Raw genomic sequence first — 135,203 nt, 5'->3', positions numbered from 1 at the left:
TCCCAAACTACAATCAGACCTGCTTGCTCTCAGATCTCTGTCTTGGAGCACATACAGAGGGAAATCAAAACCAGTTTTCCAATCAGCTCATGTTTAGTCTGCTCTTTGGCTTCTGTCATAGCAGGGAGATGGTAAATCTGAATGTAGAAATTTGTTTTACCCAAGATCCTAGCCCTGTAGATTACTGTGTTATAATTGACTGTTAATTTGTGTGCCTAGTTTGCTCGTTTTCTTAATTTTTGCATCTATTAATTACTGCAGAGCAGTTCTTGCTGATAACTCCCTGACAGTTTACGCTGCTGTTCTGAAATTATAAAATGATGTAGTTGGCAGAATGGGTGCAGACATGTGCAGTTAATTGGCTTTTTGCAGAAGGAAATTGCATAGTATAATAATATGCCCAGGGTGCCATGGGAAGTGCAAGTTCTGACTGTTTCAGTAAATAGGATTGGAGAATATGAGCTCTGGATTGTATATTGTCTTGGAATTTATTCCAAAGTTGGGGAGGATTTCAAACCCCTGTCCCTGAGCTCTGGAGTCACAAACTGGTTGCTGGGAGGGCTCCTGTTGGTTTTCCTCAGCTCATTCATGTAGGTAACAGGTTTAACTGGAGAGAACTGGGGTCACTGCTCTGGTTGGGGGCTGCGCCTGGAGTCACAGGAATCGTGTGATGGGAAAACAAGTGGTGGGTTGTAGGGGCTGCTGAGAGGAGAGCTGGGAAACCCAGAGCTTTGCTGGGGGAAACAGAGCACTTCTTTTCTCACCTCTTTCTTTAGGAAGTAGGATTGAAGTCATGGAGGAGATTTTTCTAAGTGAGGAAGGTTGGTGAGAATGAATGTCTTTTGTTTCCTGCTAAATGCAAGTCTCAAAACCAAAGCTTTTTTGTTCTGTTTGTTTTTTTTTTTTTTTTTCCTGAACGTGAATGCACAGTCTTGGGTTGACTTGGAAGATGTTACACAAACTGGGCAGTTTTGGTGTCTGCAAAGACCTTCTTGGATAAAAATGTGAACAACTTGAAGGAAATTTGAAGGATAAACAGGTTGAAAGTTTATTTCTAGTAAGAAGCCATTTCTTTTGAAAAGAACAGCTCATTCCCCAAAAAGGTTTGAGTATCAAATGTTCATTATTGCTACCTGGCCTTATCTGAAAATGTCAATAATTTGATATCAGGCTCAACACTTTGATGTCTCACAAGTGGTGCCAGCTGCAGTGGGGTGGCAAGGCTGGGACCCTGCTGCTGTGTTCAGCTCCTGGCCTCTTACAAACCCCCAAGACTGCAGCTCTTCTCTTTCATCTTCTTAGCTGTCAAAGGGGGAGTGTAAACTTCTCCATTTCTGTGAAGGGCTCAGGGTCCCTCAGCAAGATGCTCTGGATGCTCATCCTGTCCTGCATGTATGTACAGCAAGAAGCTTCTCCAGCCTCTCCACTGTTCTCATTAAAGCTCTGGTTTTAACAGTTGGGGATTTGTAATTTTTTTGTTGTTGTTGCTGCTACTGCTGGTTTTCTGCATCACCACTCATTCTTATAATTAAAGTGACAGCTCTTGAACTAGTGTGTCAAAACAGCATGATTTAGTCGGAAAAGTACCGGGAAGATGATCTCGAATCAGACAACAGTGATTCATGTTTAACTTGGTAAAGGTAAACCCTAGATCCTGCTGGCTCCTGGGGAAGCTTCCCCAAGGATAGGGTGTTGGTAGGAGCTCACATGACTGGGCCCCACTGCTTGGGGTTTATGATGTAAACTGTTTAACACGTTTTGTGTCTGTGTCAGGGCTGCAGCTGGACCACTTTGAACCTTAGCAAAACTTTTCAGACTGATTTTCTAGAAGCTGTAAGGAAAAAAAAAAAAAAAGAGAAACAAAGGAAATTATTTTGAAAATTTTTGAAAATTAGTTGATATTTCCAGCTTGGCTGGAAATTAATTCTTTCCAGGAGTCCCAGCTCTTTGTTCCCTGACATCACAAAGCAGGTATGCCAATCCTGAAGGTATCTCAGTGGAGAAATCCCAAGTGTGGGTGATGATTGCAGCTACAGGAATGTGCATCTCCCCTGTGGTATGTGGGGCAAGAGGGGCACAGGGCTGGGCAAGCATCCTGAGAGCTTCTGACTCACTGCTTGCTCCCACTCCCAAGCTTAATCTTGGTCAAGTTCTCACCCTTCCTCCTGCTTTTTCTGCTCCATGCTCAGCTGGCATCAGTCCATGGGGCTGTAGATACCACGGTATAGGTATATGTATCTATGTGTCATTACTGTTTGTCTAAGACGCCTTGTGACTCCACCAAGAGACATAATGACTGCCTGCACATGGGGAGGCCTTTAAATCTGTCCTGCTTACAATGGCTGCTCTCCAGCATCCTGGTCTGTAGTGTACAAGAATCTTGGATTAATGGCAATATTTTTATATTGCCTTAAATAAACTTCCATTCTTGACCAGAGTGTTTTACTTCATTACACAGGAATGTTAAATGCAGCATTTATCCACAGAGCTATGCAATCTTACAATAACAACATTTGATGCTGCTTAAGATTAAAGGGCTCCGGTTTCAATAGCAGAAAGGATTTCTAGCTGGAAGGAACCAGCCCTTCAGTGCTCAGGTACCACGTAGTAGGAACCTAAGCTTCCAGTTCATTTTCCAGGAAAGTTTCTAATGCTGAAGTCACTGACCTTTGTGAGAAGATCACTGGAGTGACGGACTGGCACTGGTCCAGCAGGCACCTCCTGTGCTCCTCCTGCTTCTGAGACAATATCCTCTCTACACTATGAATAATATCTTTGATTTCAGCACTTGTGACGTGAGCTGAAAAAGAGGAGTGAGTGGGGGTGTGCAGCTGTTCTTTACACGCTGCCCTATGAAGGTCACTGAACTGGGAGTTTGGTCCTCAGGTGCAACAGCTGGGATAGTGCAGTGGCTCCAGGAGTGGCTTTGGGCAGTCTAACTGCTGCTAGGATCTCTGCTAGGATGGAGATGAATATACATGACACACTTGTGAATTGCTCAAAGAAATTAGTGGGTGGGAGAGGAAAGAGAAAGGGGAGGTAAGGATGCCTTTTTCTCCTATGCTCTCATACAGTGGAAAGCTGGTGACTGGGAGCTATTGAAATGCTTGTAATTGTCTCATTAGAGACAGAAAATGTAATTAAAAGGGATAGCAATCTCTCTCCAAATTCAAAACATTGCAGTCTATCTTCGAAAGAAATTTTGGCTATTAGCACAGGTGGTAAAGTCCCAACAATTGAACCCAATCTAATTGCTGTGTCAAACCACTAAGGAGGAAAAATGAATTCCTTTCCAGATGCTTCCAGGCGCATCCATGTGTGGAGGGAATGGGAGCGTGGGTTGGGGGGCACAGGCAGCCCAAGCGCGGGAGCCCCTGAGGGTCGGCACCCACCAAGGAGGAGCAGAGGCCACTGTCTCTGCCAGAGGTTCTCCCCTGGCCCTGCAGGGCTGGTGGAACACAGAGCCCCCAAGAGCAGCACCCGGCAGTGCCGTCTACAGATGGCATCGAGAGCATTGACTTTGCTGTGGATGAGCAGTTCAGCCAAGTGCTCTCCAGGACAACTAGCAAATCACTCACATATTTTTCATGTTTTGCTTAGATGTTGAGGTTTTAATTCCATGTCCAGGGAAAAAGAGTGTACCTTAAATGTCAGCAAAGGTGAGATGTGTATGAGTGAGAGAGCGGGGTGGAAGCTCCCACTCTTGCACCGTCAGCGTGACTCTTCCCTCTCTCCCTCTCTCCAAGCCACAGGTGTGGCTTGGACAGCTGGGCCCCTTCTGTGCAGAGCAAGGGAGGTTCATCCAGGGCTGCAGTGAGCAGCCAGAGTATGTGCAGTTAGTTCAGAGCTTTTGGTGCTCTTCAAGACTTTCAGAAAGGCCTTCAATTCTTCAGAACTTTACAGAAATTACAAGAAATTTAGTTTTGCATTTCTCAGACATTATGAGGTTGACCAAAATATTTGGCCCATGAAGTTGACTTCAACCCCTGGTGTATTTTCTTTAAAAGAAAATCTACAAAACTCTCTTCTCTTGCTCTCTCATTCAGTTGCATGTGTTGCTTTTCTTCTGGGACCAAAACCAAAAGCACTGAAGTGCAGGTAAAAAAAGTCTTCCTGGGTCTTCCTCACCCCATGAAGAATGGAGCTGTTAGAGTTACTGGGGGTAAAAGCAGTCCCTCTCCCTTGGTCCCCCCTGGCTTAGTGCTGGCTGTGTCTCCGCTGGGAGAGACTGGCTGATCCCACCAGTCCTTTTGTATCTCACCATGGAGCTCTGGTGATCACTCTCTGGCAGCCAGAGGTCACCACTGACATGTCCTACTGCTCCTCTGCGAGGTGAGGTCAGGCAGGTCAAGAAACCCTTCCCAGAAAACCATGAGTAAAGTATTAGAGCTGGTGAAATACACCATCTTATGGTACCTGGCCAAAAGTTCACTTGTGTCTCCATGGTCTCTAAGACCTCACGTCTCCACTCTGCAGCTTGGAGAGTGCTGAAGGAGATGGAAAGGAAGGAATTAATAAGGAAAGTAAAACAGCTAATTTTTTGTTTCATTTCCTGAGAAATAAGAGAAGATTTTTGCAGCTAATGAATTATTTCTGAAAACACTAGTAATAGCTGCAGGCAACATTAGCTTCAACTTTCCCAAGGAGCAAGAATCACTTATGTATCATTTTAAAATTCTAATGTATTTTCATTTGCTGTAGCTCAACTCTAACATGACTGGGGGTCTGGAAAGAGGCCAGAAGAAGTAGCCATGTTTCCAACAGATTACTGTCTCCTCAGATGAAGCAGTGGAAAGCAGTTCCTGGATCCTATTGAAGCCTGGGGCTACCAATTATCTCAGCAGAGAGGCTCCGGAGTCCTTCATTAGCGCTGGGGATGGGTAACTTCAACTAAGCAGAAAAATTGGTTTTGTCAGAGGTTAAATAGCTCTGCTGCTGCTTAAAAACAACTTTGCTCTGGACTTCAGAGGCACTGGGGTTTCTGCCTCCTTTTGAAAGAAACCCTATAGCATATCAGGAGGCAAAACCCAGCCAGGAATGTGGACTGGAATGTAGTGATCCACCAGCACATAATCCCCTCCCTGTCCCAGGTGGGCAGGTGGTGGTTTGAAGTCCCACCTTCCACCCAGAGCTGAGGCTGGGGCACAGGGAAGAGGGAAGGTGCTGCTCTGGCAGAGTCTCCAGGGTTGGGTTGGCTTGCCATGGCACTGCTCAGTGACTGAAGGATGTGTCATCTGAGAGAAAAAGAGGAACAGATGGTAGAGGGAGTTACAGTGGGAGGAAAACCCAATTAGAAGTCCCAGCATGGTTTGTGTTGGGGATATGGATCTCATACCTTAAGTAACAGCCAGGAAAAGAGAGATACCAGGCTTTGTCACCCATGGTGGAGAAAATTCTTGTTTCAGGCAAAGAATGGTATGAAAAAAACTTTGGTAAAGCTTCTGGGAGACTCTTCTCTGAAGGGAGAGTGAATGAGGGAGATATGCAATAGCAGAGACGGACTTCGTATGTCCAGTGTGTGGGCTCAGTATTCCAATAGAGGTTTTTTTGCTTCCCCCTCCTGGAAAAATGTTTAATAGTTAAAACAGCAGCCTGAGAGTTGGAAGTCTGTAATCCCACCCCTGGGAATATCCCCAGCCCCTCCTGGCAGAAGCACCTTTGCATCATTCTTGGGAGGGATCACTCGCACCCTATTTTGGCCATTCAGAAGTTAATTTTCAGAAGCAGAGAGCATTACATGAGCTGGACTCAGGCAGTGGCACCGCTCAGCCTCAGCTGCTGTAAAATCCCTTATCTCCAAGACAGAGTTTGCAACTTTTTGCCATGCACAGGGATGGGACTGCCTGGGAAACACTCCTCCCTGGGAGGGGTCCAAGCACTGGCTCTTGGAGTCCAGGGACTGTGAAAAGGCCAAAGACAGCACATTTCATGCTCTCAGCAAGAGCTTAGGGGATGCTGGACTCAAATTCAGCTGGGACAGTGGCTGTGGGAGGGGAACTGTTCTGAACAGGGTTCATGGGCAGCTCTCTGTGTCAGAAGGGGGAGAAAACAATGCCCCACCCCTGCTCACCTGGGCAGCCGGGTGTCGTTTCGCTTGCAAATACAAGCCTGAAGTCCAGAAAGCCCCGATGTGTGTTTTGCGGTGCTGTTGTTGCACTGCCCCCGCTGTGCTCACGTGTGGTGCCGCAGCCCTGCCCAGCCCTGGCACAGTGGGAGCAGTGGGAGGAGGTTTCACCTTCCCCGGCTGCTGCCAGAGGCATCTCCCCTCCCGCAGCTCTGCCGCAGGTGCAGGTGATGCTTTGCAGGTGAACTGCTCAGGGGTGCTGAGACGAACTGTTTGTAGGAGAGCAAGGAACAGGGTACATGTTCTGGGAGCGGGATGAGGGACTGAGAGATTTCTGGTTTTATTCTCTAACAAAATGGGCTATGGAATGAAATTAAAAAAAAAAAATTCCTGAACAAAATGAGATATGGGAAAATTAATGTATTTTTGCTCATTCTTTCTCACTCAGCATTTTTATTCCATTGAATTATATTCCTACCTGGTGCTACACTCTTAATTACCTTACTGAATACATCATATAGGTCTCAGATCACTGGGTAACGTTGATAAATCATTCTTATGAAACAGATTCGTGTTTTCTGAGGGGTGCTCATGAATAAAGGGTCAGAGCTAAATACAGGACCAGCTCAGGCATTCCCAGGCCTCACTGTTGTGTTATGACCATCAAGTCAGTCTAGAAATTCATGGTGGAAAGGACTGCCCATCCTTAAAGCTTTTTGTTCTCTATAAAAAAGTCCAAGAAATGCTGTTTGCTGAGTTTATTCTGGAACTTATGAGAGTATCAGTTTCACAAACTTTTCCTGATGTAGGTATATATCAATAACAACACAGTACAGGGTGCTTGGTGTCCTGGAAATTCTAAGTACCTCAGTGTCTATAAAATCTTCCTGCAGCTCAGGGTATGGGCCAGCATATCCCATCTCAGCTTCCACCCATCCACCCTGACACCAGAATAGCAAAAGCATTTAGTTGGGAAACAGGCACTTACTTCGCTCCTTCCTTCACTTTCTCTTCAATTCTGTTACATAAATTCTGTATTTCCTGGAATAGAGGCTCTGAACTGCTGAACTCAGTCTGAACGCAACCCAGATAACGAGCTCATTTACATTAATAAGAAATCAACTGTTCCATTTTGCTGGATTCCCAGGGGAGCAGCTGGTGGTCTGCTTTTTCCATGGAGCCATTCTCCTCCATACTGAAATGCCTCAGAAATATTTGTTTGCCTGAAAATGTTACTGAAAACCAAAATTGCAGATGTGAAAAACAAATAGAGAAAACTATGGATTGTTCTGGTCAATTAGACCTTCGAAAAGTGGTCAAATATTTTGTATATTATTTGATAGCTGTATTCAAGCCCCATGGCTCTTAATTTACACTTTCTCATGCCTGGATCAATCTTCATCTCAGTGTCCCCAAGCGTTTGCCTCTTCACTGTTCAGGACAGTGCTAAAAGCTGCATCACTGTGTGGTTCATTTTAAAACTAATTATCATTAAGGCATGAAAACAGCATTTTACATTATGTAATTTTTGTGTTTGCTATACCCAGTAGCATTTTTCTAATGTCAGCAGACGTGGTTAGTAATAATTGAAGCTAAAATGAATTGGTCTATATGCAAAGTGTAAACTATTATGGTTTCTTAAAAATCTAAATCTATTTTCTATAGATTTAGATGTATACCTTTTATATATCTATGGCTATATATCTATAAAACAGATAAAAAAGATAAAAATCTTAAAAAATTAGATTAGCAATGTGGGTTAATTCTTTAATTATATAAGGATTAAACTCAATGATGAAATGTTGCACATATTTGCTTTTATTTTTCAAAACTCATGTTAATGCTCAGTACTTGTGTTTCCAACCAGAAACCACAAACTTTCATTGCTGTGACACATTAGTCTCAGCTTCTGCCTGGATGGTTGAAAATGATACTCTGGGGCAAAGTTACCTCTAAATGCTCTTACTTGCTGAATAATAATGATGTTGCATCTCTTAGTAGCCCAATTTCCTTACAGAAAGTAGGAAGGAAGGTAAGTAAGTAGAAAGAGGCAGTATGGAAGAATCTAATCCATATTTTATAAATCCCTTGTAAATTATTTATATTATTACTGTCTCTTCTGAAATGATCAAAATATATTGAAAAGCTGACCCTTTCCTCACGTTTATCTGTGCTGAAATGCCTAAACATTCTCTTTGGGTTTGGTGACACAATATGATGTTAGATGGGAGTAGAAATGTCCCTGGAGAGGGCAGTGACATCCCTCTGAGTGAGGGCTGTGCTGCACTTTCAGCCCAACTTCAAGCACTGAATGCCAAGTTAAACTCCGAAAAACTCCACTGGCTTTATTAAAGAAAGAATTAAAAGTAGCACAGTTCAGTGCCCGTGGCTGCTTTTCTGGGATCCCTCTGCCCTGTGGGGTGATGGGATGAGCCCCAGCAGTGCTTGGGGGAGTTGCTGGGATTCAGTACCCTGACTTGGGTGTGCACTCCCTCGCCAGATGGTTTTGTTTGATTAACCCTTGGGATTGTTGGCTGTCTCCTGGCTTGGTGTGAGGCAGACATCACCTTGCTCTGAGTGCTCAAAACCCAGATATTTTGGGTTTGTAGGTGGTTTAGAGGATGGTGTGCAACAAAGAAAAAAAAGCTTCCTATTTCAACCTAAATAAGGACAATCAAAGGAAAATCCATTCAGGTGGGAAAGAGCTGGTGAGCTTATTTCTAACAGAGCCAGAGAGAAGAGATACCTGAGGGTGTGGGCTGCAGAAGGAGGAGAGGAGTGAAAAAGCTCCTGCATTTCACTGATCTGTACAAAGCCTGGAAATGCTCTGGTGTCAGTAGAAAATGAAATACAAAGGTGATGGCCCCAGTAACTTCTGGCAGCTGGTGCTGAGCAGGCAGAGACCATGCTGCAGAGATGAGCTGCAACTGGAGACTGGGCTGGGGGCCCCTGCTTTCCACAGGGGATCACTTTAACCTGCTCCAGTCAGTGCCTTGGCTTGGCATAAAGCACACACGAGTTATGAGGCTGAGGGGATGTGGGATAAGGGGCCCAGGCAAGGCAAAGCAAATTTCTGTAGCATATGCTAACATATGGGCAAAAATATTTCCTGTCTATAGATTTGGGACACAGTAATGAACCATGATGCCTCAGGAGATAGGCATTATTTTAATTGACTTGATAAAGTAAATCAACTCATAGAGAAAACCTCCCTGGACAGTATAATTACAGATACTGGATTATAACTCATGAGCTTGCATGCTCAGGCTGGCAGGTGAATAACAAGAGAAGTCATTAGCAGAAAGAGGAAGACATAGGAATTTCTCCACTTTCTAATTCTTCATTTGTAAACTTCCCTTCAAGTTCAGTGCCTTAGTCTTCTTAGATGTCACTGTCTGCTTGTGATGAAACAACTGATCATTTAGATTTTTCTTATAAAGACCTAAACTGAAAATGAACACAAGCAAATGCAGAACCCATGCCATTAAATACATGGACTTCTGTGGTATTTGTCCACTTGTGCATTTAACTTTATGGTTTTCTTTTGCAACTGTATAAAGTGAGATGTAGAACTGCACTGTGCACTTAGTCTTTTTCCTTGGCTTTTTATATGCAGGAACCTGTAAGGGTACATGGAGTGCAGAACTGCACAAACAGGTAGATGGTCTGGATAGAACATGTGCTTACTTGGATTTTGTCCTTCTCATTTTTTAATGGCCATAAATCAAAGTCTTCATAAATCAGGGCATTCACATTAGAACTTTGATGACTCTTATAGAAATAGCATTCCAATATAAAACAACATTTGATGTAATAAACTTATAAAATATTCTTGAGCAGTTTGAATTACCCTTGCTCTGATGACTTGTATAATTTAACCAACCCAGTCTAATGGAGCAGAAAACCACAGTGACTCTCCAAGAAAGGCCATTTCTGTCTCAAGTAGCAGCCAAAGCAGCCTGTTCATCTAATTTTCACACACAGAGCTCCTTGTCTCCAAACATCAGCTGTTCTCCCATCTGCATCTGGTTTTGCATCTGCACAATTGTGTGATTGAGATGCTGATCTCCTGGTATGGCATGGGTGCCAGGGATTGTGTGTGTGCAGGGACCATGGTGTGTGTGCAGGGACCATGGTGTGTGTGCAAGGACCATGGTGTGTGTGCAGGGATTGTGTGTGTGCAGGGACCATGGTGTGTGTGCAGGGACTGTGTGTGTGCCAGGGACCATGGTGTGTGTGCAGGGATTGTGTGTGTGCCAGGACCATGGTGTGTGTGCAGGGACCATGGTGTGTGTGCAGGGACTGTGTGTGTGCAGAGATTGTGTGTGTGCAGGGACCATGGTGTGTGTGCAGGGACCATGGTGTGTGTGCAGGGACTGTGTGTGTGCAGGGATTGTGTGTGTGCCAGGACCATGGTGTGTGTGCAGGGATTGTGTGTGTGCCAGGACCATGGTGTGTGTGCAGGGACCATGGTGTGTGTGCAGGGACTGTGTGTGTGCAGGGACCATGGTGTGTGTGCAGGGATTGTGTGTGTGCCAGGACCATGGTGTGTGTGCAGGGATTGTGTGTGTGCCAGGGACCATGGTGTGTGTGCAGGGATTGTGTGTGTGCCAGGACCATGGTGTGTGTGCCAGGGACCATGGTGTGTGTGCAGGGATTGTGTGTGTGCCAGGGACCATGGTGTGTGTGCAGGGACCATGGTGTGTGTGCCAGGGATTGTGTGTGTGCAGGGACCATGGTGTGTGTGCAGGGACCATGGTGTGTGTGCCAGGGACCATGGTGTGTGTGCAAGGACCATGGTGTGTGTGCAGGGACTGTGTGTGTGCAGGGATTGTGTGTGTGCAGGGACCATGGTGTGTGTGCAGGGACCACGGTGTGTGAGCAGGGACCATGGTGTGTGTGCCAGGGATTGTGTGTGTGCAGGGACCATGGTGTGTGTGCAGGGACTGTGTGTGTGCCAGGGATCATGGTGTGTGTGCAGGGATTGTGTGTGTGCCAGGGACCATGGTGTGTGTGCAGGGATTGTGTGTGTGCCAGGACCATGGTGTGTGTGCAGGGACCATGGTGTGTGTGCAGGGATTGTGTGTGTGCCAGGACCATGGTGTGTGTGCAGGGATTGTGTGTGTGCCAGGGACCATGGTGTGTGTGCAGGGATTGTGTGTGTGCCAGGACCATGGTGTGTGTGCAGGGACCATGGTGTGTGTGCCAGGGATTGTGTGTGTGCAGGGACCATGGTGTGTGTGCCAGGGACCATGGTGTGTGTGCAGGGACCATGGTGTGTGTGCAGGGATTGTGTGTGTGCAGGGACCATGGTGTGTGTGCAGGGACCATGGTGTGTGTGCCAGGGACCATGGTGTGTGTGCAAGGACCATGGTGTGTGTGCAGGGATTGTGTGTGTGCCAGGGACCACGGTGTGTGAGCAGGGACCATGGTGTGTGTGCAGGGACCATGGTGTGTGTGCCAGGGATTGTGTGTGTGCCAGGGACCATGGTGTGTGTGCCAGGGATCATGGTGTGTGTGCAGGGATTGTGTGTGTGCAGGGACCATGGTGTGTGTGCCAGGGACCATGGTGTGTGTGCAGGGATTGTGTGTGTGCCAGGGACCACGGTGTGTGAGCAGGGACCATGGTGTGTGTGCAGGGACCATGGTGTGTGTGCCAGGGATTGTGTGTGTGCCAGGGACCATGGTGTGTGTGCCAGGGATCATGGTGTGTGTGCAGGGATTGTGTGTGTGCAGGGACCATGGTGTGTGTGCAGGGATTGTGTGTGTGCAGGGACCATGGTGTGTGTGCCAGGGACCATGGTGTGTGTGCAGGGACTGTGTGTGTGCAGGGACCATGGTGTGTGTGCAGGGATTGTGTGTGTGCAGGGACCATGGTGTGTGTGCCAGGGACCATGGTGTGTGTGCAGGGACTGTGTGTGTGCAGGGACCATGGTGTGTGTGCCAGGGACCATGGTGTGTGTGCCAGGGATCATGGTGTGTGTGCAGGGATTGTGTGTGTGCCAGGACCATGGTGTGTGTGCCAGGGACCATGGTGTGTGTGCAAGGATCATGGTGTGTGTGCAGGGATTGTGTGTGTGCCAGGGACCACGGTGTGTGAGCAGGGACCATGGTGTGTGTGCAGGGACCATGGTGTGTGTGCCAGGGATTGTGTGTGTGCCAGGGACCATGGTGTGTGTGCCAGGGATCATGGTGTGTGTGCAGGGATTGTGTGTGTGCAGGGACCATGGTGTGTGTGCCAGGGACCATGGTGTGTGTGCAGGGATTGTGTGTGTGCCAGGGACCACGGTGTGTGAGCAGGGACCATGGTGTGTGTGCAGGGACCATGGTGTGTGTGCCAGGGATTGTGTGTGTGCCAGGGACCATGGTGTGTGTGCCAGGGATCATGGTGTGTGTGCAGGGATTGTGTGTGTGCAGGGACCATGGTGTGTGTGCAGGGATTGTGTGTGTGCAGGGACCATGGTGTGTGTGCCAGGGACCATGGTGTGTGTGCAGGGACTGTGTGTGTGCAGGGACCATGGTGTGTGTGCAGGGATTGTGTGTGTGCAGGGACCATGGTGTGTGTGCCAGGGACCATGGTGTGTGTGCAGGGACTGTGTGTGTGCAGGGACCATGGTGTGTGTGCCAGGGACCATGGTGTGTGTGCCAGGGATCATGGTGTGTGTGCAGGGATTGTGTGTGTGCCAGGACCATGGTGTGTGTGCCAGGGACCATGGTGTGTGTGCCAGGGACCATGGTGTGTGTGCAGGGATTGTGTGTGTGCCAGGGACCATGGTGTGTGTGCAGGGATTGTGTGTGTGCCAGGGATTGTGTGTGTGCCAGGGACCATGGTGTGTGTGCCAGGGACCATGGTGTGTGTGCAGGGACCATGGTGTGTGTGCAGGGATTGTGTGTGTGCAAGGACCATGGTGTGTGTGCAGGGACCATGGTGTGTGTGCCAGGGACCATGGTGTGTGTGCCAGGGATTGTGTGTGTGCAAGGACCATGGTGTGTGTGCAGGGATTGTGTGTGTGCAGGGACCATGGTGTGTGTGCAGGGACCATGGTGTGTGTGCCAGGGATCATGGTGTGTGTGCAGGGACCATGGTGTGTGTGCCAGGGATCATGGTGTGTGTGCCAGGGGCCCCAAGGGTGCTGCCCCTCCCTGGGCTGTGCACAGAGGAGCTGGGGATGCTCCGGCCCCTGGGCCCAGCTGTGGTGCCCCGAGATGTGGATGGATTTTGTCCATGTAGGGTGAGGACTGAAGGTTTATGCACTGAATCTGTCAGACTTAAAACAGAAGGTGTCAGGCTCGGCACTGCTTTCCTGAATCATGGCCTCAGCCATGAACAAATAACGTATGTCTAAACCTGCTGTCAACTGCAATGAGCTGAAGCAGAAACTCAGTGCCAGCCAATGGGAGTTGTATTTTTGGCCAGTATATGTGACCATGAAACAGAGCAATAAAGGCTTTAGGTTTTTCCATTCCTTTTTATTTATTTCTGTAGGCTGTAGTAAGGGACCATTGCTTTAAAACCCTTAGACATTTGGACATATTTTACAAGACAGTACAGTTTCAGAATGTCACACATTGATCACAGTTTCATACTACTACATGCATATAAAGACGGATTTTTTTTAATAATTTGTTTTACAGAAACAACTGGAGAGGTCAATAAACTTCAACAAAGAATGACTAAATCAAAGTTACAAAAAATGTAAGACTCTAAGTACATTAGTATATGGCTAATGTTGCTGTAATCACCCCAAAGTGCCAGGGCATTGAAACATTTCTTAAAAGGGAAGAAAACTTCTGCTGGTGCACTGGACAGTGAATTCCAATATAACCGAATGAAGAGATTGTGCAAGACATGCAGGATCTGCTGGGCTATCGGGCACAAGCACTGCCCTTCCTTACAGACATGCTGAACTGGGTTCTCCATTGATTCCCCATTGCGCAGGTTAAAAAATAACCCAGTGCAAGGCAATGGAGAAACCAGTCCTAGTCTGCCCTTTCTGGGTCATAATCAGTTTCAACTTCCAGCTATAAAAGCAATTTGATCTACATGTACCAGCAGAGCCACAGGAAACACATTTTCCAGTTTTTATTTGTAAAGTATCACTTTCTTTTTCAAAAGGACCCCCACAGCTTTCCTATCCTTCAGTGACTATGGATGCTTATGGCTGCCCTTTGCAGATGTCACTGGGAAGCCTTTGCCTGGGCTCAGGGGCCCTGCAGGTCCTGGGCTACTGGAGGAGGGCCCGGGCTGGCCCCCGCCTGTGAAACGCGGGGCAGCGGCGGTGGCAGCGCAGCCCCGGGGGCATCACTGAGCAGCACTCACAGCATGGCCTCGCTAAGGTTTTCTCCCTTTTCCGAAACTGCTTCACTGGCCTGATGAGAGAGCAGGATTCTGCTGCAGGAAGTGGGGGTGTATTTTTTTAATGCTAATCTAGTTGGAAAGAGAGTTTGGTTGGTAGCTGTGGCTGGCCTTTCTGAGTACAGTATCATGGCTTCAAAATTCAAAGTAAAATGGAGGTGCTGCTCCCCCACCCTCCCTCCAAACACACCAGTGGGGAATGGTTGAATGCAAAAGTAATTTTCTGCATTGACCACCAAAAAGCCAGAGAATGGGGGGAAAAATGTTCATCACAAGCCAACAAAACTGACATAAATAAAACAAATCCCAGGGGTTGCAGGAGCCAACGTGTGGCTAATGGTATGTGGAGGCAGTAAAGCATAACAGGAAGAAGAGTCACAAATGGCAGAGCTCCTAAATGAAAAACACAGAGTAGAGAAGAACAGATGAATGGTCTTAAATGTAGACTACCAACAGGACCAGAGGTTGTGCCACAATTCAAAGTGACCAGTAGCCCATCTGCCGGTAGTGTCCTCCCAGCTTCAGTAAGTCCCTGGACCGAGGGCTGAGAGCACTGAACTGTGGGGCTGAGGTTGGGACCCTGCTGTAGGGACAGTCACCTGTGAGTTTGGGATGCTGTTTGTGGCATCAAGTCCACTAAGAGTGAGCTGACATGGAGGGATGCTCAGTCATGTCTGGAATGACTGTCACCCTCTTGCCTGAAGGTTTGCCCCTTTCCCAGGCTTTCACTGACCTGCCTCTGTTTCCCATTCCCTCACCCCACCGGTTTCCAAGTATGTGCTGTGGGCAGACACCTCCAGCCCTGAGGCCATACAATGCTATTAGTTTTCCATTAGCTTTCAGAGATATGGGTCCAAATTCTTTACTGGTCTAAATGGGGCACAGCTCCATTGGCCTCAATGGGCTTTAACTTACAGCAGCAAAGAATTTGGCATTTCATATAAATTCACTCCCTGGCTTTCATGAGGCTCTAGTTTTGAGGGGTCTTTGTACAGAGTTCAGCCTTATTATTAATTTTTGAAGGTAGTGTCACTGCAGTCTTGGAAAGACCCCTTTAAAAATAAAGGTTAATCCTTGTTCAGTCCTACACAGCATCAACAGTATTATTTCTAGTTAAAAGAAAAAAGGAAGGTTTTGCTTTTTCTTCTAAGCCCCTAAGACTGAAAACTTCTTGTGCGATGAAGCCAGAATCAAGCAAAGCAAAATTCGGAGTAGTATTTACAGATATGAACACTTGTGGCACCCAACCATTGGTGTCAAAGGACACTTATTGTGGCTTAGGTAACACCAGCAACAAATGGGATACACATTCTAGATGAAGACTTTCAGTTTTCCTAAGGTTTCCTTTGCCTGGCCGAGACAAAGTTTCAGTGCAAGAGCCTAAGTGTGATCAGCATGGGGTGTGAGATGCATGCAGGAAAATAAACCTCTCTTCTTCAAAGGGCTGGGTGGTATTTGGGCTGTTCCTGTCCTGGTGTGGGAGGGCAAAGTTAAGAGTGGTCTGACTAGAAGCTTTCTATGGTTTTGTTGACTATGCTCTAATAAACCTGCTGACACGGAAGGTGCCTTTTGAAGGGATTTATGTGATCACTGATGACAGATATGGCAGCCTATTGCATTAATTGCTTCCTAGAAAAGAAAAATCCCACCCAACTTTAATACCTTCATTTGTGAACTGGTCTTGCTGATAATCACATGCAAAACTAGGTCTACTGGTTATTCCTTTCATTTGAGGGATACCTGGACCTTATGAAACACACACCTTTCCAAACGAAACCTCTTTCAGGTTTATTGGCTATTATGGTGGACATGTAAGAAAATCTCACAAAATGAAAGCAAGTGGAACCAAAACTCCATCTTTGGCAAAAGCATGGTCACTTACCAAACTGCTAGGCAGAATCGAAAGGAAATGTCTGTGCAGAGCTAGAGTGGGTCTGAGGCTCTTCATCGTGCTAAACTTCAAGAGGCCATGAGATAGCTTCAGGATGAACAATTATCTCACGGACTTATTATTAAATTTCTGTGAATATAGCTGTGGTACAGCTATAAAGGAGCAAGGAAGATCATTAAGTAAGCAGGTACATGGACAGATTTTACCATAACTAAATCAAAATCTAGCCTCTTTCTGAATGTTTATGTTTCTCACTCCTCCATAATTTTTCCTCATTTCCTGATTTTCTCTGGGACCAAAAATAAAAATTCCAAAACCCAGTGGGAAATGAAAGTCTGGACACTTCTGTTTTAATCAAGGAAAAACTTCTCTGAAGGTGCCTGAGCATTGTCAGGTCATTGCCTTGAATAAGAGCCTAAATTTTGATGCTTATCCCAACTCCATCATGTCACTATTAGGACAATTAGATTCAAAACCTGTCTCTTCTTTCTGTTCTCAGCTTAATCGATGTAAATCTGGAGAAACTGCAGCCAGTGGTGTTGGGTGACCTTTCCCCTGCCATCACTGAAGGCAGGGTCTGGCCCGCTCCATGTTTCTCAGCAGGAACATCTCAGTTTCCACAGCCAGTCCCTGGTTAAGTACCACAAACAGGAAAATACAAAAACATGACAACATCAGACAAACCCCATGACCTTTCACAGATGCCCTTCCAGGAGGAATGTTGCAGGTGTTTATCAGAAAAAAAGGAAATAACAACAACAAAAAGGTTGGGGGATCAGCTGTGTAAATGAACACTGAGAGAGCATCTAATATATTATTCTGTAATACAAAAAGAAGAAATCTGACTTGATTGCCCTATTATAAATTTGCTAAAAATACAGATATATATTTATATTTTTATATATATATAATTTTTTTTTAAATCTGAACAGAAAAATAGACTACTCTGGAATGCATGAAAGTCACACGACTTTTCCATACATCAGATACTTATAAAGCCAACACAATGGCAAGCAGGAGGTACAGAGGTAACTAGAACATCTGTACTTTATTCAGGAACTATTTAAAGCCATATTCTCCCCAAATGAACCCAAGGTAGCACTTGTTCTGTCTGATTACCATAAGCAGAAGTGACTGACCAAACATGGAGGAGTTGGGGCTAATTTAGAGCCCCAGGGAAGCCCATCTTGCTCCGGCTGTGCAGGAGGGCACCGGTGCCACATGGCCTCCTTCACTCGACTACTTCACTCAGGAACTGTAGGATTTGCTTTAGAATGAGGTGTTCTGTGGAGCTTACCAACAGAGAGAACGTGGCTTTAGAAACCTTGTCTTTGCAATGAATTTTACATAACCTTGTTATTTACTATAAACTGTACTGGTCATAATTCTGTCAAGACATAAATATACAATAGGTACAAATATTAACAATACATTACAATTTTACAGAAGAAGAATACTGTTTTCCTTAGAAATGTGTATCTTATTAGCTGCAAGGGAAGAAAAGGCTACAGTTTATCACAGCCACAGTTGCCAAACAACCTGACCGCCTCAGATGTGTTTCTCATGACTCGCACAGGCAGATACTCCCCAGCATTTGACACACGGCATGTTCAGGAAGGGAATGTGCGTTCCATGGATTTATTTTCCTCTCTCTTGGTTTTTTTTTTTCCTTTCTTCTACCTTTTTTTGACTCTCAAACATCTCCGAAAAATGTGGATTTCACAGGAGACTCTTGTTTTGGGTTGGGTTTTTTTTCCATAAGTGTGCTTAGGTGATGTTTTTAAGAAAAGGCACTGAGAAATCTACTGCAAAGTCACTGCTTTGTTCCTCTGTTCAAGGCTAAAACTCAAAGAATCTTTGCCTCCTGGTTAAGAAAACTGCACCCTCTCCTTTCACATATATATATATATATATGTTCTATATATATATTTATAGGTATGTATTAAAAATGATGTTGATGGCATAAGATACAAGCAAGTGCAGACATCACACGTCCAGAGAGAGTTCTTTCAGGTATGATGCCTTCTGCAGCAGCAGGTGAGGCTCTGTCAGCTTGCTCGATACTTGGTGCTCAGTAAATTTGCAGACCTGAATGCCCAATATCAGTGATTAAACCACACGCTTTAGCTCGATGCAAGAGATATTCCCTGTTTTCCCCAACTGCTATGAACTTTGGGAAACATGTATTAAACAAACAAAAATTAAATTGTCCTTCTCGGATCTATAGGATTTGGTGAGCATTATGTTTTCAAAGCACTGCTTTTCCTTTGCAGTGAGTACAGACTTAGTCTACCATAGCTTTAGGTTAGAGTAGATTTCCCAGTGCTTACATTATATATATGTGTATTATGCACACACACACATATATAGATACATACTTTGTATTCAGACTTTATTTCATTAAAATAAATTCAACATACTTCCTTTTTAATTGGGCACAAAATGAGAGCTACATCTTCGTACACAAATAAGAAAGAAATGCTCTTCAAGCATATTATATGCTTAATTTTAAATTATTTGCTTTCTATAAGAAATCTATAGGACTTTGGCTATTCAGGCTTAAAAGGTAGATTTTTTAATGATACTTTTGAATTTGGCTTTCAAAAGTGACTCAGTAAAATGCTACTTTAAAGGTAGGACTAAATAGATGACATAAGGTGTGTGTCATGAGCGATCACGCAAGGCAGACAGAGGGCCTTTGGTTACAAGGAGAGTTGCACCAGTTGACTATCAGATAAAAAATGATAGAACTGTTGATTTATACATTTTTGTCAGTGCCATCTATAAACCAAATACATCAATTTGGATGAGAGTGTGGTAAATACTACACTATATGGCTATATTTAAATACGTTCACTTTCGTGACATGTAAAATATGACTTTTTTTCCCACATGAAAGCATCAGCTCTAAAAATATTTAACTTGGAAATCACTATTACTTTATTTTAAAAAATTCCCTGATTTTTCTTCTTTTTACATTTGTGCTGATGGCAGACATGACTGATCACTGAAACATAGAGATTATATTAAAACTGTTCTCTTTAAGATTTCTCGTTGCTGCTCTGTGGCCTCAGAAACCCACAGAATAAATCAGTTTTTAAAGCTTATCTGCTGGAAAGTTACTTTACTTTTTTGTGACGACTCAATCTTAACTAGTATCTCAGCAATACGTCGGTTCCTCTAAGTACACTTGTATTTACTATGGCCAAATCCTAAAGTCCTTCACCAGGCAAAGAGCCCACTCGGAGGAGCGGCGGTTTCGGCTGAAGGAAGGCGGAGTAAAAGCGAACAAACCTCAGGAACTGGCCCTGCGTAAATACCCTGGGGAGTTTCGCCTGCACACGCGGTGCTCTGGGCACCTTCCGCGTCTCTCTTTGCTTGGCACCAGGGCTCTCGCTGCCCTTCGGCTCCTTCCTGAGCTGCTGGCTCAGGTCCCCCCCGGGCCTCGCCCTGCTGGGCCACCGGGGCTGAGCAGAGCAGAGTCACTGCACCGTGGGCACAGCTCTGTGCCAAGGAGACACCTGGCAAAGCCATCCTCACAACCCATGTCAGCTCCTAAAACAGATATGTGCTTATTGCTTTTGTCCGTACATGCTGCATTCACTATTACGGGTTACAGACAGTGCTGCACGGCCGGGACGGACACACGGCTACATTCAGGACTAACCAACACTTGTTGTTTACAATAGGAAGGAACAAAATGCAGTGGACTCGAGTGGCTTCGGGGGGGTCTTCCTCCCACGTGTGCCCCTCTGCTCCCACGTCCCGTGTCTCAGCTTATCCCCGGACCCGCTGCCTGCAGATTGCTACACACCCCGGCAGGAACTCAGGGACAGGTCAGGAAACGCTCATTGACAGAGTTATTTACAACTGAGTTTTACAGTAGAAACAGAGAACAACATAAAAGGTTACCATCACAGTTATCACAGGACAAGTTGTGACTTGCTACAAGTGTGTAACAAATCACAGTCACAACAAGAGGCACAAATTAAAGTAGTGCTTGGTTAAAGTGCTTGATTGTTACACTCTGCTATCCTACTCCAGCATTGCAACAACGACAACAAAAAGTCAACGTAAAGTGCTTTTCCCCCCCGAGATTAAAAACCAAAGACAAATTATTTCCTACACAATTTGACATAACTTTATTGAAACAATAATATTTTAAAAACCTAGGCTGGTGGCTGCTAGTTCTGTTCACTTAAAATGGTCAGATTTTTTTTTTTCTCCTGTTTTTTTGTTTCATTTAAAAATGACTGGATGCTATTAAAATGTCAGGCCTGATTCTCCTGCCTCTCGCAGCTGCTTCGTGCCACGGCCCTGCAGGAGCCTCTCCTGCCCGACCTCCTGGCGAGAGGGAGCACAGCCAGGCCTGGGACGGGTCACTAACGAATCCCTCTTTTTGCATATTTATGTAACACTTGCATATCTTTCACTGCGCTGCTTGGGCGCAAAAAGCTTCGCACCAGCCTGCTCCTCTCGTGCGCCACGGGCGAGCCTGGGCTGCGCCTGGAGCCGGGCGGGAGGGGAGCCCAGGGCAGCGCCGGAGCCCCGGCACGGGCCGGGCGAGAGCCGCGCTCTCCTTCCAGCCCTGTGCGCCCCGGCACCGGGAGGGGCTCTGGCTGCGATGCCTCGGAGAGTCCTGCTTCTGCACGGCTCCTCCACACCTTCCCAGCGTGGGCCGTGGGCCACCAAGGGCCACGCGCTGGCCCTGGGGCAGGTACCGGCTTTTAGCAGAGGGTAAGTGCAAGTCTCACTATGTCTTAGGGCGTGTTTGGAATTAGATACAAGTGGTGCAACTCACCCTGCTGATATTTCAAAAGAAAACGTCAGGTCCTACAGGATATCTGATTGTTAAACACACAAAGAGCATTTTAAAAATTGGTTTCTCTAGACCATTATTTGTTTCAAATGCTTTTCACTTGGATTTTCCAATAATGCAAGTGTTCCCTGTTACCTTTAGACATAATATCCATCAGAAAAAGCTGTAGATGGGGAACAGCTGCCCTGAAGCAGTGAGCATTGTTTTTGAAAGCTTTATACCAACCCCAGCAATTTATTCCAGAGTTCAAATCTGGCTGCCTTGGCATCCTTTATGGAACTAATGCAAATCAGATGTTAATATTTCCAAAAGGAGCTCTAGCGTTCAAGGGGAATGGATGGGTATTTGGTCACATTGGCTTCACTGGACAACATGAAAGGAGATCAATGTGTGATCATGATTTGCAATCATTTTTTTGACTGATGTGGGCAATGTCTTTAGAGTTGTTTCAGAGAAGGACATTTTCACAAACCCACACTGGACCTCCCCCAGACTTTTAGAAACAGGTGGCTTGTTTCAGCCAAGTTCATGCCATGCAGAAGCTCTTTTGTTTGTGTTGACTGTGAAGATATTCCTTTAAACTCTCAGTAAATTCTTTCAGACCCCACCTCAGATGCTTTGATCATGTGTGTTAGCATGTCCTCCACTGCCTGGTAATACATGGACTTCTGGGGAAATGTGATTTTCTAGTCTGACAGTCTCCTGATTGCCCTGGGTTCTTCCAGTGATACCTTCCATAGAGTAAATGCAGTTCTGCCCTATCAGCTTAGGGGAGGTGGGTAAAGCAGCAGCTTCTAGATGGTTCTTCTCTGTTCTATAAACATGGTCCTTTTGCATTAGATAGCCACTGTTTGCAACATTGTACTTGGGACTCACATTTCCAGGTGGACTTGAATCATACATCAGCTGACCTTCATCATCAGTGTCAGCATCTATATATTTGTGTATACCAGCATCATGGAAGTTGAAAGCTATGGCTGCCTGCGGCTCCGGTGACTTTGGGGGGGTTCTTGCACTCGCAGTTGTGTAGATCGAGGTTTCTGGGCTCATGAGAGACCTGTCAGAGAATAAGGAACTATCTGTGGCAGCAGCAGCAGCTCCCTGGCTCTTGAGAGGGTCTGGATATGTTCTCAGTACATTTGATGCTGGTACTAATGTGCTGGTGTCCTCTTCCATGAAGTTAACTTTCAGAGATCTTAGTTTTAAAGGGTTACTGGCCTTTATGGAGCTTTTGGGACTTTCAATGAAAAAAGCAGAACGGTGGCTGCTTTCGGAGCTTGGGTTCATTTCCACGTACCTGGCACTGCTCCCCTCTGGCCTGCTCTGCTCCTGAATGACGTTAATGCCGCCCTTGCAGGGCAGGGCAGTGAGCGGGCTGTGCGAGAACCGCCCGGAGTCAGGGAACTCGGCGGCGCAGCTTATGAAGCTGTCGATGCTGGACATGCTCCTCATGTCAATGATCCCATCAGTGCGAGTTGCCAGCAGGGGCACCATAGGGCCAGGAAGGGTTTCCATTTCCAGCTCTTCCTTTTGCTTTCCCGATTGACTCGACTCTTTAGTGTTAAGGTTTGGCTGGGACTGAGTCTTTGCCATTTTGTTGTACATGTCCTCAAGCTGTTGGACATTCAGGTGCTGGGGACTTGAAGATGACCTGGCTTTTTCTGGGGACCCTTGTTCCTTAGTTTCAAAAGATTTACTAGAACTAGTTTCAGAGAGTGTTCTCTTGGTCCATTTCCATTTGCTTGGAGATAAATGATTGTCCTGAACTTTATCCTTTTTGGCTATGCTTTCTCCGTTCTTTTCAACCACGATGTCCATCAGTTCTATGCTACGGGCAAACGCATCCTTCATGTTCATGGAAACAATACTGCCATTCCTTTTTGCTCTTTCAAGAGCTTCCCTGCGCTTAATGGCTTTCTCCTGCCTCTTCTGCTCTTTGTAAAACTCGGAGAAGTTATTGACAATAATTGGGATGGGAAGAGCTATCACCAGCACACCAGCAATGCAGCACAGTCCTCCTACTATTTTACCCAAAAGAGTTTTGGGGTAAATGTCTCCATAGCCTACTGTTGTCATGGTGATTGTTGCCCACCAGAAAGAAGCTGGGATGCTCTTGAATTTTGTATCATCCTCATCTTTTTCTGCAAAAAACACTAAACTGGAGAAGATCATAATGCCCATAGCCAAAAACAAGATGAGTAATCCAAGTTCATTGTAACTCCTCCTCAATGTAAATCCCAAGGACTGTAAACCCGTTGAGTGCCGGGCAAGCTTTAGAATCCGGAGTATCCTCATAATCCGAAATATTTGGACCACTCTTCGTACATTTTGGAACTGAAGTACACTTTTATTGGATTCTGTGAGGAAGATAGTAACATAGTAGGGTAAGATAGCCAGCAAATCTATAGCATTCAGTGGGCCTTTGAAAAACTTCCATTTCTTAGGCGAGGAGAGGAACCGCAGGAGGTATTCCATTGTAAACCACGCAATGCACACCGCTTCCACATGGGCGAGCTGGGGGTTATCTGTGGTCTGCCCAAATTCATCCACGCCTTGTAGTTCAGGAAGTGTATTAAGGGACAAGGCAATTGTAGATAGTACAATAAACATGATGGAAATGATTGCCAAAATCTGGAAAGGAAAGAGAAAACAGTGAGTTAATCTCGGAATACACTACACTGTCTTTCGCTGCTGTTAACACATGGCTGTATTTTCACTCACACGTTGCAAGACCCATTTTGCTCAGTACACAGAAGTTGGATAATCAATGCATCCTGAGCTGAGTTTATTTTGGAAGCTGCTTTAGTTATGGGAGATGCCTAAAGGAGATAAAGCATCTACTTCAACTCCTGTGCTTTCATCTCCCTGTAGTCAAGGAACACATAAGAACAGCTAGGATGCCAGGAGGGCTGTGAAGCAGTTCACAGCAGGAGCTTTTGATTAACTACTAATTAGGTGCCCAACAAGGCCCATCTGGACAACAGGCTCTGAAATTTAAGCACGAAGGAATGCAATTGTGAATACATGATTCGATCATAGCGATGTTCTCCATTTAATGAATGGTTACTGCTGTAGTTTGGGGTGCTGATGGCTAATTACAGAGATGTGTGTACAATTCTACTACATAAGCATAGAAATAATTCACTCTTGTTCAGTGACTCAACTCTAATTTGAAACTTGATGGTTGTGAAAAACATGAAAACTTCACCAAGCTTTCTAAGCCGTTTTGAGTTTTCCAGAGGAGAGAGCAAGCGTCTGAGCAAACCAAATTGGACAACACTGAGACAGCCAAGGCAGGGCAGGCCCAGCCACTGGAGACCTCACACATTGTCAGAAACCAGCTGAAGAGTGCAATGAGAGGAGGAAACAGTGCTCTGCAGTGAGCAGCCTCTCTAAACCCCAAGTAAATCTGATCAGAGTCTGGGCAACCAACTCTGCAGTGTGCAGTGCTGCATTAGTGTTTGCAGCTTTCCAATGGCATAGGCAGGCTGTCCTTTTGTGCCTGTTTTATATAGACATTAATGCTGTATGTTCCAGTTTTCCCTAATTACATCTCCTTGTAAAGCCATTGTAGGGAGGTTTTGGAGCTGACCAAAAATTTGAACACTATTTTTTTCTACTAGTGAATTATTTTTCTAGTTTATTAATTGATGGGATTATATCTAGTTTCTTAGGTAACTGCCAAAAGACAATAATGATTTCAAAACACACACACACACACGTGACTAACATTTAGTCTTCACTTCAGTGTAAGTTGGTCTCTCACATTCACTTTTCTCCTGCTTGATAGAAAAGCAGCCTGAAAGTGATTGCAATGTATGTGCCTGACAACCAGATACACAACATTATGCAATGAATTATAAAATGTGTGACAAAAGTTCTGCATCCCAAATTGCAAATCTGATGCACTCCTTCCTTGACAATATAATTAGAATTTAGGTTTCCTCATAGTGACCTTTCTCAGCCAGCTTTACACCACCAGAATATCCAGTTACCACCTGAGGCACTGGAGAAAGCAATTCTTGATGGATTTATTTTCAGCCAAATGCAGCACTGACATCCCAACAGTCAGGAAATACCAGACTTCTGAACATTTATCCCCAAACAGAGAGTTGATGCAGTGGAACAACTCTTGTAGGAGAAACATGCAAGTCCAACACTGTGGTCTTCTCAAGAAGGACCTCACCTCCATAGCTGAAAGGCAATGCTGGAAGCTTCACTTGAATTAAGTTCATATAGTAAACTTAGGCTATGGTTTTAGGAGAAAAGCCCATATACCTTAAACCTCCCCAAATGTAAGGCAGGAGTTTCAATTTTTCAAAGTCTGATTTCAACAAGTGTTTTAAAATCCACTTGCTGTTAAGAAAATCCCTTCCAAATCAATTTTATAACATATACATATATAAAACATACATATATATATGTTTACCTTTTAACTCACTAAAATGCACTGTGTAAGTGTGATTTGCACATGACACTGCAGAACTAGTAATTTAATCTGAAGAATGAGATTTTACTAGAAACAGAAATGAACTCCACCAAACGCTGTTTTCATTGTGTAAATTGGATTAAGTGGAAGTGGTGCTTGGTGTAATTAGCCTCCTATGCAATGCTCTAGCACAGGAATTTTAGAATAGCCTCACTTGCAGTTACTAAATTGTTGTTCCAAGGAAAAATGCTGTGAAGACTCCTTTTCCTTTTTAAACAGGCTGAGTAAAAGGTTTGTTATTTGCTCTGCCGTGCACCCTCCCATGAACCTTCTGCCTCCTTGCTATCTTCTTCCCTAAGTTTGCTGCTGAAATACAAACAATCCCGTAAGAACTTGTGCAATGGGGGTTTGCCTCATTGAGAGGCTTCTCAGGTCAATGAGCCAAAGAAGCTCTGGGAAAAACCTGAGCGATGCAAAACTGTAGGAAGAACCATGGGATGAAGAGGAGCAGAGAGGGACACAGGGAAAAGGCTTGAATCTTCAAACTCAAGAGAATAAAATATAAGTCAAGTGCCTCATGGTGAAGTGTGGGGAAATTTGGATGTTAATTACTTCTGTGTGGTAGCTTGTTTCAAAAGACCATCTCTGGGAGACCAGGCACTACCCCTGAGAAGCAGAGAGCCTGATTTGCTTTCCTAGAAGGCTCTTTTGGTGGTTTTGCTGTCATTTCTTTGCTTACAACCCACCATTTCTGAAGGTGTTTGTGATGTTTGCAATGGTAATTTCAATTAGTTTTGCTTGGCTTTATCTCTGCCCACTATACACAGAAGGGCTTATTTGTAGGCTTAGATGTATGTACCTGTTGGGTTTTATCTCCTTCACTTTCAGTGTGAATATTAACACTCCATCTTTATTCAGTGAATGGCATCCAGCAGCAGTAATTGGTGTCAAACCTTCTGTTTCCTTTGATATACCTTCCTGCTTTGAAGATCAAGGCAACGCCAGATGAATATAAATAAATAAACTGGGAGATCTAAGGGTAAGATTTGATTTTGGTTTAGGAGATTTAGCCATGAAGCTAAGCAATAAACAGAGACAGACATTTATCATTTCTCCCACAAGTTGCAGCAAGATGTCACTTGTGTTCCCAAGATACAGATTTTCCCCCTTACTCGTCTACTGCAACCATATCTTTGGGAATCTTCTCAGGCTAAGAAAAACTTCTAAATGTGAGTTGTTTGTCCTCAGGTATTCAAGGCACTTTTTAACTGGAAAGTACATAAAACTGAGATGGAATGTCTCCAGCTGGGTTTAGAAGATCCTTCTCCTTCTGTAAGAGATACCTTGTCCTGGTAGCGTCCACCATCCACTAAAAGCCACCCAAGGAGCAGTTGTGCACAGAAAACTGGATCCAGCTGCTGCTGTCAGGCATTAGCACTGTTCAGTTGCACAGGGCTCTGTCCCAAAGTATTTACAGTCTGGGATTTCAGATTATAGAAATCACCATCTGTCTCTCTAATAAGGTTTCCCATCTTGGCTGTACTGAACCTCTCGCTTGGCAGCTCTTGTATTTTCCACTGTCAGTAATGAGAGACAGAAAGCTGAAGAGAAGACGTTTACACTCCCAGGGAGGCCTCTAGGGAAGCTCTGCATCACAGACAGCCTTTTCATTCCATTCCTTTCCTCCTCCCTTTACTCTTCCAGGTTCACTTCTCTTTAAAAAAAAGCCAGTGGGACCAATTTGGACTTGAGCAGAAACAATCCCTCTGCAGTGCATGAGGTTCCAGCTCTTACAAAACTGGAAATCCTTTTTCCAGTCACTGGAAAAAAGCACCTGCAGTCCCTGTTCCAGAGCACTGACCCCAAATCTCGCTGCTTCTCCAGCTTCTCACAGCTGCATGAAATGGAAGGAAGCATGGGAGAGAGCCTCCTCCTGTGGCACTAATCTCCATGATTCCTTAAAAGGCGTGAAACATGGCCTTGTGCTCTTGAGAACTTTGGATGGGCAATCAAAGAGCTGAGGTTGAACAGACTCAGGGACAGAAATGTCCCTAGAGCTCAGACTTGGACTGGCAGAAGGAACAGGGAAGGGAAAGTTCAGCATCAGAGGCCTATTAGATTTTGTGAGTGCTGCTGAAATGTCCATGTTCCTCCTTGTAGAGCAAGCTGCAGGTCTGGCTGCTGGCCTATCTGGCATATGTGGGCTGGTTATTGGGATCAGGGAAGGCACCTCCAGCATCCCTTCAAGAGCATCCAGAGCTTCTGACTTGGATGCCCATGTTTGTGTAGGTCCTATAAAATGCCTAAATAAAACTGGAGAAGCTTGCAGCCTAAAATTCGGAAGCATAGGAAAACATCTGGAGTCATAAATAGCTAAAATGAGTGACATGAGGACACATTTGTGACACAGGCAGGAGTCCCTGTATTGTGGAGCCACAGCTATGACAACTGTTCTCCACTGTTTTCACGTTGGCTCCATGGGAGCTGAAGACAGGAGCCCTGACAGACCAGGTCGTACTGGGCAGGCATCCTCAGCAGAGCAGCGCAGACACTCCTTCAGCTGCTCGTAAAGCTGACAGTGTTTAAGACTGGCTTTTCCCTGCACAACTTTCAGACCAACTTTCAGACAGCTTGCACAAGAGAAGCTCTGCAGTCCCCTTCCTCCTTCCTTCTGTATTTACTCTTGCATTTCACCTGTAGCAATACATCACAAAGTGTGAAAATCCCCTCAGGTGCTTTACGAGGTTACTTGCAGAATGTAGTGGAAGGGCTCCGAATGATGGCCCTGGCTTGTGGCACAAGTCTCAGTATGTATGGGCAGGATTTCAGGAAAAAACTTCTCCACTAAATCAGCTGTTTCACAAAGATTTTTGTAGAGTGAATCTCTGGATTGCTGCTACGGTTCCTTTGTGGAAGCTAATAACCCAAGGATAGGCAGGGCAGGGTTTTGGATGAATTTAAAGCAGTTGCCTCGAAGTGATTAGAATGATTGTACATACATGCTGGTTATTACACATGCAAATGAGACAAGCAAGCTGATTTTGGGAGCAAGTGTAGCCAGTTTGTGCAACTGCTGTTTCCTGAGGCAAGATGGATGTGCCATGCTTGCCAGCCTTTAATCACTACTTCCTCCAAAATCCCCCCCAAAACTAGGCAGCCCACCTCTTCCTGGCACCTTTCAGGAAATAACCACCTGCCCAGGGCCTGATCCTGCTTGCTGGGTGAGACTGGCCCCAGAGATTCGTCCTTTGTGATGGCAAGGTCTATGCTCATCCCTGGGGGAAGAGGGCTCCTGCCTGCTCAGAAGTTCCTCATCTCTCTCTTCGGCAGCAGCAGTTTGTGAGTTCACCCCACAGTGGCACAGAGAGGGGTGAATTTTATGTAGCAGGGACTAACCCAGCATTGAGGTTTGGTGATACTTATTGCTTGGTTATTTTCTTTACGCTGCTAAAGACCCTAACTGAGATAAAGGCATGAGACAGGAGACTTTCAAGGCCATTAAAATTTATGAGAACTGGCTGTCCCAATCCCATAGATGGCTCTAAAATCTCAGGGTAAGCATCCGAGATCTCTCTGCTCGTGGCAACATGCCCTATACTTTTTCTGTCTTCATACTCAGTAATGAAGCTGATATAGCAAGGAGAAGGGGTGGTGTGTGGGAGAGAGTAGGAGGGTGTTTGAATATAGATTTGATATTCTTGGAAATACGATGAGGAAATTGTTATGTAATCAAGAAGTTCAATAATGGTTTTGTCTAATGCGCTTTTTTAGCTCCATCAAGGCCTGCAGAATAAATCTGGCATCGGGACCAGGTTTCATTCATATGCTCCATTTACTAAGGGTTTTTTCCTGCAGCCCCTCTGCTTTCCCAAGCTCCAATACACTTTGAGTCAGACTGTCCAGCTCCATCCTGCCACGCCTATGCCAGCCTCTGTCTCCCCAGGCTCTGAGAAACAGAGAGCACAGTGTATTTTGAGCGATACCCCACGTGCTTCACAGTGCAGAAACAGATGGAGAGTTCCTTAATCTCCTCCCCACTTGATTCTGCACAGGAATAACATCTCCTGCTCACAGCAGCTATACATGTCTGTGGTATTTATTGACAAGGGCTTGTTTTAGGAAACATCTCTTCACTAAAAAATGCCTATTTATTCATAAACTGAAAGAATTTGCAGAACACAGTCATTTCTGATGTCAAGATTATGACCACTGGGCTTGCAGGATGTTTTTTCTAGAATATGGTGAGGCCATAATGAAAGGCAACGCTTCTTGCATCATGGCAAGTTGAGGCCAAAGTGGGGGATATGGCTGCAAGGGAAGTACAAAGAACCTTTAATCCGCTTTTTTTTACGTGGAAGGATGTTAAGATGTAACGTAAGACCTTGAATCTCCAAAACCCTTAAGTCCCACTGATTCCTGTGGAGCATAAACCTCTGCTTCTCCCTGACCTGGCACTTTACATGTCACTTCTGGGTGCTGCCCCAACGGAGTCCTTGGGAACCCTCTGCTCCAGGAACTCTGTGCTCTGGAGAGGCCCCTGCACGCACCAGCTCACCTCCCTGTGGTGCCCGCACAGTCTGTAAGAAGGCAAACTCCTACACTCCTCTGCAAGCACTACTGCACAGGATAACATTAATAGAAACAAAATCAAGATAAAGCCACTTATATTTTGCTTTGGAAACATGAGAGATCTTAATTTTGACATTTGCCTGGAAAAGCCAAGTTTGAATAATGGTTAATTATTTGATTTCAGTTATAGCTGTAGTAAGTTTATCTGTTAAGAAAGTCTATTTAGTTTAAAAGAGGATACAATACTTCTGCTGATTCTATGTCAATGGTTCATTTGCCTACAGGCACCCAGAGAGCTGCAGCTACAACTGCTGCTGACTAAGCTATAGTGGGCAGAAAGTCGCCTTCGGGCATAGCTGGCTGTAAACTCTTTAATACTCTTAAGAACATGTTTAGTTGTCAGAGAGCTATCAAACCCCATTAAATGATAAATGGTGTCAGTCTTCTTTCAGAGCAAAGCCCAGATGCAAATGGTGTGCTGGAGAAGAAAATGATAGATGAATGAAAATACTGAAAAGGCAAACTTGAAAGACATACACTGCCTTTAGACATCAGTGCAGTGACAGTTCTCAGGAGAGGATGAGAGAGAAACATCTGTCCTATTTCTGCTGCTGCTAGCATGGGGGAAATCAAAAAAGAAAACAAATGAATGGCACATGGAAGCTGAAGTTTCCCATTTTTCTCCTGGCCTTGCCTAGTGCCTGGGATGATGCAATCCCAGCAAGCAGCACTACTGGGAGACACCCAGCTCTGACAGCCCTGGGCAGACCCAAACCACCTGCGTGTCCTCCCTGCACATCCACACAGACAAACCTTGCTTCCATCCTCGAGCCTGAGCTGGGATCTCCCCAGAGAGTGCCGTTACCATCAACCCCCTTTCCCACCCTCTTGCTGACTCTCCTGTCTTCATCTTGCTTACACATTCCCACACTTTGTGCCATGCAAAATTCTACTCTTGAGCACAGAGGTTGGGATGGCAGTGTGGTATTGCTCAGCCTGGCCTTTCCGTGTAAGACAACTAAAGACACAGACCCGGACGGTGACTCTCCCACACACAGAACATCCCACCTGCTCTGCGTCTCCGCACGGCAGCTGTTCCTGGGGCCAGGCTCCAGACCCCTGCCCAGCCAGAACCTTCCCCCCTAGAGTGGGGCTCCCCTCTCGGCTGCATCTCCCATTCCCACCATCTGTCTTGCATTCAAGCAGACAGAGGTTTGGACTCAGAAAAAGCAAAAAAAATAAAGCAAAAAAAAGACTGCCTTCCACCTCAGCGCTGGTGAGTGCTTGGGAACAGCTCTTCAAGATGCCTACGGGATTTTACCCTGCACGAGGGACAGACGATGCTCGTGATCGACTCCCACCATGCAAAGCAGTCTGCTCAGCCTCAGACACTATTTATAGGGGATGCTGAGCTCAAAGTGTTGGTGTTTGCAGGAGTAGTTGTGGGAGGTTTTTTTTTTAATGGTTAAATTCAATCAGGAATGTGCCAAGATAGCATGAAATCAACTAAATGTAATTAAGCAAAAACTATTAACTTGATTGCTAAACCAGTCTTCTTCTCATGAATATGTATGAGAATAATTGATATTAATTCTTTTCAAATCTGAGGCACATTAGTCCTGCATATTATAGTGTAGAATTTTTTGGAAGACTAAACCAGTTCTACTGCTGCTTTCTCACCAAAAGGCATAATTAGTCTTGCTGCAGGGAGATTTACCGAGTCATTGATACCATCCTGAGTTGCCACATAGAGAGGAAATTAGAACAGAGCTCAAGTGATGTTTTGTCTGCAAAAAAAACAATGACCTGTTTAACATTTCTTCCAGAAATGCGTTAGGAAAAGTAGCAAATCCATCTACCAGCATCAGCCACACTAATGACGTTTTGAAGAGGCAGGGAAGCCTGCAGGAACAGTAAATCCCTACAGACAGAAAGGCAGGGGCAATACCCTCTGCCCGTTTGATGTGCCTGATACCAGCATGGTCCTGTTAGCTGGGTGTCCAGCTGTCCCCAGGCTGTTCCCGAGGGCTGACTTCATCTCCCTGGGGCTGCTGCTGCCCCTGGGCTCCTGCTGCAGCTCGTGGGGGCTTCTCCATTGGGTTTCAGAGGGCATTTTTTTTTTAACTGATGCCTGGAATAAGGGCATAAAATTTAGGCTGAGACATTTCTGCTGCCTCATAAGCTCTCCTTGGGGTGCAGCCTCTGACCAGGGTTTGCCTGGACACTCTCAGCCTGATGTAGGAGGAGCTTTGGTGGCATCTCTTGCACTGATGGGAAAACCTCGGACTCACAAGGGATTACAGCTGTTAATAGTTTATTCATTGCAAGTACCCTGCAAAGAAATTGAATACTAACATTCTTCTTTTTTTTAAAAGATACTTATGAAGCTCCTGCAGGTGGTGGGAAACAGACTTGCAGGATCACTCCAAGCACTCAGTTCTTAGTTCTTTATTCTGCTAAAACCTTTTGCTTCCCTGTCAGCCTCTTGGCTCTCCATCATGCCCACACCCGTCCTCCTGTCTGGCAGGCAGACCTTGTGTCAGACAGAGGACTTTGATGCAGGGACACATCCACACATGAATCCACCTTCCCAAGCCAGGGTTCCCAAGGCTTTTCTCTACAGAGCATGGAACCCTTGCTGACAGCTTTGGCACAAAGTGAATGAAGGGTTTTAAACTCAAGCACAGATGGTTCTTCCCTTTATAAGCACTAAACACTGGATTAGATATCACATATTTAATAAATAGCAACAACTGTATATAAACTGTTTACAAAAGCAGCTAAAAGCTAATCCTTGGCCTCTAATCATTCATATTAGCATGGGCCCATAGCAAGTGGTAAGTAGAGCCAGTGGACAGCAAATCTGTGTGAACATAAAAGAAAAGGCAGCTCTACATCAGCAGTTCAATAAGAGAGTTTGATCTTGCCTCACTATGAAAGTTTTGATGTATTCCAGCTATAAATACAGAGGATGAAACAGAACTGTGAAGATGTGTACTTGGTTCTTTGTTGGGTGCCTTTTCTTTTTCATTCTTTTTTTCTCTTTTTCTGTTTGTTTGTTTATCGTTGTGTTGGTTTTGAGGTTTTTTTAAACTCAATTTGAGCTCAGAAAATGCTCGAATTTGAAGTGATCGCTGACAGTCTGCGAATATTCACTCCATGCTTGCTAACTTCTGGACATGGCCATGAAAACAAACCTTTCCAAAGCAGAAGGGATAAACACCTGCTTGGACAGCCCTTGGCTTTCCCATAGCCTTGCCAGCCCTCACCACAGCCTTTCCTAGGTCCCTGCATCCCAGCGTGCTCCCAACAGGCACCGCACAGCCTGGGCAGCAGCAGCAGCTGCCTCACGCAGAGCAGCCCCCTCCTGCTCTCATTCCCCTGAAAAGTGCATTTACAGAAGAAAAAGAAACACAAAACCCCGCTGGCCATTTCGATAGGGAGCAGAGCTGGGGTTTGTTTTGTTTCTTGGTGGGGGTCTGCTGTTTGATTTTTAGTGGTTGGCTTACTGATATTTTGCACTTACCCCTAATAAAAGTCACCTGAAATTGTTTGGAAAATGAAGGTGTGCTGCCTTCCAGTGAAGGTTTATTGAAGAGAGGCGAGGGGAAGAGAAAGGTTCCCTATAAATGGCAGCTGAACAGTGCCAGGTGGTACATCCTATTTTAATCCAAGTGGAGAATAGTGAAGAGCAGCACTGAAGATTAAGGGAAATGATACACCGCACTGTGTTTTAGTGCATTTTTCAGTTACCTTTTTTTTTTTAATTTGGGGTTTCTGTGTTAATATAGGATGGTGCCACACTATACACTGGGTGGCAGAAATTAATCTTGTCATGAATGTACTTCTCTGAAGGGCTGAGCCTTCCTGAGCCCTTAATTTGAGCTGATTGGACTGTCTCATTATCATAGCAGCAGATTTTGGAATAGCGAAGTTGAACCTTACTTGAACTTGTTGGCTACATTAGCACTGTTTTTCTTTCTCACCCCCACCTCCATCCATGAATAATAATACCCAGTACCCCCTTTTTAAAAATCCTACCAACTGTCCTAGTAACTGTTGGCCAAACAAACACACACTAACATGGCATGCTGGGGGAGAAGCACATTGAAGAGCCTGAGTTTTGTTTGGCCAGGACAGAAGCTGTCATTCCAGGGAAACGTGCAGTTTTGATGTCCTGGGAAACTTGGGATCTTCTGTCAGGCACATGGTCCTGCTACCTCACACATCGAGCACACCGTGAGTGAAACAGCTTTGGGGTTTGCAAAATACACACGGCGTGTGGCCTGGGGCCAGGTCACTTCTGGTTTGTGTTTCTGGTCTGAAATGTCATTGCAGTTCAGCTGGACACTCCTCGCCTGGACTCATTTTCCTCTCAGAGCAGGGCTCTGCCTGACTCATCCTGCTGTGGTTCCAGGTCACTGCAGGGAAGCAGCTCAAGCGTGGTCTGGATGTTTCAATTCAGGCTCTGCTTGGCCAGCAGAAAATACCCCGTTCCCTTGAACACCCCCAGGCTGGGACACGTCCAAGTCCCAGTCACTGCAGAGCTGTCCCATCCACCTGCAGGAGCTGTGGGCACAGAGGCCGTGACCCGGGAGAGACCCTGCCCTGCAGCCCAAGGTCAGGCTCAGCCTCGCCGCGTTCCTCCAGCCGCTGTGTAAAGCTCTGTCTCCCATCACGCTGCATTATCCCAAATGAGCTCTGGCAGATGCTTCAGCTCTCTGCTCTGCCATCAAGGCAAACTGGTGAGACCCACCTTCCCGAGGGCAGCTTAACCCTTCCCACGGATGCCTGCTCGCCCACAGGGGGCCCAGACATGAACTGGGTCCGGAACACGGCAGGGGAATGGCTCTCGCTGCTGCGAAGTGCTGATTGCTGAGCTGGGGGAGTCACCTCGCAGCCTCCCTGCTGGAAGCAGCGCTCCCAGGGGCTCCTGATGTTCCACACGTCTGCAGAAACAGGCACCTATTTCTCTGCTGCCATTTGGCCTCATCCTGAGTGCAGCATAAAATGGCAAAATCCCCAAGAGAGCAGGATTTGCAAAAGATCCCAGCACCATTGTAGGCATTAAAACATGGCTTTTCAATGCATGCAGTATCCAGCACCTCTCACTGATAGCACTTGTGACAGTCACCTGGTGCCACTTGCTGGACCTGGCCTGATGGGAAGCTGCTCTGCAGGTTTGGAAATGAGACACAGGGTGAGCCCAGCACAGGGAGAAACCTACTGCTGAGTGGGGAAAACAAGTCCAGTCTAAACTGAGAGTTGCTTAAAGAAGGCACAATAATAAGGGAAAAACCACTCAGCATGCCAGGGAAATAAGTTTATAAGAATTACCAAGAGATCTAGGAATAACCTTTCAATGGTTGCAATCTGGCACAGATGTGAATGAGCATCCCTGGCAGCTGAGGGCTCTCTCTCCATGTGTTACATGGAATGAGCTGGCAATCCCCAAGGCGGTCCCAAACGGCCAGACTCATCAGAGCAGCTAATATTGGCTAATTGTTCTTCTTTATCTCTTGGAAAGAAAAAAGAGTCCTAAGGGCAGTGACACTGGAGTAATGTGTCCCAACTAACCTGCTGCAGGTTGTGTCAATCTGCTCTCTCCTGCATCCCCTTCATGGGGCACAAAGCATGTCTGTTCCCGTGGCCACTCTCCCCTGGGAAAGCAAGAGGAAGGAAAAAATGTGCTGCTCTCTATTTATGATTGCCCTGCCTTTCCTGCAGCCGGGCTGAAGGCTCTGATTTTTTTCACTCTCTCTCATTTCTCTGGCAATTGATTGCTCGCTGCCAGAGGGTATTATTGGCTTCAAAAGCTTCATTTTCTAGCTCCTGAGCTGCTCATCTTCTCCTGGCTCGTTGCTGTTAGTGGAGGTCAGATCCAAGTCCCAGAGTCATTAGGCTGTTTCGGATTTGACCTTGAGAGCTTCTTTTGCTCACCCCATCACATGAAACAATCCTTTGATCATTGTAGGCATATACTTAAAAAAAAATAAATCCAGCGGGCAGAGATTATTTAATCATATCAGTGGTGAGTGGAAATAAGCTGGAACCAAAACTTTCCCAGCCAGGTATAAAGAATACCAGTGCCTGGGGGCACCCCTGCTCAGTGTGGTGCTGGGGACTGTGGCACACACCAAAAACTTGCTTCAGTTCTGTAACTGAGCAGCAATTGTGCTCTGGCCCCAACTTTTCCTGTGCTTAAATTCAAGGGTTGCAAGATGCAGTTGTGTAATTTACATTAAAATTACAGCCTGTTCATGAAGTATTTCCACCTGGAATGAAAATTCCTAAACTGTAACTTTCAGCCGTTACCACTGAAAGCACAAAAAAAAAAGATGGGGGCAGTGAACCCTGAACTTCTGTGCCATGCTGTCCAACCTCATCTGGCCTGGCTGGGGAACCACAGAAAAGATGGTGGTAAAAATGCAGTGGTAAAAATGCCTTACAGAAGATATTTGTCTGAACTAAAAGCTGCTTATGTACGGTTCCCTGCAGTACTCTAGAGAATTAGCTTGTTTTATAGGGTCTCATGAGATTCAAATCTTTGACATGAGGTTTCTGCTATCCTCTGGGCAAAAACATCTCTATCAGACTATTGAGCAGTCGGTGAATTTGTTTAGGAAGTGGTTCCTTAGATTGGCATTACCAGGAGCAGACACTTTTCCTGGGCAGGCGGCAGGCTGGGCACAGGCCGTCCTTTCCTGGGGTGAATAAGCCAGACATGGAGCTGCTACTCCAGCAGCTAAGCTTGACTGGCTTTGGACAAGTTGGATGTCAAATCAGACAAACTGGGCCATTCTGGCTGACACCCTGCTCTTGGAGATGTGAAGAGGTACTTGGCTGTATTAAAGCTGCCACATGTTAGAGGTGACACTGTTGGAAAACAAATAAAAACCCCACAAATGCTTTGTCAGCAGGGCAGGAGGGGGAGGGATGGGTCCTGTTTAAAGATGTCTTAATCAAATCCATCCCCTTCTACACCACTAGGTTTTGCTCCCAAATCCAGTTAAACCATGAAGCTACTGAAGATCCCAATTAGCAAACGGAGAGATAATGAAGATACAAAGGAAGAAAATCAGTGGCAAAGCCATGCTCCTGGATTGTTTCAGTACTCCATGGGAGAGCACTGAGTTCCTGACAATTTACCTTTCAAATCTCTCAAATAAAACAACTCTTGAAAATTGCCAAAATATTATTAACACAAACAGCAACAAACAGCAGGGTGGCTGTGTCAAAGTGACAGCAAAGGCTGCTCTTCCCAGCTGCCAAGAACAGCGACTGAGGGCCACGCCGGGCGGGTTGGGCTCCATGTGCAGGGGGGGCAGGATGTGGGACCCCCTCCCTGTGCACTGCACCCCCACGAGTGGGAGATCGTCAGTCCTGCTCCTTGCCCTGGGCATGCTCCTGCTGCAGCCTGAGCCAAACTAGCTTAAACAGAGGATTTTCAAAGGTTGGAATTTGGGATGTAATGGGTCTCCTCTTAGTGCCACCGTCTGCAAAACCTCCTCTCTCTGCACCAAAAAATAATTCCCAAAGAAATGAGCTTGAAACTAGTGTGGGACCATGCTCAGTCCCTGTGAAAGGCAGCCTGGAAGAAGGGGTCTGGAGAGCATCTTACAGGCCTTGCCTTTCTCTTCCAAGACTTTTCCCTCCACGTTTGGATGCTCAGCAGAATCCCACTTGGATCTTGTATCCCCTTCTAAACCTGCTGTTTGCAGAAAAAAATTGCAGCCAATTTCTTTTTAAGTGAAGATGGTGGAAGAAATAAAAGAAATGGGAAATTTGGAGGGAATTGGACAGTTTCTCGAGGAAAAATGTGTTATTGTTAAAAAAAAATTCTTTTGAAGAAAAAAGTATCACCAAGTCTCTCTGTTTGCAGTGCAGTGGCTGTGATACCTAAAGATTTTTTATACATTTTTCATACACTTGTAGCCTTGTAGATTTTTAATCTACCGTTGTATGGTTTCTAGTACTTTTCCTGCCTTTTCTCACAATAAGATAACCCTTACTAACACTTTCTTGAAGATCTGTTTAGTCTTATTCTTAAGAAGAGAATTTTTGACAAGGACATCTTGTTTTCCACCAGAACTTAAGAGACATAACAAGAAATGGGGCAAAGAGACCCCTGGACCAACTGCAAAGGGCTGACCCAAGGGTGGGTTACTGGGGCAACTGGTCTCCTATTGGATTTACCTGCTAGATATACTAATTAATTAACCTTATAAAAATTGTAGAAATCCTTTATCACACATGCACAGAGCCATACTTGTGCACCCCAAAGCTTTCATTAAAGAGTTACTTTTTCTATTAGCACTCTTAATACCATTTGCAAAGTTTTGTGGTTTTATTCCAGGCAACAGCTGCTGCTTTGAAATCAGGCTCTGGCAGATGTTATTTTGGGGTATTTAAGCCAGGCTCTTGCTGTCACCATCTCAACGTTCTTGGCTTTGTTACTGTTTCTCTGTTTTATTATTCTGAAGAAAATAACTCTGTTAGTGTTCTTTTTCTGGCAAGGAAGGGATGCACCAGCACCAAGTGGATTGACTCCAGGTGGTGGTGATTCAATGCGTGAGTCTCTTCCTCCTGCTGCAGGCAGGTGCAGTGTCCCTGGGATTTCCCTCCTGTGGCCCAGGGGTTTTATACCTCTTGTGCTCCCTCATGGAGCTCCTGAGCTGAGCTGCAGTCTTGTGGCCAAATACTGCCAAAGGCTGCCCTGCGTGGGTGCGATGCTGGGGCCAGGTGCAAGGGTCGCACACGAGCGTGCGCATCCCAGCTGGCCATGGTCCACCCTGTCCCCACCTTCACAAGGGTCTGTGGCACAAGACCTGGGCTTCACAGAAAGACCCCAGTCCTTGTTATACAGCGAAAGTTGAACTCCTCCATCAGGGGCACGGCGTGCACTGGGTCACTCTGCCCCGTCCCTGGCTCCGCACGCGTGGGGCCCTCCTGCGCTGCCTGCACAGGGCGCTGGGTGCCAGCAGACCCAGCAGCACCTGTGGCTGTCTTGAGCACAGGCCAGGAACCAACCTGGCTTCAACAAACTGTGCTGAACTCACCTGGTAACAGCCTGGCAGGGAGCCAGGCTGATCTCCTCCCATTGCCTTCAAGGCTTTATTAGCTGCCTGCTGTTCCAGTAAAGGTTGGTGCTGTTACAGTCTCTTGCCTCTGAGAGGTCCTTAACTGTCCCCTGAAAACCCCCTACCCAATAGGTACCCAGGTAACATCTCAGCCAAGGCTTCAATGCCTATATTTAAAAGGGTGACCCTAGTTAGGGAAGCATTTTGGAGGGACAACCTGAAACAGTAATTTCAAACAGTTTAAACATATTTTTAAGTAATCCTGTAAAATACTGTGATGCCAAGCAAAAGCTTTGGGTTAAATTATACCCCCACAAAAACCCCAGCGTGCACAGGCAGCTGCTGGAGCTGTGGTTACAGCAGCCCCGGCGGGTGACACCGCAGCAGTGCAATCAAACCGCGGGAAGGCTGCGCTCTGAGCGGCCGGGCTGCCCCGGCTTCCCTGTGCACCCCCTGCTCCGGAGCTGTGCCCCCACACGGGGCACGAGCCCGAACCACGTTTGCACAGGAAACGGCTTCGGAAGAGCCAAGCATGTCTGCTTGCTGGGGGAGCTTTCTGGGCTGCTTCTTTTCCAGTTCAGGATGCTCCAAAAAATAAACACAGAAACCGCTCTGCACAATGTTTCTTGAGACAAAGCCACTGCTCTGCTGTGTTGCTTGCGACAGTGCCACCATAAAATATATGCTCCTTGTGCTCTCTATTCTGACATTCCCAGCTTGAGGCTTAAAAGTTGACTTATTCCCCCTTTCTCAGCCCTCTCTCCTATGGAGCCAGGAGTATAAAAACACTAAGCCTCGTTGCTACTGACCTAAACAAATGATTTAATCAGTGATGTAAAAGGAGTGATGAGACTGTAGAATGGAAAAAATGCTGGATAGGCAGTAAGACTAATGGGGTAATGTGTAAATTTTCTAACAGATGGGACATGGCAGAGTTGACATGTATATTAAAAGGGACATAAAAACATAGACAAAACAATAGCCCGGGTTGGCCATAGCTTGATTTATGCAGTGGAAACATTTTTTCCTCTGAAGGCAAAGGCAACAAACATAGACGGCTATGCTTGGTAATAAAGTCACAGTATAGTGACTGGAGATGCAAATGCCTGTATCCAAACACAGCTGGCTCTGCAGCTCTAGGGTGAGGCTGTCTCATGCAACAACCTTGCCAGGGCTCTGCAAGATAAACCAGCATCGCTGAACCCCACAAGGAAAGGGGAACCAGACACCCCGAGACATCTCGGTGGGGCACCTCGGTGTGGCACTGGGAGCAGCAGCCCTGGCTTGCAGGAGCCGGAGCGCAGGGCTCGTGCTGGCCACTCCCTGCAAGGCAGCTCCGAAAGCAAACTCAGCTGCTCTGCAAAGCGAAATCCCTCCGTGCAGAGGAACCCCAACTCCCACCTCTGGCTGTAACATCTGTGTGCAGACAAGCTCCCAGGTCACACCATCGGCGATGCCGACGGGCACGGTGCTACTGAGGCCGGGATGAGACATCTGCTCCCCCCCAGGCTGGGCACTGCTCAGCAAGAGAGCCAAGTGACAGCTCCTCGGGCCCCCAAACATGATGGGAGCACTGCGCGCTCCCAAAAAACACCAGCTGCTCAAGGTGAGGTCAGGAGTGCTGGGGAGGAGAGGACTCAGGGACAAGAGCAAGGTTTACTATGGGATGGCTAATGAGGCAAGTCTGTATTTTTGCCTGCCTGCTCCTACAGGAGAACCCCTTGGAAATTCCTGGTGGTGAAATGCAAAAAACCGTAAAGCAAAAACCCTGAGTCATCTGTCTCAAACTGTCATAGCAGCTTCCCCTGTCAATCCACATGACCCACTCAATTCTCATCCATTTTCTCCATTTTGGGGGAGTTGTGAAAAATAACTACAACCATTCCAACTGATTGCTTATAACATATGCTCAATCTGCAGTAATTTGGCCGAATTCTCCTAAGGCTGTACCACATCTTAGGCTTTATATAATCCAGACAATAGCACCAGACACAGTCAGGGGACTTGGTCTGCCCTCAGTGCTGCTGTGCCCTGGGCAGACAGGCCACAGCTCAGTGCTCTGAAGCAGCTCAGACAGGGGAAAAAATAATATAAAATAAGAACGTAGTTACTAATGTCATTTTCCATTGAGATAGTCCATGAAATCAATCTATCTTGCTAAATCTACAAGTTCCAAACTGTATACATAAGGTATATTAAGGGATTTGAAAAGATTAAGACTAGCTCCTATGCGTCTGTGTGTGTATAAGCACCGATTGTTTTATCTGTGAATTAACTGCCGCTGGAGAAAAGGCAAAGATAAGAAAAGCAGCCTTGTTGGGAGCAGCATCAGTGGGAATATTTGCTCAGAGCTGAGCTCTGCCTCTGCTCCTCGGGGGATGTAAAAGAGTCCCGGAGGGGTGCTGCCCTCCAGAGCCAGGGCAGCCTGAGAGATCGGCGCGGCCGCAGAGCAGCGGGCACCGGCCCGTGCGCTCGGGGCTCTGCTCCCAGCCCAGCCACACGATGCCCCCGGCTAACCAAGGTGCTCCCGACAGCTCTGCCAACTGCCTCCTCCTCTAAAAAAAAGCACAGATCACCTCTGTGTTAAAAAAATACAGCATTGATTAAATACAGCGTGAAAATGCCATAGTGACTGGAGCCAGTGGAAAGAAGCTCCTTGCTCAGAGCGGGAGCGGATCCCAGCGTGGCTTTGCCAGGCAGAAATTCCTTACGGAACACTTGAGACAGCCGGAGAGAGAGCTCAGGACTGGGTGCTTTTCAAACTCCCTCTTGTTTGTGGTGCAGCTCGCTCCTCCCTGTGCCCCGACAGCCACCAGGGTTTGTGGCTGTTCCCCGTTAGTGACCAAGGCTCAGCCCGGCTCCGAGGGACCCGGCAGGGCTCTGGCTCTCGTAGGCAGCGCTCAAGACTCCTGTCTGCTGCTCACAAGACGCGCTGATGAACTGCCCCTTCACGGGACACAGCCCTGCTCTCGCCTTGGGACCTGCTGCCTCCCGGAATTCCCGAAAGAAGGCCGGGGGGATAAACCAGCATCGCTGCTGCCGGCTGACCTCAGGTTCACCTGGCCCAACGCACCCGGACTTTAGTCCCAGGATTATGTCAGGGGAAGCGCTTGCAAGGAAAGATGTTCCACGGGACAGGAGATACTGACTGTCGCTGTCAGTGGCAAACCCCAGCCCTCTGGCACGATGGAACATGTGCTGTTCCAAAGGCTCACCTGGGCTGGCTCCTGCAAACCTGCAGAAGGCAGGATTCCTTTCCCCAACATTCACTGAGTGCGTAACTGCGGGTTATAAAAAGCATCCTCTGAAAAGATTTTCCTGCTGGGTAAAGGCCCATTACGAGGACTTCCTGGCTTAGGCAGCTGTATATAGCAGCAGTAATCCTATTATGCTTATCCTAAACTGTCCTCCACCGAGCAGTGAAATGAACTTTACAGAACACTAGAAGCCTAATTAAGCCTCCAAGCCTGCTGTGAGCGGCTCAATTCTGCCTCTGTGCAGTCGCAGGGTCACGTTATCGTAGAAAACACAAACACCTGTGCCACACACCCCCCCAAAGGCTGGTCCCTGTCTTCAGTCAGCTGGTTCAAATAAAGGCAATCAAGTTCTTTGTAGGAAGAGCTGTCCTACTAATTCTTCATCACTGAGAGCCCAAATCCATGCCCACATACCTATGACAATAATTCTGTGCTCGCAAATAGTTGCGCTAAGGCTGAAGACTGCTCACACACTTCTGTATTTTTATTGCACAGCTGTGAGGATAAAGAAGCCTGGTACTGCTCAGCGAGGCCCTTAGCCTGGCCTTTCTGGAGAGGGTGTGTAAAGAAGCAATATTACATCTACAGCCAGTGAAAGACAGCTGGGGTGCAGCAGCCCTGGTGTCTGAACAGCTGCCTCAGGCTGTGCCACGGGTGTCAAGGCAGATTTGAATGGCCTAGCTGCTTCATTCCAGCTGCATGAGGTTGGATCATAACATCCATGTTTCTCCCAAACACCTTTTCACACATGACAGTCTTTGAATTGCTCCAGAAAAACCTGAATATCAAGGAGCTTTCCTGGGCAGCAACCAAAGGGATGACCAAGGGGAGACAAGCTGCAGCTGGAAAAGGCTAAATGGACGATTATCCTAAAATCTTAACATTGCTAACTAATGTCATTGCTTTGAAAACCCCAACACAACTCTCAATCCTGCACACAGCACGTCTCCCCTGCTATGGCACTCCGTGTGATGCATGCCCAGGCCTGGACAGGACCAGACCCGACCTGAGGATGTCACAGCACATTTGCAGCACAGCAAGAGGTGCTGGCATCACCCTGTGCATGGCCAGCATGGCTTAACTGCTAACCACCACTAAACACGGATTTCTGTGACTTTTTCAGAGCTTCCTTGTGCCTTTTCCTAATGGAGGGCACCTCTGACATTTAGCTCTAGAAATTAATATCGTCAAACACTTGCTTTTTTGGTGTAACAGACTGAGACAGGCTAAATATTTGTGCTCTTGTCTTGCCTGGCTGGTAACCCAGATATTATTAGTGAAGCACAACTGGGTCATGGGAATTAATATTAGGATCTGCGTTAGCTGCTTTATTTACAGCACTGTAGCTGTCAAAAGTTGTGGTACCTTAAAAGAAACATGGTTTATTCATGCTGACACTAGCAGTGGAATAGCTGGATGAAGGCTGGCTGGCTACTCAGGACCAGGCTGGGCCTGTGGCAAGCACAGACCCAAGCTGGGCAAATGCCCTGGGAACAGTCTGGACAGTGTGGGGCGAGGCCACAGCTTGTCCCAGTTCACATGGGCCAGCAAAAGCATTGGCTGGCAACACAGCCTAACAATATCCACTGGTTTTCTGTACTGGCCCGAACCAGAGTAAGAGTTTCTGAAAGAACACAGGATGGAAGGACCCTTAGATTATGGTTACGTTATAAAAAGTCTGATCACTGTTTCAATATAATTAAGGAATCGATTAACTTTCCAGCTCAGTAATTATGGAAGCTTCAGCCCCATGAAGTAGTGCCACATCATGTAGGTCCCTGTGCGTCTGACAGCGGTCAGTAGGTGGGAATAGCCTGTGGACCCCATTTGGGGCAGAGGGCAGTGCTCAGAGGGGTGTGAGTGCAGTCAGACTGGCAAGAACCTGAGCACACAGAGTCTGGGGAGAACATTATTACTGTTTTCAGCCAAAGACCAGAAGATGGAGTGAAGGGTGGGGTCCATGACACCTCTCTCCACGATGCTGCAGCCAGGAGCTCTCCAATGTGCAGGTGCTCAGTCACATCTGTGAACGCACTGCAGAGCCACGCCTTTGCCTCCACCCTGGAGCCTACTGCTGTGAGAAAGTGGGGCTCCCAGCCAGTGCACCCCCTGCTGCTTCACTCCTTTGAGGTGGCCACTACCTTCTCAAGCAGCTGCCACCTCCCCGCCATGTTCTGTCTCCTTTCCAAAATCACCCGTGACCAAGAGCCAACTGTAAACAAAGCCAGTGCTGGGTTTCAACTTTATATGAACTGAGATAATGCAAATTTCTGAGTAACTGAAGTCTCAGCAAGGAGGTCCTTAAATAACTATTGGCAAGGGGCTTTTTATCAGCAGAGTTACTAGAAATGTTTTATCTTATTAGTAAAAATTGTGTCAGTTTATTGTCCAGTCTGCTCAGAAAAACCTTGAACAAAGAAAACTAGAAAACAGTTTCACAAACTAACTTTACTGGACAACACTGTTAATTCTCTGGGTACCTAAAAGTCATGTTAAACCAGTATAAAACAGCAGAGCAGACTTTGAGACACAACCATTCCAGGCAGGAAAGGAGCTTGGGCTGGGCTCTGCTGGTGCCCAGTGGAGCTGCCTTTGCCCTGTGTGCAGGCAAGGGATGGAAAGAGCTCAGGAGCTGCAAGGGCAGTGCAACACTGCAACGAACGTCTCCCTGGTTTCCCTGAACCATCATAACTGGATTGCTTGTCCCACCATGTGGGGCAGGTAGATCACCACCTGACCAGCAACCTGCACCAGGAATGCAGCTGCCTGCCCTCTGGAGAGTCCAGGGATCACTGAACTAACCAAAGCAGAAACAACATCCTCCCACATGGGCCACAGAAATTCTTACATTCCTCTTATATTCCTGTCTCAGTTTTTACATGGATAAATTCTTAAGCCATTATATCACAACAGAGGCAACATCTGTTTTTTAAAATGAGGAATCTGGCGGTCCCAGAGCCAGAGGTATTGTTCTCTGTTGGAATTGGATACATCAGCTGCTGAGTTTCTTTTTTCCTTCAGGACACACAATTAGCCATCTGGAAGCTTCATCAACACACCAAAACAGCAGCTATAATTGTGTTTATTAAATAGGAGTCTAAATCTGTCCCAGAGAAAGCAAAACTCTCCCTAGGACCGAGCACACGAAGCCATGGCAAGTCTGACCTCCCACAACCAGCAGTAAGTGGTGAGAAGAGAAACTGCCTGAAGTATGAACTTCAGAGTAAGAGGGACGAGCCCTCTGCTCTCAGCTTTGCCGGGTGCTGTCTGGCCCACGCACGGACTCACCGAAGCCGCCAGCCTGAGTACAAATATTCCCAAACTACAACCAAACCCAGGGACTTTCTCAGAGTGTATTTTACATGGCAAGGTAATGCCAGTCCTTGGAATTCTACTGGTCTACTTAGGCTGAGGATGAGCAGAGAAGAGGTGGGAGCAATAGGACCTTCCCCCAGCACGTGATTTTGTCTTCAGGAGCACTACAAGGACAGCACAGCACGCTCTGCGCTTCGGCAAACACCCAGTCCCAGCCACACCCCGCCTGTTCCACCATCTCATCCCTGCTCATCCCGCAAACCTAGATCCTAAAGATCCCACTGTGCACATCCAGTGGCAGAAATTTGTCCCTAGATGTTCTGATCATGTGTGGTATCGGGCAACAGCTCTTTGCATACAATCAAGTGTGATTAACCTTGAGCATACATTACTTCTCAGCTTTCCATAAATCCCACCCTAGCCCCCCCCACCCAATCCTGCTCACGGCAAACTGAATTTCCTTGAACAAGAAGGGCTTCCAGAGACCAAGGTTGTGCTTCACTGTATCCCCTCCCACAAGCACTTGCAAATCCCACCTAATAATTACACACAATTCCTCCCAGCAGTAAAAGCTCCAGGAGTACAAAGAAGTATTTGGAATACTTGAAAATACTAACAAATGCTGCTCCTGGATCTGAGGAATGAGTTGGAGCTGTTTTGTTGCTCTCTGCATTGCTGTTGTGGGGCCAAGAGATTGGTCAAAGGGCTGCTCTCCTCATCCAGAGGTTCATGGGAAGGAAATGCAGGGAGAACAGACAATATATGAAGAAGTGGTAGAAAAAAAGAGTTGCTCTGGCTGGTTATTTCTGACAGAGAGCTCTGAGTTCTGCTGGCTTTAGTTTTGCTAACTGTACTTTTTAATTTTGGCAAGGATGCCTGGAGCCCAGGAAAGGAATGCGCTGTATATATAATTATAAATCAAAATATAATACAATAAGTAAAATGAACACTGAAAAATACCACTCACTAGCTGCATATGACATCTACCTAATTGTTCCAGGCTGTGAGTCACCACTTGAATTAAGGAGGTGCAGCGAGGCGGTGGAGGGCCAGCTCTGCAAAGGTAGTTGGGCTCTGACTCCCCTGGCACCTACCTCGTGTTGAAGTTCAATCCAAATCCAACTCAGCTTCCCCCCGGGGCCCTGAGCCCAGCCCTGTCCCACCTCAGTGCCCTCGCACAAACCTCAGCACCAGGCTGTACCTCCTGTGTTAATAGGCAAAGAGTTAAATGCCTGAGAAATGGGATCACAGACCTGAGATCAGCCTAAAGCAGCAAAAGAAATCCCGGGCTGGGGCAGAGCTAAACATCACCGTAAAAGGCAGACACTGGAACTTCCAGGAGATGGACACCTACACCAGGGCAGTCCTTTCCCATAGGAAAAAAGGGAGGAATAGAGGTTGTAGCCATGCCCTGAGGGCTGGAGCACATATTTGTGACTAGATGAGCCAGTCCAAACTCTAATCCCTGCTCTCACAGGCTGGAACAAACCTTGCAGTGAGGGAAATGATCTGAGTGCTGCTGAGCTTTAGTGCTGGGGCATGGGAGGCTGTGAGGAGCAGAAAAAGCTGGTGCAATCATAGAATATCCTGAGTTGGAAGGCACCCACAAGGATCATTGAAGTGCAGCTCCTGGCCCTGCACAGGACAGCCCCAAGAATCCTACCATGTGTGATTAAGGATTTAAGAGAATGGAAATGTGAGAGAGACAAGGATGCAACTTCAAGAGGTTTCTGCTGTTGACCTTAACGCCCTGAACGAAAGATCAAATTTGCATGAAGATGAGGAGGATGGGTGTAAGAAGAAAACATCACCCTGTGTGCAGTCACACACTCCCCAAACACATCTGCACACACAGACCTGTACCCTGAGCTGCAATCCCCAGGCCAAGCCACAGGCAGAACCTTCCTGAGCCCTCTGTTCCTGCTGCTCCTGTGACAGGTGCTTGTGGACTTCCAAAAACCAGCAGTGCAAAATAATTCAGTGCTGCTTCTCTGCAAGATGTCAGGATCCCATAATAATAAATCATGATGATTTCACAGCAACTTTAAGCCAGTTTCCATCCTGCTGTCAAAGCCATGTGTCCTTGGCTTTGAACTGCTTTCTCCCCACTGGAATTCAGCCACCTCTGCACTGGGACACACTGGGATTTTAATCCTGTAATTGACAGCATCAATCCTGGCTTCAGGGACTTCCCTGGGAGCGAGGAACATGCTGCAGCATCCTTCAGTTCTGTTTTCAGGCAATCAAATACTTCCAGCAAGCTGTTAAATCTTTGAGAAGTGAGCTGGGCTTTGGTCATCATTACTTAAATGGAGTGGATGGCAGAAGGGAGGTACCTGAAACCTCAATAAAAACCCCAGCCAAAAGGTGTGAATATTCCATTCCTCTGCTAGAGCAGCAGCTACAGGATGTGACGATGCTGATGGCTTGCTGTCTTGCAGCTCTAGCTGGCCAAAACAAGGAAAAAAAGCCTTTATTACACATATTTCTTTACAGGATTCCAGAAAAGCTCTTGGTCTTTTTGAAACATCAGCAAGAACCTGAGAAGATGGAGTATTTCCTTTGCACCAGTTTTAGTTCCTAACATGCTCCATGTTTGTGACACTTGGGACGGCAATGACAATGATTAAAGCCCATAAATTGAGGCCCCCAAGCACCTTGTGTGTGGTGGTTTCAGTGAAGCAGATTTGTTTACGGCATATTAAGGGCACTGGGAGGTTTGAGCATTTTTACCAGCTGTTCCTTGCGATTTTTTGGCAGCTCTCAAGATGTCATTGTCATTCCCAACATATCACGAGACGGCTCTCAGAAGCCCAGGGAACGGCAGCCAGGCACTTGGGCACCCTCCCAGAGGTTCATTGTGCCCTGCACACTCTGCTGTCTTTGTGAAAGGAAAATCTCCCCATGCTGCTGTGCCTTGAAGGGTGAGAGGTCTGCGGGTCAAGAAGCTCCTCTCATTGAATGCAGGGCACAAAGATAGAAAGGAAGAACACTTTTAAAGTATTATTTTAGTCCTTTCAGAGCTTCTCACTAGAAGCTTTTGAATTGCTGAGAGAAACGAAAAGGTATTAACTGTGATGCTGAAAATAGAGCCCCTTGCTCTCAGGCAGAACCTGGACAGGGACTTTCCAGAAGATCTCACAGCGCACCTGGTTCATGTGATTGTCCTTTACAGTTACTCTTTCTGATCTTTTGATCCACATCTGTTTTCCTCTGCAGGAAATTAACTGCTGTGCTTGGTGGTTGCTGCTGGGGAGGGTTCTCACAAGACCTTCAAGATATACAGGCCGTAATTTGGGTGTTCCCTTTCATGCACATCGAATTCATTTTTGATTCGCTCCTGCTTTGGAGTTTTTTGTGGCTTGTTAACATATTTTCTTTCTTCACTGATCATGCTTCAAATGACTGTGATACACTTACCTGTGAGCTCCAGCAATATAGAGCACACTTTGTCCTGGGACAAGGCTCACCCACTTAATGCAAGGAATCAGCTCAGGTACTGCTGATGCCCATGTTGATGCAGTACCTGCTCTTGACACTTTCAAATTTGATTACAGGCAAAGGGGCCCTTTGCAGGGCCATCAGGATAAACAGACATTGGAGGGCTTTACTGTGTTCACATACCAAGCTTATCTCAGCCACAACTTAGGCTGATGAAACAATCAGTCCCACTACTTCACAGAACAAGCTTTTAAAACCCTGTCATTATTAAAGGTTAAAAACAGCTGCAGTCTCTCATCTCTTCCCAACGCAAAACAGAGCACAAATCAGTATAAATCGGTGCCTCAACACAACTGTGTAATTTGCATTTAGACTACTAAAGAGTTGAATACAAACCTACACTGAGACCGAGAACATCGGTGTGCACAGTGACACTGCTGAGCCAGGAATGAAGATGTGGTGTAGGAACCAAATGACAAAGGGACTGGGCATGGCAGGGTAGGAATGATGGAATGCCGGGGGGAGAGTCAGTCACAGAGAGGAGGAATAGCACTTGCTGTTAAAGCACACAAACTGGAATTAGGTAGTCTGGGTCCTTTTCCCAATTATTGCATTTTGGATTTGTTCTATGACCTTGGGTAAATAATTTATTCTCTTTGTGCACAGTTTCCTCATCTGTAAAAGAAGGTTAATAGCTACTGCTCAGAAAGGTTGGCTTTTCCTGGCTTAGGTGAAGGTGTGAGTGAAGGCAGATTTTGGCAGATGTGCTAAGAGACACCACAGAGGTAAAAAGTGCAAATAATTACTATTTCTTTTACCTGAGGTAGGTGTTAATCACAGATGTTTCAATGGTGCAGTGCTGACCAGAGGAGTTGCCTGCCATGGGAGCAGGATGAGCTGCCAGGCCAAGAAGAATAATGGAATATTGTATTTTCTCTAGGTTTTTTCCAACCTAACTGTAATGCACAGTAGATGTACTCATGTGGATTCTTGTGAGCTGGCTGAGGGTGATACAAAAACCCCCCACATACTGCAGTTTGGATGTGACCATGTTTTCAATCCCTTTCTACATAGGTTGTCGTTCCTAGTCTTCCTCCGTACAGAGCCTTCCTGTCTGCTTTTGGTACCTAAAATGGATTTTTGGGGTCCATAAAAAACCATTTTACTGCACTCCAGAGTACCTGTGAGCATCATGCAGTGGGCTGTGAAATAATCACATCATATTCAGTGACTTGATAAGCACAGCAGCTGATAGCATGGTCTGACCAAAGCACTGAATTTCTGTGAATAGCCAGCATTTGCACCAATACATGTAGAGAATTTATCTCCCAATAATTACAAACCCTGTTAAGTCAAGCTATAATGCTGACGGTCCACATAACTTTATATTTACTTCTTGTTTCCAGTAATATTGATAATGTACAGAGTCTCCCTCATGGTAAGTGCCCAAACTATGAATTCACTGTACTACTCACCCTGCTGTTTCTCAGTGGTGTGAAAATGCAGAGCCCAACTCATTCTCAGTGTATCAGTGATGGCCTGAATCCCTGTGAAGTCACTTACTTTCATCTCAGTGCACAGCAAAGAGAAAATCCAAGAGCAGTAATGCTGTTGTGGCATCAGCCTCTGGCAGCCTCTGTCTCACCAAAGGGACATGTGGGAACTGGGCACAGGGAGCACAGGGAGCAGAGCTGGGGGGTCTGGCAGGGCAGGGCCCCTCTGTGGTATCACAGCCAGCGCTGCTCTGCTTCCTGAGGGGTGTAGAACAACCACTCTGTGCCCCACCAGGGCACAGGCCATGCACTGCTAAGGTGAAAAATAAACCAGCCTGTGCTGCAGATGATTTCTATGGTGATGTAACAGTGAACAGCATCCATATAATTTTACTGAATTGCTTAGATGTCTATATCTTTTATAAAAAAGAAGCCATGTGCGCATATAAGGGAGCTCACATTTTAGGAGTTTCCTCTTCTAGATGTCATTCCCAATGGTTAACTCATCCAAGTGCGACTTGAGTAGCCCACATCATCAATATTAAATGTGACATTTACTATCAAGAGCAAAGTTTTGGGGCTGCTGCCAGCCCCACTCACTGAGCCGTAAATATTTTGATCACAGAGCAGGCAGAAGAAGGAGCGGCTCAGCCCTCGCTCACGGCCGACACCAGCAGGAGCTAACGGGTGTTCCCACAGAGCCCCGAGTGGCTCAGCACTGGCAGCCTTGGCAGAGCCTCCTCAGCTGGGGGAGCCAAGGCCGTGAGTAACCCTGTGCCCAGGCTGGTCCCTGCGCTGCTGCTGAGCGTGTGACGGGCACGTGGGGAGGATGGAGATGCTCCCGGGTGTTACCTGTGGGAGCACGCTGCAGAACAGCTCCACCAGCCCTGCAAATGCCTGCATTAACCTGAGCACTCAGCACAGGCTGGGAACAGAGGAGCCCCGCTGCCCTGGGGGACAACCCCTGGCCCACCACAGCACCCAGTTTCCAACACGTCCCTCAAATAGGATCAGCAATGTCTCACCTTCCCTCCTGGACACCAGCTGAAGTCTGGCAAGTGATTTGTACAATGAATGACCCTCTGGTGATGTTTTACAAACAGTTTTCTGGTGGCTGTGGCCAACCTGGAGCTGCAGTTGTCTGGGGTGTTTACACACCAGTTAAATCACACACGCCCATTTACATTCATATCCATGGAGCACCTACCCGTGCACTGTGCTGGATTTTGCTGCAGCTGCTCTGTGACTGGAGCTGCTGGAGGCAGTGGGATCCCTGCTAAACAGTACACAAAGGTACAAACCTGAGGAGCTGCTGTCTGAAATATGTTACCACTGTGATTACACCTGACCCACAGCAACGACACTGAGGAACTGAGAAGAAGAAAGGCCCTTGTGAGGGACCTCCACAGTAGAGCTTTTTCCTTGTATTTCACCCTTCCAAAGCCACCCTGAGTCACACTTCTCAGTGCTGCAGACTGAACTGTTCCATGGCAGCAAGCTGTGCAATACCTCCTTTCCTCACAAAAAGGAATATTTTGGCAACTACATGATTTGCCAAAAAATATATCACTCAGCTATGGCACTCAGTAAGGAAACACCAAAGAAATACTGGCAAATAGTTGGGAATTTTTTTTCAGAAGTCAGTATTTTAAGGGGAAGACTTTTTGGAAGACTATCAACTGTGTTTTTGAGAATGTGACCCTACAACTACACATGATGAAGAAGTCTGCAAGGTCTCATTACTAAGGAATGGCAAAGTATAATAAAAACTACAAACACCAAACAGCTTCATTACTCCCATTATCATATTCTATCTTTGTTTAATTGTATGTATCAATTTTTAATAAAGAAACTCCACGTGCCTATGAGTTAGATCTTACTGAGAGAGACTTTCATTGATTGCAGGAACAAAGCCAGGCTAGCTGGGTCATGCAGCCAGAGAAACAAGGTGGAGCAGGATCAAGCACCTTAGTTATTCTGGTCTGCATGAGGAACAGAAAACACTTGTTAAATTTTACTCAGTGTCATTTAATGTTATTAGCCCTCTTGGACCAGAGGGCTTTTACTGCTCTTCCAAATAATGACAAATGGTGCAGCTGGACAGAGATGAGTTATTCACTCCCGTGATAATTGCTGCACAATGATATTAAAGAAGCATTCACCAAAAACTTCCCTGGTTAATGATGTTTAATTCATTATTAAATGCAGCTCATTACTGTTGGAAATAAGGCCATTTAGCAGCCATCAGCTTTGCTAATATTGCCGAATGTCTTACAGTGGCCAGACAGCAGGAGTGAAGGCAAGTTTTAAAAATATATTTTCACTTCAGAATAAAAAATAACTCTGCCAGTGTTTTGTAATGAAATAATGCCTAATATCATCTGAATCTCTTGTTTCCCTGTAAAATCAGAGTAGTCAGTTCTTTGCTTCTGGAACTAACATCTCCTTTACGTGAGATTTTAAAGGTGAATTTCAGTGCAAGAAAATCTCTGTATTCAGCACTAGTTGCCCTCCTGCTTCCCACGTGCTGTTCCAGGGGCACAAGCATTTAAACCACAGCCTGTCTCTGAGCCATTCCTTGCTGCCACTGAGCCCACAGGTTTCCCCCAGCAGCTATGGATGCTCCTGCTCTTGCAGGTGCTCCCAGCCAAGCTCCAGCCCCGGCAGCGCAGCCCCCACCAGAGGGGCCTCGGGCTGTCACCCAGGGCAGGTCCCACTGCACCCCAACAGTGGATTTGTGCTCTCTCGGGCTGCTCATGTGCCAGAGGCGCTGGAGGCTGGGCCAGATGGTGCTCTACTTCCAAAGCTCATTAGAGAAAGGTATTAGACTCATGTCTAATACCATGTAAATGTTTCTCCAAGCCCTAGAGGACAATTCCCAAAGCTTTTCCCAACTGCAGACCTCACTTTTGATCTACAGATCCTGCACTGCCCAGGGCCAGAGCTGCACTGGCAGGTCAGCCAGACACCTCCAGTATAACACCCCGTAACGTGAGGAGAGCAAAGCTATAAACTCTCTGATGTGTTCTGGGCCTTCTTTTTCTCAAGGCCCTTGTCCATCCTGACACCATAAAATGCCACAGTTCATTGCACTGAGAAGTGACTGGGGTTGAAGGGGCAGGAGACACAAGCCACCCTCCTGCGGTAGCCCATGGGAGTTCTGTGGGCTGGGTAAATCCAAAGATATTTCTGACAAACAGATGTGCTAAGGGTACTGCCTCCCTTCTCTCTCCCTCCTCTCTCTTGCTGGGGATGGCTCTCAGCTCTCTCACTCAACTCCTGGGTGCTGCAGCTGCCTAGGCAGACAGCACCTGGTATGTTAGAAATGCAGGTAAAACCAACAAATCAACTATCAGCCAGAATAGCGAGCGGAGAGCTGAACAGACTTAAATCAAATTGAATCAAATAAGGAGGTGGATCTAGTGGTTTGCAATATACAATTTCCCAAAGCAGTCACCCAGGAGCACCACAGGCAGTAGGCAGGAACTGGACTGCTGTGGAGAAGACTTGTTTTACCTGGTGAAATGGGGCACATCAGACTGCTCAGCTCAGGTTTTCACTCAGCCCCCCTCAGACAACCAGAGTACTGCAAACTGAGGGAGCTGAGGTGCCAATTTCCTCCAAGAAGGTATCTCAGCACTGATTCACATCTTTTGAGCTAAAAAAACGTACAGGGTAACGTCAGGTTATAAAACAGGCCCTTGACTTGCCCTGGTTTAATTAAGATAATGAGAAGTGTAGGATGATGAGCTATGGTTCCAGACAGCAGGAAAAAAGGATGAAGAGCAATTACATTTGGAACAGAGAAGAGCCTATGGAGCTAGGAGCTGGGGAACAGGCTGTGACAAAGGGGATGTCTACAGGAGATTTATTGGTACTGAAAATAGAGCAGGGCAGGACTGGGTGACTGGAGAAGTTTGGTGAAGTAGAGTCTTCTGCACCTGGAAGGCAGGTACTGGTGGCAGCCAGTGGTGTCTCAAGGGTGGAGGAAAAAAGAGCTGGAGCTCTCACCCGGTCCCTCAGAGACACAGTCATGGCCTGGTCTGTGCAGCAGGGCTGCTCCCTGACCTTCCCCAGCCCCAGGACAGCACTGGCTGCTCCCTGACCTTCCCCAGCCCCAGGACAGCACTGGCTGCTCCCTGACCTTCCCCAGCCCCAGGACAGCGCTGCCAGGCGAGGGAACCCTGTGCACACAGGGTGTGTTGAGCACTCCCAGCAGGGTCTGACAAACAGCCTGATCATGTGTTTAAGTCTCACAGATTTCAGTGGGACTTTTGTGGACCCAAGCTGAAGCATCTGTTCCATCACTTTGCTGAATTGAGCTCAGCCCCTCCCAGCACCCAGACATACACAAGAACATTTCTTCCTTAATGCAAAATGCTGGGAAATCCTGAATAAAAGTTGGTCTTACAGTGAGACACTTATCTCTGCTAGCTCTGGATCAAACCCAGAAGAGGTTCAGTACTTTATAGTTTAAATATAGTCAGTCCTCCCCATGGCATACCCCCATGTCTTATTTCTGTCCCAGCTCAGAGCCCACCATGATAGAATTTGGGTGAAGGTGTGAGAGAACCCGGAGTTCTTTGCTGGTGCTTTCCTAACTGCAATAACTGTAATAATGTAGTAACACCACCCCCACCCCGCCAGCACCAGAGCCGGTGTGACTGAATTTACCATTCTGCAGCAAACAGAATGTTTTTTTACCATTTGCTTCTCCCATACCATCATTTCCACTCATTGCCTGGAGAAAGAGACCCCTAAACCACAGATCAACCCCGTCTCTGCTTAACTTGGAAAACAACTGGAAACTGTACTCCAGAAAATCAAGATCACATGCTGCACTGGGACAGAGGGGAAACTCCAAACGGGTCTTTATGTGTATGCTGCATAATTCACCAGCACCATAATTAATCCAGAACACGTAGTTTTACAAGAAGTGCTTCTGCAGAGTAATTAAGCTTTTGAGTGAGCAAACTGGGTTCAACTTCAGCATTAAAGGAGCAGCCAGAGGAACAACTGGGAACAATGGGCACAAAGAGGAGAGTTTAGACAAGTGACAGTTGATCAATATTGGGGTGACATGAGACTTATTATATACCTCCTTAATAAATACACATTTAATTTCTGATCTACTGCGTCAAACCCACTTGTCTGACACTGTATTGTATTACATTTCTATGCTGTTTTATAGGTTGACTCTCAAGAACCATAATTTATTGACATTACTTTATAAATCTTTAAAAGGGCAAGACAGACTGACTTAATCAGAACGAATCATTTCCCTTTTGTTTGGACTAGTTTAAAATCAGTTGCTTGCTACTTGATACAATTTCAATGACTAATAATGACTTTATTTTCTCCCCCCCTATCCTTTTGAATCATAATCAGTGCTTTCAGCTAATGAATTTACCATTCTCAGAGCACTATTAAAGAAAGACTTGGTCTTCTCCATGAATAGTTTTATTTATGCAAGCTCCCCATCGACTTCAGAGAGTCAAGTGATTAATTCACAAATAATTTATCTGACAAATGTTGCTTCCCCTCTTCCCCTCCCCACCCTTGCAAGTTGCCTGTGGGCGAATTAGAAATTTATCAATTATTCATTATTCAGAATTCTTGCGAGTTTTTCCTCAGTAAATAATTTTTGCCCTAAACATTGAGTAGCTGCAATGCATGTGAGCACACTCTGCACTCTCAGGCAGCTTCCGAAGCCACGTGGCCTCATTTCGTCCCACAGCCAGGATGGTTTCCATACCTAACCAGCACAGCAGCAATGGGGAATGTTACTTTCTGACATACAAAATTACAGCTAATTCTGTATTATCCTCAATTATTTATCTATAGGCCCACTTTGAAGTATTTTAGGCAGGAGTTACATAAGAGGAAAGTATTGTTATTCCTTCACGTGCCCTCCTTTTCCCAGGACGGTGCTCCTCGCTCCGGCGTGGGCAGCTCCAAGTGCTGCTGCAGGGGCTCGGGGAGCAGGGCTGTGGGAACAGCCTCCGGATGGGGAAGGGATTCACTGGATCTCAGAGTGCTGCTTCTCCCTATCCCACCAGGATGCCCAGACCAGGGAAATTCCCTGTAGTTCCCTACTCCAACACCCTAACACGACAGACGCTGAGCCACTGAGTGCAGGTTTTAAACAGCAATGGATGGAGCTTGTGGTGTTGTGCGACCCGAGGGCCAGGGCTGTGGTGCTCAGTGCGTGCTGAGCACCCGGTGCTCTGGGTGGGCTGCAAACAGCACCCAGGGCTGTGCCAGCACCCGGCGGGGTCCCCCAGAGACCTCCCTGGCACCAGAGTTCCCAGCAAACATGTGCACGCTGGGCTCTGGGACATCTCTGCGACTGCCACCGCTCCTGCCCGGTGTCACCAGCCCTTACAACACCCGGGGGCTGACCCGGCAAAGCCGAGGCCTTTGTGGGCAGCAGCTGTGAGCCCACTGAGGCAGTGCCAGAGGCTGTGAAGAGAAGCTCCTGATTTGTCAGGAGATCGGATGCTGATCTGACAATGAATTCTGGGCAGCCTCTTACTCCACTCTTTATGGGGAGGATTTTTCCACTCTTTGGACTTAATATTACATGTAAATAGAATTGATTTATGTCTGGAGAAGAAGCTCCTCAGCCAAGGAAAACAACCAAGGTCTGCAGAGGGAGGTATGCAAGGGAACATGTGATGTCTCTCCTCCATCAAGGGGTTTCTTCTGTAGAAAACCCTTCACTGGAGAAGTGCTCCAGGCTGACAGAGCTTCATCTAATTTAAATGAAATAACTCCCTCTCTTTCTCTCTTTGACCCCTGATCCTTGCTGGTTGTCATGGAAAATGGACAGATGAAACCCAGAAAGAATTTAAAGGAGAACTTAACTAATTTGAAATTGTAGCCCTGGAGCCTTGTTTGTCAGCCTGTTTCTGTGGTGGCCCAGCTGTTAAATAATTGAGCAGCAGCGCTTATTAAGCGCATGTTACAAATTGAGCTAAGGGAGGGCAGGAAAGTAAATGCAGCCTGTCAAAGAGCACTTTGGTCCCTGACAGGGTCTGCTCTGCATGCAGACCAGCACGTCTCAGCCAGCATAGAAAGGGAAGTTGGCATGTCTGCTTGTATCTCCACACACCCTTCTGCTGTCACTTGCTCCTGCCAGAAAAAGGGATGGACAGAGGACAGTTACAGGGGCTTGAACCATGCCAGCCAGGTGGAGAGGAAGGAGGTCTGGAGGGCTTATTAACGTGTATGGGGCTGGGAGTTTCCTGCTCCATTTTATAGCCCTTCTGACCCTATCTTCACTCAGCAGCATCGGGGGAAAGGGGGAAAGAAAAGCAAAGCAGGTATCTATGATGCATAAATAACCTCGTTGCCATGACAGCAGCAGTATCTGCAAGCACTATCAGTGTTGAGAGCTTTTAGGTAAATGAGACCTGACACTCTGCTCACAAAATGAAACTCCTGGGTTAAGCAGGTGAAAAAGAAGTCAAGTCATCTGCCAAAGGGCAAAGGGCTGGATAGAAGTGGTTTGGTTTTTAAAGAGATTTCTGAGCACAATAGATATTCCATCACCACGCCTTTGTAAGCAAACCAGCGTGTGAGTTGCAGGCTGGGCTGTGGCACAGGCAGGAGGACATCATGACCATCATGTCACCCCTTGTGGCCCTGATGGCCTGGGCTCACTGCTGTGTGTCCATCCTGTCCCATGGCTGCTGTGACAGCAGGCACTCATCGAGGAGCTGCTGTCTCTGGAAGATTTGACACTTCCCAAGTACCCTTTTTGGCTTTCGTAAATGAACAATGAACAGTGACACACTCACCGCAGGGAGAGCCAAACTGCAAGCATGGACATGGTGGGGGCAGGTTTGGTCCCTGCCAACAGAGAGAGGCACAGTGGATCATCCCAGTGCTCTAATTCATCATCTCTCAGTGCAGTCAAAACCAGATGAGGCCTCTCAATTTCCCTGTTTTGTTTGCAGTGAGCTGCCTCTTGCTTTTCAAGACCCCGTGGAAAAGAGAAAGGAAGTGCAAGGAGAAGATGGAGTCACTAACACTTTGTGACAGGAGACTGGCCTTTTGCAGAATATTCATCTTTCAGAGATAAGGGAAATGCAAGGCGGGTGCTGTGGCTCAGCTTTGTGTGTGTGTGCTTTATCAAACTCTGAACCTCCAGAAATCAAGCCAGACCAGGAGAACACAGAAGTAGTGCTCTCCCTGCTGCACAGCCTGGCTGAATCCCGAGCTCTGGGTGGCCCCTTTGCCTTGGTGATCCTGCCTTTTTAAAGTCCAAGGAGTAACAATCTTGAATGAGGCATTTCCAGCCAGCAGAGGTCCTTTGCCGGCTCAGGTGACCAATCAGCACCCAAACACCTCCGGGGTCAGGTTTCCCCTGCATTCCCTGTCTGCAAACACATGCCTAATAAGCTTAATGTCCCAGGTAATCACTTCAGGAGAGCTGATCTGCTATTCCACACCGGCAGCAACAGGCCTGGTATCAACCAAAACCTGGGAGAAATCTTTCTGATAGATAAAATGCAAGGCAGCAAGGACAAAGCAGACCAGCGGCCCCCCTCACCTTTAAGCACTGTTTCAAGGACTTTTTCCCCTGAACATTTTTTGAAAATGATCTGCACGTATTCAGCACAACTGAGGGGGTTGGTTTTATCCCAAAAATGTATTGCTCTTAGTTTAGGTCTTAGGTTTGTGCTTCTGGGAGATGATGTCTGTATTAAGGGGATCGCTGTGCCATGCCTCCCCCATGCTCCTGCTCTCCACTCCCATGACTGTTTCCACAGCCATCGTGTCCAGCACGATGGTGAACTGGGCCAGTGCCTGCTTCCAAGTTTATTTTTAAAAACTGTTTTGCCCTGCATGATTACTGGTGCCAATGCAAATCTCTGCTGGTCCCAGATGGAGAAGAGAGGCCAACAGGTCATTCCTGCTGCAGATGTACCCCAGCCCCTTCCTGCACTCCCTGCTGGGGCCCAGAAAAGCCTTTGCCAGGGGGTGCTGTACCCATAAGCTGAGTCCTGAAAGTGACCCCTCTTATGTGAACTAATGACTCCAAATTTTCCATGCAGAGTACTCCAAGAGAAAATTTCCCTCACTGACTGCTTCTGCTCTCCGAGGAACCACGCCAAGAGTGCTCTCTGTATATCCCACTCTGGGAATTACTAGTGTAACTAGTCTATATTTTCCCTTGGGGAAAAACAGAGGCTTTTTTTCTGAAACATTTTTTCTCCTTGCAGGAAAAAGCTTCACTACTGGAGTTTCAAACATGAGGTGTAAATCTTTCTTTTAGATAATTAACTCTTCCTTGGCTCTTCTTATTTTTCCAACTGTCTCTTAAAGACATGCAGGTGCTGGAGGAGGGAAGATGTGCAAGAGGAAGCCTCTGTAAGGAGCTTGTAGAGAGAACAGAAACGAACCTGTTGGTATGAGGCCCTGATGGCCTTTTTGGCCCCTTTTTTGAAAGGAAGGGGAATCCAGATGTAATGTCTACCTGTGATTCACAGCTTGTATCTTCTCATCTAATTTTACTGAAAATCAGCACTTACCACATACTCCATGCACAGCTCTTTGTCAGTCAGCACGAGCTGGTAATGCTACAGCAACTGGTGGGTGCTGCAGGATTGTCTGGGGAGGACAGAGTGAACAGATTCACCCCGGCTGTACAAGGCACACAGACTCACACAGACTGTGGGATGTCCTACACGTTCCTTCTCCTTTCTGGAGGATGGATACAGACTCATGAACTACTAAGGAAACCATCTACATTCACCTACTTAAGACAGAAATAAGTACACCGACTTAAATGGGAAATATCCAGCATGCTTTTTCCAACATTAATATCTCCTTGTACAGTAACCTTATTACAGGCAGACAAGTGACCAGTGCTGGCCTTGTTTAGGTTTCTCAGCAAGTGTAAGAAGATTACTATATACATCTTATTTCTGTGGTGATAAGCAGCTTAGACAATATGACTAAGGGTCACTCCACACAATAGGTCCATGGAATTACATATAATTTTCTGGTGGGCAATAAAGTGAGCTGAAGGTTTCCAGCATGCAGCCTCAGGGCTTTGCCATTAACCAAGCAGCTCCATGCTATGACTAGAGCTTGTCAAGAGGCTGATTTTTTTGTTTCCCACAGGAAATAAGGACATTTTGACATTTACTGCATGATAACATTTCTGAAAATACGTTTCAGATAAATAAGAACATTTTGAGAATACTGAAAAAGTTTGTTCCAATCGTGACCTTAAGAAACACTGTGTTACCTGTGTGACAGAAAATAGGATAAACCTTGGAAAGAAAAGTCATTCCAAAACCAAAGCAAAGTTGGACCATCTCAAATTCCATTGAACACAGTATCCCCCTTGCTGTTTTCTGCCACAACACACACCTCTGCTGATATCCCCTCTCCAGGATACGCAGGTAACACACCTTGCCCTGTAGGTAACCAGTGCTCAGGCAGGGAACAGCTCCTCAGGGAGCTGCTCCTTTCCTGGTGGGCAGCAGTGCTGACCAAACCCACCCTGCCCCCCAGAACCCCAGCTCAGGGGATCCCACGGAGCTGCTGCCCCAGCACCCGATGCAAACCACGTTTCCTTGGCCTCAGCCTCAGCACAGACCCGAGATCTGCTCCTGTGTGAGCTACATCAGCCCAAACTTGGAACCACAACAGTGCAGAAAAACAGCCAAACCTGCTTTTAGCATGAACTCCATGGGGGGCTGGAGCTGTTCACAGGAGCCAGCCAGGTCCAGGCAGACAGCACTCTGCTCCTCCCTGGTTTCCAGCGTTATATAATTCCTTCACTCAGAACAGCTGGAGCCACATTTCATCTGCACTCCTCAGGTGTGTTGTTATCCTGCAGATTTAGCAGCACTTCAGAGCTATGCTGTACCATCCAGTAACATTTTGAGGCTGCAGTACAGTGCATTAGGAAACAGGTCAAAATGCCATTGACTGAATTTGTCAAGGGAAAAAGCAGTGCATCATTAAGGAATTCAGTAGATAACATGGCTCCAGGCAAAGCCAACTGACCCATGGTCTGACTCTGAACACTTGCAAATGTCAAGTTATAGGTTGCAAAAGGAGAATCTGGGGTGTTTTAACTGTATCAGGACATCTTGACACTTAAAATGCCATTGTTTGCCTCAAATTCCTCCATCCTGTTTCTACTGATCATTGGGCCTCCGTGGGCTGAGAAACAGGGCAGGTTCACCTCCAGTTCCCACTGGTCTGGCTCCTGTGGTATCTGCACAGCCTCCAGCCCTGTGTGACATCAGGGACACCTGGCTTCCTCTGGTATGGCAGAGAACCCTGTATTTATGGAGCAGCTCCCCTCTCCCCATCCACACGGCCCCGGTGAGAGCCCCAGCTCCGTGTCTGCCTCCACGAGTGACCCCAGACCTCGCTGCATCCCCTTATGCTGAAGTGCTGGAGGGATGGGGGGAGTGAGCAGCCTGTGCCTCAGCTGGAGGGCAGAGAGGGCTGGGCAGGATGGAAGGGGGAGGTGGCGTGGGGTCAGAATGTGCCTGGCTTGGGAGGGAGAGAGCCCAGTGCAGGTGGTGGGTATGGATTTACAGACAGCACATTCCCCCTGGGAAGGGGACGGTGTCTTTGAGAGGGAGCAAGAAAGGGGAAAGGAGATCATGTTTTCTCAATGCTCTTATCTGAAGCAAACCCTTAATAAGGATTGGGATGAGCCTGGATAGAAGGGAGGGTTAACTGTGATATGGTGAAAAGCTGGTGGCGAGTGGGGGTCGAGTGTGGGGCTCAGCTGTCCTGGGGAGGTGCTGACAGACATCGTCCCCCAGGCCAGAGGAGCACAAGGGCACGCTGCCATGCCAGGCTGCCTGGACTGACAGCGCTGGGCACTGCCTCTCAGCCTTGCAGAAAGGGTTGGAATGTTCACTTGGCTAATAATGACAAATATTGCCTTGGGCAAGAGGAGTAAGGGGTCCAAATGAACCCAAATCCTAAAGACAAGGACATGGTGTAGTAGCACTCGTCTGGCACCTTCCTTCTCTCCTCACCAGGACCCCCAGTTCTCACCACTGCTGGTCCTCCAGTGTTTGAGTTCTTGTGGCTCTTAAGGTTGTGGGGCAAAAGGTGAAAATTCAGTCTTTTTTGAGGAAAAGAAGTTCTCTCTCCCTTCTCTAAAGAAAGTAAAGCCAGAAGTCTACAGGCTTTGTAGTACTTGATGGACTATAAAGAGAGGCCAAGAAATACAAGAGGCCTGGAAAACACCTCCCTCAACAAAGTGCTTTCCTTACAAACCCAGCATGGATGAGTGGGGATATGGGAAATTTGCAGGCTACCCTGCAGAGTACCAGCCTGCAAACACAACCCTGAACTCTGGTACCAGGGGTGTCAGGGGGACACTCTGGGATGGGTTTTGTGCCCAGCACCATCCTGAGTTATTCCTGACCTCAGCAAAGGCAGAGCCAGCTCTTTCCAAGCGTCCCAGGAAAAGCCACGCCGTGTCTGACTCATGGAAGAGAGGTTCAGCAGCAGTGTTAGTGGGGAACAAGTGGGAACTGTCCCTTGTTCATTTGTCGGTGCTCTCGAAAAAGAATGAAAATGGGGATTAAAGGGTTGAAAACTCATTGGGTATTAGTGCTACAAAAATACCTGTGGTGTGTGTAGGTGTGTGCAGGTGTGTGCTGGTGTGTGCAGGTGTCTGCAGGTGTGTGTAGATGTGTTGGTGTGTGTAGGTGTGTGTAGGTGTGTGCAGGTGTCTGTAGGTGTGTGTTGGTGTCTGCAGGTGTGTGTAGGTGTGTGTAGGTGTGTGTAGGTGTGTGCAGGTGTGTGTTGGTGTGTGCTGGTGTGTGTTGGTGTGTGTAGGTGTGTGCAGGTGTCTGTAGGTGTGTGTTGGTGTGTGCAGGTGTGTGTAGGTGTGTGCTGGTGTGTGTAGGTGTGTGCTGGTGTGTGCAGGTGTGTGTAGGTGTGTGCTGGTGTGTGTTGGTGTGTGTAGGTGTGTGTTGGTGTGTGCAGGTGTGTGTAGGTGTGTGCTGGTGTGTGTTGGTGTGTGTAGGTGTGTGTTGGTGTGTGCAGGTGTGTGTAGGTGTGTGCTGGTGTGTGCAGGTGTGTGTTGGTGTGTGCAGGTGTGTGTAGGTGTGTGTAGGTGTGTGTTGGTGTGTGTAGGTGTGTGTTGGTGTGTGCAGGTGTGTGTAGGTGTGTGCTGGTGTGTGTTGGTGTGTGCTGGTGTGTGTTGGTGTGTGTAGGTGTGTGCTGGTGTGTGTTGGTGTGTGTAGGTGTGTGCAGGTATGTGCTGGTGTATGTTGGTGTGTGTTGGTGTGTGCAGGTGTGTGTAGGTGTGTGTAGGTGTGTGCAGGTGTGTGCTGGTGTGTGCAGGTGTGTGCAGGTGTGTGCTGGTGTGTGTTGGTGTGTGCTGGTGTGTGCAGGTGTGTGTAGGTGTGTGTAGGTGTGTGCAGGTGTGTGCAGGTATGTGCTGGTGTGTGTTGGTGTGTGTTGGTGTGTGCAGGTGTGTGTAGGTGTGTGTAGGTGTGTGTTGGTGTGTGCAGGTGTGTGCAGGTGTGTGCTGGTGTGTGTTGGTGTGTGTAGGTGTGTGTAGGTGTGTGCTGGTGTGTGCTGGTGTGTGCAGGTGTGTGCTGGTGTGTGTTGGTGTGTGCTGGTGTGTGCAGGTGTGTGCTGGTGTGTGCTGGTGTGTGCTGGTGTGTGCAGGTGTGTGCTGGTGTGTGTTGGTGTGTGCAGGTGTGTGCAGGTGTGTGCTGGTGTGTGCTGGTGTGTGCAGGTGTGTGTTGGTGCACGCTGGGGTGTGCTGGGGTGTGCTGGTTTGCCATGGGCTGGTGAGGGGCAGTGGCAGAGCACAGAGTGGGCCTCCATGCCCTGTGCTCAGGGTCTGACAGTGATTCCAGCCCGCCCTGTCTTTCCATCCATCCTGAGGGAGCTGCTATACTGACTGGAGGCCAAATACAGCAGGAAACATCAGTTGTGACAGAAGTTCCTCTCTGAGGGCTTGGAGAACTCAGAAGTGCCATTATTTCCTGCATTTAAAATGACTGGTAATCAAAAGCCTTGTTTGGGAAGCCCCATTTGTGCCTCACACAACTCCAGGCTCTGATGTATACTAAAATCTCACATTAATTATGCATGAAATGTACGTCTTTGGCTTTTAGGGACAGAGGAAACAGTTTTGTCTTGGGAATAATCGAGAATTATTTTGGCCTGGAGTCAAGAACACACAGCCCAGATTTTGTTCACTTCAGTTGGTTTTGGGTTCCTTTCTAAGTGTAGGCAGCTATTTGAAAAGGGCCTGTTTCCTATAGAAAAAAAAGTTACTGTGTTTTCTGCACATTCTTTCAATGCACAATTTCAAAATCTGAGCTTGTTTCCCTGGCTCCAGGACTGGCACTGATCTCAGGTGACTCCAGAGGACACATAACTCTGTTCTGGGTTGTATTCCACCCCTTTACATCTGAAAATCCAACTGGGAATCCTCCAACACTCTTAGGCAGCTACTAAGTAGTTTATAAGCAGTGGGCTAAGGAGCCTGAAAAAGGATTGCAAATCACGTAAGTGATCCCATTTAGGATGGGGGATATGGAGCTGGGAGGGGCGGTGCGGGAAGGGGAAGCTCCCCACGGTGTGCACAGCCAGACATCCTGGCTCTGTTTCTGAGGGGTGGCAGCCTGGTTTCCTGGCTGGCACCAAGTGGTAAGGGGGACTGAACGTCACAGGGGATAGACAGGGCCCTCTCAGGCACCAGGCTCCCCACAGGTTTTGCTTTTCCCCCGACTGTACAGAACAGTCTCTCAAGAGGCGAATGTGAAAAATCGTAGCAGTTGTTACAACCCAGGGCCTTCACAGCCCCATGGCTGGACTGTGTTCCCTCACCCACTAATTCCAGGCACCGGCTTGGCCATTCCCGTGGGTTTTGGTGGGATGTGGCACAGAGTGGAGCATTTCTCCCTTAGAACTGGCCCCGAGCAAGAGGCCAGGTGTGGCTGCAGGACCCTCTCCTGCTCCCAGCACGGGCACCCTGCCACTGCACCCTGCTCACCACCTCGCCCTCAGCTCCAGGAGCATCCCAAGAGCTGCCCATCTCCACATTATGCTTCCAAGGAAGAACAAACAATGCAGAGCTGCCATGATATATTTAACGATGAATCATTCTCTTAAAAATTATCAGCTGTGAAAGGCTTTCACCACTCTGGGAATAATGCAATGATGTATTTCGTGTGAATCAGTGCGGAGCGTATCCATGGCAACCTCATCCTTGCAGTTTGCCAACAGTTGGGGTAACCGGCCTGGAAGAGTTGCAGAAAATAAACCCGCATATTATGGGTTTTTAAAGGAAAAATCAGGCTTGTTTTGAATTACAAGTGGCTTGTCTGTATGCTCAGCTTAGGCCGGCTTGTTTGGCAAATTGTGGGACCTCTGGTGGTCTGGTGCAGCCCCGTGGCTCCTGTCCCTGCCGTGCCACCTGTCCCAGCCACGGCCCACCCGGGCCCCAGCCTGGGCATGGGGCATGGCCCGGTGCCGAGCCGGGCGTGGGGCTGGACTCAGCCAGGCAGAGCCAGACAGAGCCAGACAGAGCCTAAGCCACCCCCAGAGCACTGAGGAAGGGGTCAGGTCCAGCCACCGGTGCAGCATTCCTGCCTGTTGGGACTTTCAAAGCAGCTGAAATGCTTGTGATGTGCTCAGAACCCTGTGTCCTGGAACAGTGCCTTGGCTTGTTTGACACTTGCTGGGTCAGTTTGGGGTCTGTGTCTGCCCCGAGGAAAGAAAAAGCAGAGAAGGGCAAGTTCCTCTAGGGAATGAAATGGCTGGTTTGGTGCAGATCACTGGGCATTAGCAGGCTGCCCCTGGTGTGCCTCCCTGCAAACTCAGATCAGGAATGCTCAGGAATGGGAAGACGAGCAGAGCTGGACCATCCCTCTGGAGTGCTTGTCCCTCCTGAGCCTCAGTCCACTCCTGGTGCTCTGGAGTCCTGGGAACATGTAAGCTCTGCTGAGCTCTGCTTAGATACCTAACGGGTTTTATGCCTGGAGCGTGGAGCTTGAAAGCCCAGCCTGAGGCAGCATAAAACATGATTCTCTCTTCATTGTTAGGAGGTGAGTGACTCCAGCCCATCTTTATTTTCTCTGAAACATTATGAAAGACTAAACACTCCAAGAAAATGGCACCCATTCACAGCATGCCAAGGCCACTATGCTAATAAAAATTCTAATTTCAAGAGGGTAACTATCAATCTCTCTGACTCATGCTACAGAAGATGCTGAAATGGCACTCTTGTTTTCATCTCTCAAGCATTCTGTCGCAACAGTCATCTCTTAATGATAACATCCATAAAGCACATGCAGTTCTTGATAGGTTTTCTAATTTCACTGAACACATCCCTTATATTTCCCTATTAAAAATAAGGAAAAAACAAACAGGGAAAAGATGATAAATAGTCAGGAGAAGAAAAGAGAGAGAAAACCGGGTAAAGGAGGGTTAGGAAGAGAAACAGTTTGGCTTCTGCCAACCTAAGATTTTTTGGTGTTTTAGAAAGTTAGAACCAAATATTTATCCATTTCTCCATGTTCCACCTCTCCAAAACTTCACCATCCTATGTGCCACCAGGTCATCCCGGCTGCCACGCCCCATCCCCTGTCCTGGGGACCATCTCCTCTCCCACACGGTGGACACAGGCCAGTTGTCTGCAAGCACTGCTCAAGAGATCCAGTCCTTCTGCCATGGGGAGAATTTCCAGGATGGTGGGATATATCCCAAAAAACAGCAAACCTAGCTCAGGGAAATAAATTTATGGATGAATCCATTATCATATTAATCCCCTGACTAACTCCCAGACAGCAGAACTGTGTCTTGGCACAGTCCAGAGCTCCTGAGCCCATCCATGCTGTCAGCAGCACTACCTTGGCCTCAGCCAGGACTAGACAGTACAGCCTCAGGGAACAAACGTGAGCAAAATCTAATTTTCTGCTGGATCAACCTGAATTGTAAATCAGTAGTTGAGTTTCTTATTGTTTCGTAGGGTGTGTTGGCACTGACCAGGACACAAGTTCTGTACAAGTCCTGGTTCTGAGCTTGTCACAGGTGGCAGGACCTGCTGGGTTACGGAGGAGGGATGGGCACAGGTACTCAGAGTTAGGAAACTCCTCCATGGGCAGTTCCTAACACTCCTGCTGCATCACGAGCACAGACATGATTAATGACCCCACAGCACCACAGAGAGGCTGGCTGCGGCTCAAGTACGTGAAATAACAGAAACTGGTATTCTGAGAAGTACTGGGAGGTGCAGATGCATCGATGCCCAGGGCCTCCTGCCTGCCCACTGAAGCTCAGCTGCTGAATGGCTCCTGCTCAGCTTCCAGCAGTGCCCAGACTAGTGGTGTGTGTCTGGGGAAGGGAGAGAATGTAAATATTCAGATCCTCAGACTAACCTGGGTGATGGTTGGTAATATGTAACACCAGATGACTGCAATATTTCATGTTCCTGTATCATACAAGGAGTTGCAAAAGCCCACCTTTGAGGAAAGGTGAGAGCTATTTAAATACACATGTGCAGGTATATTCTGCTTTTGGAACAATGCAAACCCAACCACCCAGGGCACAAGGGAGTTACAGCTGCTCTGTCCACGCTCTCAGTTTGGACAATGGCAGAATCAGGACACATGACTTAGTCTAACTGTAACTAAATTGCAGTGGCAATGCCAGGGCCAGAGCCCAGATATGCTGTCTGTCAACATTGTGCCTTCAGACAAGACCATTCTGGTTGAAATTGTCCATGCAAGACATCTCCTCTTCCTGAAGCAAGTGGTGATAGAGCGGAGTGGCCACAGTCCATGTATGGAATGCCTTGTGCTTTCCGTACCTAGGAAACCATGGTGTCTGCCCATCTCAGCCTGTGCCTTACTCCAGACCCCATGCTGGACCCAGCCACACCTGGCTGTGCAAGAACAGCGGTAAGGGACCGAGCTGACCTGTCTGTCCCCCTGCTGCTGCCCACGTTTTATTGATAAAACTTCATCACTCCCTTTGGTAGCTGACTCAAGAAGTCTGACTTACAAAGAAGGGTCTCACCCTTCTCCATTTCATTTCTGCTTGGTTTCTGTCCATGTCTGCTCTAGGCAGGCCCGTTGCACCCAGGGCTGGACAGTGCCTGCCAGCTGGGCGGGGTTGTGCTAATGACCACCAGAAACACTGAAATCCTTCAAATTACCAGGCTCTGCAAAGCACTGCAGGCCTCTAGCACCCTGCAAACGTGCAGTGCCAGTCATGTCCAAAAGGATGCATTTTACTTATCCACATGTGCCAGGAACCATTTCACAGACTTCTCTGAAGTAAAAATAAACCCTGGTGGATAAGGCGGGCCTGGACACAAACTCATACGGAGCAATAAAACTTCCCTGTCCTTTTCTGCAGAGGCACTGTCCTTCTGCTGGCAGTAGAGATGTGCATAACAGGAATAAGATCTACAAATTTTTACCATGGCAGAATGAACAGACACTTCTTTTAGAGGGAAAGACGGATGTATGCTTTCTGAGCCTCAGTCTGCCATGAGGTTGGCCAGCACAATTGATATCAGCAACAAAATAGGATCTAACTGGTTTTAGGGAGCCAGCAAAGCACACTGCGGTGCAGGATTGGGACCCGCAATGCTATTTTCAGGGCTGTGTTCTCCTCATATTCATACCATTGGTGGATCTGCAGCAGGCAAGCAGGCAAGCCACAGAGGGGAGGTTAAAAATACTTTCTCTGAACACATAGCCCTAAACAGTGGAGACTGAGTTTCAGCCTATTGAGATAAGCAAATTGAATGTGCCATTCTGATAACACTATATTCAAAAGGTGAGTTTTCCTCTGGAAGTTGCCACCCTATTAATATCTTATGTTGAGGTCTTACCTTTCATTGCCTGTATTTTGCATCACCAAGTGGTATCTCTGGTGGAGATAAATTAACCATTGATGACACCATGTCATCCAGAGGGCAAATGACTTTATCAATTTCTATTAATAAAGACTCTATTACTCTTGATTGCCTGCTTCCTTCTAGGTACCCTGAAATCTGGATTTCCACCTTGGCTGAGAGCAGAGTCCTCATGTTCTCCACTCTCAGCTGCCTGCTCAAGCCTGAGGACCCCCAGCCTCCCATCAAAGAAGGTGCAATGTAATTTTACAGGAGAGCTCAACAATGTGCTTTTACTGTGTTGCCATAGGGCTGCAAAAGACAGTCATGGCTTAATTCCAAATGCTCACTTTTTAAAATCCCTCTGATTTTGTTTGTTTCCTGGACTGCGTAGGCAGCAGCATGTACTTGTGGGGTTTTAAAGATGGGTTTTGCAATCATTCTTTGCAACCAGTTTCTCCTATAGACCAGCTGAGAATGGCTGACCAGAGCCTGAGGATGCCCTGGAGGAAAACAGCCTGGGCATCCTCTCCCTGGTCCTCACTGTCCCCAAAAGTCAAAGCTCTCACAATGTCTCTAACCCCTTCTACTGCTGAAGGTCTGGCAGCTAAAGAACCATCAATTTCCTCAAAAACTAACCTATGAAATGAATCATTTTGATAGGTGCCAGGATAACATTGTCCTATTTTGCAGGAATTCATGTTCTGAAACAAGTTGAGCTCCAAACAAAGTAAGCAGGAAAGCAGAAAGATATGTGAACACAAATTTACATAGTTGGTATGACAACAGGGATGTTTTGTTTAGATAAGACTGAAAGGCCTTGAGGGAAGAATTAAAGAATATGTACACTCAAAAAATTTGCAAATCTGGAATGGCTTCCCCAAGATAGACAAGAATTTATTAATAATTTCCTTCAGAGAGAAGATAAGGTTGGCACACAGGAGAATTAACCTGAGACTCGTCAGTTCTCAATGAGCTGAAGCCAAGCGGTGAACAAACCTCTAGGTTACATCAGAGCTGCAGCTGGGAGGGATGGTTAGTTATTAATTGTTAATTGTATGAACATTTCCTCTGCCTTCCCTAATAAAGTTCAGCGTGTTTGAGAGATAAAGATCTACAGCCCTTCCAAACCATTTACACTCAGCCTTAAAAGTTCCCCCAAGGTTCAGCTTTGAGTGTATATGCCAGGAACCTCGAGAATCCCCATTTTTGTGGGTGAAGCCCTGGAGGTCTCCTGTTCCTCACAGAGAGGCACAAGCTGGGGAAACACTGCAGTCAAGAGTCCCACTCTGGTAGTGTAAGACAAAAACTGGCCCCTGGTTTTGTCACTTACAGTGATTTTTGTTTCTGAGCTCCTACAGAAACAAGAGCACCAGGACTGCCTGGAGCAGCTGCTGCTTCCCAACATGGTACTTGCATGATGGAGAAAACCCTATTCCCTCCCCAGGAAACTTGTGCTGGGGGCTGTGGGGATGGTGGGTGGTGGAAAACGCCACCAGAGCAAGTCTGTGCTATTCCCAGCTGCAGTAAAACAGACATGGAATCAAATACTGCTTTTCCTTCCCAAACTGCAGTGCTTTCCAGCTGATTCCTTTCTCTAACAGCCAGCATGGTTATAAGGTCACTGTACACGCTCCCTTTAATGCCTGACAGGAACTGCTTGGAGGCAGTGCCAGGGTTGTTCTCCCCTCTTTTCACTGCTGGGATACAGTGGGATGGAGCAGAGGCTGTCCCCGAGCAGCCCAGCTCGGAGCTGGGAACCTGCACATCCCACGGGGCTCTACAGAGGAGGCAGCGGATGGGGAAGGTTACTGGAGAAATGTGGAGCATGGGAAGTGGAAATAATAGCACAGATGGGTTCAACTTGAACCATGAGCCAGCCAGTGGCAGCATTGGAAATACCTCTCCAAGGTAATTCAGTTTTTCTATGCACAGTAAAGGAAAAAACCACAGGTAGATTCTGATAAGCCCCAAAGTGCTCCTCCCAAAGGCACTTCTGATGGGGGGAAGATGGACAAACTGCAATGGAGAGTCTGAACATTTCTCACTCTGCTATTCCCTGATTTTATGCACAACAAGCAGCTTTTAACTCTCCAAACTTAACAGGTATGACTGTTTTTATCTTTAATTTAGCAATGTTAATCATAAAAATCTGTTTTTTGGAAACTTGTGATAGTTTGGAGAGGTGTCATTTTTGTGTTTTCTTTGGAGGAACAGAGAGCATGGAGATAATGGGCTTTGATAATGTTGAATTGTTTCAGTTTGATGAACTATGATGTTTTGTGCTAAAACTACAAAGTCATAATCCACTATAAAAACGAAAACATCTTATGTACCTTATACTCTTATACATTCCCATTTTTAGAGCTTGTATTTTCATCTGCCTCAGAAGCCAAAATGACACAAAGTGAAATGACCAAATCAAAGGGAAACATTTTTACTTCAACGAAATGAAACACCTTTGATGTTATTGAAACTAAACAAGAAAGTCAAAATGATTTGACATTTCCCATCAAAACTTAGTACTGACAGACTTCTGTGAAACGTTTCTAATGTGAGGATTCAGGAGGCCCCGTGCCCTCGCAGCCGAAGCCTCCCTGTCCCTCTTGCCCCGGCTCCCACCTCCTGCTCCCTGCCCATGGTCTGGCTCTGTGCCCGTGCGAAACGGCTCCTCTTTTCCAGCCAGGGCTGCCTCTGGAGGCCGTGAAGGGCTGTGTGTCCTTCCCCCACACGTGCTTTAGCTCCCGCAGCCTCCCCTGTGCCCTGCAGAGGAGCGGGGTGGGCGGCAGTGCTGCTGGGGACCAGGATGTCATCGTGCACCCCGGCATTCTGAGCAGCCTTTCCTGAGGAGTGAGAGTCTCCTGCTTCCCATTCCATGGGAGCCAGTTCCTTCCATCCTCTGCCCCATCATCTCCTCTACAAAAGTCTCTTAGATTCTTGTAGGGACAAAGTGGTCAGGAATTAGCTCCATTGCTACAAGCATTACCTTAAGAACTGCAGGCATTAATAAAAAGAAATTGGAGAAATTTATGCAGCAGCTTATGTGATTCAACTGAGAATTATACTTCATCTATATCATCTTATACTTGTTTAAGAAAGAATTTACAAACTCTTGTTTAAGAAAGAATGTTATCCTTTGTAAAATCCTATAGAAATTTTTGTGAGAGACTTAAGAAAGGAAACAAGAACTGCATATTCCATCTGATACATTTGGTATCCAAGAAGTATCTTAATAAAGTCAGAAAACAAGATAATGTAGTCCAAAAATACTAAAAGCCTTTCAGTCCAGGCCTCCTCAGTACAGGCAGTACAGGTGGAATAAAAAGAGGAATTAGTTGTAAAAGTCATTAGTACGTGATTTTCTTCCAAAATGCTCAATATATCTAGGTCCGCCCTTCAATATTCCAGGGAGGAGAAATCTTAAACCCTGATTTTTGTATTTTGACTTCAGGGAACTCCTATTTACAGAGCAGTGTCTGAGTCAGCCGATTATTTAACTATCACAACAGAGACATCAGCTGTGACTCAGTTAAGCTGTTTCTCTACCTTCGCAATCCGAGAGTCTCCCTCTTGCTCTGGGGCTTTTCTCTATCTGTCTGCTAAAGAAACACCCTGGTCAAAAATACTGCACTGTGCCCGTTCCAGCCAATTCCCTCGCCGAGGGGAGAGGAAGACTCATTTACACACGATTCTTCCCCAGAGGCGCCTGTCCGGAGCCCTGGGGACAGCAGCGCTGTCGGGCACGGCGGTGCCGGCCGGGCACGGCCCCTGCGTCCCCCGGGAGCAGCCGGCTCCGAGCGCCCGTCCCGCTCCGCTCCTCGCCTGACAGCAGCTCCCGGGCCCTCCCGGACAGCGTGCAGCATTACGGATGGACCCGGTCCCATACACAGCAGCAGAGAGACCCAGAACTGGCACGGGCTTGGCCGGCAGCGCCCGGCGTTATCAGAGCTTCCTTCTCCCTGAGCTCAGCAGCTGCAGAGGCTCAAAGCACAGCGTGAGGGCTGCGAGACCCCGGGGCGGTGTGCACAGCTGGGGACAGCGGGGAAGGGGACAGGGAAAGGGAAAGGGAAAGGGAAAGGAAGGTGGATCTGAGGCCCTGAGTCCAGAGGTGCTGGTGTCTCACACCAGGTGCCTGGAGGAGCCTCTTCCTGCCTGAAGCACCCTCAATGCTGAGGTGGGGTTTTGCACTCATAGAAGAATATTTTGGAAAGTTGCATACAGAAATGAGTTCCTGGCGAGAACAGGCAAATAGGTCTCACCTGTGCTCTTGTGTCATGGGCTTCATGGGGCATATGTGGAGAAGAGGTAAGGAGGAGGCTCCCAGTTTCCCTCTTCTTCCAGCAGTTTCAAAGAGGTCTAATGAAACCTTGGACAACTTGGAAGCAGCTGGGATAAGGTTAAATAAGTATCTGTCTCACTGTTCACTAAAAAATGAGTTTTCAGAGTACTGTGTTGACATGACAATGACACATCAATTTTACAACCCTGTTTGTCTGATGATGCACATGAGACAATGTGATCTCTGGAGCTCACTGGCTTGTAATAGCCGCTAACCTGAAGCCCTGAAAACATATGACAAAACAATGCCTTAAAATAAAATAGAAAACCTTTATGAGAACAAAGTTTGTTTTCATAAAAGTCACCATATGACACCATTAGACAAACTGTGGGAAGGAGGCCTGACCCAAGAGTACCGAATATTTATGACACATCTATTCAGCATTCAGACTCAAATGAACAACCTTCCGCTCAGTACCTCCTGTGCACTCATTTTTAGTACATTTGTTCAGATTGTTTCCTCACTGCCAAATTTTTGCCAGTCAGGCCCAAATCTCACTATTTAGCAAACCATATTTACTTCTCTTTACTGCCACCAAAACCAAATCCTCTATATTAGCAGTTTCCTGTCATCTCTTGTAACAAGAGGTGCATCTCAGCCTGTGAGACTTTCAGGTTTGCCTTGGTTTGCAAGTACTTCAATGGGTTGCAGCTCAGTTTTATCTAAATGTGCTGCTCGGAGGAAAGCAGAGCACTTGGTGCCTGACAGATTCATTGGAGCTTTTACTTCAAACACTTTTCAGGATAAACTCACAGCAAAGGGTTGAGTTAGACAACTGGAAACACACTCACAGAAAGATACTACAAACATAAAATACCTCTGGAGCGAATCCCTTCCTTAGGGTGTGATCTTGGACTTTGAGACAGACCTTTGAAGGACCTGAAGAGGGTCCCAACCTTCCCCATGTCTGTCTTTGTGTCCCCCTTGCTCCAGTTACTCTTGGGGGCTGGCACACACTGAACAGCTCAGGAAAACTCATCCCCTTTGTGACCTTACCCTGCACAGGTGTGTGAGACCGACAGCGTTTGGTGTCTCTGGGGCCTCCTCGGCTCATTGGCTTCTCCCATCAGACCTGCTCTCCTGCCAGGGAAGTTGACTGAACCGTGGTTTTGTTTTGATTTCTCCAAATCATATTCCTAATTTGAAGAGATAGTTTTGGACAAATTTACTAAAAAATGTGGTTATCTATCGGACAGCTTTCTAATAGGAACTGTTAGATGCTGGCTCCAAACTATTCACAGGAGCTGAAAGCAAATTCCTTCCACAACTTGGGATAAGGTCTGAAGAGATTCTCTTACCATTTTCATGAGACCAAGAGGGACTGACTGTGCTGCAGTCAACAGAAACAGGGTAGAGCAAATAGATGTAAGAGTGAGGTCAGAGCCACCCTTTAAATTGTTAAATAGCAAACCATGCTGGCTTCATTATTTCATTATTTCATTTAATGACACATGAACTGTGGAGGTGTGGGAGTAGAAAATTAATATCTGAAAAAGCAAAGACTCAAATGAAAACATTTTATCAGATAAATATTCTTTTCCTTTCTTTAAAAAGGTTAAAAAAAGAAGAGGGAAATATCCAGAATAATTAGCCCAAATAACACCATTAATCCTAAGCAGAAAAAGACACTTGTTCTTCCTGGATCCCTGGAGTGGGATGAGAACATTTTATCCTATGCAGTGTAGTGATTTTCCTTGTTTACTTGTTGCACATTGTATGCTCCTCTTCCAACAAGCAGCAACCATTGCCAGTCCTTCAGCAGAGCCCAGCCCCAGTGTTCAGCTCATATTCATCACTGTTTCAGAGCCAAAATGCTGAAAATAATCTACCACTCGAACTTACTATTATCTGGACTGCCAAAGCCAGCTGCTCTTGCTGCCTAGCATCCCCTTTCAAAGGAAACACACTATTTCTCCCAGCCTTGGGTCTCATCTCACACACTGGTGGAAGCAGGATAGTTCTTCTGAAGCCAGTGGAGCTGTAGAGATGTGAGCTTGGGGCATGTGAGAAGGCATTTATTGCTGTTGTGTTGTCTCTGTTGCCATAACTCCCCCAGCCCCTCAACCAAATACGTGCTCCAGTTGTACTGGGAGCTGTACAACATGTAATCCTTGCAGCACTTGGACTCAAAACAAGCCTGTTTTGTTTTCTCTCTGGTGAGGAACCACCTCGGCTGATGCACCTCAGAAGCAGCAGCAGTGCTGAGACAGAGCCTGGAGCCTCAGGAGTCAGATCACCTGTGAAGGCCAGCGCAGCATCAGCACTGGAGTCACCTCGCTCCCCGCTGACCTTCTGCCACTGCTGTCTATTCATTGCATCCTTCAGATGATGCTCCTTCCACTAGCTGGTGGCTGTGCCAGCCCTCCTGGGGTTTGGACACACAGCCTCAGAGTGTACTGCCAAGGATCCCTTTCCAGCTCCAGATCTGTCCTTCACATCAGCAACAGCAGCAGGGAGGGAAACAGCCCTGGCCTGGTGCTTCCCCCAGGGCACCGGTTGGGAGTCTGCTCTGCAGCATCTTCAGTGCTTTTATTATCCACATTAACCACAGTGAAGACAAGCCTAAGCCATGCTGCAGTCCCCATGGAAACAGGTCCAAAGAGCTCTAGTTGACTATTAATCAAGGTATATAAATGCCCTTTCTCTTTCAAAGGTCCTGAGGAAATGTCTTCTGTTAGAAGCCCCAGGAGCAGATGGACATGCAGCAGGACACACACCTGGGACAGTGTAGCTGGGCTGGCATGGGATTTCACCTGCTTTACCTGTAAGAGAATGGAAAGGAGGAAACCTGTTCGAATCTTTAGCAAGTTTCCACCCTTTCTATCCCACAATATACCACAATGAAATTGTTTAGAGCCATGAAGTCACACTTTGTGTCCTTGGTCTTGGTGCTTGAAGGCCAGTGGTGGCATTTTCGGGGATGGTATTTAGGATGACAAAGTGTTTGCAAGCAGGGGTGAATCATTTCCCTAAGGACACCATCACACTTTTATTCAGGAGAAGAAAATGTTCTGCCTTTGGCCCTGACAGTCTTTTAGCATCTCAGAAGTCCACCTGTCAGACACATCAGTCACACACAGTGAGGTCCCTGCTCAGCTGCGCCGGTGCTGATGCTCCCAGTCCAGAACAAACACAAGCCTCAGCGCCAAGCTACCACAAGTCAGGAGTTCTGGGGTGAGACATCCAAGCAGCACAGTCAAGAAGGGCCTTTAGAAAGCTCAGACCCCTTTTCCTTTGGAGCAGATGACAGTCACTAAGGAACTGTGCTGGCAGGAAACACGTGCCCCCTTCTGCACCCCTGCCTGGTTCCTAGACTAAATTTGCACTGGAGAGTGATGGAAAATTTATGTCCATATCAGAAAATAAGAAAAAAAAAATTCATATAAGCAGAGTAATATAAATTACTGATTTCTATAATTTAAAAATATTTTTGTAATACAAAAAGGTTAATTTTTAATATTAATTTTTAGCATAACTTAGCTGAAGTTTTATTGTAAAAGCTGTTTTGAATCACACATCAGAAAATCATTTCGAAGCTTCTCTTAAACTCCTGTTTTAAATTTGTTTCAAAGACGGGAGCCCTGCAAACTGTGACTTTCCTGTATCGGCTTCAGCTTCAACAGCCATCTTCTAACAAAAATATATAGCCAGAAAGTTCCCAAACAGCATTTCTACAGCATCACATTGTTCCCAGATCTTAAAATAGGAGACTTAGGGTTATCAATCCCTTTCTTGGTCGTAAACACTTTTTTCCTTGAAGGGAAAGCAGAGTCATTAGCTCTTCCCTCCTGTGTTGACGCAGCCCTGAACCCATGGTCAGCAGTGGAAATCCTTCTCCCTTCTGGGAGTTTTAGCATTGGGCTTTGTTTCATGGGAATAGAGTAAAGGGTCTGGAGGAACATTTCCTTCCAGGATCCACCTGCTGCAGCCCAGCCCAGCCCAGCCCAGCCTGGCCAGATGGTCCCTGCCAGCCCCAGGGCAGCTGGACACACCACGCCACAGCCTTGCTGTTCCTGCCCAGGGTCACAGCAGGAGCCCAGCACTGCCGGCCTCTCCAGCACAGTGTTGTGGGCGGCCACTTCCAGAGTCCCCAGACAAATGCTGTGCTCTTGGGAAGCCTCCACCTTCACCAGCAGGCTTGGCTTCCCAGCTGGTCCTGATGGCCACTTCATGCCTGCTCCTGCCTACAGGAGGTTCTCCAGGATGGGAACTGGCAGTGGCAGGACCCAACACCAGTAGAGGCAGAACTGGAAGCCTTTGGCCATTTCCACCCACTTAAAACCGGTGCCTTGGCAGGGCTGAGCTTCCTCTCCAGGCATTGTCTGTGCCTGGGAACCCTGATTCCCGGAGCAGAGCACTCCTTGTGTGCTCCATGCTGTGAGCCAGGGACCTATGGGATCCCTCTAAACTGCTCTTCAAAAAATGAAAGTGGTAAATTTGCCTTCTCCATTGCCCCCTGTTCTTTCTTCCTTAACATAAAGGGTGCCCTGAGGAGTGAAAAGATAAATTCCTTCTTCCCTCTGCCTCTTTCATGACAAGCTACAATCAGCTTTGCTCATGAGATGCCGCACACCATATCCACAAGCTGCCACAGAAATAGGCCACTAGAGCAGTACTGTACGTGGTTACGAGCGCAGGAGTGATGGACAGGGAAGGTTTAGTGCTCAGCTCAGCACAGGACAAGGGCCAGAGGAGCAGGGACCAGCTGGGCAGCACTGAGGCACCGAGTGCTCTACCCAAGGCTCTGCATGTTCCCTGCTGTGGCAGCAGATCAGGGCACTGAATTGCCTGGAAACTCAGTGGGATCTCAGTGTTAGCTCAGCCCAGCTCCTTTGTGGCTCTTGGCTCCTCATCATGAGCCAAAATGGTGCAAGATGACAAAGTCACTGATCACGTTCCCCTCCCAGGAGTTTCACAAGCTTTAAACGTCTAAAGCAAACAATACAAATAGACCAGCAATTATGAACTGGAAGTTTCCTTTTCTGTCTTGCATTAAACAAAAGCCTTTTTTCTTTCCATCTGTGTTGGAAGATTCGGGATCTCCAGGCTGCACTGGAGAGAGCTGCATCCCTCCACCCACAGCCAGGCCGTGGCACTGAGTGATGTGACCACGGTGTCACAGGGCCTGTGAGCCAGCACTGGGGAGCTGCACAAACAACCAGATTGGAACTTGATCCAAAAAAAAATTCTCTCAAGTCTTCCCAGAGACAAGACTGTCTTCACTGAGTCATTACACATTCTTTAAGCAATGACACTGAAAATAAAACCACGACAAATGAAAATGAAAATCAGCCAATTTTACAGAGTTACACGTTCCCTCACTCGAGTTCAGAAGTGGCTGCTCAGAAGACACACAGATCCTGTATCTATCCTCCAGGCAAACTCAAACAGGAATTGCTTGCCCTCTGACAAGTGACTCTGTTTTGCACAGTTTCCAGGTCAAGTCTGAGTTAGAGGCATTTTTACAAAGAAAAGAAAAGAAAAGGCCCATCATCTTCTGTGCCACGGATGAAAACCTGAGTGGTTTTGTGAGCACAAAATCAGGGTCAGAACAGGTCTATCTGAGTTTTCTATTTCTAGTCAAAAGCTTTACAAAATAACTCTGTGCCAGCCAAGTCCCACAACCTTCTTTGCATGGAAAGGCAGTGACCTCCTGGCCAGCTAAAAAATGAAAATATCCAGGGTCCTTCTGACCTCTTTCCTTTTTGCAGAAGAAGAAAGGGTTGGAGAGGAGACGGAACCCACAGTGACTGGGGAGCATTCAGGATACCCTGTTACCCTCCTTCCAAATGACTCCTGAATTCAGCCAGGCTCCAGCTTTTCACAGCAGCTTCAGCACAAAGCAAAACACAGGAGCTAATCCTCAGAGGCAGCAGCTAAAATAACTGGAGGTCAGACAGCCAGATCCTGCCGGGTATGTTTGAGTCTTTCAGAGGATTATGAAGTTTTTCATCGAAAGAAAAGGTTATGTTTGAGCTGCTGTCCTTGCCCAGAGTTAAGGTGTCCTGGTCCCTCCTCGCCATCCTTTGCTCTGCCCTGGAGGGAGCCACAGTTAAGTTCATATGCCAAGAAACAACAAAATATTTAGATACTTATTTCCTAGTTGGACTAATAAATATGGGCTGTTGGGCATTTGCATAGGAAGTAGGGCCATTAGACCCTCTCAAAACTGGACTTAAAATTTGTTTATCCTTACTGAACCAGAAAGCCTCAGGCATCATCATGAGAACAAATCACACAGGGGCTGGCTATTTTCCACATCGCTGCCTTATCCCTTGGGCATTAACAATTTTGAAAATTCATGGGAAACACACACATGAGACTGCTTTGGGCAAAAATCCCTGGACTTCAGAAAATACAGTGGTGAATGATGATCTCAACATAAAATTAATGACTTGATAATATTTTTCTACTTTTCTTGCAATAATGATGAATTTGTAGAACTAATAAAGACAGTGGATAAATGGTTAATGTTCTCCTGCAGATGGTCACAGTTTATTACTATTATTACTATATTATTATCATAATGATTCAGAGACTGGCAGGGAGAACCTGACTAGCAGTGCAAAATGTCTTGGAGGTGAATGTCACTTTTAGCTCCTCCAGAACTGTTGCTTCTTTAGAGTTCTCTAACAGTAACTGCTGCACAAGAGCCTCTCCAAAAATTTATCCCTATCATTTGCCTGTGTTTCCTCAAGGGAAAAAAAATAGGAATTTCTGCAAACAACTTCCTTTCTGAGCAGGCACAGGCCCACAAGCTCTTGCCAAGGCACACTGGCAAAGTGTGGTGGTGCTTTTCAATCTTACACAACTATCAGGATTTTAAATGGGAAGCAGAACCAAAATGTTTCATAGCAGCAAACTTGACTTCTAGCTGAGCAGCCTTCCTGAGCACAGCTCAGTTGTCCTTCCCAAAATACAACGTGTACTGAGCACTCTCTGTTGTGTCTGAACAGCTTTACTGCTCTACTTTTCTCTTCAAAAACATGCATATTCTATGGTTGTTTCTCTTTAAATAGTCTGGTCCAGCCTGGCAGGAATGAAAGGCACAGAGGAACAGGCCATTTCTCTGCTCGTCTTTTTGCAGTGCATAATTATGGATGTGGTCCAATCTCCCTTTGAGCAAGTAGGAATCTTTCAGGTTAGGAAAAACCAGGGCCAGGATCTGAGTTTCACACCTGAGGGAACTGATGCAAAGAGAACCTTTTTTTTTTTGAATCAAGCCTTGATCTTGAGTCTCTTAGATCAATGCCCTGGCTGATGGCATCTCCTTCCCTGATTTGTCTTGTTCCTCCACGAGCTTTGCTTACTCAACTTTGGGCAAAGTGAAAGACTAATTCAGCCAAAAGAGATGCACTGGGAAGGCTCTGTATATTCCCAACCAGGGCAGACATGAGTGGCTTCCATCGCTGCTGACAGCCAGAAGAACACAAGGGAGCTGAGAGCTGCCAACAGCCGAAAGCAGCAGGGCCCAGGAGAGCCATGAGCTGCCAGTGATGGGAGGGACCTGATCTCCTGAGCTCAAACCAACACAGGAAGCACATCCAAGTAAAGGCTCTTTGACACTGCAGCCCTCAAGTCCCCTGCTCCATCACCGTCCCAGTAAACCCAGATGGAGTGTGATACCTCTCTCTGCTGGAGATGTGCTGCCTATGTCCCCAGCAGATGCCCACAGCAGCAGATGGACTTGCACTGCACGACCTATGCGGTGACAGTGGATGTGTTGGCTGGATGGTCCCCAGGACACGGTTTGTTATACAAAGCAAGAAATAAAATTCAAGACAAAATAAAACAAAGCTGATTTTTACTACTCCAGAGATTTTAATTTGGTGGGACTGCCTCCTACTACTGACCATAAAATGTTACATTAAAATCAAATGATATTACAAGAGCATATTACAGAGTAAGAGCATGAGATTAAAAGCCAGCTGTAATTTTAGCAGTCTTGTCTGTAACACCAGTGATCCTTGGACTCTGGATGAGGATGATGCATGTTTTACAGACATGCTTTTACTGACTATAATTTATAGCCTGAAGCACTATTGTCTTTGTGTGAAAAGAACAATTCTGTTTTCCAGTGAGCAAACAGCTCTCCAGAAGGCACCCAAGTCCTCCAGAGAGAGGCAAAGGCAACAAAATGTTTAAGATAGAATAAAGAATTTACTGCTGGACCAACAGAGACTATATATAACCTCTTTTGCCAGTGACCTTCCCTGAACAACACACACGAGAGATTCCTGCCTAACAATGAGACACAGCAATCTGGCAATCTGCTGCTTGACTGTGCAGTGTCTGAGGGGACAGCAAACTCACTTTTCCTGTAAAAAGGGATGTGTTCTCTGCAAAACACCAGCTCTGAGCTGCCCTACAGGGCAGCAGCCCTGTGGGCAGTCACATTCACTGTCCTTACCCAGCTGAAAAAGCCCCTGGCACAGCAGCAGTGCTGCTCCCTTCCTCTTCCTCCCCCTTTCCCCCAGGACATCCTTCAGCCCACAGAGAGCTTGCTCTCCACACTATTTCCTACAAGAGTCTTGGGGGACATGGTGGAGGCGAATCTCTCATGCATGTCATGGGGTGGGGTGACAGAACTGCCCTAAGTGATAACACTGATCAGCAGCACTGAAAGAAAAATGAATTTTGCAGAATCAAACCCAACCTTTTTTGCTCCCCAGCAAAAATGGATTTGTTGCACATCAGCTATCCAACACTAATAAGGCATCTGAGCTCTAACTAATACAGAGGTGAAAAACGTTCATTTTTAACATCCCTGTTTCCCAAAAATGTACCCAATTTATGCACATTTAATTACTGCAGTTGCAGAATAAAATAGCCTTTGCCTGTATGTTCCCAGTAATTGCACATGGTCATTAGCATAGTCTATGCATTAAAGAACATCTTAATATTTAGTGGTAAAAATAGTATCAGCTCTGTAGATGGTATAAATGAATGGCTATAAAGTTCTCACAGTTTACTTCCAGTAAGGTTTGCTCTGTAATTTTTAACCAATCAACATATTTTCAGTTGACAAATGTGAGCTGATATGGATCACGTTGCCTTGTGAGGCTGAAAATAGATTTTGCAAATATGTTTCAGGGTGCGGAGGTGGTTCATGCAAGTGAAGCAAAAGACAAGGAGAGAAAAGATGGACACGTTTTGGTTCCTGGGGCTGGATTTGAGTCTGTCTCATCTGTCTGTGCTCATTAATCAGTCCAGAAAGGAAACACTGATCCTATTCACAGAGTGCACGACTCGTACTCAGAGCAGACAGTGCCACTGGGAGTGACAGCGCTTCACTTTCCTACAAAAGGATACAGCAGAAACACCACCTCGTGTGTCCTACCGTGTCACACCATCACGTAAAAGAGTAGGAACTGGTGCTCAGGTTCCAATTTCTAATGGAGCCTGCAGGATTTTCCAAGTTGCGTTGACTTGGGGGAAAAAAAAAATCTAGAGACTTGTAGGGTGAAATAGAAAAAGATTTGACAGAAGTGTTTTTTCCTTTCCACTCCCATTCTGCACATATGAAAAAGGCAGAGAAGGGCATTGCTTAGGTTACACACACACACACAAAACCAGGTTTAGTCAGACTTTCTGCAGTCGGGGTCAGCACAATCCTTCCCCCCAGTCTGGCTGGGGGCATTGGGTGTGGAGAGCCAGGGGCTGGGATGTCTGTGTGCACAAAGAGGGTGAGCATGGAGAGCCCAAATGCAGCCCCCCAGTACACAGCTCAGCTGAACCCCACATGCTCAGAAAATCGGGTGTTTAAGGCACCCATATCTCAAACCTGCTGCTCTTAAAAGTTAAGATCCAAGGTAGCCCTAATATTCACCCACATGGAAACTGGAAGTTTGATTGGGTTTTAGTTGGAAGGCAGTTTTATGATGTAAAACAAATCTCTACTACTGCTTAATACTTTGTCACACTCCAACTTTTTGTCTCTTCTAAAGAAAAAGAGACACTTCATTTACTTGCTCATTCATTTCAGGAAGAACAATATTTGAGAGCTCTGAAAAATGTTCAAGAGCAACTTATATGAAGAGCTGTAACAGCTGGAGTGGAACCATTACTTGTTCAAAAACTAAAATTTGCTACAACTGTATGATTTTATGCCTGGCAAAATATAGTAAAATCATCACATAATAAATTACTTACAACTGACCTATTTTTATTTAGAGCAAGCAGAGAAAAAATATCTGCAGATGAGCTGGAGGAGGAGGAGGGGCTCAGAGAGTGTCTACAGGAGCTACAGGGAGCTAAGCCCATTGAAGAAGAGGTACGAGGAAAAGTCAGTCTGTGTCTCTGGGATGGAGACAGCTTTCACTCTCAGGAGAAAGAGGATGGGTACCCGAGGATCCAGTTGCACAGCATGTGCATGAAAAGTACCTAACTGAGTCAAATTTGCATGGCTGTCTTCCCCCCAGCTTTGACGTGGTAAAATTCCAGTGGATGGCTTCCAGCTCCTGGTCCATGGAGCTGTAAGGGAAAAGGCAATTTCATGGGGCTGCAAGACCATGCACAAAGAACTCCCAAAAGGGCCTGGCCCCTTGGCAGGAAGCAGGATGAAGAAGGCAGGGAGCTGTTGGTGACACCAGTGCAGCTCAATGCCTTGTGTCAGTCTCCAGGCTGCCCAGGGAAGAGCTGGGGAGTGCCTGGGGCAGCCACCCTTGGAGCTGCTCCTCTGGCCTGGGAGCTGCCTCCTGTACCAAAACTGGGAATTTATAGAGGTGTCAGCTTTGAAGAAAGCATGACCAAGAGAGCAGACAGCTTGCACTGAAGTCCTCATTCCATTTGTACACAGCTACTGCAGAGCAATGTGTTTATTATCCTCTAGTCTGATAGATTATTTCTTACTCATAAAGTACCCACCTAATTTGCCACTGAAATTATGCAGAGGGAAGTGAGCTGAAACAGGTTCTGGTGTTGTCTGCTGGTGACATCCATGCATGTTTCTAAGTTTTATGATCTTAACCAACACATTCTGCTCTGTGCCTAAAGGACATTGACACAGTGAATCACATTCTCAAAGAAAGCAGCAATTTTCTGCCTTTCTCCTGTTACTGAAACTAATGTAGACACTAAATGAACTTCTGTCAAGTACTTTAAAAGATCTGTTACATACCCACGGCTGCCTTTTAGCTTGGCTTTTCTCAAAAATCAAAGCTGTAGTCTTAATTCCATTAAAGCTGAGGGAAAATACCCAGTTCAAAGACTGGTGGTGTTACATCCTTTGTACTTAGTCTGCCAATGTGATAGGAACAGATACGATAGGAGCAGAAGAAATAAATTCTGATGGGAAATGCCCTTTTTCAGATACTGAAATTCTCCAAGTTAAATTTTATCCAAACACTGTCCATTGAAAAAACTCCTCTGTTATATGGTTGCAGCTGGTTCCTCCCATGCCCTCAATTCTATTTATGAATGCTTTTTGGAAAACCCTTTTCCCATTAAAGCAGAGTAGTGTTGAATTTTTTTCTGAGTGACAATGGAAATGCATCAAGGGTGAAGGAGGGAGAGTAGGGAAAGGCATTTCCATTTCCACACTGCCCTGTGCTCCCGTGCACTGGGGCTGCTGGGGGGTCACGCCGTGGCAGAGCAAGCAGTGAACTTGCACAACAAAAGCACGGACACGATGCAAGCTGTTGTATCTGACATGAGATGACACAGGGTGTCACAAAAGTGCTGTATCAGACAGGGAAAGGAAATAGCAAGAGACACTTCACAGCTGTCCGGACTGAGGTTTGCAGGCGCAGCTGTTTGAGCATTGCAGGGGCAGAAACTTTTCCTCAGGTCTTGTACAGAGCACATATCCTTCTATTAATGGCAAAAATGCACCAGAATTAGACATATTCTTCTCTGGAGCTTCTTTCTGCTCCTGTGTATTTATAGCCTCTTTCAATCCAGATAACGTGGCTGACAAAGCAGGATTGATTTGATTAGCATGTAAATAAAGCCTCATTGCTGCTCCTAGCTTGTCTGTCATGGTTATGTTTTGATGGGATTTCTGTCTGCCTTTTCTATTTACATCTGCTTCTTAGAATCTTAGAACCTTTTAGGGTGGAAAAGACCTCTAAGACCATCAAGTCCAATCACTAACCCAGCACTGTCAAGGCCACCACTAACCCATGTCCCCAGTCACATCTACACAGCTTTCAAATCCCTCCAGGGATGGGGACTCCACCACTGCTCTGGGCAGCATTTACAGAGTTCCTGAGCCTGTGTTTTGGGAAGGGCTCAGGTCTCGGGGAACAAAGGTCCTATCCTGAGCACGTGGCACTTGCTCCTGACCCAGCTGCAGGAGCAGGATCCCATCAAGGCCATCCTGCAACTCTCCGCATGAGGGAGGAGCCAATACTGGTACACCAATATCTAATTTTTCAAGCGGAACAGTTCTGAACAGTTTATGGGGGAAAGAAAGAATTCAAGCACATTCCACTGAATGCTGGGAACAGAGCAAAAGGAGCCTCAGATGGAGAGGTTCCAGGCTGCACGGTTCAAGTAATGTTTAAATACATGCTCCCCAGAATTAAACAAACAAATCCCCTTTCCAAATAAATTCTACCACACCCCTGTCACTTCCAGAGCTGGGGCTGTTTTGAGTCACTACAATGAGGAAGGATAAATCTGCACAATTTTCGAACAGTAAGAGCTCCAGGACGGACTCCTGACAGTGAAAGATGGTCCACAATAACCTTTTAACAGGAGACAGAATCTCAATAAATGGAAGTGGCAGAAATCCACGATACAAAGCAGCAGACTGTGAGCTAAAACTGATCATCAGATAAACTGCTATTACCAACACAGGACTTAAAAATAAACACAGAAATTGTCTTGCAAAACTATCAGAAGAGATGCTAAGCAAAGGATAGGATCTGTCTACGTGGGCACATATGAGCACACTCACATGCTCCCAAGGACGGGCTCCCTGGAATCAGATGTGCAGTCAGCCATTAGAGCAACGGGGCAGATGAGGAAAAACAGAACTTTTGATTCAAACTGAAAGGAAGAAACCACGTTTTTGAGGTTTACCCAGAACAGCATTGCAGAAAGGTTTTGTTAAAGCAATGCCACATCAGTTTGTTTCCCAGTGTTGGAGCAGCCAAGGGAATAAACACACTGAACCTTCACACTGCTCGCTCTGGAAACACAGTGGAAAGGGTTCATCTGATGTGAGGAAGAAAAAGAAGGACAAAAAATATATTTAACCAGTGTCTCTCTAAAACAAATTCAACAAAGCTGTGCTTTCAGATGGAATATTTTTCTTTATTTAAAAACCACTCCTTTACAATCCCTGAGGAAGTTCAGGGGAGGACCCAGCACCTGGGGCACTCCTGGCCCTTCCATGCATTGCCAGGCTCCTCTGGTGGCCTTGGCAAGGCTATCATTGGGTGCCTGATCCTGCTTCCTGAGATGGCATAATGGCATTTCTGCAGGTGAACTGGGCCCACCACACACTGCAGGCAGTCACCACGCCAATGGCAGGGACCAGGGACAGGAGCCAGCCCAGCTCTTCCGTGCCTGCACTTGCTTAATAACCTCCCACATAACATTGAGGGGGGCAGTTATTATTATTAGCCCAGCAAAGAAACCACCTCAGAAGCACTCACTCACTTTTGTGCCCACTCTGGACTGTGGAAATTAATGGGATGTTAATTTGTGACCAGAGGCAGAGCGTTCCCAGTGGGACTGCTCCCTGTCCAGGTGCAGGATCCAGGAGCTGTGCCTTGGCTCCTGCTGTGGGGATAGTGCTCCAGCCATGGCAGGATTCAGCATGGAGGCTCTGCAGCACAAGCCCTTAGAAACTCTGCATGTTGACAAATTTTATTATGAGATAAATCACAATATATCCGATTAATCTCCCTGTTTATGGCAGCAGGGTTAGACTGCAGGCTGACAGCCTGCATGCTTGGATTATATTATCCAAAGGAAGCACCAGCCAAAGACTGCCTAATGTCATTTTCCCTCATTAGAAGGTTATTAGTGATTGCACTTGCAGTGCTGCGCTGCATCCCGACGCTCAGCAGTACTTCAGGGGATGGCATTTTCTGCTCTCATTTAGAGGGAAAGGGAAGCAATAAAGTTCACCGTCATGAATGTCCAGGCAGGGAAGTGTTCATCCCTGCCTTGTTCACGTGGTCCTTGAATCAAGGTTTCATGGCCATCAGATGGCAGGACATCATCAACAGGAATGTCCCTGGATTGGGGTGAGGGACCGAACCCACCACACCCCTGCTGCAAGGACAGCCCTGACAGCGCACGCTGGGCACTTCTGCTGTGACCAGGTGTGAGCCCAGCGAGCCCCCCACCTCCACTGCTCACACAGGCCTGTGTCCAGCTGTGTCCAGCTGTGCCCTGCTGTGGTCGGCTGTGGCCGGCTGTGTCCCACTGTGCCTGGCTGTGTCCGGCTGTGCCTGGCTGTGTCCAGCTGTGCCCGGCTGTGTCCCACTGTGCCCGGTTGTGTCCCACTGTGCCCGGCTGTGTCCCGCTGTACCCAGTTGTGTCCGGCTGTGTCCCTCTGTGCCTGGCTCTGTCTGGCTGTGTCCTGCTGTGCCCAGTTGTGTCCTGCTGTGTCCTGCTGTGCCCGGCTGTGTCCCGCTGTACCCGGTTGTGTCCCACTGTGCCCGGTTGTGCCCGGCTGTGCCTGGCTGTGTCCAGCTGTGTCCTGCTGTATCCGGCTGTGTCCTGCTGTATCCGGCTGTGCCCAGCTGTGCCCAGCTGTGTCCCTCTGTGCCTGGCTCTGTCTGGCTGTGTCCTGCTGTGCCCAGTTGTGTCCTGCTGTGTCCCGCTGTACCCGGTTGTGTCCCACTGTGCCCGGTTGTGCCTGGCTGTGTCCAGCTGTGTCCTGCTGTATCCGGCTGTGCCCAGCTGTGCCCAGCTGTGCCCAGCTGTGTCCCTCTGTGCCTGGCTCTGTCTGGCTGTGTCCTGCTGTGCCCAGTTGTGTCCCGCTGTGCCCGGTTGTGTCCGGCTGTGCCTGGCTGTGTCCAGCTGTGCCCGGCTGTGTCCGGCTGTGTCCAGCTCCCACCCCGCTCCGCCTGGCGCAGCCCCGGCACAGCAGCAGGAGCGTGGCTGCAGTCGAGCCTGATGGAGCTGTGTGGGCAGGAACCACAATTGCCAGCCTCAGGAAATCCAGGTTCTTACAGGTTTAGATAATAAAATCCTTCTGCCTTGGAGAGAAAAAGCTCCAGTTCTTGAAATTTCCTACAGAATGAAGTTCAAGGAAAAGTTGACTCACTGAAACGCTGTGCTTTAACCAGATTGGTATGCATGATATGAATATTAACTATAATACGGAAATTACAGTTAAATACAATATCCGTATTTAACAGAAAATTAAACAAAACAAGACCATCAGTTCATTTGGGCTATTCCAGTGGGGAATTCAGACTAAAGTAACACAGCCCACAAAGCATCTTAATTTGAAGATGTGACTGAAATGTTGTGGTTCTGTTGGCAGATTTCTGAACAAAACCAAAGTTTTTAGCTAAGTTACATGGCTTCACCAGCAAACCCCTTTTTCCTGGGGCACAGTCCTACCCTAACAAAACCCTGGGCAAGGTCTGAGCATCTCCAAAACCCAGGACTGTTCCCAGTTGGTGGGACCACAGTCCCTGCTCCCATTTTGCTCTCCCACAGCCTCCTGCTTACTTGAAAACACAGAGCAAAACACCATATTTAAGCAGACGGTATCCAAATTTCTGTTCAGAATAATTTCTGCTCTCTTCTCAAGGGACAGACACCTCTAATCGCTTTGGTGTTTTGAATCCCTCCTTCTAAAAGCCAGCTCCTCCCTCAGCAGCCATCTGCCAGGGCTGCTGCAATCAGACATCGCGGGACATGAACCAGGACAGCCATCCTTGGGGCAGGCACGCCTCTGCCTTGCTTATAACATATTAGCTATTTTTATCCATTACAGAGAGCTAAAAAAAAAGATTTTTTTTGGTAAGAAGTACTTCAGGGAAAAAGAAACTGCACTGAAACCTTCAGTAATTTCTGCGCAGCTCATCCCCCACACACACTCAGTACCCCCAGACCCTTCCCCCTGGCTGCCGCCTCCCACTCTTAGCAGGGACAGGATGGGAAGGGCCGGGGGCTTCTGGCTGCCTGTCCCCTTCCGGGGCTGCTCCAGCCACTGCACCACCAGTGTGCCCCAGTGCTGCTTGCCATTTTTGGCAGTCAGGCCCAGAAATATGCGGAGACATAAATAATTCCTTTTTTGCATTCGGTCAAGAGGACGGAGCGCTGGCTCTGGCAGCAGCGGGGCTGGGCGGGCAGGGCACCACTGGCACACCAAACACAGCAGAGCTCCCTGAGCCCTCAACTGCCCACCCTTCCTCGGATGAAGGAGAGGAGAGGAGCCCAGAGATCTGACAGCAGCCCTGAGACAGAACATGTTTTTAACAGAAATTATTGCAGGAGTGCTGGGGCAGGCCAGGAGAGGCTGATCCAAGGTTACCAAACTGCAGACAGTCTGCCCTGAAGTGCTCCCAGCCCAGGATTTGGGGTAGCAGTGCTCTTTGGGTTGCCCTGTGAGGCAGGACCTCACTGTAGCTCAGGCAGGAGAGGTTTTTGGTGGAGGCAGGAGAGGTTTTTGGTGGAGACAGGAGCCACTGGCATCTTGCCCATCTCCCACACTCTGCCCAGACTGCCACATCTCACCACAGCTGCTCAAGGGGTTCTGTGCTGGAGAAGTGCCCTTGGAGAGTCAATTCCTCTTGCCTTGATCCAACATGTGTACCTGGATGCTGCCATCCACCTGGGGCTTGGCTTCTGCTGCCTGCCAGGAGGCTGAAGATCACAGGCAGAGGGAGACTCACTTGTTAGGGAAACCACCACTCCTCCTACATGTTACAGCACGGCTGAGTCTCACTGTGACATGAGAAAGTGTCGTTGGGCTCTGAGCCTCTGCAAGGTGCATTCTCCCTGTCTAAGGCTGCTGACACTCTCCCCAAAACAGCTCCTAAGTCTGTGAGCTCAGTCTTCCTGGCCCCTTCCTTACACCTCCCCATGCCCATCAGAAAATGCCAAGGCAGGAAGAAGATCCTGTCCCCCAGAGCTCTCATCCAGAGCATCCTGACTCAGCAGCACAGCACCAACACCTGGTGGTAACGAGGTGCTGGCACTGCATTTTATAACTCATAACAGTGCTCAGGCGACAACTTATTGCCCAGCATCTGACTACTCTGCCTTCCCTCAGCACGTCTCAGCCGCACTGACTTGGCTCTGACCATGACCTACACACCCTTGTCCAACAGTGGGAATTCCAAACCAGTTCAAGCTCTGAAAAGTTCCTGTTGTCTGTCTGGTATCAAAATCCATGGTGACATCTCTGCTCTTGCCAGCTAGACCAGCTTGGTGTGAGAGCAGCTGCTCGTGCAGACAGAAGGCAACACTGACTGACACAGATCTGATTCTTAACTCGTGACCTGTTGCACCCAGGCTGCACAGAGGAATCACAAAAATAGGAAGAAAGGCAGGAGAGGTGCTTTCAGAACAGGATAGCTGCTCTCATCGTCAGTGGTCACAGCCCCACTTGGCACACCAGGGCACCAGCGGGAGGAAGAAGGTGGTGTGGATAAGAAAACAGACCAGTGCTGGTCCTTGGTCAGTTATGGACCACACTTAAATTTGATGAGGTCTTCCCTCTCTGCTCACTGTTCACTCACTCCTCTAGACTCCTGCAAATGGGGTCACCTCACCAGCTCTGCAGTTCCTCCCCACCCCATTTCAGATCCACCAGCACTGCTCCTGTCCAGACTGTGACCAGCTGTCCATGCAAACAAGCACCTCCTGTGGCAGAGGAAAAGGATGGAAGTACTCAAAGCCCATTGCAATTTCCTTCCAAATTAAACAGATCTCTGTGACAAACAAGGTGTCTTCATGCCTCACATCTGCTTCCCCTTGCCTGCATAGCAAAATCAAGCACAGGGGAATCGAGTAATAGTGAGGAAAACCACAGGCTGGGGACACTCGCTGATCTACAGGCAGGGATGAGGAAACTGTTAACGACACGAGGCACTCTGCCTTCCCAGCTGGGAGGACAGGGACCTGGAAGCTTTGGCTCCCCTCCCCACTGCTGGGGTCCCTCAGCCCAGAAAGTCTGTGATCACCATTACAGGAGCCTGCAGTGGCATCAGACCTGGGCTAACAGAGGGAAAGTCTCAACCTGAATATCTGAACAGGGTCTCTGAATCTGGCCTGTGACCAAGTCTCATGTGCAGAAATAACCTACTCCCTTGAAACACCCTGTGACTTCATTAGCTGCTGAAGAGCCTGGCCAGCAGAGTCCTTAGCACTGAGACAGCTGCTTCACGCCGCTATTTACTTCAGCTCTCCAAATGCAAGAAGAAAAAAACCAACCCTGAAATATTTTCCTGGTGCCCTGAAAACAAAACACTCCAGAGTTTTGGCACCACATGCTGATCCTTAGTAGGTGGAGATTTGCATTGACTCCAGCTGAGCTCTGCTCTTTGACATCAGCACAACAACTCGCCTGCGTCTGCAAATACCCTGCTTATGCAATGCCACTAAGTACATTCCCTTGCTGCTACTCCACCAGCTCATAAATCCAGCCCGCTCCAGCCCTGCACAGCCCGGGCCTGTGGAGCACCAGGGGCTGTGGCTGCTCCAGGGGAACCGGGATGTGCTGGGGAAACAGCGCTCGTTTTGTTTGGTCCCTCGGCACTGGGGGTGTTGACAGGTGGGAATCCTGAAAGGTTGCACCAGGCATGAAAACGTGACTTTTCTCTAGGAGAGGACTTGGGAGGGTTTTCTGTGTCCCACCCTGCAGCCCCTGGAGAGCTGCTCCTCTGCCTGCCGAGACACTGAGCTCCCCTGAACCCGTCGCCCACAGCCCTTCAAGCTACAAAGAGGGAAAAATCTCATGCTTATTCACTGTGGGTGAAAAAATATTTGCTGAAGGGCCCAGTTTAAGGAATAATGAGGGGATAAAAGGGCTGCAGCAGCCCCAGCAAATCTGTTTCATGCTCAGTGCTTCCTTTTTCCATTGTGCTCTGCTGGCGCTGGGTGTCCGTGGCACCGACAGCGGCTCCGGGTGACACCAGCGCTGCCGCGCAGCCATCGGGGACAGCTCGGAGGCGCCGCAGGGGAGGGATGCTCACAGCCCCCCTCCACCTCCACACACACTGGGGTTCTCCTCCGTGGCTCCAGCCCAGCCTTTCTCCGAAGGGAGACGCGTCCCCAGCCCTTCCAAGCTTCTGAGCTGGAAAAAGGCTGGAAAAGCTGAGCCTGGCAGATCACCACCAACAAAATAAGGTCCAATAATGGCCCTGCAGGCTTTGCAGGCTCCAAATGAGTGGGGTGTATGGATTTCCCTTCTTGTGCTTTAAAGTGTCCCCAGTTGCAGCCTGTGGCTCCAGCAGTGGGAATGAGCTGCCATGGAAACCTCCAAATGCCCTTTTCTGACAGCGGCTGCCTAACACACAGCTGAACAGCATTCCCTCCCCAAGACACACAACTAGGAAATTACCCTTGCTATCGCTTGTGGGATCTTCTGTGTGCCTGCAATGTTAAGATAAACGGTTTGGAAACCTGTAGAGCAAATTCACTGCAAATGAGGTTGGGCACAAAAGCATCATAAGCCAGAAATGCAAAGAAATCCAGATATTCCCCACTGTATTTCAGTCTTGTCCTGGGCTAACGAGTTTCCTTCAATGACATTTGCTGCCACAAAGGCATTTCCTGGTGCTATGAGACTTCCAAGGGAAAAAAAGAAGTATTTCCATTTCTTGCAGGTAGACCATGATTCAAATCATCTCTCACCCATATCTCTCTTTGATCAGGACATTGCAGAGCACTGTCAATAAGCCACGAGTCCTCAGCTGAATGAGGCTGATGAGCAGAGGCATAAGAGTGTGCTAAGAAAGTGCTGAGCAGTAGCACAGCAGTGGGAAGCAGGAGCACTCAGAGCCTAAAGCTTCTCTGGTGCTGCTGACAGTGTGGGCCTGAAAGAGTTTGGTGAGCATCCCGAAACATGAGTGCAACAGAAACCCCACATGCTGCCCAGACTCGCCAAAAGTTCAGCTGTTATGGATGCAGCTCAAAATCCACTGGCCCAGAGATGTTATTTAAGAAAAATTAGCAGATACTTAAACTACCTGAGGCCCTGTGCAGAACCACCATCAGTGTGCATCTCTTGGTACCCAGAAGCCTTTCAGAGTCTGGCCCAGGGTTAGGGACTCGGGTCTGCAGGAGGCTGCTGACAGCAGAGGTGCCCTCCTGGCTCCTCAACTCCTGCTCTGGACACACAGCAGCTCCCTGGAGATGCGGGAAAGGGATCCAGAAAGGCAAACACCCAAACTTTCCTGTGAGTCCTGGAAGAGCCTCCCAACAAGAGCCTCTGCTGTGAGAGCCATGCTCTCATACCAACCACCTCAACCTTTACACTGAATTTCCCAGCATATTTGTTGTTTTCGTAAGTTTTGCGGGGGCCTGAAGCAAGAACAGTGGGTTTACTGAAGCAGCCATCAAGGGAAATTTTGACAGACTGATAAGCAACCAAATGTAATTCTTGCGACAAGAGTTATCAGACAGTTTAAAGATTAATGAATAGTAGCAGCCCCTGTGAACAAGGCCTCCGGAGCTGTCCGACTCTTCCTGAAGACAGCGTGCCACATCCAAGACATGCACAGACAGCAAAAACAGGGACAGAGGTGGGCTGGAAGTAGTGGCTACAAAAGTACTGTACAAGACATTCATCACACGGCTTGGCTTTGGGTTTCTTCTGCTTAGTATTTGGGTCATTTGACGTGCCTTGATGAGAGGAGGGAGGATTTCACAAGCAAGCTAGAAATTATTTTAACCAAACAATGCATGAGTGTTGCCAGAGCACATTGCAGGCAAAGCTGAGAGGGGTGGAAGGGAGAGGAGAGGGCCACTATTCATTTGAGCACAGGATATCATTCTGGATTTCAGCATTTAACTATGTGGCCACTGGCACCCTGAGCCTTCTCCATTCCCCTACAACCCAGCATGCCAAGAGGGCTCCAGTCTGCTCTTCAAACACCACTTCACTCCTGACCATCAAAAGGAAGGGTCCTGCAGCAGCAACGCCTCAGCTTGGGGCACGTCCCTGCCATCTATTCCTTTGTTCACTTGTTGTGCCTGGCTAATCTGTCTTTAATCACTTTAAATTATCCAGCATTCAAAGGAGATGCCATTTATAGGCTCTAATTGCCAAGCTCCTACCAGTTCTTGTTGCTGCAAAGCTCTTGTGCTGTCAGTCAGAGGTGGTCCCTTGTTGCAAGATAACAACACGAAATTTCACTACACAGAAAGAGAGACCTTGTACAAGATTGGCATCTAATTACCAGGAAAAATCTAGAAGTTGCTAATATCTTTATCAAAATATAGTATATGTTGGACACAGAGAATAACCAAGGCTTAGGGCCCAGGTTTGTCCCAGTGCTCCCTGCATTTAATTGAGTGTGCAAGTCCTGGAAACCCACTCAGCTACAAGGATTTGTTCCCCATCCCCAAGACCTGAGGAAAGCAATGAGCAGCATCTTCCTTCCCACCACCTGCAACCAGCACTCAACCCAAAAGCTCCCGATGGGCTCTCAGAGCAGAGCAGGGCCACACATATCCCAGCTTTCTGTCCTTTCCCATGCAGGACTGCAGCAAAACAGAGGGTGGAGCAGAGGGGCAGTGCCCTCCCTCCCCACCTCCTGAAGCACTGAAGGCTGGCTCAGGGCTGAGGTCCCCACCACCAGGAGAGGGATGTCCCTGCTCCACTGCAGATCCCTCATGTTCCTGGGTTGCTTTGGCCTCCTGACTTAGAGGTCAAACCCAACAAATATGCTCCGGGCTGATCAAAGGCCAGGTCACTTGGGAAGCCCCTGTGGGCACCTGGAAATATCAGGAATTCAGGTGGGCTTGCTTTTCTAACTCCCCAGCTGTGGTTCCATGGATATCTCTCCAGCTCTGCAGAGCTGGAGCACCATTGCTGGCAGCTGGGAGTGGTCTCGGTGCTCTGTGCTCTCGAGCTGAGCAAGTCAGTCCCCTCAGGAATTTTTTTCCCTCAAAGACTGCTTGCATGGAGATAGATAGTCTGACCTCTCCTCAAGGCCTCTATGGACAGGCAGTAAAGAAAATTGCAACAAATTCCTGGCCTGGAGTTAGAGCTCTTCAGGGCGCGTTTCAGCCAGGATCTGATTGCTCTTTGCCTGTTTTCCTTTTCTTTTGTAGGTGCTTTTTCAGCCCCTTCCCTTCCTGCTGCAGCTCCCCTTGGTCAGCAAGCTCTGCCATGGCCAAAGGTCCTGTGACTCTCCAGTTCCCAGGGAGGGCTGCACAACTGCACCCATGTTCAGCTCCCCTCCCCAGCACAAACTCAGCTCTGCCTGCAAGACTTCTTACAGCCTCTCTGGGAATCTTCCAGATGCTCCTTTAACTTCTTTTTTTTTTTTTTTTTTGAAGCCTACAGCTCTTTATTAGAATTTGCTCTAATCTTATTTTAATTCCTTCTGCAAAGTCTCTTGCTGACTTAGATCTACTTTAATTCCTTTTGCAAGATCTCCACCTCTTGTTTTATGTTTCCATTTAAAGTCTTTTGGCCTAAGGTCCTGGGCTCTGTGCACGGCTCGGGTTTGCTCCATCAGATTCAGCAGCAATTCCAGCTCACAACTTGTTCCTTTGAAAGCAGCTCCTGCTTCTGATAGCCAGACTTATCCCTGTTTGATCTGGATCAAAGTTTGGGGCCCCACCAAGATGACCCAAATAATAGGAAAAACTGACAAAACACTTAGGCATTTCTCTGATGAAATCCTACTTATTTATGCAGATTGAACAGCCCTGGTTCCCTGAAAAGAAACAGGAGTGAAGTTTCCTTTCTCACGGCTCCAGGCATGCATCAAACAAGACTCAGTCTCCCTAACTGCTCCTTTTAAACTTTTCTGGGATAACCCCCCAGGATGCCCCTCCTGATTTATTCCTCTCCCTGTCTCTGTTTCTCCAGTCTTCATTCTCCTCTTGACTAGACTGATGAAAATTCATCAAACAGCTGCCTGGAGGTCTTTTCCTCAAGCTGTACCAGTGAGCAGACAGAAGGAAAAGGACATATTTTAGAGGCAGAAAACCAAGGGGTCAACTCCTACTGACCCTGCAGCTCCCACCAGTGCAGGCTGGGGTGAGTCACTTCTTCCCTTTGAATTACATTCTCCCGTTTCAAAAACGAGGACATGACAAAGCCTTCAAGACATTTTTGCTCCGGTTTGGACAGAAACTACAGATTTTGTAAAGAAACAACCACCTCAGTGTGTGCAGCCAGCTGTGCCAGAGCAGGTACTGTCCCTGCCCTGCACACACATGACCATTCCCAGATCCTCTGAGGCTCCTGGCATCTCTCTCTAAAAGCAGGATCTCCAAATAACATCTCAGGTTGCCTTAACCCCCCTGGAAGCAACAGCAGAGGGAATTCAGCCATCCTGCAACTGCCTGGACTTACAGAGGGGAAAGAGGGAAGGGAGAAGGGAACTTGTTTTTCTGCTTGTCAGCTTTTGGAAGTGAAACTAGCAGCATTAAGAATTGCACTGTCAGACAGAAAGACAAGTTTTCACTGGTGGTAAGACCTTAAAAGACAATTATTTATTTAAACTAACTCAAGGTCACAGAGATGTCCAGTTTGAGAGAAGCCATTTTTTTCCCTTCGAAATTCTGCATCTGAAGTTGCTCAAAAGATGAAGCAGGACGGTATGTGCATGTGGCTCCCGCTGATAGAGGGAAGGCAAAGGAGGGCTGGGAAAGATGCTGGAGCCTGAAGAAAAGCAGAAGCTTTCTGTGAAAGAGTACAGATTGGGCAGCACAGAAAGGTCAGCCCTCCCTCCCAGCAAGAGCAAAGCTCAGAGGCAGCTGGAGGATTTCATGATCTCATTTCTAGTTTTGGAAAAAAATTTCAGTCTCTACCCTTTGAGTAGTGAGGATTTAAATGCTGGGTTTTCCTAAATACCACAGTGTATTTCCTTCCAGTGGCAGGTGGCTGGGCATGGCCAGGGCAAAATGGGAACACAGAACAGTCCTTGGCAGAGCCTCTGAGCAGCCCTGGACACATCATTCTTGTGAGCCCAGAGCTGGAGAAGGGCACCGTGTCCCTGCAGGGTGCATCCTTCTGCAGCCCCTGCACATGAACCAGGGCTCTCTGAGGAGCCACGTCACTGGACCTGGCCAGCTGGGTCATGGGCACGTTACTGACCTCTGAGTGCTGGATAAAAGGAAAAACAACCAGCCCAACCTCATCCTAGTTCACTAAGACCACGACTGAAACAAACTGGTGGTGGCCATTTGCATCTGGGACGTGACTGCCCAGGTGGATTCCTCGTGCAGCTCCACTAACCTTTCATCACTTGATGCTCTTTTGGAAGACGCAAACCTTTACCACATCTTCAAATCTGGCATCTCCATGGCCAAAGGGAGGAAGTTTGGAGGAGTCATGTGGCAGAAAAGAGGTTTGAGCCTTTTTTTGGGAAGAGACTGCCTGAAGTGTTGGAATGAGAAGGTGCCTGGAGAGAGCTTGGAAATTCAGATCTTGATTGTAAGCATAACCAAAGTGAAGTCTCATTTTGTAATTGAAAAGACAAAACTGTCAAAGCTCTTTGGATTTATGGCTACTGGAAACCACTTTCCAACTATTTTCTAAATTGGTTCTCTCCAAAATCAGAAGAAAGGTCTAAAGCCCTGTCTCTGCAGAGATTTTGCAAAAGAAGAAAAGCACAGTTCTTGGGATTTAAATTTGATTTGTTTTCTCAGGGATGGGGTGATTTTTTTTCCAGTACAACAGAAATTGACTGATGTCAGTAGCATGGGAAATGGAAAATGGTTTGTAAGAGTTAACTCACCGTTTCCCTAAGCTTTCCTTCATGGAGTTATATGCTTGGGACCATGTGCTGAACAGACCCATGACTTAGTTACTTCTTAGAGTCTTTGCAGGTAAAATAACTTTTCAATTTGGCCCTTCCTTGATGCAGAATAAAAAAGTCTTGAAAACTGTCATAAACCAAGCAGCCTGAGCAGTGACCAGATGGGAGCCCCAGACCCCCTGGACACCTCTGTCCAGGCGCAGCGGGTGCTGCCCGTGGTGCTCTGCGAGCACAGAACTGCCTTGGAGACCTTCTGCCTCTGCCCTTTTGAGTCTGCAGTTCCCATCTCACAACCTCTGTTGGTTTTCATTGGGAAAGAGGTGATCAATCCTCCTAGCACCAGGCTATTGCTCCAAGCACACCAGTCAAAGGCAGAAAAGATCCAATGACAGATTCCCAGCCATTGGATGGTGATTGAGAGTGTTAATTAAAAATTATGGAGCAATACAATGCCAGAGATATTGCACATGCTTTCAGGAGGAAGCTGAATGGCTCCAAACTGGAAACTGTGCTGTTTTCTCTTGCCAGAAAACGTCTGCAATTTTGAACCCACCTTTTATCCTGACTGTATCCATGTAAATCTGCACTTGCAGCCCCAAACAGCTCTGTGACCTGCAGTCTGTAACTACCAGGTAGTGGGTGAACACAGCCCATAGGTAGGAGACAGCCAGCAGGTTTTTGATGTCTATAAATACAGGTATTGTATACATACCTGCTCAGTAAATATATATATGCAGTCTTTAGGTCCTACATAATGAACCACCTCAAAACAATCCCCTATCCAGTGCAGTCTGGAGACACTAAAGCCTTCTAGGTGCCACATCCCAGCCTGGAAACCACAACTGTTTCATTTTCCAGCTCTAACAATCCTGACCTCTCCCAGCCTTTCGTACACTCCTGAGACTCATACTTTTCTCAGGATCACAGCGAGCTTGTGTTTTTCATTCTCTTGTGATTAATAAATTATGCTCTACAGATATTTAAGCAGCTCATGTTTATTTTTCTGTCAATAGAAAGAGAATGTTTATTTGATCTGGGAGCACTATTTTCCATTGTCTGAATTTAAACTTCAAAACAAAAACTTGAGATATTAGGTGATTTATGAGCCTCTGCTAAAAATAGCTCAGCCCATTCTCATCACTGAATCTCCCATTTTGCTCTTAGCAGTATCCCAGAAAAGTGATGGGGAAATAGGAATGGAAGTCCATGGCTGCTGGCAAACTCTCAGACCTGTGAGCACAGAGCTGTGACCCTGCACCCAGCGCTGCTCTGAGCAGGCCCTGCAAACACGGTGGGACCTCCATGCACTGAGCAAGGCTCCAGCACTGACTCCCCAGGAAACATGAACAATTTTTTCTTCTGGTTATAATAACTCACAGCTTTAGTTCTTGGATTCTTATTCCCTCAGCTGTGGCATCTAATGTATGAATACCTCTTAATTTAATCTTCACCTCTGGACAACAACTCCTGAACTTCACTTACTACATGGCTCCCTCCCTTCATGAACCTATGCGGTACACCAAGGAAATGATGTTCTATCCTGGGATCTCAGAGCAGAGGGAGGAACAGGCATACAAGGCACTGGACCACAATGCCCATGAATCCCTGCAGAAGTACTTCCAAGTAATTTCAGTTTTTTTGAATGGAAAAAAAAAATTTCCAAATTATCTATACAGGAAAAAACCCCAATCCTGTTGTTTTGCTGAAATACAGTTTTCAGTTAGAAAACAGCGTTGCTGGCTAATTTTCCAGCATCTGTAGCTGTAACAACCGTGCTTCCAGGGGCCTGGGAAGGGCTGGGAGGGAGATGAGCTGCTCCGGGCCAGCAGGAGGGGCCCCTTTGCTGTGCGGGGCAGGTCCCGCTCCGCGCTGGGCAGCACCTGCCGAGGGCCACCTGGCCGGGCACTCCAGGAGCCACAGCCCGGGCTTCCTCCTCCTCCTCCTCCTGGAAGGTGCTGGGAGCCATGTGCGAGGCAACCCCCCGGCGCCGGGGCGGCTGGGGAGTGTGGTTCCCACCTCTATATAAAGTCTCATTTCCTGTGATGCCGGGCGTGTGGGTGTGAGCGAAACGGATGTTTTCTGTCAGGGATGACAGTACTGGGGTGAGCGTGTGCTTCCCGCAGCCAGGCAGCGCCGGGAAGGCAGGCACGAGCCGGGATGCAGCAGCTGCCTGCGTGTGGAGAGGAGCATCCCTCGGGAGACGATTTGCTCTCCTCTGCCCTCCCCCTGCTCCGATCCCCTCCTTCCCCCCGAGTGCGTCCCCAGCGCGAGGAAATGGCCAAACCTCGTTCTGCCCTTGGCAGGGCAGGGCCGTGTCCGAGCTCCGCTGAAGAGCAACATCCGCCCGGCACCCCCGGACTGCTTCTCTGGATAAAGAGCAAAAGACAACTGGTATTTACAGGGCGAGGAAGGACTCTGAGGTTGCAGTTTATGAGATAAATCATGAAAAGCAACCAAGCCAGTCTGTTGGCAGAGCCAAAAGCTGGGAGAACAAACCTCAGCCATGCTGCACAACAGGCTCAAATTCAACAGCGGGTTCCGAAAAAAATCAATCCATTTGCTTGGGTGCCTAGCAGGGGCAAACAGGCCACTGTTTCCTGCTGCAGGGATGCTCATCCATGGATGACCTGTCTCAGGAGGGGCAGTTAATGGCTCCCACACTGCTCCCTCCAAAAATCCACCAACACCACCTCCATTTGCCTGCTCAAGGCCAGCTGTGCCGGTGACAGGGTTTCCATCCCATGGAGATGGGACAGGACTGTTCTCACCCCACTGTGCTATGGCATGGCAAGTCAGATCCTATATGGAGAGGGGGCTACAGGTCAGGGCTGCCTGGATCATTCCCTCACCAGTAACTCACTGGGATGGGCAACCCAAGCTCATGGTCTCTTTCAATCCCTAATTTCCGGAATACGTCAGAAAACTATAATTAAGGAGCCCTCCCCTTCTGGTGGAAGTCTGCTTGTGTCAACAGAGAGACGGGAGTATTTAGCAGACTTCTTTTTCCATCCTGCTAATTTTAGCCCCTTATATAACATTTCTTTCAATACAACCCAGTTTCTGTAGCCCACTGAAGGAACAGTGCTTCTCATTTGTCTTACACCAGTGCCTAAAATATTCCCCAGAGCCTGAGGGCTGGCTCTGTGCTCCCCACCATGCATGGGGCCAGCTCTGCCCACCACACCACAGTGTTTAAATAGCCCAATATGTAGAGGGACACACACACACAGAGCCAAAGGAGGGGCTGTCCTAGTGCAGCAGCAGCGGGGGATGGAATAAAAGCCAGTTACACCTGTCCCACAGGACCCCAACTCCAGGTATCCTCTGGCAAATACCAGCAGAGAAAAGGGCTGAGAAGGTGACATTTCCTCAACCTCCACACACTGATGCCTGAACCTCCAGTGAGCACTGAAGCTCCACATGATGATGCTTCAGCTTTCAGCCCTCACTGCAAATTCCGTCAGCCCCTTCCTGCGCTGTCATCTTTGATGAGAAGCGGTTCTTACCTTCCTAAGTAAACCTCAAAGTTTGTGACGCTCCAGAGCACATCAAAAATACATCAAAATAACTCAAACTGCCTTTGACGGACCACATAAAGTTTGCAATTTGCATTTCAAAGCCACGGTAAGGCATGGAAGGCAAAAGCAAACAAGGCAGCAGCAGACACCCAGATCTGTCAATTATCCCACTGATTTTTTTGCACAAGGCTGGGAGAGCTGCAGAAGTAACTGCCTGGGGCCAGGCTCATCCCTGCCCTGGCGCTGCTGAACTCAGTGGCTCCACACGTGTAGACAAGATTTGACTTTTCTATGCACTTTTCCACGCGAAAAGGCTGCTTATCAGCATCACACTGCGGGGCAGCCTCGGAGCACATTGGCGTAGCACAGCCGCCAGGTCAGGGGGATCCAGCCAGCTAACTCGTTAAAAAGGAAGGAGTTTTCACTACTAGTAAGGGGAAAAAAAGGAGTTGGAGTTGCCTGAAAGCACGGAGAATGCTGTGGAGATGCCACTGAAATGATATGTGTGAACAAGTGTCAGCAGTGGGAGCAAGGTGTGGTGGTTCCCTGCTGCTCTTCCCACGCTGCGGGTGTGGATCCGTCCCGCGGCCGACCCGCTCTGCTCCCCATGCGGGGCAGCCGCTCCCTCCCTTCCCTTCCCTCAGCTCCTGGCTAAGGCAGAGCTCAGCGTGGGTATCCAGACCCTGCTGCCACCACGTCCTTCCCTCTGCACCACCTCCCAGCCTGGTATCCGCCGAGGATTTCTAGCAAAGCTTTGAATAAATAATGAGCACCTGATTCCACTTTACAGTAATTAATCTAGGGGATAATGCACTAATTTGCCAATGCTGGGAGCATTTATCTTTTCCTCAGAAAGAATTTTTTGCTATGAAAGAGTTACTGTAAGTCAATAAAACCTAAACCTCTGTATCCATCTTACACTAGTAACTGGTTTTAGCACCAGTATAGAAAGGGAATATTTTCTCTGCAGCGCAGTGGTGTGGTCCTCTCCCCTATCAGAAAAGTAAAAGCCTTCTCTCTGTCCCAGCATCTCCTGTGAAGATATGCCAAGAAGACAAATGGTATTCCCCAGTCTTCGTGAGTGACTCCTGCCTTTCCCTGCCCTTCTCTTTCCTCTTAGAAGCAACAGGCAAGCCTCTGGGCCAGGATGCTGTGCAGCACCTAACTAACACAGCGGGCTCCTGGCCCAGGACGAGACCTCCCAAGCACTACCCTAATATAAATAAATATGATTCATAAAGTCTAACTTTGAATTTGGCAACTGATCCTCTGAACAAAGCTGGTGAGTCAAGCTCTGAAGAGGTGGAACCAGCCACAGCGTTCATGATCGTGTTAGTCAGCACGAAGGAAATCATTGCAACCGCTCTGACGTGTGAACTCAGCACAGCTGATGTAAGCGTTGGCAGAAAAGTATTTGCATCATAACCTTGAACTGCTGGACTGTCTCACTGAAAATGATACCAGAGAATGTATTTTTTTCCAGCTACCCAAGCACTGGCACTGCGGTGCCAGACCCTGAGCTGGCATCAATCAGCACAAACGGTGCACACAGCGGGGCTGGAAGCGCTCACAGCTGGGACACTGCACAACAGGTGAGCAAGGAAAAGGAAAGAGGGTTTGCACGGTAATGGCCCTAACACCTCCCAGGCCAGAATTAGAGGAAATGCTAAAGGGGCCTTTCTTTCATGGCAGCCTACAGTTTTGGATTAAAATCATGGATAGCATGTTGCCTGTGGCTGTTGATAGCTAGAACAGAACCATGTAAAGATGCCCCTGCAGCACCCCGGGGATGGGCAGCATCAGGGTCAGCACTGATGGGGCAGCTCAGACTTTGAGGAGAGAGGAGCAAAAAATGGGGAGAAGTGAAAACCAGGACAGAAAGCTCAACTCCCAGCAAGAAGAAGAAACAACTCTTGCCTTGCAGCCTGGACAGTGCGAAGGATTTTGTTCAGATGTTTCTCACATCTGATTAGACTGATCCACCTCAACCTTGAACACAATCCAGCTATATTTATATCCCAAAAAGAATATCCCCAAAGCCCCCAAGCTGCTCAACACAAGACAATAGGACTCCCCCTTACCAGGACTTGCAGCTGGAAGAGGGGAGGGAACCTCTATGTGCATTTGCAATGCCTGCATTTTATACAGCAATAAAGAAAGTAAAGAAATAGAAAATAACAGGAACTTTATATATTAATAGGAAAGGAAAATGGAGTTCTAGGAGCACAGATTAGGGAAACAGCACAATCCAGTGATGCCATTTCAAACAGCCCTGTGAGGGTGGTACCGAAAGGAGGTGGGACCAGACAGGGGCTGAGTTGGTGAAGTGAGAAGGTTCAAACATGGAGTGAGCAGCCCTGCCTGGCAAGAGCCCCTCTGCTGCAGGGGGGGGAACACTGGCCTGGGCTGGGCAGGCAGAAATAAAGGAGATGCAGGTGAGGGAGAATGGAGACAAAAAGGGGGAAATAAATGTGAGAGCACAGACAGAAGCGCTGTCAGTGCAACCACAAGGGAGGCACCAGAGCTGTCACCATAAGCTATCACATAATTTAATGCCTTGAACCCCCCTGGGTAACTGGCACTTAAATCTTCCACTTGTGTCGGGCCAGTGGAGCTGTTGCTGCACAGAGAGCGTTTCTCTGCTAAGGGCAATTACCCCTCGCTGCCCTGGGCAGCAGCACGCTCACTCAGGTGTTGGAGGGGACAGAAAACAGCGTCAGGCTGAGCAGTGTCACTCCCCACTGCAGAGCTGGAATTCAGGTGTGCTCCAAGAGCTGTCCCAAGTGGATGAGCTTTGTGGTGAGGAGTCGCAGAGGTGCCGGGAGCCAGGACACCCTGCCACGCTCCCGGCCGTGCTGGGCGCCGTCCCGGACCCGCCGGCGCAGGAGCTGCCGTGCTTTGTTTCTCAGCTGAGGTTCTTATTGTGACAAGTGAATCACCAGGAATGAATCTAACAAAGATAGTGTGGTAAACTTAACAGAAAAATTATATCCCTCTGGATGTGTGTTATATTTTGAGAATAAACTAAAGAATTCCTCAGTTTAATCCATCTCCTGGGTTTGCCTAGAGTAAAAATACAAACCCTACAAACAAGCCTTGTTTTTTCATTTCCATTAAACCTGTCTTTGAGAAAGTTGAGACTGAGACAGTCCTTGTTAACCTTAGAAATTTTTAGAAGTACAGACTGTCAGTGAGTTTTTGGTTCTCTGCCTTTTCAGATTGTTCTGTTGGGAAGGATGAAAGGCTGGATGATGCCAGCAAGCTGATAGTGCCCCTATCACCCCCTCATCTGCAGCTCACTTGCCAAGCAGTGAGCCGTGCACTTGGTTTGCAGATCCTGAATTTTTCAGTGAGGATGTGACAAGGTGGACCCCATATCTGTTAGTGTTGCTGAAGGATGGAGCACTAAGGTCCTCCTCTGTTCAGCTCTGAGGGGATATCTGGGGCTCAGCAAGGCTGCTGACACCTTTCTGATGCTGCACGTACCTGTGTCAACTGAAGGCAGCAGCTGTGCCTTACAGGAAAAGCCTGCTGAAATCCAAATCGCACATGAGGAAGTTTGAGATGCTGTGGAAACTTACAGACACCTGTTCTGAAACTAAAACTCCAGACTGGCAGGGATACTGCTCAACAAGGCTGTCCCATCCACAGTTACGCTCATTTCTAACCAAAACTTCCAAAAACTATAACGACTGAGGTGAACCATTTACCCAAAATGTCTGCTTAAGCTGTTTTCTAACACAAATTCACTTGGGACTCGGCTTCCCCTGGTCAGTGCACACAGGGAACCAAATCCACTGAGGAACCAGGTTTAAACTCAGCCTGAGCTGGTAGGAAAGCAAACCCACCCACTCTCAGTTTGGAGTGAACATTGCCATGTTCTCCCTCTCCCACTCATGAGGAGCTATGAAACCCAAGGCTTTGTATGCTGGGATCCCACAGGTTCCTAATGGGAAAACAGCACATTAATGGGAAAAGGCTGAAAAAAGGACTGCAGGGGAGCAGAACAAAAAAAGGCCAATTTCATGGGGAATATTTCTGATTTCAGGTCGTGGCTGCAGAGTTTGGGGGGTGTGGATGGGTGTGCCTGTATGGGATGTACCAGATGGATGTCCCTTGCACTTCCTTGCACTGAGGGAGATAAATGCACCCCCAGACACAGCATTTCAGTATTACAGGAGCTCTATGGGAGCTGACTTCCAGCTTCACTGCACCTTCATCTTCTCAGTTAATATTTATAAAGCTCAATATTTGTGCAGCGTTGTGCAAGGAGAGGAATATTAACCAGAATGTCCGTGGGGCATCCAGGAAAGCAGCTCTTACTCCGGGCCAGGCACCGGCCACCTCCCTGCCATGGGGCACCTCTGTACCACAGAGATGGAGAGAATCATCAGAGGCAGAGTTTTAGCCCCGGGCATTTAATTCAGGTTCAAGTGTGGCTGCAGAGATAGAGGGCAGCCAGGATAAATCCCGGAGCACAGCGGCTGAACTGCCAAAATAGAGTTAAAACACTGCCACGTTCTCAGTACTGAAATACCTGGAAATCCGGCCAAGAAACCAGACTTTAGGGATAGATCAAAGGATAAGTACATCTCACCAACATGCTTCCTTTTATTTATTTTGTAACTGTGATCAAATTTGCAGGAGTAGAAATGGGTTTTAAAGAGGCGAGACCAGGCTGCCCCTCCTGAGGACTCTCCCCTGCTCCGCGGGAGCCGCATTAACTCTGGCTGAAAGAAGTGGCCATGCCATGACTCATACTTTCCACTCCCCATAATCCCTCTCAGTAGGGTACAGACTTAAGAGTTTTCCTCTGACTTCTATTTTGTTTTAATTTATGCACCTGATTTGGAAAAGCCTTTGAAAAATCTGACAGTGGAGAAAAAAGGAGCCTGTTTTATCTGTCTGACGGACAGGCTGAAAAAATGCCCCAGCACAGTGAAATTCTGCACTACCAGGAAAATAACATCTCTGTCTACAGCTTTCTACAGGCTGTTAGTAAAAAACCCTAAACTACTAGAAGTCCTTTGTCAGAACAAGGACAGAGCTTAAGTGAAAGAATAAGCAGTTCCACTGAGTCAGAAGTGTGTGGCTGACACAAGACAGAGCAAATGTCTTTTTATAAAAACACACCAATGAATTATGTACAAAGCCATGCTCAAGGGCCCAGATCCCATGTCTGGCTTCCAGCGATAGCAGCAGCAGCCATGCTGGGTCCCACATGCTTCCCGAACCTCCAGAGCCAGGCACGAGGCAGTGGCTACTTCTGTAAAAGGACTTCTTTTTTATGGGTTTTGGAAAGGTCAGTAAATAAAATCTAGGTTTTGACATGCCAGCTATTTTAGGAAAAGTGACTTTTTTTCCATTGTCCCTGTGTCTGAAACAGGGAACACCACTGCTTCAAAGCCACTCTGCAGCTGCAGCTTTATACACAATGCCAGACTATGTCACCACTGCAACTCACAGCTGCCAGGTGACACAGGACCGTCCCCAGAGGGCCCCTAGGTCCACAATCCCTGTGGTTCATGCCTCACAGCCTCTCTGCAGCCTGTCCTCAACACAACCCATGCACCTGGTCCCCAGCCAGCCCCGCTTCCAGCCACAGGCTCCCGTGGCTGCCTCTCCCTGGCGCCGGCCTCCGCAGCTCCCCAAGGCACAGAGCTGGTCCTGGGCTCCCGTGCTCCGTTCCCAGCTCCTGCCCTGCACCTTACTGCAGAGGGGAAAATACCAGCTGCACCTTCTCTCTGGCTCCCCTGAAAGCGGAGTTCATCTCAAAGGACAGATTTCATTGTTCACATCCTGCACCAAAGAGCTCCAAGGGCAGCTGTCCTGGTATGTCCCCCCGCTGGCTGTGTCCTCACCGCTAAGGGACATCCCCAGAGCACTGCCCAGCATCCCCCCTCAAATAAAATCCTGCCCTATAACCTTTTCTGCCTCACCCAGAAGATAAAATTGTATTGGGGAAGATTTCTTTGAGTTACTGTTTATTTAGCATCATTTTACAGCTCTGTTGGTCTAAGGTGTGTATTTTTAGTGTCTCAGATTGCTTCTTCCCATCTAGAGAAATAACAGCAAGTGCACAACATGTGCTGGAAAAACAAACAGTTTTACTGCTGGCTTTCTGGAAGCTTTTGGTAAATAGCTGCACCTGGTTCCAAGTGTACTTTGTTCTAAGGTGCTGGTAGTACCTGCCTGATGTCATGCTCTCTGAGGCTGTTAATTAGGAACATGTTGTGTTTTATTGGTGTTTGCATTTGGGGCTCTGTTTTGAACATATGAATGAATGGTGTCCCTAGAGAATATTATTATTTCTCCTGGAATACAAATTGGAGAAATATATGAATAATAGAGACGGACACTCTTAAAACAGCTCAGTTTATCCGATCAATTTCTAGAAAGTCATATTACCCAGCTGAGAGTACATCAATGATGCAAAATTGCCGAAGTGGTGAGCTATTTCAGGATATTCCAAACCCAAGTAATAACATCTTGGTACTCCTGTGATGGATTTATTGAGTACTAATCCTTCTGCACACTGTTGTCCTGCAGTCAATGAGCAGCTCTCCTCTGAAAAGCTCGGGAGCCTTTAGCATCCATCATCTTGATGACTGCAAATCTCTCTTTAATGGTGCAAGCCCCAGGAATGGTTTGCACCTATATGAGAGTGTGAAATTTTAAGAGTACTCCTTTCTGTGGAACTTCCCTGAATGTTAATAATGGGAAGGAGGCAAGAGGGCAGTGGGAAGAGATTTAGAAGTCTGCTGGTACATTAAAGATGGATCCCATAGGTAACATCTCCAGGTTACCTATGACCTTCACGATTGTTAGCGCTGCTAATATAAACACCTTACTCCACACAAACCTCCTTGTACCATTCAACAAATCTAAAAAGAGCAAATTTGACAGATTCAGCACTTTTATAGCCTTCCCCCAGCAGTGGGGGAAGCATTTGCTCAGAAATCTCAACCATAACCCTGCTGTTATCTCTATAATTAGACCAGTTTGGTCATTTTGAATGTAGTGTGTGTTGCTCACCTCAAATAGCAAATAACCTGCCATGCCACCCACACTCTGTGTACCTTTCCAAAGGCTTAGAAGCCTTGCTGCCTGTGTGGTGCCATGCAATGACCCTGAACTGCTCTGGGAATCTGGTGAGGAGCCTTCGCTGTGGGCTCCGCTTGGACAGCAGCCGCTGCCACAGGGAAAGGAGAGAACTGGGTGCTTTTCCTGCAGCTCAGAGCTCAGGCTGAAGACTCAGTTCAAGCACTGCAGAAAGGCTGGAACTGCCAGGAGGCTCTGTGGGGATGAAGACATGAAGGCACCATCAGTGCAGAGCTTCCTCAGGCCTTTACCAGCACGCGGAATGCCGTTCATTGGCACGGCACTCCGGAGCACGCCAGTGCCCGCTCTCCTCTTACCACCTCACCTGGAATCTCACAAACCACCAGAGAGCTCTCTAAGTGGCAGGGGAATACAAACCAGACCAAACCACAAGCCCTAGCATTGATGCTGCTACACCATTGACTGCTGAACCCAAAGAAACTATTTTTATTTCCTTTTTTTTCCCCTGAAGGTACCAGACAATCCCATGGCAACCAGCCTTTCAGAGTGGCTGTCATCTGGTCAATACAGCTTAAGTCATCAATCAGAAAACCAGGTCTTTCACCTAATCTGTTTCTTTACAAAGAAGTAATTTGGCCTGTACAGATGCTGTAAAACTGCCCCATGACTGAGTTATTTTGGGATAAAATGCAGTGGGGTCACAGAGCACAGAATCTTTTGCTGCATAAGACTTTCATCCAGCCCTAGTGGGTGCCTCAGTCACAGACATGAGATAGCCTTTGCAGTCCAGTCTCCATGGCTTCAAAGACACAATCGAGGATTAAACTGTCCCACACCACACAGAGAAACATCACTCCAGGGAGTCTGTGAGAGCTGCTGGAAAGTGAAGCCAAGCCCTGGCTCCCCCCAGCCCCACATCCCCCCAGGAAGCCTCAGCAAGTGCCCACTGAGCCCTTCTCCTCGCCCGAGCCGGTGCAGCCACTTGATGTTGAGAAAATAACATAATTGCACACCGAGCAGTGAGCCTAATGAAGCCACGTCGATTTTGTTGTTAAGGCCTATGTTTCTAGGATTGCTGGCCTACCAGCACTGTGTTTTCCAAACAGAGACAGAAAAGGGCAGAGAAATCTCATTAATGACAGGACAAACAACCCAGCAATGCAACAGGGCTTGCTTCAAACTCAGATCCTGACAGAGACAGATTTCAGTGTGCTGGCATCTTGTGCTCCTCACTTGCCAGATAGTTTTGAATGGCCCGAGGTCACTGGTCATTAATTAGAGACAAATTTTATATTGTGACCCTACCAACAGAGGGTGAGGGCTCACAATGCCTAAACTCCCCCATACACAAGCACTGTGAGAAAAGGGAGGGATTTACTCTAAAGGTGATCATGAGAATGGATTTCATATGTGAGTGACTGCCCCAGTGGAAAATCTGTGCCCAAATCCAGTGCTGGGATCATAGCCCCTGGAATGAAATGGGTCCGTTTCTCTCCCCTCTCTGCATTTTCCTTTAATTCCTTCATTACTTTTCCATGTTTTGGAAGTGCAGAGTGCAAATGAATGCCCAAGAGATGACCTGAGAGTAAAGTCTGAAAAATGACAAGTCTGGGCAGCTTGGAGGGGTGATAACTCTGGCGGTCACCTCTGGGTGTGAACACCTGGAAGAGGAGGAAACCAAAGGACACCAATGCTGCTCCAAGAAAAGCCATCAGGAGGAGAAAATAAAATGGTGGCTTCACCCAGCATTTCAGGACAGGAGGCAAATACTGAGGCAGCATGATCTATCCTCATCTGGTCTCCTGCCACTTTGGGGCAGGGCCAAATGGGACCCCACTGCCACCACTGCTACTAGGAGGGTTTATTGGTGATACATGTCTCTGACACCTTTGTGTCTCTGTGTCATCGCAGAGCTCCAGGCAGTCTCAGTAGACACCCAGCTCTCCCATGGCACAGATTCCCTTCAGCAGAGCCCAAGCACACCTTTAATCAGCTTTGGGGGGACGTACAGACCTCACGGAAGCACACACTGAGTGAAGCCTACGAGGATATGCTTGCCTGAATTAGACTGCAATAAATAAGCAGCAGGGAAATTGTGTTCAAAGCTTTGGTGTAGGTATTTGCAGCTAAAAACGACCACTGCCTCCCATAAACATGGCACAGACGGGGCAGAGAGCTGGAGATCACTGCTCAGTGTCAGGAAATGTGGTTTCTCCAGCAACCTCCTCATCTCAATGTAGGCAGAAACTATGGCAAACATTGACTGTCTTTATGATAATCACTGCACAAAGACTCAGCGCCAGCTACCTGGAGGCTTTACATGTGCTGGGGAAGTGCTGCTCTCCCAAATTTGGCTATTCACTCTCCCTAATTCCACACAATCTGCAGGGCAATAGCTTTCCAGCACGGCCTCCCCAGGAAAGTCTCTCTCAGTAGACAGCAGACTCTCATGCTTATAGTCTAACACACAAGCATGCAGAAGGACACTGTCCAGAAGGAAAACAGAGCCCAGGATGCATATTAATTACTGGTGGCACAAAGCCCAGGCAAGGTTGCTGCTCCATGGTCAGGCTATAAATCTGTCCAAACAGGATTCTCACCACGTCTGCCTTGTTTACATTACAACATTTTATGGCCATGTGGTTCTTCACCTGGAGAGGAAGAGTATCCTTGCACAGCCAGTGAAGAGCTGGGATTTATTACCTGGTGAGAAAGGCCTGGCTGTGCCCCGGGCCGGGCAGTGCCCGTGGCCGCAGCGCTCCCGGGGCTCCCGCCCAGCGCCTGGCTGCAAGTCTGGGAGAAGTTTTATCCCTTTGTTTTCCCAGCAAAAAAAGCTTCAGAATGACAGAAAGCTTCAAGCCCCCCTACCCAGCTACTGAGCTAACCCAGCTCCTGCAAGGGCATCCCACCCTCCGTCCTGGGAGAAGCCTTGCCCAGGGACCTGCTGTCACGTGGATTTCTGCTTGCAGAGGGCCCTTGCTATGCAGTGTGGGAGGATATTTCCCAGTGGGGTCAAAAAGAAGTTCTCCCCACTCTCTTGCAATGAGACTGGCTCTGCAATGCCAGCAGGAGAGAGAATCAAGTGTTGCTTTCACCAGAGAGGGGAAAGGATTTGAGCTGAATGTGGCAGACTGACTGTTGAATTAGAGAAAAAACCAGGTTTCCTTCCCTGCATTGGCCATTTCTCACAGCTCCTGGGCCCAGCACTGTCACAGTTACAGGCACAAAAAGCAGATGACAAGAAAGTGTCCAGACAGACAAAAACATAAAATAAAATCTGGATTGTTAAACATCTGTTCCACAGAAACAAATCTCTGTAGGCTTCTTGGATGTTGCAGATGTCACATTAACCTGAAGCACTTAAGAATTTTAACTAGAGGAGGAAAATGTCCCTATTTTTATAGAAAATTCCTCAGCACACACTCCCGGCCTCCTCAGTGAAATGGGTCCTTTAATTGCACCCTAACGTGCTCCTTCTTTGCTCCATGCTTAATGTTAAGAAGATGCTTGAGACTTGTTGACTCCCAGGAGATCACTCAAGTACTGAGTTATGTGTGTGCTGAAGTTTCCCACTCTTAGCAAGGGTTTCACTTCACCTCCAGGCAGGCCCAGCTGGAGGGATCAGCTGGATCAGAGCCCTGTGTGTGCCCAGAGGCAGAGAGGGAGGATCAGCTCTGTCTCACACTTGCTCTGAAGAGGTAACTTTGAAAAAGGGTGGGGGAAGGCATCTTCCATCCCTTGTTACTACATGAACATATAGCTCCAAAAATCTTCATTCTGTACAGTGTCCCAAAGGAAAACATTTGAAATAATCCATATTCATTGGAGTTTTTAATCCCTCACAAACCAGAATTCAGCAGGCAGCTAATGAAGAAGACAATTATGCAGCACTTCACACAAAGAGCAAACCAGAACAGGTGCAAAGGCTGGAGCGTTGCCACACTTGCTCTGTTCCTTGGCACAGGGATCGGGGCTTTACTTAAAATGTATTCACACATCCCAACAGTTTAAAGACTCAGTCTGAAAGGAAAAGAGGTGACATTTAAGACTGATCATTAGCTGTTGACCACCTAAGAGACTAAATCAGAAAGGAGACAGCTGGCCAAACTCAGCTTTATTTGTGTTCTTTCTGAAGAACACAAGCAGAAATGGTGCTGCACCAGCAGGGCAGTGAAAACACAGACTGTGCTTGGTTTGCCCCTTGAATTAGAGCTCCGATGTACAAGAACAGGGCAAAGGAGTGGTGCCCAAAGGATTCACGTCCAACCAGACAAGCATGGGAAAAGCAAAGAGAGACTTTCAGTCTCTCAGAAACAAAGAGATATTTCTCCAGATGTTGGTTAGAGGCGCAAGAGAGTAAAAATCCCCTTTTGGAGTTTGTGCAGGAAACTCGGAGCAAAGCCATGACGCAGATGTGCCAACAGCAGCCGTGGCACTGCCCAGCACTTTGGGGAGGGTGTGGAGGGAAGACAAACCATGGAGCTGAGTTCCAAGGACACAGAGCTACTGGACTCACCAGAAAGACCCTGCGAAAGACAGAAGCAAGGAGGTCAATGGTGAAGGACTTCAACTGAAACAGCCAGCCTTTTTTAAGAGGGGGTTTCAATGCACTTTTAATGAAAAAGATCATTTTTGTGAGCAGGAAGAAGGAGCCTTCTGCCAGTGTTATGGCTTATTCCCCTGGAAAATGCTAAGGAAAAGAACTATTCCAACAGGTAGGTGATAATAGAGGGAACAAGTGATGATAAGATAGCAAAGATATGAACTGCTTAAGGACCTGGTGGAAAAAGAAAAAAGAATGAATTTAGGAAGAGACATAATTTCTCTCAGGATGATGAATTACAAATAGAAAGGTTCTGTATTGCTGACCATTTCAACACACAACTGCACCTCACGCAACTCACACAATTATCCTGGTTTTACACACACAGATTAAGTAATTGCTTGTATAAACTTCAAGACACCTTGGCGTATTCCAGCTGCCTGATTTGCATGCGAAATCACAGCAATTGCAGGTACAACCCTCCTTCCCTTGCACACCTCTCCTCAAACAAGACCAGGAAAGCTCCAGCAGTGCCTGGGCTGCCCCTGGCACGGAGCACCCGGGAGCATCCCACGGCTGCTCTGGGGTTCGTTCATAGCAGCAAAACCTGGGACACAAGCGGCTGGGTGAGGGAAGCAGGGACAGGCAGAGCAGTGGGTTCCTGTATCTGCCCCACTCGCTGTTCTGGAGAGCACTGCCCCAGTGGTCCCTCAGTGCCTCGCTGCTCCCCACAGCTCCGAGCCCTGCTGGACACCGGGATCCCAGCCCAGGGGCTGAGCAGCCATAGGCACGTCCTCCTCCTGCCGCTCTTGCTGGGGAAGCAGGCCAGTCTGCTAATGGGATCAGCAATTAGGGAGACTGATCCCATACCTTTCTACAGCAGTTTTTGCTTTCTCTGTAAAACATATTTATTACTCGTTTTGGGGTAGCATACACGAGCGGTGAGTCAAGACCCTGTTGCACTTAGTGCTATATAAACACAGAACAAAAAGACAGAACTTCCTATAAAGAGTTTATAAATTAAATTAATTAGATCTATAACTCCTGGAAGTGGCATTGCCATGCCCAAGTTATCTGGACCACGAAGCAAATTTTCCAGAAGACAGTGCAAACTAAGAAGTATTTCAGAGCCACTTTACAGAAGCTCTTAAGAGCATCTTTAAAAATAACTATTAAGTCAAGTGGGTTTCGTTCATGGCCATTCATTCGTAGCCAGAAACTTCAGCAAATGTGTTCTCAAGCTTAATAAACATGCAAAAATAATGGAATTGCACCTGCCCCAGTGACCAGCAGAGAGGAAAGAGAGGCCAAAGACCCCTCTGGTGAGACCTGGTGCATTTGCCTAGCATGGTGAAAATCTGGTATTTCAGCAGGCATGTGCTGGAGCTTTGGCCAGGGCTGCAGCTGTTAAATGAGACCATTCCCTGGGATTGCAGGAAGTCTAAAGTTACACCTATAGAATAACATTGTGTGTAAGCACAGACAGAGAGAGCACAAACATGTCAATTAGCAAAATGCACTCTGATACCTGATGTGCTCTAGAATGCAGCACATCTTATGTTTGGTGGAAATATCTCTTAATCAGGACAGCCCAGAAGGGTCCTGTCCTGCTGAGCCACATGCAGGAACTTGGAGTCAGGAAAGGTCAGAACATATACAAGGAGTGTTGGGTCTGTCAGCACCTTGGGTGGCATGAAGAATGCATGAGGTTCTTGCTCCTGAAAAACTCCCTTTGATGACATTGGCGTTGGCCAAGGCAGGGCTAGCAGGGCTCTGACCAGTAGGAATTAATCATAATTCCTAGACTACACTTCATCTGCTTCAAATTTACTTTAAAGGATCAAAATAAGAGTAAGTAGGATCCGATATACCTGGAGTTACCAAACCCACCACTTTATCAAAATAAACCAAAAGTAAATGCCAGTCACATCATTTGACATCTCCTTCATGAACAGAAATTAGAGGTTGAGATGTCTGAGAGCTCTCGTGGTACCACAGAGTCTTCAGCACTCCTGGGAAACTGGGCCCAGCCACCGCCTGGGAGTCCCTCCCAACACTGACATCAGCTCTCCAAGAGCACCACAAAAACTGGCAGGTCCTTCCCAGTGCAATCCCAGCCTGCTGCTGTGTGAGCCCACCTGCCTCACAGTAACAGGCAACACCTCCCAAAGACACGGCTTCTCTCAGCTGAGCACTGCAAAACCTGCTGAGATCAATCAGGCTCTTACCTGGGGACGATTAGAGGCGTAAAATAATTGTGTGGTGACTGCCCTGAGTTTAATTCAGCACCTTGGCAATAGGTGTGAGCTACAGCTGCAAACTGAGGAGGCATTTGCTGACAGAACATTGGTGTTTCTTTATTTTTCATCTCCGTTCTACCTTAACTAAAGCTATCCCTAAGGAACGCCAGCCAAGGTGATGAGACATAGGTGCTCGAGAAGTTCAGTCCAAGGACTGAGAGGAAAGAACTAAGGTGAGCTTTGCAGCCCACCTGTGCAGGACTCCCTAAAGCTTTGTGAGCAGAAGAGAGGGAGCAGCATTTTGTGAGGACACCACAAAAACTGTGAAGGTCCCCTGGGTGGTCAGCTGAGGGTTAAAGAGACTCTTTGTGGGACACTGCAAGCAAGGGACTTGCTGGGCTGCCCCTTGAGGACCCCTCCTGCCCAGGGTAACAAACAGAGGCTCTCTTGGAGCAAGGATCAGTAAATCCCATTGCTGAGGCTGCTTCAGAGAGAGCTGCTGCCGCCAGCTCTGCTGCTCTGACCCAGGACGCAGGGTCTGCTGCCAATCACAACTTTCTTCTTGCCAGCAGAGAAAATACTGCACTGGTCAAGATAATCTCCTATCTGCTGCGTCCAGCCTGTGTCCAACACCCCTGAGCCCCAGAGGGAACGGCGCCGATGCACTGGCAGGGAAACCGCTGGATTCACACAAAGTCCAGCCACGGAACGATGGCAGCTTTCTAGACCAGCTTTGCTCTTGCCTGTATCTGGGAGATTTTCTTATTTACTGTTTCTTCTGCACTGTCATGTTTCAGTGCAGATTGATAGCAATAGTTACTGCACCAGACAGGCGTGAGGATTACTTAATTAATGTTTGTGAAGCGCTTTTAGATCCTCACATGAAAGCAGCTAAGAAACACAACGTATAATTATTATGTATTATTAATAAACTTCTGGCACATTGACGGGAGGGAAGACAACGCTTTTTTTTTTTATCTTTTTATTTTCTAAAAAGATTAAACTTTTATGCTATGAAGGACAGACTTACCAAAAATTCACGAGTAAGTAAACAAGGAGTGAAAGCTCCTCATTCCACCAGGAAGACAGACAGCAAGCACTGCCTGAGGAAGTGAGTTCCACTCCTTGTCTATCCAGACACTTGAGCAATCCATAGTTTTTGAGAGTGGCCAGATATGGAGAAGAACAGGGATGTTACAGACACTGCTAATAGTGGAAGTGGTCAAATGCACCAATTACAAGGAGTAGAGAGTTTGTTTAATGTGTGGTCACTATGGTTGACAAAAGCATGCATTGCAGAAGCAATGAAGTGTGCAGAGCAAGAGATGGACATTTTCAAACAAACAGAAAAATCACAGCTGTGTGAACCAAGTTTTTTAGAGCTGAGAACGTGCCAGACACAAACCCGATTCCCAGAAATATGAAGAAACCCAATCTCATGGATTCCTAGGCAGTTCCACAGAAGTGGCCAGCTCTCGTGTACTGCAGCTGCCGCTTAGAACACCTACGGCTGAGATCCAGCTGCACCAGAGAAAAAGGGGCCCAGAGGTTAGGGGTGAATTACAACTCTGCCTCCTTCTCCATCACAGACCCTGAGATGCCTCTGCACCCTCTCCAAATAAACCAGGACAATCACACTGCTCTACTTGACACGGCAACTGGGAGGACAAACACGATGCACTCAGATGGCAGGACAGAGAAAGCCAGGGACAGACAGACACCAAAGCACTGCAGAGAAGGACAGGAAGAGAGTGGACACAGTGATACAAATCTACCAGTGATAGATCTCAGCTGCTGCTCGTGGTGCCTCGTGCCATTATCTGTTTCCATTCCCTGTTTACACTGCCACTGGATAGTACTGAACCACCCAAGCAAAGCACAGCTGGCACACGGAGGAGATTCCTTGCCATGGGAAGGGTGCTGACTACAGTTCCTGCCCCTACAAAAGATTTTATGTGGTGACACTGCAACAGACCTCTTTGCTCACACCTTCAATTTATTCTTTCAGCAAAATGAGGGGTTTTTAAAAGAGATACGCACAAGGAATCTTGACTCTGAACATTTAGTAAGCATAATCATGCTTTAGAAACATTTTGCCTGTCAGTACCAATGAGAGAGCATTTCTGGTGTTTATACTGTTTATGTACTGCAAATGAGATTTACAGCTCCATTTTGTTCAAAAATGAGCAAGAGCAAATGGACTTAAATAAAATAAAACAAAACTAATCTGTGCTTTTGGCTAGAGACTCTGCACAAATCCTAGTCCAAACAGCATTGAGTAAGTTCAGCTCATAATAACAGGAACTGATTATGTACAGCAGAAAAAAAAAGAACTTTCAAATAAGTTGTTCCTTCAATTTGCTTTGACTGTTCACCAGCTTTTGTTAGTGACGTAGGTTTTTTATCAGATTAGACAGATACCTGATGGATGTTATCAATACTAGTTGAGTACCAACAAGTGCTTTGGTTTTGGCTTTGCTGTTCATTTTTCTTGCCCAAACACACAGCCAAGAGCCCAGTGCTGAGCTAAGGCCACCTTCCCCCCACTGCAGTGCCAGCAGCTCAGGGAAGGGTCACAAATCATCCGCAGCCCTTGGACCAATGGTCCACATCACTGGACCACAATAACTGCAAACCTCAGCAAAACCTCACAGGAATCGCAGGGGAAACTGGGAGAGACTTGTGAACAGAGAAAGAGGGAACATGCCAAAAAACGTGGATCCATCTTTGAGGCCAGGCTGAAGGGAGCTCCCAAGCTACCCACAGCCCATGCTCTGACCCTCTCCTTCACCCCAGTACTGTTTCTACCAAAGGTGGCAGTTGGGGTGTCTGAGGAGACACTGCTCCTGTAACACTGGAGTCATTCATTACATTTGTTGTGCTCAAAGTGGAGCTGGTTGCACAGATCAGCTCTTAATTGAAAATAAATACCTTCCTTACACAGGTTAACTTTGGTAAAAAGGAATCCCCACATTGACAGACAGGTTTAATATGTGTTCATACATATCAATATATACTAGCAGATATGTATTCTGATTTATTGAATCATTTCACAACATAGGTTTTTCTATATGTTACTCTGACATCTGCACTCCCTTGCTCAAAACACTTTAGCAGCATCCCCTCCCTGGAGCCAGAGCTGCATCAAAGCATGCTGAAAACATTCCAGTACAGACTTTCTGCTTTTAGATCTACCAGAGGAAAACCTGCTATTCTTCTGTAACCACTCATCCCTCAAACCTGACAAAGGTTGCCAGCACTTTCCCATGCAGGCTGGGCTCATTTCAGTAGGAACACCTGTGCCTAAACAAGGAGTGGGTTGTTTTCTCTCTCCATCCCCTTGAATAAACTGCCAGAGGGCTGCCAGCACCTTTCCCTCTGTAAGATCTCACCGTGGGCAGTGCCCAGGGACCACGGGAAGCCCATCTATCCCATGAAAATGCCCTGGTGACATGGGAGAGTGGGAAGCCAGGGTCCCCCCCCACCGAGTCTTCCTCACTGACCTTGGGCAATGGTCACCTCCTCACTTTAAGATGGGGATAATACATATATCACAGGTTTGTCCTGGCCTCAACTAATCCATCTTTTCAAAGCACTTTGAGAGCTTTGCTTGATGAGCACAGACATTATAATACTCATCTGTTCCAAATACATTCAATGGGAGTTTTACCCTCCACAGAAGCAGGACTGGGGCTGCTGGCGTTACCGGGGTCCTAGAAAATAAATCTGCTTGGGAAGAGCCATGGCCAGGCACAAAGGCACAGTGCTTACCTCAGCCCTCTTCCAGGCTATCCCTACAATAAAGAGTAGAATTTCTCATTAGAAATCAGAACGAGACCTCACCAAGGCCTGCTGGTGAACACGTTCAGCTGGTGCCAGGCTGTATAGGGGACAGGAGAGGCCAGAAGAGAAGCTAGGACAGGGGGGAGAAAGCAGAGACCAGGCCAGCTCAGGGGGAAGCTTACCACAAGGTTTAGTGTTGCTGTACTGAGTAACCAGGAACACCGGGAGGTGAACATGAGGCTGTTGCCCCAAGGACTGAATTTAGGGCAAGGTCAGCCTAAGGATAAAGAGCACCAAGGCTAAAGCAGCTTGGGCAGGCCAGTTAAGCAGTGGGGTGTGGGGCAGGGAGCCCTGTGCTGTCAGCAGGTCCTCAGTGCTTGGCACAGAGCAGCATGGAGCCCATTCACCCCCAGCCCCAGAGCTCTGCCCCGTTAGGGCAGCGACCACCCAGCCCTGGGGCAGCCCCTGGGAAACCAACCCAGCCCAGGAGGGAGCTGAGCCTCCCCATGATCTAGGAATTGACCCAACTCTTCTCATCACAGCCAGGGTCTGATCCTTGTCTGCCTTAACATGACAACATAGGTGTAGAGCTTCTCGAGAGAAGGCTCATGTTAATGCCTTGCTCGAGTGCAGCGGCCCCATCGTGCTTCTGCTGGGTCTCTCCATAGAGTAAATCACAGTGACTGTGTTTATTGTAAGAACTAAGTGAGCAGCTGTGAACTTTCTCTGACATAAATATTTTGCCATTAGCAATGACAAATAGCAATGCTCATGTTGTAAAAGTAACATTGGATTATTCCTCTCCATGAGGGCATTCACATCATGAGAAATCAGAAGGACATTGTGACTGGAAAAATGGGTAAAAAGAAGAATGTGATGGCAAGGATATTTATCCCACTGTGTAAGAAGAGTTAAGAGAAGAATGGATTTTTCCACGGAGCTCTGGAGTGTCTGTGCAGAGCCAGCTCTGGACACTGTCATGGTCAGCACAGGGCAGAGCCTGGCCACATGTGCAGGTGCTTCACACAGGTACCTGCCAAAGCTACACCTGCACATTACACCACACCGGCATATCCTGGGGGCATTGGGCCCAGAACTTTTCTTCTGAATCCCATTATTACTAAAGCTCTGCAGTTACAGCTGAACAAAACAGGAATTTTCCATTGTTGCAAGATTTTCTACTTTTTGACTGGTGATGTTGGCACCTCAAACCCTGTCTGCTCTCAGGCTGAACAGGATGGGAGAACACTGAGCAGTGAGGGGAATTAATTTCTCAGAGATTTTTTTCAAAGGTACAAATGAGAGCTGGTGCTTTAAAAATAGCATTGACTGTACTTCTATAGCACACGTCCTCCAAGGAATTCAGCACAAGCATGTAAGCTTGTCACTTCCCTCCAGAGGCAGGCGGGCTCTCATGGATGTGGATGCTCAGGCTCTCCAAGTGGGAAGTTACGGAGAAGTTAAAAATCCAGGAGTGTGCCAACACACACGTGTTCGTGCATACTGGTGCTTCATGGACTGGATGGCAAGCAGATCAAAAGAAATACAAGGCCTAACAATTAACTTTCCTTTTCTACATTCTCTATAGACTGCAGAGCTGCAGGCTTGGATTGGAAACAGCTGAACCCAAACCAGCTTCAGGCAGGAGCACCAGGCAAGTGCCTGCTGGATCCAAGGGCTGAAATAGCAGCTCTGGGGAAAGGCTCACCTTTGAAGGAGGATCCCACCTGGAGAGCTTAGAATAAGCTCATTGTTGGCAAATGCATCCCATGCAGGCTGTGATGCCATCAGCCAGGCCATGTTACAGGGACTCCTTTAGAGCCAGGAAAGAGTCACAGGACACAGCTACCAAGCTGGCAGTTTCACTAGGGTGCAGGTTTTCTCCCCCAGCTGGGAATCTGTGGAGGCTATAATGAGAGGAGTTCTGGGAACTGGCCACACAGCAATACATTGTGGGCAGGTCCACTGGTGCGACAGACACAGAGGACATTGCAGGGAACTAAACACAGGAATTAGAGCTCCCCAGACAAAAGATTTAAGTCCACTGGAAGGACAAGACCCAGAAAGCAGATGCAGGATGAAAAGAGATTGATCCAGAACAGCAGTCATTTGTGTGTCCACAGGACAGTGCTGTGCTAGAAGCCCAGGGATAAGCTACAGACCAAACTGGCAAAACCCTGAACCCAGGGGAGAGGCTTTGGAATGAGGCTCTGCTTTTGAGGATCTCTGAAGATAGGAGTTCACTTTGGATGAAGGGAAAAAGTCTCCTATATATAGCAAAAAAGCCAAGGCAGTAGCTGCATCACACTGGAAAAAAGTTACAGATGGAGGCAAAATATGGGCAATCTGGCTTTAACAGTCAAAGTCAACATCTGCCCTGTGATGGGACCCTTGGAGACAGACAAGGCATGGCTAAGATGTGACCCCTGCAATTCAGGAGAGGGGTTTCCTCTGCCAAATGCTAAATTCAGGCAGGTTTAGAGATGAATGAAAACTGCACACCATAAGGGAGGACCAGGAATAGAAAGCCCATGTGGGGGAAGAACGCTCTAGATGTAGCAAATGCATCTCCAAGAGGCTTTTATCATTCTTATTTTGTCACTACTATCAACAATAATATGAAAAGAGCTTACAGAGCATCCTCCCCAGTCCCTAAGCAATGCATCTAGAGATTAGCAGCAGAGAGCAGTGGGCAGCAGAGAAAAGCTGTTCAAGGAATGTAGAGGCATGCATAATGAGATTACCGAACTGGAGTTGCATGTTTTCAAGGATAAATGTGATATTATTGCACTGGCAAAGGCATAGCAGGAGCAGGGGAAAAGATGAGAAATAGCCTGTCAGAAGGGAGGGATCACTGCAGCTGAGCTCCCAACAGGACAGGGACAAGTGGGAAGTGGAGGCAGCGAGGAGGAAAGGAAGTGCACATCCTACTTGACATGCAGAGAAGCTTTTTGCAAAGTGGGTGATGTCATCGTGTTTTTCTCAGCCTTCAGGACAGTAAGAGAAAAATAGATGAAACCAGCACATGCAGAGGAGTCTGTAAGACGAGCAGACTTCCCCCTCCCCACCCCATGCAACACTAATTGCTCAAATATTGATCGGGGAAATAATTTGTAAGGACTAAAGGAGGAAAAGAAACACTTTCCTCTCAAGAAGCAAAAAGGGCAATGTTCTTGCAAGGTTGCTGGAAGGGTCCTGGTGATCAGAGAATTTCCAGAACCATGGAAGTTAATCTCAGATGTTGAGTTGGTCTGATTTGTTATTTGTTTATACTGGAGAGCATGAACAACTGCAGGTTTTTATTTTTCAGGATACCACACGAATTGTTGGAATTACAGCTAGGCTGGTTCTCCCAAGGGCCAGACAGGTGAGAGACCCATGGACCCTAACTAGCCTTGGTTAGTGGAAAGCAACACCTTCCAAAGGGACTTTGGCAAGCCAGGACTGGTAGCTGGGCTGAGGGTGACAGGAACCAGCTGCCCAGGCTTAGCCTTGGCAAGGGAAGGAGCAATTAGGATTAAAAGCCCAAACCAGAATGCTGGAGCAGTGCTAACCACTACTGCCCTGGCATGGACACTAAGCCCCGAGGACAAGCAGCAGTTCTGCTTGGCTTCTGGAGAGCTGCTCTTCTTTCCTGACAAAAGGAAAACTACCATGCAACAAAATGTAAGAGCTTCTCCAGAAAATATCTGCACCCCGTCAGTTTCTAGAGTAAACCATGACAGAAGCGAGCACCAGAGTCCTCTGTGGTTAAAAATGGATGTTGTGAGTACACCAAAGTACACGAAGAATACTATTTAAAAAAAAAAAACAAAACCAAGAAACAGCCATCAAACTATTAAGACAGACTGGGAGAATGATAAAAATAAGCATGAACATGCAAAAACAGTGATTGCAGGGAGAGGAGAAAGCATCCACAAAGCCTGCAGTGAGTATTTCTCAGGGATATGCAGGCAAATAACCACAGGAAATGGGAGAATCAGATCCTTTAAAATATATTCGAAAGTTAGAGGGAGATGAACAGTTTTATTTAATAACTGCGGGATAAATATTTTTTCATTTGATAGAGGGCAGGTCCCTCAAGTGCTCCATTCTGCACACGGGGGTTTTCCCTCTGGGCGAGGGGAGTGCAGGGCAGCCCGACGCACTGGGGGGTGAACTGAAACCAGTTCGGGCACTGGATGCCCTGGCTGCCCCTGGGGCCGAGCTGGAGCGGTGCCGTGGGTCTGACACCTCCCAGAGGGACGGTGCTGTGGGCACAGCCTGAGGGAGAGCAGCACTCACCCCTCTGCTGCTGCGGGGTGGCAGCAGGGCTGCAGCCCCAGCACCCGCCCAGCGCCTCCTCTGCAAACCTGGAGCCTCTCAAGGAGGGGGAATTATAAAATCCAAGAGTGTTCTCTCCAGTCACGTACAGGGTGAAGCCTCACAAATAAGTAAGAGCCTGCTTGCCATGAGGCGGTTGGTTTCAAAGCCAGACAGAGCAATCAGAAGATATGGGTAAATCTCCAGTGGATAAGAAAGAAACAAAAACTAAGGTCTGGGGGATTCTTCTTCTGTTACATGAATGCTATTTTCCACCCTGGGGTACACCACATATTGTCCCCTTTAAATAAATAATAAAATCCATAGAAAACAAAACCAACAAAAACCACCCAAGAATAATAAAAAAAAAAAGGCAAACCCAAATCCCTGAAAACCAAACAAATAAAAACCATCTCTGTTTAACTGGTCCCAGTATAACTCTGGAGTAAGCTGGTATGGAGGGGACAGGCGAGGTACTGTGCAGAAAATGTTAAAATACAGCCAATGCTGGCAGCCACAGTCCCTGGGTTGGCTTGGGGGGAGAACCTGCACTTGTAGCCATTTTCCTGACTTCTTAAAGAGAACATGAAGGCATCTTGTATTTGTTGCATGGAAAACCCTTTGCACTGAGTGGCACAAGTCTGAAGAGAAAAAATAAACAAGAGCAGTTCAGATTTCCCCAGCGGTGGTTTTAGGACCTTGCGTGACGTTAAACCTCACAACAGTTTACTTTGTTCCCTTTCCATAGGAACAGTTTGAGCTCCCAGACCTGGCAAAGCAGAGGGAGTCTGGCTTTAGGAGAGGTGACAGAAGTTCCCGGAGGCCCGCGGCCTCCGCAGAAGTGCTCCAGTGAGCAGCCAGCTGAGGAAAGCTGGCCAGAAACTGCCAGGCAGAGGCTCAGATTCAGCACACACAGCCTAAAAGGGAGCCCGGGCACAGCTGGATAGGTCAGATAACAGGTCAGGCTGCCAAGTCCCTCTCCCCTTGTCCTTCCATCAGAAGTTGAAGAGTGAGTTCAACCTATCCAATATGTGGATTGAATTCTCAGGAAGGTGATCAAAGCAAAGGGCACACTCTGGCACGAGGGAAAAGCTATCCACCAGCAGGGAGCAAATTGGATAAAGAATAGGCCTAGCAGCACTTCTGTCCCTGCCTGCTAAGCTAATTGTTCATCAGGCCTGTCTGCCCTGCTACACATGAAAGGAGTGGGAATCGGTGTTTGGGAACTGCTGGAATATTTGAGGTTTGGAAACACACAGCATCACTTTCATTGCAGTAATGAAGGCACAGAACGGCAGCTTTAAATGCTAAGGGTAATGATGCATTACCAACCCCTCTCAATTAATCCAGAGCCTGCAATGCCGAGTGCACTTACTCCGAGAATTTTCTCAGAAAATGAAGCTAGAGTATTTAATTTATAAATCACAAAAGACACTTATTTGGCAAGAATGACCCTTGCTCATATACAATAAATCATGAACATCAACAGTCTCTAATGGATTTTGAGTCAGTGCCACAGACAGCAAAGCCTGGGGCCTGTGTTTCAGGATTCCAAGACTGTGCCAAAGGAGCCTTATAAATTATTAATGCGTTCATCACAGTGTCATCTGTGCCACTGGAGAGATAGAGACACTATGGGGCTCTGTTTGTCATTAAAAAAGTGATAATGGGTTCAGCAGGCAGACCATGCCTCCCCTTCCCCTGCCGGGATAAGCCAGTCCACACCTCATAAAATCTCTTCCCCAAGTTTCATACATGCTCTTGGTTCATGATATGCAGCATTTTGGGAAGAGAAAAAAAAGAGGTAAAGAAGTCTGTTTTCCCAAGCAGCCCACCCAAGCCAGACTCCCTAAGGGATGGATGGAGCCAAGGTCTGCGTTTGCAGATGTTTGTACGGAGAGAGGTGCATTACAGAGGGAAGCCAGGGCTTCTTGCAGCTTCTCTGCCATACAGTGAGGATGTGGGTATATAGAAAATTCAAGTTTTGGTCCCTACTGCTCAGTCTCTCATGCTTTTCAGTTATTCATCCCACAGTTTTCAACCTCTCCCCCTTCACTTTTGTCCCCATGGTTACTGAATCACTGTGTTCGCAGAGATTTTCCTCACTAAAGAAAATGTGACTAACATGAGGCAGCTAAATTATCAGAGCCAACTCTGACATTGGTTTCTCCCAACATGGATTTTATCTTCAAAACACCTTCAAGGAGATCTGTTCACTGGAACCAACTTCAGAGTAAGCAGCACTTCAGCTATTGACAGAGCTGCATCACTTGCCCAGGGAAGACTTGAAAAAGGATGGAATTCAAACACCAGCTTTAGCAGACATGCAGCCTAGGAGTGCATGATACAAATAAGTAGGAAATGCATTTCACTACAAAAAACGAAATTAAATTAAGCCCTGGAATTGAAGGCATTATTTCCTCACTGCACCTGGGTCTAAGAGTTCAAGCAGAACTGGCTGCTTGAAAGCCAGTTTGATTAACCAGCAGAAGACATGCATGTTTTAGGCCCAAAGAAATCTCTATTACAGACTGCACCAACACAGGCCACTGGGTAACAAGTCTAAAATGTCCAGCCACAGCAGTCTTTGTGCCCTGACCCACTGCTCAGAGAAGCTTCTTCCACACTGAGCAGCCTAGGCTGCCCCAGGGACACTCAAACCAGATCCCTTCCAAACTACCAAAAACCCCCAGAAAACATTAAAATTCATTTGCATATGAGAGGCCTTTCTCTCCTTCACTCACAGCATCCATCCAGCCAGCCACAAGTGCCCAGACATTTAAGCAAGGGCAGCAGGACAACACCTCAGGTAAGCATCACCAGTCAGGAGCCAGCAGACAACAGAGACATAGAACACTTACCTTGGCTGCTACGGAGGAGTTGGGCTTCTCCAGGAGGTCCCAGAGTTTTTTCCTTTTCTCAGCACAGCAAGTGTTATCGAATTCCTCCCCTTCCCTTTCCCTCAGGGTCTCTGCTTCTCTCTTCAGCTCCTCATTCATCTGCTCTTTCTTCTGGTGGTAGCGGGCCTGGCAGCAGGACTCCAGGTAGATCTCATCCACCCCCCAGTAGTCCAGCTCCTGGCTGAAGGACAAGGCGCACATCTCCTCCATCATGTGCAGCTTACCAGTACGATAGAAGTTCAAGATAGAGGTGAATGCCCCGGGATGCCTGTCAAAGAAGTACTCGTTCTCCTCCAGGTTGTAGTCATCACAGATCTCCATGAGGGAGTCGTGCGTGTTGCAGTCTCTGAGCTTACCCAGCCTGGTCCGTGGCAACCTGTCCAAGGTCCGCCAGAGAACCTCGTGGGCCAGCCCCCCCACGTTGAGCTTGACCCTTCGGGAGCAGGCCTTGCTCCTGACGATCTCGGTGGGGTCTGGAGGCAAAGAGGTAGTAGAGCGAGATCCATGCTTATTCATCCCCAGAGGCATCGCTGGTCCCCCTCAGGCTGGACGCTGCACGGTGCGGCGCGGGGCAGGGCGCGGGGGCCGGCTCTCCTCACCTCTCCTTCCCCTCCATGCCCCAGAGCTGCAAGAGAGGCCGCGCGTGGGTCCCCGCCCGCCGCCCCCGCCGATGTGCGAGGGGGCGGCGGCGGCGCTGTCCGCCTGCCGGTGCTGAACCGCGCCCGGCGCCGCCGGCCCGAGCCCAGCCCCGCGTCCAGCCCCGCTCCACGTGCGGCGGGCGCTGCCGCCGAGCTCCCCCGGGCGGCGGCCGGGGGGTCTCCTCCGCCCCGGCGGGCCCCCGCCTCCGCCCGGGAGGGTCCCCGCACGCCCCGTCCGGGAGGGCTGCGGAGGCCGGGCACGGCCCCGGGAGCCTCTCCGGGTCGGGCGCGGGGCTGCCCCGAGCGGCGCTCGGGGATGCGCCCCGAGAGGCGCTGGGCCGCCGGCCGGGGATGCGCTGGCACCGGGCTCCCATCCCGGAGCGCGCGGCCCCGCCGGACGCCGCGCGTCCCCACGACCCAGCCGGAGCGGCCCCCGGCGGTGCCCCCCGCCCTGCCCGGCCGTGTAGGCTGCGGGGAGATGCGGAGGCTTTTAGTAACTCCAGCCGTAGAGATTTCCCGAGGAAAGAGCTGGGGCAGGGAAAAGGGAGGATTTAAAGCCACTCTAAGGACGCGCTCTGCCTCTCTGGGCTGCCCAGGGACGCCCCCCAAGCCCCCCCACGCCGGCCTCTGCATAACCGGGAAAGCAACAAAAACGGGAATAAGAAAAAAAACACCGAGCCCGCCTTAGGGCGCCGGGTGGCTCCTGACAGCCCCGAGCACTGTTGCTTACACAAAATGGCACGAAGAGAAGCCCCGGCGCAGGCAGGAGCGGCTTCCCCGTGCACAGCTGGCACAGCTCGGGGCTCGGCCCCGTCCCCGCCGACCCAAGTTCCCCCCAGACCCAAAAATCGGACCCCGCCGCTGCCTCCCGGCAGCCGCCGCCGCACACGGGGAGAGGCTCCCGTGGCTCGGCCCGAGCCCAGCCCTCACCTACCTCCTCCTGCGGGCTCCCGGCGAGGCGGCGCGGGGCGTGCGGGGCCGAGGGCGGCTACATCCTGCGGCGGGGCGGGCGGCAGGGGCGGCCCCGCTCGCATCCCCCCGCGGGCAGCCTCAAGGCGGAGGGATGGCGGCGGCGCTCCCGGCTGTCCACGGAGCCCAGGGGGAGGGGAAGGGAAACGAGGTAAATCGGATCCTTCGGCAGGAAGCTTTCCAAGGCCTTCCCTCGGCCGCGGCTCCTCACTCCTACCTACAGCCAGCGCCGGAGCCGCGTCTGCGCCCGCCCCCCAGCCCTCTCTCCGGGCAGACACAAAGGGAAGCTCCGGGGCTTCCTCCCGCTGCCTCAGCACGGGGATCAACAAGTGCAGCCCGTGGCTCCGGCGCGGCCGTGCGCGGCTGTCCCGGCGCGGGGCGGGGGGGCGGAAGGGTCGGGGCTGGGGCCGGGGCCGGGCAGCTCCGCCGTGAGCGGGAGCGCAGCATCGCAGCGCCCGGGGCCGCTCCGCGCCGCGCCCGCCGCCCCGGCCGCCAGCCCCCTCCCTAAGGCGGCGGGGCTGCTCCGGCAGCTCCCGGGGCCATCGGCCGTGACAACAGGAGCGGCGGTGTGTGCCACCGAAAAGCGAGGAGCGGAGAGCGCCAGGCAGCTCGGCAGGGCCCCCGCCGCCTCCCAGGCGATTCCTCGCCGAGCCGGGAGCAGCGGAGCTCAGGGAGGTTGCTCATCACCCCGCGTGTGAGGGCGATCCAGGCCCTCGCCCCCACCCCGACTGCCCCTCGTCGAAGGAACGAGCCCACAGCGATGGTTGCAGATATTTGCAGAAACAGATAAGAGGAACAGTAGTGGATCTCTACTGCCGATTAGGACTACGAATATAACGTAAACTAGCATTTACTAACCTGAAAACACACCAGAAATGGAGAAAACTGTGACTTTCCAAGTAAGAGCACAGCAATCAAAGTATTGCTCTGCTAAACTGTCCCTCTTGTCTCTTTCCCTTACTCCCACCAAGGGAAATGGCCCTCCCCAGAAGCCTGGAGCGCCATTAGCACCAATTAGTATCACTTAATGCGGTTCACCTGTTCAGGCTGATGTATCAGGGGTACACAGCTGTGCCCTTCTCTTGCCTTGATTGCTCGTGACTCTTGGACTCTAGTGTCAGTTCCTACTACAACGTTTCTGAAACAGGAGCCTGGTGTCTGATTTTTTGTGATTAACTAGGAAAAAAGACTCCCCGTGCTGCTTTTCCCCATTTTCTATGCTTCTCTCACCCATGCCTGGCTCCTGATGCCCAGCGTTCTCAGTGTCAGTGCTAGACTATTATATTTGGTGTTTGAATGTTGACATCTTCCTTAGAGGTCGCCTTCTGAAATCCCAAACAGTGGTTTTTGTCCAGTACTTCACACAACTGTGTATCAGCTGTACATTTAGGAACTTCTTACAAGAAGCTGGTCACTACCTTCCTTTTGGAGATGAGGAAATGAAGATACAGAGAAGCAAGATCGCCCAGAAAGGGGTGGAAGGAAGAACTGGGAATGAAACCTGTTGACCAGCCTAATCCCAGCCCAGTGCCCCTCCAGTGAAGGAGCTCCTCCTACCCCATGAATACTTCTAATTCAGGATAGACATTAGGGCAATGTTCAGAACACTTCAATTCTCCTGTTGCTTTCTCATCATTTCACCTCCAGGCTGTACTTTACTCCTCTTATAACAGAGACAAAACCCCGGATCAGGGCTAGGAAGCTAAATCTGTTAATGATTACAAAATGCTTTGAAACTTCCAGCTGGCAGGTGCCGTAGGAGAGCAAGGGTTTGTCAGCCCTGACCTCCCAGGCTCATTATCTCCCCTCGTGATGCAGGGAGGGAAAATGACAAGCAGCCTAATGCAGGGAAATGCATCAGATTCACCAGTTAAATCACTGGAGAGAGGCACCTTGGCTTTATCAGCAGGGCATTTGTATCTTCCTGCATCACTCAGGCTTCCCTGCCACTGCCACGTGTTCTGCCAAGAGGCTGGAGAAGCAGCCCTGGAGGGGAGCACGAGGAGGGGCAGCACAGGCTCCCCCAGTGCTGGGAGCTCCCCCTTCCCCACGGCTCTTCTGGCCAGTGCTGAAAATGCTACTGAAGAGGCTGGGAGAGGGAGCCTTGCCCAGGGCAGTCCCTCCAGCTGGCTCTGCCTGGGGTGATCCATGAGTCTGGGGAGAGGAAAGGATGTTTCCACCCCCAGGACATCTGTTCCCTGCAGCATTTCTGTCCCACACGAAGAGTTTGTCAGCAAGGGGCAGTGCAGGCCTGAAGATGCAGAAATGTGCATCCTGCTCACTCTTCTCCAAGGTTATTTCACCCACTCTTGGTTTGGATACACATTTCAGTTGATATTTTTGTACTCTGAGCTTTGCAAATTTAATTTATGGTTTGTTATTTCCCCAGCCTATGGAGCCAGTCAAATGTTTGGATGCAGTTTGTGCAAACCCTGTTTCTCTCCAGGTATTACAGCAATTATTGACAAGGAAACACCTTAAACCCCAAGTACGTCAGAGGAAATATGCAGAGCACAGCAAAGGTATGTTCTCCTGGGCTTGCATTCAGTGGCATAGACATATCTGGATTTCACTGCCAGGCAGAACAGGTCTGTAAGGCAGTGTTTGTTGAGCTACAACACGAGAGGGAAATAGGCTGAGCCTAAATGTGGAAATAAATATCCCTCTGCTGATCTGCAGTGACTCCTCTGCCTGCATAAGGAAAAGTATCACATCTTCCCAAACACCTGCCCTGTATGACAGTCTGGCATCTTCCTGTCCATCCTGTGAAGCAAGAGGGGAGGCTGGTTTACACCATTTTACTGCTCACAGGAAAACAAAGGGCTGTGAGAAAAGGAAGGCTCCCGGCCCGCCTGCAAACCAGCGCTCAGCCCTGTCACAGCGATGGCATGTGGGACAGAGGGTCTCCCACAGAGAGGGGAGCAGCAGCTTTGGTGGCCCCTGAGTTTTGGCTGATTCCCCATTGCTGAGTTTCACATTCTGAAATGAGCTCTAAGATGTAACAATAACCCGTATTGTTCTTGCAGCCCAAGGGCCTTGTACTTTTCCTTGGGAGTGGGAAAGGCAGTCATGCACAATAAGCTGCCTCTGTTGCCGAGTGTTTCCTATTATGTCCCTTTAAGACTTCCCTCAGTTTCCAGAGATTTTCTTTCCAGACTGGAAACACTTTAGGTACAATGGAGATTTTCTTTTATAGCCCAAAATTCTTTCCCTTAAATGGGGAAAAAAATTATCAGGTTTCTTGGCAGAGATCCATAACAAGTGTCGAAAAGTGCAAAAAGAACTGAGATAGTGCTTGTGCTACTGAGAGCCCAGGAGCATGGAAATACTGGAATACCGGGGGGAAATACTGGAAGCAGACAGCAAAATATGATCCAAAAATGAGCCTTAAAGAAAAATAAAGGGTTGAAGTTTTCAGCTTGCCTAAACTTTTTGGATGCATTTTGAGGTCCCAGGAGTGCCCAAAACGCCCTCGTTGCAGGCTGGCTTCCCTCCCTGCTGCTGCCTCGAGGTGGGGCTGGCAGAGCTGCTCCCCTGCTCACCTGGCACCACCCTGCCAACAGCTCCTGCTGCCTCCTCACTCTTGGGTTCCTCTGGCCTTTGGGAAGAGGGCAGGAAACATGCCACTGCATATTGGTTATCAGAGAAGCTTTGGTTCAGGTTCCCACAGAGAACATTCAGAGCCATCCCCCACGGCTTCAGCTCTCTGCCTTTCTCAGGATATGCATTTCCTCCCATGCATCTGTTCAGTCTCTGTCTGTGCTCACTGGCCACAAGCATTGGCCCCATGGCTCCTCTTGCCAAGGATGGCTCCATCAGACCCACCTTTCTTCTTTTCTTGATGAGGATGATTCTGGGGGATGCTGGAAGCTATGGAAGCACCAGCCTATTCCCTAAGGTGTGTGAAACATCACCTCCTAGCTGTGTCTGTCTTGTTCACATCAGGTTTGAGACCAAATATAATTGCTTCAGGAAGGGAAAATACACAGACCTTTCTGCTGGTTGAGGAGTGAAAAGCCCCTGGTGGGCCAATTTGACCCTGTCACCCATCTGCTCGGGAACTTGCAAAAGGATCTGAGAAATATTCTCCTACCTATCAACACTGTAGACCAAATTCTTGGGGCCCCAGGTCTCTGTCCTTCCCTGGAGGGACCAATGGTAGCAGGACTCCCCCAGCCCCTGTAGCCATGGAAGGGCTGGGGGATGTTTCTTCCTCTCGGCTTTCAGTGTTTGGGCAGGGCTGGCTCTGAGGGAGAAGCAGTGCCTATAATCTGTAATCTAACATTTAGCTGTAAGCACCGAGCCCTGGGAAGCAATTGAGCTTGCCATGTTATTGAACAACTGCGGATTTATTAGCCCCTGAAAGGCTGAGGGCCTGCATTCGTCATCACTCGGGAGGGAGGCCAGCAGAGCTAGAGGGGTCAGCCAGTCTTTGCAGCTATGGATGTGTGGCCTCATCCATCCAGCCCCTTTCCAGCTGCTGGGGATTGCAGCCCTGCTGTCGTCCAAACCCTTTAGGGCTGTGGCCCATCATCCCCACGTGACTGCAGGCAGACTGGGCAGTCTTTGGGGAGAGCCAGGTCCAGGACCTAGGGGCAGTAGCATTCCCAGGAGTTCACAGGAGGGGGCCCTGCCTGCTCTCACTGAGCTCCCTACATGGTCAGCATCCCTTTGCAGCCCCCCCCAGCTGCCAGAGGGATGCAGCCATGGGGGCAGTTGCATGTAGGGAAAATCCCTTGCCCAGCCAGGCGTGGCAGTGAAGTGAAGCCCCAGCTCTGAACAGAATGCAGAGAGGGAGCTGGGTAAGCCTCGTGAGCCTGCCCGGTTTGCCGGCAGCCCTGTGTGTTGCACACAAGCTGGATTCAGAGACCATGGGTGCTGTTTCTCTCCCTGGTTGGAGGAAGCCTGACTGCTTTAAGCAGCATTTGGAGAACCAGCCTGCTTAGAGCACATCTCCACAGGTGGTGAGGCCTGTTCAGAGGGCAGGAGTGCTGAGAAAGAGCAGCAAGGGAACAACAACTTCACCTTCCCCTATCAGAGAATGTGCTGCTCCAGGTAAGGCTTTGGCAAGAAGACTCCAAGCAGTAGAGCTTAGCAGCCAGGTCTCCTAAAGAGCTCCCAGGCAGCATCTTCCTTGTGCAGTTGAAGCAAACACAAGTGATGTTGCAAAGGAGTGATGTGATGTGTCATCACTCCTTTGCAACAGGAGCTCCAGGATGCAGCTGCTCAGTCTTCACAGCAGGGCAAGAGAAGTCAGGTTTCCTCGCTAAACAGTTCCACCTGAGCTTGGAAACAGAGCTCCCTGAGGTGGGAGATGGCAATAAGGTAGCTGTGACCTGAACATGTTCCTGCTGGGATTGATTCCTGCCCCACACACCCCTGATTTCCACCCCTGGCCTATCTTGTGCCCCGCTCCTCTTTAACAAACACAGGCTGAGGGCTCAGCCTTAAAGGCAAAGCAAACACTGAACTCAGCCACAGACAAAATCTGCTTCATGGTCTAGTGCTGGAAAAATGCCATCAATTGAATGTCCCGAAGCGCAGAGAGTTTCCTGAGGATAATGAGAACAAGAATTGCTCTGCTCTTGCATATGTGGATCCTAAAAGTGGATATGCAGTCAGAGAGCAATCTCACATGGTTCCTGGGAAAAAAGTACCATAATACTGCCTTTCAGACTGAGGGAAACTGAGACTGAGAAGGTTTGAAGCAAGCTGCCAAAGGCGCCATGGGATGGGGGATGAATGAGCAGCTAAATGTACTTTAAATCTGAAGAGATGTCCATTAGTGATTCCTACCAAGATTGTTTGCCTTGTCCCTGTTACTGCTGACAGAGGCTGTTGCCATCAGTGGCAGAAGCTTTCATGAGAGCTGCACATCGAGGTGAGAATCAAGCTGATGGGAGTATCCAACAGGTTAAGCTTTTTATGGCTCACCTTTTTTGAGAAACTAGCAGAAAATAAGCAGGCATTGAAAAAATTCCAAAAGTGCAGCCCTTCTTGGCTACTTCCTGATCTCAATTGCCCTGAGCCTTGAATAAACACTCTCTTCCTCTCCTTTGTGCCATTCCAACAGTAAAAGCTGGAGCTGCTTTGGGGTCAGGAAGCCTCATACCAATGGCTGTGAAAGGACATGGCGAGGAGAGGGTCAAATTGAATTTCAAGTGACTACTTAATGTTACTTCCAGTGCTGAGGAAGGCCAGCTTCCCTGGGGACGAGGCACGGGGGAAAGGCTGGGCATCTCGTGCCACCAGTGGGGCTGGCTCCTTGCAGGGGACAGCTTTGATCTCAGTGACATCCAGTCACAGCGCAGGAATAGCATAAATTGTCCCTGGGAAGGGTCACTTCCAGCCTTTTTTTGGTTGTTTTGCATCTGTAACTTGTCTTTAATAAACTACATTTTAATTTGGAGGATTATGGAGATCATTTCAAAGCAGCTTATCTAACACTCTGTTCTCCTTCCCTGTTT

The 135,203-nt window shown here is 47.9% G+C and overlaps 1 protein-coding gene across 1 annotated transcript; it reads right to left on the bottom strand.

Annotated features, from left to right (window-relative positions):
* Window positions 1-13,513: 13,513 nt before the first annotated feature.
* Window positions 13,514-129,134, bottom strand: KCNB1 (potassium voltage-gated channel subfamily B member 1). The gene is made up of 3 exons (XM_032126840.1): window positions 128,702-129,134; window positions 127,091-127,754; window positions 13,514-23,761 (listed from the first exon to the last, which is right to left on the bottom strand). The coding sequence occupies exons 2-3, from the start codon at window positions 127,655-127,657 to the stop codon at window positions 21,740-21,742; spliced, it is 2,589 nt and encodes an 862-aa protein (XP_031982731.1). The 5' UTR covers window positions 127,658-127,754; window positions 128,702-129,134; the 3' UTR covers window positions 13,514-21,739.
* Window positions 129,135-135,203: the final 6,069 nt, after the last annotated feature.

Source organism: Corvus moneduloides, chromosome 17 (genome assembly GCF_009650955.1).
Source record: "Corvus moneduloides isolate bCorMon1 chromosome 17, bCorMon1.pri, whole genome shotgun sequence".
Classification (NCBI taxonomy): domain Eukaryota; kingdom Metazoa; phylum Chordata; class Aves; order Passeriformes; family Corvidae; genus Corvus; species Corvus moneduloides.
Note: the sequence above shows the minus strand (reverse complement) of the source record. Positions and strands in the feature narration are given on the sequence as shown.

Excerpts from the sequence above, each read along its gene's own strand:
- KCNB1 (XM_032126840.1), bottom strand. The coding sequence starts at position 127,657 with ATGCCTCTGGGGATGAATAAGCATGGATCTCGCTCTACTACCTCTTTG. Across the intron at positions 23,762-127,090 it reads ACTCCTCCGTAGCAGCCAAG|ATTTTGGCAATCATTTCCAT; the intron begins GTAAGTGTTCTA and ends TTTCCTTTCCAG.